The sequence below is a fragment of the Petromyzon marinus genome, chromosome 46 (genome assembly GCF_048934315.1).
Source record: "Petromyzon marinus isolate PM22_M1 ecotype Great Lakes invasive population chromosome 46, UKy_Petmar_22M1.pri1.0, whole genome shotgun sequence".
NCBI classification, from domain to species: domain Eukaryota; kingdom Metazoa; phylum Chordata; class Hyperoartia; order Petromyzontiformes; family Petromyzontidae; genus Petromyzon; species Petromyzon marinus.
The window spans coordinates 16,684,103-16,828,281 of NC_133712.1; the positions used below are offsets into that span (position 1 = coordinate 16,684,103).

Consider the following 144,179-nt stretch of genomic DNA (forward strand, 5'->3'; position numbering starts at 1 on the left):
TGTGGTAAATGTGGAGTTTGCGTGTGTCTCTCTCATCATCCTCATCACGGTGGCTAGGAGATGTTAACTACCTCGCCTGGTATACAGGAGGTTGTGGGTTTGATCCCGACCCTGACGCCTGTGGTAAATGTGGAGTTTGCGGTGTGTCTCTGTGGTAAATGTGGAGTTTGCGGCATCTCTCTCCCCGTGGTCGTGTGGACTTTTCTCCGGGTCTTCTGCTTTTTCCCTCCACATTTAGCACCAACATGGTTTTGGAGTATTTCGGCTGCTATACATTTACACACGATGATGAGCCGCTTCGTTGGCCTATTATTTGTGGCCAGGTCGCTTCTGAGAAAGAAAAAAAACCGATATACCTCAGTGGGCCTTACCTGCCAACATAAAAATGTTTATATTCTTAGTTTTTTCGGTAAAGTCACGTTGAAGGGAAACAACGTTATTTTGTTGTTTCCCTTCAACGTGACTTTACCTAAAAAACTAAGAATATGAATTACTGCAGTCACGAAAGCTTTAAATAAAAATAAAAATGTTTGTTTAGTTTTGGTTTAATCGTGTAACTGCAACACGCACATCACCAACACCAAGCAATGGGCAATGTTTCTCCTTGGTCAAGGAAGACGTGGGGTCAGTGATCCTCCTCGTCGGTGACTCGGAGCCAGTGATGTAAATTCCACATTCATACGTAAGGGATGAGTCAGTACTCAGTACTAATCATTCGCTCTTAGTACGAATATTGTGGACCCGAGAGGGAGATCGGTGCGAGTGGTCCCCCAAGGGAGAAAGTGAATCCTCCTCACCACCTCGCCGCTGTCTCGCGTACCACGTGTGAACACAACGGGAATTGTTGTTCTATATTGAACATTAAAAATGCATCGCTTTCAGGAAACATTCCAACTTAGCTCTGTTGCATATCTCTTGTTTGGTTATTGCTTATTTTTAGAGTCTACCTATACGTCCGTATTTATTACCTATATTATGAGAGCGGTCCACCACATCCTAACACGACGAATTACGTTTACAAATACTGTAACTAGCTCAAATTGTCGCTTCGCAAAACAACACGTATTTCAACACCTTTTGGTTCGGTGATCAGTGTGTGGGATTTGAAAGCCCGGTAGAATCGCGTGTTGGCCACCTGGATTCAAACAGTGCAGACAACCTAGGGTGCCAGTCTCTTGCCCAGTCTCGCCCCTCTCGGCCCTGCTCCCTTCTCGCTCCCCCCGTCGCTGGAACCAAGTTCCAATTGCGTGGAATCAGCCTCACTCAGGCTGCTTCCTTCCTCGCTTGTAACAACACACTCCCCATGTCTTGACCCCTAGACCGTCTTCATCCTGCTACTGTCTGCCGTCGACACCCCCCAGCTACGACCAGGCCTGCCCCAACCCCTTTCACTATCGCTACCATTAACCCAATCGTTATCACTACCCCTATCATTACCCCACCCCCTATCACTACCCTTACCCCTTTCACTACCCCTATCATTACCCCAACCGTTATCACTTATCCTATAACTACCCCTATTACTACTCCAACCCCGATCAAAACCCCTATCCCAACCACTATCCCTACCTCAACCCCTGTCACTATCTCAACCACTATCGCTATCCCTATCAGTACCCCAACCAAATACAAGCACGTGGACTGTGAATGACACATTCATGTTGTTCACGCTCAGCGAAAGCCCCGGCTCATGGACAGGCGGGCGAACAGCCAAGGACGCCTCCATATATGGGCCAGGGAAAATAACGCCATGCATCTTAGATCGTGACATGAAGCTTCCGTGACCGCAGGAATCCATGCTGTTTGGTTCTTTCGGTAAAGTCACGTAGGTATAGAATAAAATAAATGACGACGTTTCGGGCGCAACACAAGCGTCCGTCATCAGGTGTGAAAGCTTGGTCTGCTGCTGAGGCAGACTCTTTTAAAAGGTTTGAAATGGGTGTAGCTCCGACCACTTCTTTATGACCCTTGGGCAACAACCATCTCAAACCTTTTAAAACAGTCTGCCTCAGCAGCAGACCATGTTTTCACACCTGATGACGGACGCTTGTGTTGCGCCCGAAACGTCGTCATTTATTTTATTTTATACCTCCGTGACTTTACCGCAAGAACCAAGGAGTATAGTTTATATCGTGTCGCGGGATTCATTATGTCCCGTTATGGCGCAATAGCGTCGTGCAGAATCTAACAGCTCTCGTCCAGGCTCCAGCAAAAGAGTAAAAATAAAGGTCGCAATCTGAGCGTGGCTTTTTCACTCCAGCGCTGTCCTCCAGACAGTCTCGTCCCTTCACCTGATGAAGGCCGCTTGTGTTGTGGCCGAAACGTCGTGAGAATATTATTGTGTTTATTTTATTCTCATTCTACGTGACTTTACCGAAAGAACCAAAGAAGATGAATCCTTGCAGTCACGAAAGCTTTAAATCGAAGAGTAAAAATATAATTCGACACGAGCTGGGCCCTGTTGACAGGGCGGGGCACCTGCTACCTGTTCGTAGTGGCGGTGGTGATGGCAGCAGGCCAGCACACACGGTTCGAGCATTATTCGAGAAGCGAAGCCTGGCTTTCGTGGTGTGTAAAGCCATGAAAGAGGAATGATTGAACGTTTGTAAGCAGGTGTGTCCACTCGGGCTTGGGGGAGCTGGACTATTAATTGAGGACAATGCTAACAGCTCGATTGATGAGAGAGAGAGCACGCGTTACCCAGGGGGTGTTCCTCGCTAATTGGCTCTGCCGCTGCTGTATAAAAGGGGCCGGAGAAGCCCGTGACGGAGAGGAAAGCTCTGGCTGCGTGTTGCTTGGAGGCGATGCCATGCCTGCTGGTGGTGAGACATGCGACACAAGGTACGATGACTCCGTTACGAGCCTGTGACCGATGCTCAAGAAGTGCACCATTAACGCTGTTTCACCCACAGCCCGCAGGACCCCGGCACTATACAGCAGGTGTCGTCGGGGTCGGGATGGAAACCCATGACCTCCTGTACACCAGGCGAGGGAGTTAACATCTCCTAGGCACCATTAGCGTCTTCTACAGTTACGTATACTATCACACTGCAAGCACAAGTCCTCCGCCCACCATTGCCCTCGATTGTGAAATGAATGTCCCACCCACCGCAACCTCTTAGTAGTTTCCGTAGTTTATTTCCTGCCAAAAGTCTCATTCTGAGCTTCCGATCTAGAATTCGAAACAAAAGATGAGTACTTGCGCTTAAAGCGACGACCCCAATGTGTTGCGAGGGAAGACGCAATACGTTAGGCTGCAATTTGAGTTTGCTTATTTCAATGACGAATAACAAACGTGGTGGTTGAGGTAGTAGCTCGCAATGAATGAACGAAAAACAAATCTCGCCAAGGGCATGCCCAGAGGGGAAACACTCCAGAGAGCACGTGAGCATAACGCACCATTCTTACGGCACAATTGCGATCGCGAGGGTCCCGTTGCTTCGTAACGTTGGGGCTGATGCAATGAGATCGGCGCGCGCGTGTGGGCGTGGGATCGAACTGCGGAGTTGCAAGACGGCGGGGGATGGTGGTGACGTGGGGAGGCCTTCGTCAGGCAGCGAGATGATTATGGCTGTTGATGGTGGCGATGATCGTGATCCCAAATCGTATTCGAGACGTTCTATTGGAGACGTGATGAGACTGCAACGCGTGTGCTCTGGAACAATCAGGCTCCACTCGCTATAACACGTGTACTCTGGTGCAACTAGCGGACTCCACCCGACTATTCCTAATGTCGTGAAATGGCTCTCAACGTTAAAAATGCAGTTTTAGCAGCCGGTTTCTTTTTTTCAAACGCCATACAATAGAAGATATGGCGCGCATTTTTATTTGATATTTTTACGGCGACAAATGTAACGCATGTGGATCTGCTGGAAGATGACATCGCAGAACTAGTCTCATGTTTTTAATTGACCTCGGTTTGACCTCTTATCTATAATAAGTAGCACGTAATTATATATGCCTGGAAAAACGTGTGTGGTATGAAAGTAAAAGATTAAATAGTATGATTCTTTGAGACGAAATTGGCAAAACTAATTGAAAAAAGAATTTAAAAACATGTTATCAGTTATTGGTAACTAAACTTAGTTAATACCATTAATTCACTATGTAAAAATATTTTAACATTTTATTGGAGAACCCTGTTTAATCGCAGATGGTTATCTAGTTTTAAAAACCATAATTTCAGCAGTGGCCACATTTGAAAGATTTGTATGCATAGAGAGGCGGTCAAAAAGCTTTCAAGATATAATGTCAAAAATTATCCCACTAATTTTTTACATCTAAAGATGCTTTAGAATGGATGGAAGCTATTGTTCCATAATTGAATACATAACTAAACTGATTATTTTACCAGATAAAGCACGCGGCGCGATACAGCTCGTATTCAGAAGTGGCCTTGCCACAGATAACAGCTCAACAAAGTGACTTATGTGGAAATTTATGGCAGCCAAATACTCATTGTTTTTTTCGGTAAAGTCACGTATGTAGAAATACAATATTAAAACAAAAAACAATCACGACGTTTCGATCACAACGCAAGCGAACTTCATCAGGTGTCAAGAACAAATCACGGAGGTAAATACAACAAAAAGATGAGAGACGAGAATTCAACAAACCTGAAAAAACATTATGTGAAGCACATCCAGTCAGGTCAACAACACAGTTAGACACTTCCTGGCGGACCACGAATTTCAGAAAAGTGTTACATTTCGTGTTCAACCTTTGGATTGCACATACCAGCATAGATAGAATGAAAAATACGAGGTACACGGTCAGTAGAAATACATGTACAAGTCCACCAAGAGGTAAGGAGGGAGGAAAGACGGACAGGCAGGCAGAGAGAGAGAGAGAGGGGGCAGCTCAAAAAAGGACCACCTCTTGTAAATACAAAACGGCAGCTCAAAAAAATGACCACCTCTTGTAAATACAAAATGGCAGCTCAAAGGGCACATCTTACACATAATTACAGCGGTAACTTCCCGGTAGAAGTGTGATAATAAAGTATTGAAGCTACATACGTGACTTTACCGAAAAAAACAATGAGTAATTTTCTGCAGTCACGAAAGCTTTAACTTTATCACACTTCTACGGAGAAGTTACCGTTGTAATTATGTGTAAGATGTGTCCTTTTTTGAGCTGCCGTTTTGTATTTACAAGAGGTGGTCATTTTTTGAGCTGCCGTGTTGTATTTACAAGAGGTGGTCCTTTTTTGAGCTGCCTCCTCTCTCTCTCTGCCTCCCTGTCCGTCTTTCCTCCCTCCTTACCTCTTGGTGGACTTGTATATGTATTTCTACTGACCGTGTACCTCGTATTTTTCATTCTATATATGCTGGTATGTGCAATTCAAAGGTTGAACACGAAATTTAACACTCTTCTGAAATTCGTGGTCCGCCAGGAAGTGTCTGTGTTGTTGGCCTGACTGGATGTGCTTCATATAATGTTTTTTCAGGTTTGTTGAATTCTCGTCTCTCATCTTTTTGTTATATTTACCTCCGTGATTTGTTCTTGACACCTGATGAAGATCGCTTGCGTTGTGATCGAAACGTCGTGATTGTTTTTTGTTTTAATATAATTTTATTGTATTTCTACATACGTGACTTTACCGAAAAAATAAACAATGAGTAATTTTACGCAGTCACGAAAGCTTCAATACTTTATTGGCAGCCAAATACTTTAAACGAATGTTTCTAAATGTGGAGGGGGAAAAAAAACCGGAGGGCCCGGGGTAAAATCCACGCCACAACGGGGAGAAAGACACCGCAAACTCCAAATACACGGCAGCAGGCGTCCCGTTGCACAGAGATAGCCTCATCTCACCACACCTCTTCCATTTCGAATTCAGCGAGGAAATGATTTACCAAGAGAAACGATGTCCTCCTGGTGCTCAAGCCGGCTGTTAATCACGGGGTAACCCTCCACGGCCTCTCCGTGGCTCATGAGCTGATATCCTAATTAGCATGAATAAAAAAGAATAGCCGTTACCGTTGCCGGCAACAAAGCCGTTGTGTTAAGATGTTCAAACACCAAATGGCAAAATTTTGCAAGAAATCATGTCCGCATTAAGCGCGCACAGTACTTGAGAACATGCGATCGGTTTTAAAGACAATGCGTTTATTACTATAATCGGAGCACGTGTTTGTGTGCATGTTCGCCACAAGTACCGTGTGTGGTTAATGCCGCCAGGATTCCTTGCGAAATGTTTCTCTTTGGCGTTTGCACATCTTAACACAACTCGTGTTTTAATGCCAGACAGGATAAAAAAAACTTTAATTGTTTTTTTTCCATACTTTGATACGCTCAACAGCAACAAAAAAAACAGAGGTCCTTAATCCTAATTAGCGTTTACTTCGAAACGCACACCGGGCAAAAGCCCCCACGGCGTGCTGGGTCTACTCACTTCCACTATGCAGCCGTCGAAAGGGGGAGGGGGGGGCGGGAGTCGCCGCCTGACACGACGCGCAGTCCGTGACCGCACGCGTTCCCCACGTGGGCGCTCCGTCCTCCACGTGGGCGCTCCGTCCTCCACGTGGGCGCTCCGTCCTCCACGTGGGCGCTCCGTCCTCCACGTGGGCGCTCCGTTCCCCACGTGGGCGCTCCGTTCTCCACGTGGGCGCTCCGTTCTCCACGTGGGCGCTCCGTCCTCCACGTGGGCGCTCCGTTCCCCACGTGGGCGCTCCGTTCCCCACGTGGGCGCTCGCTTCCCCACGTGGGCGCTCCTGTGTCGTTGGGCCAGGCGGGGGATGGCACGGGTGCAGTGCCCGGATTATCCTGGTAACACAAGTAGCTACGCGTGTAGTAGTAGCTACACGTGTAGTACTAGCTACGGTCCCCGCACTTTGAAGGGCCCCGTGCTAAATGCTTTCAAGCTATCAATTCCAGTTCGGTGATTCTGCACTTGCTCTATTACTATAGTACTATAATGGCTTCAACTTTTTTGAACGACTGGGTGTTTAAAGTTAGCGATTTGTCGTATGAAAAATGTAAATTACTTTACTATGCAAGTAAAAAATGTGTTTTAATATTTACGTGGTATTATTTTATGTAAGGCCCCTTTATAACATATGCTACAGATCCGGAACTGCTCACGTGCCAGCCCCATTATCCCTCTAGAGGGGGGGGGGGGGGTGAATGCCGGTATGAAGGAGCGGTGGCGGTTCACTCGAGAGATTTAGGGCCCCCCCCCCACACAAGTTTTAAGTTCAATTCGTAGCTGATCTTCGGGTCAGATCGCGCGAGCGAAACGTGTGTCGTGAAGTCGTTTTTGTCGTGGCCTACACGTGTATGCATTATAATTCATATCCTAAATGTAGTTTGAAAGGAAAGTGTTTGCTTGAATGTTAACATGCAGGTTAAGAATGGGATTTGAATGTAACCCTACCAGTATTGATCGTTCAAGTGCAATCGAAATCGTTTGATCGTCGTTCGCATGCACGGTTTGCGCAACCTTTGCTGTACGCCGACGGGGTATCGGCCCACAGACGTTTCCCCAACACCATTCCCGTTCACATGTAAAGTTCAAAGTATCATCGGCTCTAACACGTAGTAGACTTTAGCGACCAATGTCATCCATAATTGAGATTTTTTTTGGTTAGATCGCGTAAATATATATGTCTCGTTAAAATCCGCCACCACCCGACAGCTAACTAGCAAGGGTTGTCACGTTAACAGAACGTGCCAATTCGTCACGAGTACAGCACACCGGTGTGTTGGAGAGCCAAGCCACAACATTTACAATCTGAGTACGACGTTTTCGCCAGTAATTACAAACCAGCTTCATCAGGCGGACAGCCAGATTTGTGGAGAAGTCCACCTGTTTCGTTCCTTAACATAGAGGCGTAGTAGATGTGGTGACCACACGTGTGCTCATTATGGCTGGTGTAAAATCCATTAAAAAAGTTTGAATGGACCTTGGCACGTGTTATTCTTTTACTCCGCCAAGTCGCGCACAATTACAGCCCAAGCACAGATAGCAAGGCGAGCCGCCTTAGTTAGATGCGACACCTGGTTCTACCTGATTAAGTTTTATTTTGCTCTGGAAAATTGGTGTAAGCAATGTCTCCCAAGCATGCTCCGATATGATCAGAATGCAGGTAATATGATATCTTATTTCCTTGCCCGAACATACCGAATTAGTCTATTGCTCTGCATCTTTGGCTGCATGTAGTGGCACATGCCTGGTAATTCAGAATTTTAGTTTATTTTGGCAGGCTTGGCAGCTCACGCCAACCTCGCACAGAGGCACCAAAGCTCCAGTTTGCAGTGGAATTGACTTGAGGCAGTTCAGCCTAGTAGGTTTCTCACGGTACCCATGCGGATTTTCCACGGTTTTATCCCAGCCAAGGGGGTGGAGTGTATCTGGGCACTTTGGACTCTGTCCAAAAACAACTCAGAACAACAGGTAACCCATGCTTGCTGGGAGCCACCTAAAACAAATACAATCAGTGAGGCTTTCCTGATTACATTCAGGATTACTGCAGTGCAATTATCCTTAAAGACAACAATGCTGGAATACTATTATCACAGATTACGGTTTGCTTACAGACTCCAGGTTAATGTAAAATGTTAGTGTAAGAAAGAAGTCTCACACCATTTGCCGCGGTGCCAAAAATATTACGGGGGGGGGAAGTGCTCATCTTACATTGGCAATCTTGAGCCAGTGGTGGAAATTGAGCATTCGCATGGCAGGATTGTCTCCATGAGAATGCGCATGTCGCTAAAATGCAATAAACACGCACGGCCCTTGTATCAAACCACCGATGACCAGAAGGCCTCGTTAAGTCCACGTCGGTCAGATTTCCCCCCCCCACTCCACCTTGTGTGCGTGTTGATTTCTCGGGGCGCTCCGTTTTCCTGCCACACTCGCCCATTGGCCGATAGCTCCGTAACGCACAGAGCGGACCCCGAAGCAGCTTGGGGGGGGAGGGGGCAGTCTGTTAGCGGCGGATCCTCGCCACGTGGCTGCCGCCTTCCAGCGCTACGCGTCGGTGGCTCCTCCTTGAACGCCGTGCGGCGGTGGTGCGTTACGAGTGGACATCATAATGATTATTAATCGCGGGGCTTGATTGCCCAGACTTAACCATGCTGGACTGTGTGTAGGTTGCTGAAGGGGCGAGGAGGGGGGGGGGAGTGCCTGGTATAAGCCGTGGCCAGGAATCGAACTCTGGATTCTGGGTTCATGGCGCAGTGCGATAACCCCAATGCCACTGTTCCTGTGTACAGTTCATTGTCCTTTCCCCACAACTTTGATTAGCGCGGTTGGCTACGTATGGTGCGAAGGAAGTTCAACATTCATACATGCTCGACCCCAAATGTTACTGATGGTTTACGTAACAAAAAAGATTAACTTTACTTTTGTTAAATTTTGATTTAAGCTTTCGTGACTGCAGGGATTCATATTCTTGGTTCTTTCGGTAAAGTCACGTAGAAGGGAAACAATAAAACAATAAAAATATAAAACACAATTCTCACGACGTTTCGACTGCAACACAAGCAATCATCATCAGGTGTGATGATGATTGCTTGTGTTGCAGTCGAAACGTCGTGAATTTTATTTTTGTATTTTTTTATTTTTTTTATTTTTTCTCTTATACATGACTTTACCGAAAGAACCAAGAATATTTTCTTTTGTTACTTGAAGATACTGCACCGTGTAATGTTTACGCGCTATAATTACAATCTGATCCAAATTCGCCTTTTTCGGGCCGGATTTTGCCACCAAGTGGATGGGATCTGTGAAAAATCGAATTACCTCTGAATCAGCTCGACATTGTATCCGAGGGTTATTGAACCCCGATTTAATTTGGGTGGCCAGGTTCAATCTGAGTTCCATACAAATGACCCAGCCAGTCTTTGCTAATAAAATCATTAAAATGTACAGCATGACGTTTTTTTCTTATTTCAGGAGTGTGCTTAAGTGTGCACGGAGGTTAATTAGACCTTTAATCTTATACGGACGAATATAAATTCGACTTAATGACGGCATATTTTGCGTTTCTTTCTCCCAGAGTTCGCGAGGAGGAGGACACAAGATCTAAGGCAATAATCGGCCCAGCGATGCCAAAACTCGTTCACATTTATTTTTGTATTCCACTCGAATGCCGTGATCCATGCCGATCCCAAAAAAATGGACTGAACGCACAGAATTCCACATGAAGGCTGCGCCGTCCATCTCAAGGGATCTTATTTATACGGGGAAGGGTGTGGGTTGCGCGAGACCACAGTCTTAGCGTCACGAGCACCGTTGCCGAGGGGTACTGCGCTCCCACGTCTATGCTGACCAGCGTGGTGAAGTATGCTCAAATAATCCCACCACCCCCCCCCCGCTCCCCGACGAATCCGCACAGTGTGGCAAGGGACCTGGTGCAGTAACGGATTTACAAACAAAGTTTCTCTACCATGTCTGCGAAAAATGCACATTGCGCTGAAATACATTTTCCAAGGAATGAGTTTTTTTTATAATAATTTAGAATTTGTAACACGCTCGGGTTTATTTCACTATTAGAGAGAGATTGATTGAGAGGCGTCGGAAACCACAGACAAAGCAGCAAGGCAGACGGAATTGATGCCAACACATTTCCCAAGCTCTGTGCGCCTATATTGGGAAGTTCGGCCAACTACGTGAATGCGTATGAGGCGGGGTGACACTCGGTCCCCATCTAGATGAACAGCGATGGAAATTAATGGACTTGCTGTACTGCCATCGTTGCCTGGAGATCCAGGAGATGGCGACCACGAAACTTGCGGAACGGGAAAGGGGAGCTTCACGAATTTGTGCCGTGGTACAGCAATCGCCCCTGCCTCAAAACAGCTCCAGATTGCACGCCACGTGCAGCGTCACCATGGGCGCGCTCGCCTCCTTCCCTTCACGCTTTCATTGGGGTACGAGATGAAACGGCTTGGGAGTGAGAGGACTTATTCATCAAAGCCGTTGGATTGACAACGGCTGATGCTAAATACGTGTGCTTTGATGCTGCACGTGATGGAAAACGAAGGCCCGCGCAAGGTGGCTGGATGCCTGGTGCGACACGTGCCACTGTCAACACTTTGCAGGTAAGAGTTGACATCCTTTATTTGGGATCACTGACGGTCAACGGAGGACTGAAGCGGCTCCTACAATTGATCTCCGCTGACATAAATGTCTGCAAGAATCACGTGGGGCGATGAACGCGTCTCCCGTGCTCGAGGAGATGCGGGTGTTTTTTTTTTGTTGTTGTCCACCCTGATCCAGTTCCTAAAAACAGGGCCAGTACAGCGATATAGGCGATATCTACTGTTCACTTGCAACAATTATAAACGATGATGGACATCCAACATGCATCTGTTTTTTCAACGTCAGTAATTATGTAAACGGCCTAAAGTGCTGTAAGAGGTACCAAAGATTGTTCAGAAACACGCATTTAGAGTGTGGCTGCTATAAAATTCCAAATGATAAGACACTTATTTGAGCTATAATTTATGGCCAGGTTTGCTTTTGAAAAGAGCTATGTAGCTCAGTGGGCCTTGGTATAGTTAAACAATATTCCGTTAATAGTTTTTAGTTTATACACGTTTTATCTGACCTACAATAAAGTTCGTAATTTTTTAAATATAAATTGCCAAATCATGTATGTCAGTATTGATGAAACCCCCTTGAAACGAATACACGCGTTTGTAATGTCAACATTGTGCTGTTCATGATAATTGTATCATTAAACTGACAAAACACAAACCACATCAACTGATATAGCATCTAAATGTCAACGCAATTCAAGATGCTTCAAATCTTACAATGAAAACAAGTGACCAAACATTCCATTGAAACCCCCTATCCCCCCCAAAAAACATTCTGTTTTAATGATCTAATTACAATGAAACGAAGGGTGGCCATCGTGCGTGCTAGGCAGGTCTCAGCGTGAGGTCGTTGGAATGAAGAATTTGTTCCCGATAAGAGGCCTGAAACCACTCCGAGTTCCTACGGAGGTGACGTTCAATCCAATGGTTTTTGAAAAAGTGGGCATTGCATTGCCATGTTTTGGCAACAAATTAAATCGTAAAATACAACGGCATATTGTTAAAATCTCCGAAAAATGCTGTAAGTTATGGGAACAAAAATAGGTGGCGACTCTTAACACATTGTTACGAACACAGGTGGAATGCGATGCAGCTTATCCCCATTTGGAATGGAATGTTCCTCCCCACCCCCCCCACCCCCCCAAGGGTTTTGGAGCATTCCATTATTCCAGTGCAAGTGAAAGGTGAGGTTACGGGGCTAACATGGATGTAAATATTTCACAGGTCACACTTGGGGCAACTGCAGCATGAGTGGTCTGCGCTAACGCATACATTAAATCACATATATGCGCATGCTCAAATTAAAATAAAAACCAAAATATACATGCGGACGCACGAAAAATACGACGCTTTCGACAATCTCTTGAGAGTTTCCTCTTGCATTTCGGTTGCTTTGATTGGGGCAGATGCCAAGCATTTTGATCAGGCACCCAATACGGAAGAATGCTTCTTCTCTTATTGCTACGCTTATGCATGTATGCCATTCTCTGGATAAACCAAAACAAGGGTTGTATCCACAGTCTCAGATTTTCTCCAGATCTCCGAAAATTCCAAGTTGATTTGAGAATTTGTATAGAAATGCAGTGTTTGAAGTCTGAGTTACGTAGTGAAATTTTGCAGTTTGACCTCCAGATAGAGCTAAAGCTACTACCTCATGTGTTGTATTCTATTAAAGCTATCGGTTATTGCTACAATTAGCATTCGGGTCACCACCTGTCCCCAGGGTTTGACCCGGACAGTCCAATAAATGGTTTGTGTTTGTGCGGGAAGGAATTAAATTTGTACCGAGATCTGGTGCAGTACTTTATTATGACAGTCGGCTGCACATGTTTGATGATATACCTTATTGCTGAGTTTGGTCTACAGTGGGTAAAGATGGAAAACCTAATTAACATTCAATTTGCATAACCTGAGCAATGTCATCATTGCCGGCATCACAATGAGTAAGGGACCATCCATGAAGTACGTACGTAAAAATCTCTAAAAACTTGACCCCTCCCTGTACGCACGCATACTTTTTACACCCTCCTCCCGAATCCTATTGAATGGCCGATATTTAATCCACGCAGAAACGATCGAGGATGAATAATATTGACGTGTTTCAGCAAACAGTCCACCGCCAGACTATTTAACTCATTTGAAGGCCAATGTCGACAAATTATTATCGAGGCTTCACCCCCTCCCCCCCGTTTTCTATGCGTATATGCATTGTCAGTAGACCCGCGATACGCAAGCGCACGCATTTGGGTTAACCCCCCTCCATGCTTACGTGCTAAATGGATGGCCCCTAAACTATGGCCGCTTATCTGGCACCCGCCATTTTTAAATGGCAGCTATTATATGATGTATAATGACCAGCTAACAACTGGGATTCAATATATATGTATCGTTTCAGGACGTAACTTAACGCAAAATCTTTGTTAAAGTAGGTTATAGACTAAAAAGTGTCTTCCTACTCGTAGGAGGATAAGAGGAAGTGCCCCTCTCATTTGGCAGTCCTTAGCCAGTGATGGAAGTTATACATTATAATGGTCGGATCAGTCTCACCACAGAACAAACACTGATTAAGATTGATACTTGCTTTATGGGTTAAGCCACGTAAACAATCGATTATGAAACGTAATATTCACTGTGAAAAATATAGGGGTTGTCTGTTAAAATGTATCTTACATTCTATCTATGCCTTTCCGAAGATAGCTATCCATTAAAAATTATTGCATGGCCTTCATCGGGAGACCTATGCATGTCATTGTAACATATTTCACTGTGTGCCAGAGTCAAAATAAAATACACAAACTTGAAAATCCAAGGTCAGGATGTCATCGCAGACCATGCTATTTATGCCACCACTTCTTGCCGCACAGTGGGACACCTGCAATTCAAAGTCCGATCTTACAGTACCCCACGATTTGGCTCCAGGTCTCTCCCCTGCTCACTGACCCCTGGAAAACGCTCCAATGCCTGCTTCTGTAGCCTTCCCTCCTCCTATCCTGCCCACGCGTCTGACCCGACAGGACCTCCGGCTTCCCAATTATGTCTACAATACTTATCTTTGCCACATTCCCTTCTGAACTTCCAACCTGACCCTATCCTGCCAGCAAATTCCGAGTATAGTCCACAAAGTACCGATATTCACGTGCAAAATTTTATTTATAGTTACTTTGCTTAAGTTCAACTCGCTGACAGTGACATAATTTACTCCTGTCTCGAACACTCCTCGCATAATATAAACAATTATCGCTACTCTTCCAAATTACAGAACAGTTTATTTTAGAATTGCCCTGTGAGTGAAGAAGCTCTTAACTCGGCTTTCATCAACAACAAATGAAAAAAAACGTTTGCAAAGGTCGCATAAAAATAAATACAATAAATACAGAAATGAAAAAAGCCAAATGGTTTTGGTAGTTTATAAAAACACTCTTGCCCGCTCTCAATACCAACAACTGCCAATATGGGGCCATCCATTTAGTACGTACGCATGGAGGGGGGAGGGGGGGTTAACCCAAATGCGTATGGGGAGTCTACTGACAATGTACGTACGCATAGGAAACGGGGGGGGGGGGGGGGTGAAGCCTGCATAATAATTTGTTTACATTGGCCTTCAAATGAGCCACAGTTCCGTTTATTCAGCTGTCGGACAACAAGTACTACCGGGAGAAGTGGGATTGTGGGAGAGGTGTCACACTCATGTGCCACCGTACCCCTGACTGCAGCTATCACGCAGCTCAGCCAAATAAGTGGCCAAGATACGCAACTTAATTATTAAATGCAGCCGGTGGGGGGGGGGGGTGTAAAAAGTACACGTGCGTACAGGGAGGGGGGAGGGATAAAGGGTCTGACAGATTTTTGCGTACGTACTCAATGGATGGCCCCTATCTGTAATTCTCCAGCTACGGTCCCGACTAACAAGTACGGTCCCGGCTAACAAGTAACTTGACCTAACACGTGAGTATCGTCTTCACAAAATCCAAGTCTGAGGTGCAAATGGCCAATTGTGATCAAAGGTGGCGGTCTGCGTTTGAACTCAACTGCTAGGCTGACTCAGGCTCCACAGCCTCCACACTCCTGCTAAGTCACCAATTGCTTCATTCCATTAACACATTAAAAGCATGCTCTTTGATTCTTTCGGGAAAGTCACGTAGGTATTAAAGAAAAATACAAACTTTACCGAAAGAACCAAAGAGTGATCCCTGCAGTCACGAAAACTATAAATGCACCTTTTAAAGCAAATCATTATCAGGCCACATACTGCCATGTGGTGGATATTTGAGGATTCATCAGTCGCCAGTCGTACAGTAAGGGGAGTGGGGCATCTTAATGATACATGAGCACGGTGTTGCGTTATGAACCCGGCGACCTAAGTTTGATTCCCGGTCATGGCCAACATCAGTGGCAAGTGATATCCCAACCGGTCGTATCATCCCCACTCGTAACCAACCCGAACTGACCAGCGTTGTGAAGTATGGTCAAATAACCCCGACGAGCGGCATGGTGTTGGGAAATCACTAACTACCAATAATCGAAGTGCAATTACCGAAGTGAAAGCAATTCTTAAAAATGTAACTGAAAACATGGATACACAGCGACTACTTTAATCAAAACAGCGACTGGACGGGTTTTTTTTCCAGGCATGTCTTTAGTTGAAAACCACGTGACATTCAAATAAATATTGATCAATTAAAACAAAATGGAGAAATAAAATAATCCATTGAAGCACTCCACTGTTTTGAAAGGAGCTGCTACGCTGAGCCGCTCCTGTGTGACGTGACGCACCCCTCCTGATTGGTCAACCTTGACAATGAAATCCGCACGCTGAGCTCCTTCGTGCCATCGCCATGGCTGCGCCGATATAAACATTGGCCATATTTTATTGGTGCCGAAAATTAAATCAAGTTGATTGAATTTCAAGTAATGGCCATTAGGGGGACGAAAAACAGAAAGATAGGACTTTTCTTCCCATTTGGTGGAATTACAGCTGTGCACAAAAACAGCGGCACGCCATTTATATACTGCAGAGTGCGGCTTGATTGTGACAAGCTGCGGGTGAATAAATTTAATTAACGTTTCAGGGGCAGGGTATGCATGGGCTGCCTTTCATTTAATAGAGGTAGCATATATTGCTCAGTGGGGCACTTTTCTTTGGGCGCAGTGCTAGCGAGTAAACTACCTCGCAGATCGAGACCCTTGACGCCTGTACATTTGGAGTTTGCGTGTCTCTCCCCCCTTGGTCGCGTGGATTGTTTTCCGGGGCTTTCGGTTTTTTTCCTTCCACATTTAGAAACGTGCGTTTAGAGTATTTGGCTGCTATCAATTTCCACGTGAGCCCCCTTTGTTGAGCTGTCATTTGTGGCAAGGTCACGTTTGAAAAGAGCTGCAACGCTCCGTGAGCCTTACCTGGTAAAATAAAACATTAAAATAATATTGTTTATTTAGTCGGGGACATCTGGAAGGCTCTTCCTTCCGATATTAGGAAGCCACTGGATGCTATGCACTTTATAATCGAACTTGAACAAGAATTTCTTTAGAACTGCTTTGTGTTTCAGGCTGTTGTGCTTTCCCGCACCTCCAATTACCACGTTTGGCTCCGAACGGTGCGAAAGACGTCCAACATTCGGCGTTCTACATGTATACCAGAATGAGCAAATACTGTGCAACGTATTACAAGTTTAAATTAGTGGTGATGGTGATCATAATATATAATAGGAAGCTTGAAAATGGAAGAGGATGATGATGGCGATGAATATACTGATTCGTAGCCTTCGTGATTCAATGAATTGTCACGATTTATAAACACGATTTTAAAAAAAAATCCTTAACGCCGTAGTTAAGATTGTAGCAGCCTCGAGTTGTTGGAAGGGATCACGGGAAACCATCACACGTAAGATATATGAATATAAACGTCAATACACATGTAATTTGGTGCAACGTGTCATGTGCGAGTACAATCAATACGAGTTGATGAATCGATGCATAGTTTATGCCGCTGATGAATGAGTGGTGCATGGCAGATGGATGATGGTAGCAGTTGTAATGGCCATAACCGATAATCATGATTATCAAATGTTGCTAGGCTTGATGCCTTCAGCAGTGGAACATTACAGACTGGAAAGGAAAACAGGATGTTACCGATAATAAAGGTGGATGATGCCAATACAAAAGATTGCCCATTCTACTATTTTCATAATTTGTATAAGCTGCATAATATCCAGGCATATTCAGGTTATTTTGCTTGTTTCTCCATAGCAGTTTTATGAGTAGTTTGTATGGTGATTGCCTTACACTCGCGTGACTGTTTATGGATGAAAATAACGTGTCAGAAATTAAACACAACTCCGAGTGAATGATAATACTATTTTTAAGCATACAACTACGAAGAAGAATAGTCTACGTCTCACTGCAAAACCTACCGCAGGAATTACACACCGTGTCGGTCATGGGTGTTGCTTGACCATACTTCCACACGCTGGTCGGTGTGGGCTGGTGAAGTGGGGGGCGGGGGAGTCGGTGCCATTCGGCACTGTCAGCCGTGGCGGATATCAAATTGAAGTTTGCCAATTTCGCCGCGCAGTGCAAGAACCAATGCCAGTGTTGCAGATAATTCATAAAAAAAAGGTTTTTGGGTGAGATCGTGTTATTTTTTAATGTTTCGTAACCCTCCACCACCGGACACGGCCAATCGGTAAAACAATATATCACGTTGACAAAAGACAAAATAGTTAACTGCTTTAGCCCACCGGTGTGTTGAAGAGTGAATGCACAACATTTACAATTTGAGTACGACGTTTCGCTGGTGGATCACTACACGTGGTCTGTGATCCAGCACTGTGGAGGCAGAGAGGGTTGGTTGATCACTACACGTGGTCTGTGATCCAGCACTGTGGAGGCAGAGAGGATTGGTGGATCACCACACGTGGTCTGTGATCCAGCACTGTGGAGGCAGTGAGGATTGGTGGATCACTACACGTGGTCTTTGATCCAGCACTGTGGAGGCAGCGAGGGTTGGTGGATCACCACACGTGGCCTGTGATCCAGCACTGTGGAGGCCGTGAGGATTGGTGGATCACTACACGTAGTCTGTGATCCAGCACTGTGGAGGCAGAGAGGGATGGTGGATCACTACACGTGGCCTGTGATCCAGCACTATGGAGGCAGAGAGGGATGGTGGATCACATCACGTGGTCTGTGATCCAGCACTGTGGAGGCAGAGAGGGATGGTGGATCACATCACGTGGTCTGTGATCCAGCACTGTGGAGGCAGAGATGATTGGATCACTACACGTAGTCTGTGATCCAGCACTGTGGAGGTAGTGAGGGTTGGTGGATCACCACACGTGGTCTGTGATCCAGCACTGTGGAGGCAGAGAGGGTTGGTGGATCACTACACGTGGCCTGTGATCCAGGACTGTGGAGGCAGAGAGGATTGGTGGATCACTACACGTAGTCTGTGATCCAGCACTGTGGAGGTAGTGAGGATTGGTGGATCACTACACAGGTTTTCTGAAACTCCCTTCCTGTGGGTGTCAAGGAGGAGCCGTACTCTCGCTCACCAGGAGAAGGCAGCACAGCAAAAATGTGGACTCCACATGGTTCGGTCTGTATGGGATAGAGTGTTGCCCCCTCGCATGTGTGGATTTTATCCAGGTGCTCCGGTTTCCTCCCACGTGTAAACGCTAATTTGCCAATAACACCTTAATACGTAGATAATCGCGGAGCCTGAGCAATTGTTGGTGCCGGCTCACTTTGCTGCTGCCTCCCGACTTGTCTGTGCTTCCTCGGCCTCAGACATTCTGTCTCTTTGAGAGTGAACGAGTATAAATGATCCCTTCAAGTGGCTTCCAGGGGCACCGCTGTCGTGCCCTGTAGCGGTGTCGGTCACGCTTCCCACCCCCGTGAACGACGTGGTGGGAGCCCCATGACCTCGACTACACCATCACACGTACTGTGGTGCATGCTGGGAGCCGCTCCCACAATGCACCACAGTTCACATCGTCCTCTCTGCGCAGGTGGGATATTCTAACCCAGAATAGTGGCGACTGTATGCTGTAGTCTCTAGGAGCCAAACATTTGAGAGGCGAATGGGCATGTTTTATTTACAACAAGAGGAGTTCAGCAACCACGTTCCTCAGTGGCATGCCATTTAGATAGCTCCGTGGGTTTTGTCTGGGAGGATGGGGATGGTTTAGTTGTATTTGTATGTATGGGTGATTTGTTTACCGTGTATTGTGTGTAACGTTTTTAACCCACCCCGACTTGAACATCTGTAAAAAAGAGCTTTAGAGCTAATCGGATTCTTCCAGTATAAAAAAATATATTCGAAATAAAACCAACATTCTGAGATCATGTAAACAATTACCCAATTGTTTTTTTTGGGATTTTACCTTTTCGAAAACGTAGCACGCGTGGGTTCTCTCCAGGCGCTCCGCTTTTTTCGCCCACCACGTAAACACTCGCGGTGATTGGCTGACAACACCTGGACACGCGCGGGACAGCGCAGATCTCTGCCAGTTGTTACCACCGGCTCGCCGCCTGCTTGTTGTTGTTGCTGCTGCTTCCCGTTCTCGCGTATCCCCAAGTTTTGTTTTCCCCGCTACGAGAGAGAGAGAGAGCGAACGCTGTGTGGCGGCGGCCGTCACAATTTCAACTCGTGGTGCTGCAAGTTGAAATTGTGATGGAGGAGTGCCAAGGTGGTGATGTTAACTACCTCGCCTGGTATACAGGAGAATCGTGGGTTTTGATTCTCACCCTGACGCCTGCTGTATATTTGGAGTTTGGAGTTCGTGTCTCTCCCCTTGATAGTGTGGATTTTTCTCCAGGTCCTCCGCTTTTCTTCTCCACGTTTAGAATGAGCATGCGATTAGAGTATCTGGCAGCGATACATTTCCATGTGATGAGCCACTTTGTTGAGCTTTCATATGTGGCCAGGTTGCTTCTGAAGAAAGCGCCGTATAGCTCAGTGGGCCTTTTAATACCTGGTGAAATAAAAACAAATGTCAATTAAATTTTGATTTAAAGCTTTCGTGACTGCAGTAATTCATATTCTTAGTTTTTTCGGTAAAGTCACGTTGAAGAGAAACAACAAAATAACAAAATATATATAAAACAATAAAAAATTCTCACGACGTTTCGACCACAACTCAAACGGTCATCATCAGGTGTGTCGGTTTGCATAAATTTATTTTGAAAACGGCATATTTATTTATATATATAAAAATAACGTTTGCGTCACGCGCAACGATGGCAGTTTGCCAGGACTAGTCCATCTATTTTTTGAAAAGAGGAGGGGGGAGACGAAATTTGTTTTTATGTATGCTGTCTGAAAGGCACTGTAAGCGTGAACAATCAATCAAGAACTGAAATGATTTATCAAATCTTTCCAATGATTGCTAAGATAGAATCCATCTTCTCGGTTGAAATTGTCTCTGTGTTTGTATATGTGGATAGCCTCATGAACGAATCTCTCATGGAAGCCAGATGGCTTACAAAGAACCTCCGTCTTGGAAAAGTCAATGGCATGTGAGCCTACTGAATTAGAACAATGATCTGCTACGGCCGAGGTGTTGGTCCTACCGTGTTTAAGGTCTGCTTTATGTTCACGAATGCGGTCCGAGATATGGCGTTTGGTTTCTCCAATGTAACTACTACCACAGAGGCAACTTAGTTTGTAGACACCAGGGTATTGCATGTCCGGAATCACATCTTTTACAGACGGAACCAGATCACGGATTTTATGTAATGTGTTGAAACGGACCTGGATCTTGTGTTTATTCAAGATTTTGGAGATCTTTTTTGTGATCCCAGCAATGTAGGGTAAAGTGATGGTTTTGAAAGGCTCCTCAAGAGGGTTCTTCTTCATGGTTTGAGTGATAGCTTTGCGGATTGTATAGTCGGAGTAACCATTAGCCCTAAGAGCTTGGTGTACGTGCTTGAGTTCACTGCTTATGTGTTCCTGGTCGGATATGCATTGGGCTCTATGATACAGAGTCTTGATGAGAGAATTCTTCTGTGATGGATGGTGGTGGGAATCCGGTTTCAGATAAGCATCCGTATGGGTAGCTTTCCTGTAGACAGAGTGGCTCATTGAACCATCAGGTCTCTTTTTAATTAGGACATCCAAAAAAGGTATCTTGCCATCTATTTCGACTTCCATGGTAAATCTGATGGCTGGGTGTATGGAATTGATGTGGTCGAAGAATTTGTCTAGAGCAGGCCGGCCATGTGGCCAGATGACAAAAGTGTCATCCACGTACCTCTTCCATAAGGTTGGGCGCAGAGTGGCAGTCTGGATGGCGTCAGTCTCAAATTTCTCCATGAAAATGTTAGCTATAACTGGAGAAAGGGGGGAGCCCATTGGGGTGCCCTCAGTTTGTTTGTAGAAAGTTCCATTCCAAGTGAAGTATGTATTGGTTAAACAGTGTCTCACCAGGGGGGGTACCTCAGTGTTTAGTCCTTGATGAACCAAGTCTTCAATGATTGCAATGGTGTCAGGTACAGGAACCTTGGTGAATAAGGAAACTACATCAAAACTGACAAGCAGGTCGTCTGGGGACAGGGAAATACCCTTGATTGTTGATACCAGGTGAGTAGAATTTTGTACCGCAGAGGTGGTCTTTCCAGTGAAAGGACGCAGGATTTCAGACAAAAAACGAGCTAGTTTGTAGGTGGGGGAGCTGATAGTAGAGACTATGGGACGAAGAGGTGTATCAACTTTATGTATTTTTGGTAAGCCGTATAATCTTGGTGGCCTGGCAGCAGAAGGTTTCAACGAAAACTGTTTAGATTGATCAATTAATGCGGTTGAATCAGAAATTATTTTGTTGGTTTGTGTGACGAGGCTGTTGGTGGGATCTCTTTTTATTTTTGTATAACTACCATCGTCGAGTAATTCTTTAATTTTGTTGTTGTATTCTATTTTATCCATGATAACAGTAGCATTGCCTTTGTCAGCTGAGAGAACTACAATATCATTCCTCTTTTTTAATTTATATAATTCAAAACGCTCATCTTTGCTGAGGTTGCTAGCTGGCATCTTAGCGTTTTTGAGGGTTGCAGCGATTTCAGATCTTGCTACGTCTGCAGCGATGTGACCCAGGCCCCTGAGAGCAACGTCTACTTGGGCAATTATATCATTAACTGGTATGTGTTTAGGTGTGACTGCAAAGTTTAGACCTTTAGCTAAAACGGATTTCAGACCATCGGAAATAGAACTGTTACTGCGATTAATTACGACTTTATTAACGTCTAACTTTTTGGTGTGTGGGTCCGGTCTTTTGTTTAAGAGGAGGTTAAATTTGGAAATCAGGTTTTCCTTACATTTGGTCGACATAGTAGCAGCTGAAGAGGCAGTCATATTGTCTACATGTTCCCAATCCGATGTGGACATTATTGCCGTCAATGATAAGTGTGATTTGTAGAGTGTCTTGTCTAACTGATCTAGTTCTGTGCGTATAAGTCTGATTTTTTCTGAGATAAGAGCTAAGCTAGTTTTGAAAAGAATTCGTTTCGCATTAGAAGAAGTTACAGTAGCAGAGGTGAGTGTAAATGCGATTGGTATTACCCCAGAGTCGCGGCATCTCTTCAGGAAGGTGAGAGACTCGATCAGCTGAGCTTTCTTATCCCGGAGTTTGTTGAAAGATCTTAAAGTTATGTGAAAACCCTCCCCGTAGAGGCGATTAAATTTTGATTTAAAGCTTTCGTGACTGCAGTAATTCATATTCTTAGTTTTTTCGGTAAAGTCACGTTGAAGAGAAACAACAAAATAACAAAATATATATAAAACAATAAAAAATTCTCACGACGTTTCGACCATAACTCAAACGGTCATCATCAGGTGTGTCGGTTTGCATAAATTTATTTTGAAAACGGCATATTTATTTATATATATAAAAATAACGTTTGCGTCACGCGCAACGATGGCAGTTTGCCAGGACTAGTCCATCTATTTTTTGAAAAGAGGAGGGGGGAGACGAAATTTGTTTTTATGTATGCTGTCTGAAAGGCACTGTAAGCGTGAACAATCAATCAAGAACTGAAATGATTTATCAAATCTTTCCAATGATTGCTAAGATAGAATCCATCTTCTCGGTTGAAATTGTCTCTGTGTTTGTATATGTGGATAGCCTCATGAACGAATCTCTCATGGAAGCCAGATGGCTTACAAAGAACCTCCGTCTTGGAAAAGTCAATGGCATGTGAGCCTACTGAATTAGAACAATGATCTGCTACGGCCGAGGTGTTGGTCCTACCGTGTTTAAGGTCTGCTTTATGTTCACGAATGCGGTCCGAGATATGGCGTTTGGTTTCTCCAATGTAACTACTACCACAGAGGCAACTTAGTTTGTAGACACCAGGGTATTGTATGTCCGGAATCACATCTTTTACAGACGGAACCAGATCACGGATTTTATGTAATGTGTTGAAACGGACCTGGATCTTGTGTTTATTCAAGATTTTGGAGATCTTTTTTGTGATCCCAGCAATGTAGGGTAAAGTGATGGTTTTGAAAGGCTCCTCAAGAGGGTTCTTCTTCATGGTTTGAGTGATAGCTTTGCGGATTGTATAGTCGGAGTAACCATTAGCCCTAAGAGCTTGGTGTACGTGCTTGAGTTCACTGCTTATGTGTTCCTGGTCGGATATGCATTGGGCTCTATGATACAGAGTCTTGATGAGAGAATTCTTCTGTGATGGATGGTGGTGGGAATCCGGTTTCAGATAAGCATCCGTATGGGTAGCTTTCCTGTAGACAGAGTGGCTCATTGAACCATTGCAATCATTGAAGACTTGGTTCATCAAGGACTAAACACTGAGGTACCCCCCCTGGTGAGACACTGTTTAACCAATACATACTTCACTTGGAATGGAACTTTCTACAAACAAACTGAGGGCACCCCAATGGGCTCCCCCCTTTCTCCAGTTATAGCTAACATTTTCATGGAGAAATTTGAGACTGACGCCATCCAGACTGCCACTCTGCGCCCAACCTTATGGAAGAGGTACGTGGATGACACTTTTGTCATCTGGCCACATGGCCGGCCTGCTCTAGACAAATTCTTCGACCACATCAATTCCATACACCCAGCCATCAGATTTACCATGGAAGTCGAAATAGATGGCAAGATACCTTTTTTGGATGTCCTAATTAAAAAGAGACCTGATGGTTCAATGAGCCACTCTGTCTACAGGAAAGCTACCCATACGGATGCTTATCTGAAACCGGATTCCCACCACCATCCATCACAGAAGAATTCTCTCATCAAGACTCTGTATCATAGAGCCCAATGCATATCCGACCAGGAACACATAAGCAGTGAACTCAAGCACGTACACCAAGCTCTTAGGGCTAATGGTTACTCCGACTATACAATCCGCAAAGCTATCACTCAAACCATGAAGAAGAACCCTCTTGAGGAGCCTTTCAAAACCATCACTTTACCCTACATTGCTGGGATCACAAAAAAGATCTCCAAAATCTTGAATAAACACAAGATCCAGGTCCGTTTCAACACATTACATAAAATCCGTGATCTGGTTCCGTCTGTAAAAGATGTGATTCCGGACATACAATACCCTGGTGTCTACAAACTAAGTTGCCTCTGTGGTAGTAGTTACATTGGAGAAACCAAACGCCATATCTCGGACCGCATTCGTGAACATAAAGCAGACCTTAAACACGGTAGGACCAACACCTCGGCCGTAGCAGATCATTGTTCTAATTCAGTAGGCTCACATGCCATTGACTTTTCCAAGACGGAGGTTCTTTGTAAGCCATCTGGCTTCCATGAGAGATTCGTTCATGAGGCTATCCACATATACAAACACAGAGACAATTTCAACCGAGAAGATGGATTCTATCTTAGCAATCATTGGAAAGATTTGATAAATCATTTCAGTTCTTGATTGATTGTTCACGCTTACAGTGCCTTTCAGACAGCATACATAAAAACAAATTTCGTCTCCCCCCTCCTCTTTTCAAAAAATAGATGGACTAGTCCTGGCAAACTGCCATCGTTGCGCGTGACGCAAACGTTATTTTTATATATATAAATAAATATGCCGTTTTCAAAATAAATTTATGCAAACCGACACACCTGATGATGACCGTTTGAGTTATGGTCGAAACGTCGTGAGAAGTTTTTTATTGTTTTATATATATTTTGTTATTTTGTTGTTTCTCTTCAACGTGACTTTACCGAAAAAACTAAGAATATGAATTACTGCAGTCACGAAAGCTTTAAATCAAAATTTAATCGCCTCTACGGGGAGGGTTTTCACATAACTTTAAGATCTTTCAACAAACTCCGGGATAAGAAAGCTCAGCTGATCGAGTCTCTCACCTTCCTGAAGAGATGCCGCGACTCTGGGGTAATACCAATCGCATTTACACTCACCTCTGCTACTGTAACTTCTTCTAATGCGAAACGAATTCTTTTCAAAACTAGCTTAGCTCTTATCTCAGAAAAAATCAGACTTATACGCACAGAACTAGATCAGTTAGACAAGACACTCTACAAATCACACTTATCATTGACGGCAATAATGTCCACATCGGATTGGGAACATGTAGACAATATGACTGCCTCTTCAGCTGCTACTATGTCGACCAAATGTAAGGAAAACCTGATTTCCAAATTTAACCTCCTCTTAAACAAAAGACCGGACCCACACACCAAAAAGTTAGACGTTAATAAAGTCGTAATTAATCGCAGTAACAGTTCTATTTCCGATGGTCTGAAATCCGTTTTAGCTAAAGGTCTAAACTTTGCAGTCACACCTAAACACATACCAGTTAATGATATAATTGCCCAAGTAGACGTTGCTCTCAGGGGCCTGGGTCACATCGCTGCAGACGTAGCAAGATCTGAAATCGCTGCAACCCTCAAAAACGCTAAGATGCCAGCTAGCAACCTCAGCAAAGATGAGCGTTTTGAATTATATAAATTAAAAAAGAGGAATGATATTGTAGTTCTCTCAGCTGACAAAGGCAATGCTACTGTTATCATGGATAAAATAGAATACAACAACAAAATTAAAGAATTACTCGACGATGGTAGTTATACAAAAATAAAAAGAGATCCCACCAACAGCCTCGTCACACAAACCAACAAAATAATTTCTGATTCAACCGCATTAATTGATCAATCTAAACAGTTTTCGTTGAAACCTTCTGCTGCCAGGCCACCAAGATTATACGGCTTACCAAAAATACATAAAGTTGATACACCTCTTCGTCCCATAGTCTCTACTATCAGCTCCCCCACCTACAAACTAGCTCGTTTTTTGTCTGAAATCCTGCGTCCTTTCACTGGAAAGACCACCTCTGCGGTACAAAATTCTACTCACCTGGTATCAACAATCAAGGGTATTTCCCTGTCCCCAGACGACCTGCTTGTCAGTTTTGATGTAGTTTCCTTATTCACCAAGGTTCCTGTACCTGACACCATTGCAATCATTGAAGACTTGGTTCATCAAGGACTAAACACTGAGGTACCCCCCCTGGTGAGACACTGTTTAACCAATACATACTTCACTTGGAATGGAACTTTCTACAAACAAACTGAGGGCACCCCAATGGGCTCCCCCCTTTCTCCAGTTATAGCTAACATTTTCATGGAGAAATTTGAGACTGACGCCATCCAGACTGCCACTCTGCGCCCAACCTTATGGAAGAGGTACGTGGATGACACTTTTGTCATCTGGCCACATGGCCGGCCTGCTCTAGACAAATTCTTCGACCACATCAATTCCATACACCCAGCCATCAGATTTACCATGGAAGTCGAAATAGATGGCAAGATACCTTTTTTGGATGTCCTAATTAAAAAGAGACCTGATGGTTCAATGAGCCACTCTGTCTACAGGAAAGCTACCCATACGGATGCTTATCTGAAACCGGATTCCCACCACCATCCATCACAGAAGAATTCTCTCATCAAGACTCTGTATCATAGAGCCCAATGCATATCCGACCAGGAACACATAAGCAGTGAACTCAAGCACGTACACCAAGCTCTTAGGGCTAATGGTTACTCCGACTATACAATCCGCAAAGCTATCACTCAAACCATGAAGAAGAACCCTCTTGAGGAGCCTTTCAAAACCATCACTTTACCCTACATTGCTGGGATCACAAAAAAGATCTCCAAAATCTTGAATAAACACAAGATCCAGGTCCGTTTCAACACATTACATAAAATCCGTGATCTGGTTCCGTCTGTAAAAGATGTGATTCCGGACATACAATACCCTGGTGTCTACAAACTAAGTTGCCTCTGTGGTAGTAGTTACATTGGAGAAACCAAACGCCATATCTCGGACCGCATTCGTGAACATAAAGCAGACCTTAAACACGGTAGGACCAACACCTCGGCCGTAGCAGATCATTGTTCTAATTCAGTAGGCTCACATGCCATTGACTTTTCCAAGACGGAGGTTCTTTGTAAGCCATCTGGCTTCCATGAGAGATTCGTTCATGAGGCTATCCACATATACAAACACAGAGACAATTTCAACCGAGAAGATGGATTCTATCTTAGCAATCATTGGAAAGATTTGATAAATCATTTCAGTTCTTGATTGATTGTTCACGCTTACAGTGCCTTTCAGACAGCATACATACAAACAAATTTCGTCTCCCCCCTCCTCTTTTCAAAAAATAGATGGACTAGTCCTGGCAAACTGCCATCGTTGCGCGTGACGCAAACGTTATTTTTATATATATAAATAAATATGCCGTTTTCAAAATAAATTTATGCAAACCGACACACCTGATGATGACCGTTTGAGTTATGGTCGAAACGTCGTGAGAATTTTTTATTGTTTTATATATATTTTGTTATTTTGTTGTTTCTCTTCAACGTGACTTTACCGAAAAAACTAAGAATATAAATGTCAATTAGTCAATCAATTCGTTTATTTTTTTCTAAACCTTGGCAATGCAAGCACCCAATTTTATTGCAGTCCGATTGGTTTTGCTGATAACTTTTTCTCTAATAACCTCATGCTCAGAATATTTCGACTGACCCGTGGAAACAGTCGCGCATTAATCACACCGCTCAACCAAAGTTTTTTTTTGTTTGGTGTGTTACGTTTGACATCGTGTTCGATACCGTAATAAATCAAAGAAAAATTCTGCAAACATAAAAATTTTAAAAAAAACGTAGCCTTTGCTTGGACATTAGCATGCGTGCGTATTCACTCGCACATTCAACCGGATGATGGACGGTGCCGCCATGAATAATTCCGATCCCTGACGCACACGGTGCGTGAGGCCTTGCAAAGTAAAAGGGCCTCCCCGTTCTACCCGAGTCTGCTGCGCTGTGTTGCACGCCAACGGAGCTATTTGTTGCTAAGCAAACGCTCAGCGTCTTGTCTAGAAGCAACGCGTTGCGCTGCTCGTGATTCCATTACACTCGACTTGTTGTTCTTGCTCCGAGGTATGTTAGGTACTCGCTGTGCCACGTTCATAGGTGAACATTTAAATCACCCACCGCCCACCACTACGAGTTTTTTAGGATATTCCCAGAAGGGACATTTCGTAGCAGCTACCATGACACAATTACACTGCTTGCTTACTCTTTGGTTCTATTGGGTAAAGTCACGTAGGTGAAAATAAAATAACAAAAAATCACGACGTTTCGGCCACAACACAAGCGGCCTTCATCAGGTGAAGGGACGAGACTGTCTGGAGGACAGCGCCGGAGTGGAAGAAGCCACGCTTAGATCACGACCTTTAAGCTGTGTGAGAAGAAAAAGACCACGCGCCTTGACAAAGGAATTAGCATATAATTTAGCATTGAAATGGCTCATTGAAATAGCTAAGTTAAAGTATACACATCCGCAGAGGTACCCAATATAACCAAAGAGTATGGATCCTAGCAGTCACGAAAGCTTTAAATCTAACACTGCTTGCTGTCGGAAGGTTTGCAACAGTTCAAGCCTCTATCAGGGATCCGGCTAAGCCCAACATTTTTATGGGGCTGTATAAAATACATGGCGCTTTGTGGAAACAGTAAAGTCTTCTCATGAGACTATCGGAATTTCCACTACTGTCCTGTTATAATAATTATTATTATATTCAACTTGTAATGCTTCTTTCGCAATACGCGCTCACTTTCTAAGAGACAATGACTCAGGGGCACAAGGAGGAGCCAGACGAGTGGAAAGGCGATCACCGCATGGTGCGCTTTCAGTTGTGCTTCCGCGACCGTCTGGAACGCTCTTCGTTTCGATGTTAGAAAGCCCACTGGAGCTATGCACTTTTAAATCTAGATTTAAAACTCACTTCATTAGAACTACTTGTTGTAGATAGTTTGTTGTTGTTCCTCCCGCGCCTCCCGCACGGGTGGCTATGTACGGTGCATAAAGAAGTTCAACGTACATATGTCATATCACGTTGACATATGTACGTGTGAGTGGACTAGTGGCCGCAGGAGGTAATGACAGGGGAGTCAGCTGTGAGTGCAAAGGGACTAGTGGCTCCGGGGAATGATCGAAGGGAGCGTGGTCATGTGACGGAAGAGGATGGTGGAGTCTGCTGGTGGAGCGAGCGTCCAGAGTCGGCGAGAAGGTTCGAGAAGGGGGGCGTGGCCTCGTGTTGGTATACAAGGGGGAGATGCGCAGGAGACTCGGGGCTGTTGCAATGGGGGTCTGTCTGTGTCAAGTGAACGTGTCGTCAATGAAGTGCCATCTCAAGAGAAGTTTGTCAAGGCGTCTTTACACATACACACATTTGCAGGGCGAGCTAAAATCCCAATTAGGAGCCAGAGCCCATTACCTTGAGGGGAGGAAGTTCCAAATCTGGTGGGGGGGGAGGCAGCACAAGAGAACGAACGATCCCCACCTTGGCGAATGTTAATTCAATAGGAGGAAGCCTTTGGGTTGCTGGAATGGGGAATGTGGAGGGAGATGACAAGGGGAGATAAGGTCCGAGAACTCGAGGAGGGTATGAGAGTGAGCAGGCAATGACGAGTCCACGCAGGACCAGCGGTAGCGCGTTCGCCGCTCGTTGCAGAGGCGGGCCGACCCCGTTGATCCTGCGGTGACGGTATTGAGGTGACCTCGCCTGGTATACAAGCGGTCGTGGGTTCAATGCCGACCCTGACGCCTGTATATTTGGAGTTTGCGTGTCTCTCTTCTCATGCTTGCGTGAATTTTTCTCCGGGTCCTCCGGCCTTTCCATCCACATTTAGAAAAGTACATATTAGGTGTTTAGCTGCTATACATTTCGACGCGATAAACCACTTTGTTGAGCTATCATTTGTGGCCAGGTCACTTCTGAAAAAAATAAATATAGCTCAGTGGGCCTTACCTGGTAAAATAAAAAAAAATAGTTTAAGTAGTTAAACCCTTTCACATTCCTATGACGTACGAATTTGGCGCCAGCTATTACAATGCGGTCGTGTCACCTACAGTTCTCTGTGGTGAGTACAATGTCGTAAAAAAAAAACCTGCTACGCCTCTAAATAAAATTAAGTCCATTAGCTGATCCCAATCGCAAAAGAATCCTTCACTATAACCACGAGCATGTCATCTTTCTGAGGTTAATACAATTAATGCTGCTTTTGTGGGTAGTCGACAGTGGTTTTCCTATAGTCTGTGACCAAACCATGGGAATGTGAAAATTCCAGAGCTGGCATAAGAATAGAGATGAGCAGCACCTGAATAGACGTTAACAAATCATCACCTTCTGTAGCTGATGCTGAGTAAACCCAACTGGCAGAGGCGTGACCTACCAGGAAGGAATCGTAACGGCGATGCGTAGCTGTCGAGCAGCCGGCCCGTGTTAGCCGGCCAGCTCGAAAGTAATCGATGGCGGTGGCATTTACAAATTTGGCAGTGGTATAGGGCAATTGGGCAACCGCACAACCAGTCTCATCCATAATAGGATTCATCAGTGCAGAAGTAACCATCATTGCGGACCACTTTTCAATTCCACATGCGACGCAGTTTTGTTTTTATTTGATTTTTCAGTTTTTTTCTGATTCGTTTCGCTTTTGACATTTTGGTGACCCAGGTCGCTCTTGCAATTGAGACCCATCTATCGCGGTCCTTCGGGTTCTCACCCGGGTTACACAATGAACGTGAAACTTGAACTTGCCGTGTGTGAGTAACTTAAGCCGAACCAGTGTCGTTTGGTGAGCTGCCTCTGCTCATCTTAGAATATCCATTATGTCGCGTAAGTTTGGCTTCCTGAGGCCTGGGGTAATTTCCACTAAAGTCTAAGAATGCTAAATGACTCCAGCATTCCCGCGTTATTCACGAACTATCCGCGATTTTGGCTGTCGACAAGTCCCATCTGGAACTCCACACGGACTGCCGCATCGCGAAAGCGAGAGATGGTGAGATAAAGTCACGAGATACTTGAATATGTTTTTAGCATTTTAAAGATTTATTACACTTTTAATTGCCAATTTTAGTTGTTGGTGTTACCATGATAATTGTCAGGTATTTTACAGATTATTTACGTACTTTTTAGAGGTAATTCATTTCATTATCCGCAAAATGTTGCTATTGACGAGCATCTCCAGGATGTACGACCTCGCGAAATAAGAAGGCAATGCTGCAATGTTTATTCTGAGGCACCTATCGCCTAATGGCAGGCCGCTTCTGAAGAAAATCTAATAGCTCAGTGGGCATTGCCTGGGTAAAATTAAGATAGTTTAGTTTTGTTTGTGTCTATATATTTTAAGCGATTTTTACCTTTCATATATTTTGCACTCCTATCGTGTATTTTTTTTGTTGGTGTAGCGCTCTTACCCGTCCCTATTGGGCACCTGTGAAAAAGAGCTTCATAGCTCATCAGATTCCTCCAGTATAAATAAATTCTGATTCTGAATTCTTGGCCGTTATTAAACACAGTAGCCATGCTTTCCCAGTTCTTCTCTCCCAATGTATCATAATTGTATTCACTCACCGTATGATCTGACCACAAGCACAGCTTGATAGCACCTATTCTTATCGGCCACATTGTTCACAGTTTTAAAATCTAAAATGCTCTATACACGCGAAGAATTTTAAACGTTTATTTCTAAAATGCATCAATTTATACTGAGTCGCATGGTTTTTTTTAAATGTGATAATATGTGTGTACGTATGTATGTTCAACTTTGTTCGCACCGTACTTAGCCAACCATTCTAATCGCAGATGCGGGCGAAGGACAACAAGCTAAGCACAAAAACAGTTCGCAAAAAATGAATTTTCAATCTGGATGATTTAAAAGAGCATACCTCCAGTGGCTTTATAATAATGGAACAAAGAGCGTTCCAGACGGCCGCAGAACTGCATCTGAAAGCGCGCGATGCGGTGGTCACCATCTTTGTTCGATGGCTGAGCCAAAAGCCGCCACTGCGAGGATGAGCGGAGTTCGCGTGACGATGGTTGCTGCTCCTTAACGAGATCGGCAAAGGTTTTGTGCTACATTTGTGACAAGCACTTTGTGTGCCATGAGTGCGACCTTACAGCAATGTGTTCGTTCGGCAACCGGAAGCCAATGCAGCTTGGCCAGCACTGGACGGGCACGGTCAGATTTTGCAGGACCCGTCACGGCACGTGCCAGAGAATGTTGTACTCGCTGCAGCTTGCTGATGCTTTTACCAGGCGTCCCAAGCCAATGCAGTCGCTTGATTAAATTGCACTTGAAAGTTGTACTATGGATATTTGGGTATCATGAGACTGTGAGGTTGGTGTATCGTTGCACAGCGGTGAGAGCACTGCTCTGTGAACCCAACCTGAGTTTGAGTCCCACTCAGCCTTGGTGGTGATTGCCATCGAAATCATCCTGGGCTGTGCCCCCCTTTACAGAGCATCACAACCCTCTGCCTTGGATCCAACAGCGACTTAGGTTCTGGCAGAAGTAAGGAAGCTGACATGGGTTAGCAAAGTTTGATGTCCTGCGCTTGAACGATGATAATGATGTTGTTAACCTGCTGAAAGAATTAACATTTCCTTCTCGTAATGGAGTACATTTTTATTCTACAACAACAAAAAAACCCATAATGGATTGCAAGATCATGAAATATCATTTAGGCACACAATATTTGTCAATGGCAGACATTGGCTGTGGAATTAATTTCTTGACAATTCATTTGTAAGGAAATAATAATGAATCAATATCAGGCCGTGTGTTTGTGGGCGGTGCGGTACGTGCAATTAATTTACAATGTAATTTTGTACGTTGGAAGACATCACGCGCAACTACGTGGTAGCCTGTGCGCTTATTAACGTCAACAAAATGACAAAAGGAAACATTTCTGAAATGTTGCATTGGACGAAAAAAATGACCTCTTTCCAAAAAAAATCCAGTTGCATTTTCAAAGTCGACAGTTTTCTTGAAGTCATTAAAAAAAATTGCAATATAGCAAGATACGGTAGCAATTCTCACCTCATCTCTCTGCCACTTTCTCATCGCTACGCCACAGCTACGATCAGTGGGATTTCCTGCGGCTGCTTCCTCAACATTGACCTGTGACACCGTCTTGTAACAAAATGCGTAAGCAGACAGTGGCGCGTCCACATATCTGTCCCTTCACTTAAGTAGTTTTCACACATCCCGTCAGCCACAGTCTTCGGGGGGGGGGAGGGGGAGTGCATAATTTTGTACGTTGGTTTCGACGCAAGGGAATTATCGACTAGTTCACACTCGGTGTCTCATCAGCAGAGCCAGCCTTGCTTGTACCAAAGGTAGTGAACAGCCGGAAGATGTTAATGGGCAATGCCCCCCTCTGCTAGATAGATCACCTCTGCTTGTATCACTGCTATGGTTATTGCTCTCCGAGAGCTTGTGTGGGTTTTACACCCAGCTCCCAATTCCAGGATGCAGTGCCCTCACTAATTTGCCGCCTCTGACGCTGCGTGCTGGTTTCTCCACCGAGCACGGCAACATCCCCGCTCCTATTTGTCTGGTCACAGCTCAGGTTTGCTGCTCATTTTCTTCGTCTTGACAACCCTCGCGTAACCCGACTCAATGCAGGTGTTAAAACATGCATACTTTTAGGCGAATGCCTCCATACATTTACGAGGTCGCGCCCCTTACACACAGTGCTTGCCACAAATGAGCCACAATACCTTCGCTCATCTCGTCAAGGAGCATCAACTACCATCAGGCGAACTCCGATCATCCTCGCAGCAGCAGCGGCCTCTGGCTGCAGCCATCGAACAGATGCGCTTCTGCGGCCGTCTGGAACGCTCTTCCTTCCGATATTAGGAAGCCACTGCAACTATGCACTTTCAAATCTAGATTGAAAATTAATTTATTTTAAAAATATTTTTTTAGTTTAGTTTGTCCTTCCCACGCACCTCCAATTAGCATGGTTGGCAACATACGGTGCAAAAAGTTCTACGTACATGCATACAACATACATAATGCATGGGTGATAGGGGTAGACTACAACAAAACATCTAGAAAATACGCTTCTGACCTTTGAAAGCTGCACATTGCAGATGACGGGGAAGCATTTCACAGGAGGATGGGGTGAGGAACTTGTAAGTTTGGAAAATAAAGTTAAAATTAAGTGTTGCAGATGTAACGCGGAAAAGGAGACTGCGGTAGGTAGGACAGGTGTGTAGGATGGAGGAGGACATCGGGTAGGCAACTTGGATGTTGGGAATAGGAAGAGGAGGTAGTGATGGCTGGGACACGTGGTGTGGAGGGCATTGGGATGGCACAGAGGTCGGGGGTCAACGGGACGACCCAAGCCCAGACGGTGGGAGCTGTAACAGCACGCGTGAGGATCCAGTGTCCACTATACGACGACTTTTGGTTCTATCGGCAGGGAGTAATGGTGAGGTGTGGTGGCCATAACCACGGTGACCTCTTGACCTTGACTAAGAAGTCCATTCCCACTCGTACAGGAATTATTATCAGAGTCCTCTTCGTTGCCGTCTCGCGTGCTACGTTATGAGCCGTCGCTTCGAAAATGTTTCAATGTACCGCACCAACATGCTCGAATCGCAGCGCTAACGCAAGTTTGCGTTACGTAGCATCATTCACGCGAGCGCATTCATCACTGCATGCATAAGTCAGGGCACGCATTTGCTGTGGCAATTAATTGTACTGCGACACTTTGGTAATAATATAATCTCTCTGCTCATTTTAATTTACACTTTCAGCAAAGTTTTTAAGTACTGCAAATATTAAAATGTGACACTGTTTTAGCATGAACATAGCTGAATGTGTCGCACTCCATCCAGGACTAATCCAGATATAATTCGCCACTGACGTCAGCCATGACTTGGAATTAAACTCAGGTCACTGGCTTCATAGCACACGATGTATACCACTGCACTTCCTCTTAACATGTATGACTGTACGGTACCACATTTGAGTGAATGATACTTCATTTTAAAAATGTTTTAGCTTCATTTATGGCCCTACAAGATTATTGTGTAAAACGCAAATACTTTCAGGCTGTTACGGAACCTGGCCGAGTGGTGCTGTATCAGACGGCACCGGCCTCGCACTTGTCAAACATTGTGAACAATATGTTCCAATGACTCTTAAAGGTGTTTTCTTAATGGGATTGTTTGCTTTTTTTGTTGCTTCAGACGTGAAACGTACTGTACCGCTGAAATATATCATAATCTTAAATAAATAATAATAAAAACATTTTATCATTTTAGAGAAAGTGTGTGCTGGGATGGCCTGATTCATGCCAGCCGACCACAACTCACGGCTAAGGTTCCAGTTTGCATCTCTTAAAGGTGCAGACTTCCACATCGAACCCAACGCTGTATGGTGGCGCTGAGAGATGGGGAGGAGGGGGGGCATTGTCAACGTGACACGACATGCCTTCAACGGAATTAATGTTTTTAAAACTCGCCGAATTGGCTAACAATGGCGTTACAACGTCACATCGCTACCCATGCAGTGTTATGTGCAAGATAAAACCGCGCACAATGTACGATAGTATACACGTAGAAAATAGCCCAGATCTGCCCTTCTGTCATTCTGTGACTGTGATTAACGCGGCACGGATTGGTTGAAGTGCGTCACGTGACCGCGAGCTGCCCACTTCGTGTTCAGCGCCGGAGACGCAGACACGGAAAGCTGACGGTCGATCCACTCACACACGGCTCACTCGTACACCATAGGCGCCTGGTACAATAATAATAATAATGTACAACCCATTGGAAATCCATTGCTGAATGAGGGGCTTACCCACGTCGTACCTTTCGCGGAGGCTGTTTGAACATACTTCTCCACGATTGTAGGTGCCGCCGATGTTGGCTGTAGGTGGGAATCAAACCCAGGTCGCCGGGGTTCATAGCGCAACACACGAACCACTGCATTATCACGCGTGCCCATGTGCATTTTCGATATATATGTCAACTAATAGCAATTTCATTACTTTAAATTACTGTTAGGAAATTGATTTTTTTAGGACACAGAAGGTTACCTCCCAGCCCCTCACCCAGCGTGTTCGACTGCAGGAGAGTGTTCTTTGCATCTACGTGTTAGGTGTGCGGGGAGCGACGTCGTGATACTTTATGCAACACTAAGTTCTCAGCAATTCACGCTGGATTTCTCGTTACACGCAAACCCCAACGGCAAATTGGAATCTATATTCATTGGGTCTTTCGGTAAAGTCACGTAGATCGGTTCAAGGCAAATATTTTTTTTTTATTATTTTCTTTGAACCTATCTACGTGACTTTACCGAAAGACACAAATAATATGAAGTCCTGCGGTCGCAAAAGCTTTAAGTCAAGATTTAATCGGAATCTAAATGAGGTCTGGGTCTCCGTTCAGGCCAAACTCGGTCTCAAACGAGAACCTTTCGTGTTGTGCTAACATCAGCGCTGTAGACACTGGAGGTAGCTGATCGTGGAGCTGGCCATGTGCAGCTCCTGCCTTAATAGGTGCTCGCTAACAGCAATCTGCCTCATAGTCTGTGTGGCCAAATCACTCGATCCTTTTCACATCTCAGAAGCTCAGCAGGTTGAAAGCCTGAGTACTTGAATGGGAACACAATGAAGTGGGCGCCATCGTGGCTCGGTAGATGTTAACTACCTCGCCTGGTACGCAGGAGGTCGTGGGTTCGATCCATGACCATGCCAGCTATATATTGTGAGTTTTCGTGTCTCTCTCCCCGTGGTGAGGGTGGTCGGCAACCACGCCCTGCCAACTTTGTCTCCTGTTACGTGGCACATGTTTACTCAAAGTATCAGGTGCTCATTTGAGGCTTAGTCGACCTAGGAGAGTCCCAGGACCGGCTTAAATATTCGCCACGGCTATTGGTCGTCAGCCGGAATCGAACTCGGGCCACGGGGTTCGAAGAGCAATGCGATAACCACTGCCCCACCGCTCAGAAACAGATATCACACACGCGCACACGCACACATTTAATCAGGAAATCAAATACGAGCAACATAAGCGGTGCAATTTCGTTTGCGCGATGGATAAAAGTATTTTTGGTTGAGTGCGTTCCCATAGAGGGCATTTCATTTCTGAAAATGCAACTCACCCCTACTCGCTCCTTCCTTCCTTCTCTCGTCACACCATCTCCCCTGTCCCTCCCCGTCCTGCCCACTGCTCCCACTCTCTTCCCGCTACTCATCTTGAGCCGTTCCCTCTCCGTCATTCTTAGGCGACTTCCGTCCCTGCATCTTGCCTCTTTGCCACTCATCTTGGCCTGCGTGCCACGTTGCGCAACCGACTGTACTCATCCCTGCCGTGGGGGGTACAAAGTTTCACGGATGTTTAAAAAAAAAGAATGAGACGAAGCTTCGCTGGCAACACAAAGTGGGATGCGAAACTCAACAACCCGAGCGATCTTTAACGACTGGAGCCTCCACGGGGACTCCGCCTGGCCCATAAGGGGTCGTCCGGGCAATTTGGCGAGGATTCTTGCGACATTCGCGCCGCTTGCACTCCGTCGGTGGGTTCGTTTGCCCGAGCCGGCCGAGTGAAGTGTGGTGATGCACTCTCCGCAGCGCTCAAAAATAAAAAAAAATAAAAACACTTACTTTTTTAAAAAATGTGTTTTGTTATAATAACAACATCACTCCTGGCAAAAAATTGAACGATGAGTATTGTCCAGAGACCTCGCTAAGTTGGTGATGTATGTATTCCAAATGTGTGCGTGTCCTATCATCTCTCGCAGTTGCTTGTTATTATAATAACAACACGACCTATTGGGTGTTGTTGATCTGAAGGGGCCGCGCGGTGGCGAGATGCGAACTCCCTCGCCTGGTATGCAGGAGGTCGTGGGTTCCATCGCGATCCTGACGATGCCTGCTGCTGTATATTTGCAGTTGCCACGTTCTCCCAGTGGTCGCGTGGATTTTTCTCCGGGTCCTCTGGTTTTTCACTCCACATTTAGAGACACGCGTTTTTAGAGAATTTGACTGCTCTAAATGTGCACGTGATGATAAGCCACGTGGTTCAGCTATCATCTGTGGTCATGTTGCGTCTGAAAAAAGAGCGGTATAGCTCAGTGGGCCTTACCTGGTAAAATTAAAAAAGTGTAAATAGTATTCTATTAATCATTCAAAAGGGTAGAATAGCTAAATCGAAATCTAAACTCGTGACTTGTTACAATCGGAGTCACCAATGCACCACCTTGCCCAAGACTGCATTCATAGTTGGGATATTAAAATATTTTTTTTTCACATTACCAGTATCAGCCCACTTTGACACACATCGAGAAATGTCAAATGGAATTAACTTAAATCGAATTTCTCTTTAACACGCAGGCCTTCACGAACAATGCAGTATTACAATTCGTATTTGATTTTTGAGTCAATGTAAAAGTGAAATGTGTCGTGCACCCTCTACCACCGACACAGCTAATTAGTAAAGTTGTGCCGTGAGCAAACGTGCGAGGCCTTTCAAATCGGGTAATACGCACCAAATAAAGGTCCTTGCTTTACCAACAGTTTTTCCCCCAGAATTCTCTAGATTGTTTTCACTTTTTTCATTCATCATGCAAAAAACATAACAATCATTTTAAAACACGTAAAACAACGACAGTTTAAATGAAACGTACGAAATGTGGTTTATCCGCAATTTACAAATCATTCACTCTTGTGCCCGGCGACAAACTTTGAAACCCCCTTACACACGTACCAAATAACTATGTGCATCAGCATGAGCCAGTGCCGTGATGCAGCACATATGTGGAGTTGCTGGCATTCGCGTGTGTTACCGAGGGTAACGATTCGTGCCCATCAGCTGCTCCAATGCTCCTGGCTCGGCGTCGCTGGCTCGGCTGTTACGGCGACGGCTGCCATGGCCCCACAGCTTGGCACTGCCCCTTCTCACGCGAGGCCTCCCACGGTGCCAGCCTGCCGCCGTGGGCACCCTCTGTGCACCCTGAGTGTGAAAAATCTGTGCTCGCTCCTACGTGCCAACTCATAAAAAAAAACTAAACTGGCGGTTCAACGGAAATACGCTGCTGCTGCTGCTGCCTGACGCAACAATTTCTATACAGTAACAATAATAAATTGTGCATGTAAGCTGGAACGATAATTGAAAGAGTCAAAGGCGCCTTCCCATATCCAAATTAATAATGGTGCCAGTGTTCATCTCCATTGGCAGCCCTGGAGCCAGTTGTAAGAAGCTCTACGTTTCTATGGCGGGGACCAGTTGATCCACGTTCCGATAACACCCCGTATAAAGTGGTACTCATTTTTGGTTGTCAACGTAGCCATCCACGGGGCTTGTCTTTACATCTTTAACCTTGCCACCTTCACGTGATTTCTAGCATAGATAATGCACAGTAGATCGGCCCCAGGTTAAATGTGTGTACGCATTTCGAACTTCTTTCCCACCGAACGTGGCCAACCGGGCTAATCAGTGGTGCGGGGGAAGGCCAACAAACTAAACACAAACATCAGTTGTAATAAAAAAGCGAATATTAAATCTAGATTTAAAAGTGCAAAGCCCAGTGGCTTCCCAATATCTGAAGGAGTGGCGTTCCAGACGGGCACAGAAGCGCATTTGAAATCGCGACTGATAGTGCGCCAGAATGTGTAGGAGTTAGACAAAGCGGAAGTTAGACGTACAGTTGCGTGTCTGTCCCTCTGCTTTCCCACTCTCATGATTGTCAACATGACTATTCGAAATCATACTAAATTGAAACACACATATCTTTAGAATATCTTCTTGTGTTTTATTTATTATCGTTCCACCGCACCCCCAATCGGTACGGTTGGCTACGTACCGTGCGAAAGAAGTTCAACATACATCGGGTTAAAAAACAAAATAAAAAGGCATATTTTACCAGGTAAGACCCACTGAGCTATGCCGCTCTTTTCCAGAAGCGACCTGGCCACACGTGACAGTTTGACCAAGTGGCTCATCATCACGTGGCAATTTCTTCACGCATGATTCTAAACGTGGATGGTAAAAACCCGGAGGAACCGGATACAAATCCACGCAACCACGGGGAGAAGATGCAAACGGCAACATAAATATGCATCGTCAGGGTCGGGACTGAACCCACGACCTCTTGCATACCAGGCGAGGTACTTAACATCTACGCTATGTTCAAGAGGAGTCACGTGGATGGCGACGATGACCGAGGGTCATGACGGGCCTTCAACGGTGGAATGCCCCGTTACGTAACGAGTGAGTCGAGCGTTCTGTCACCCTGACCTATGACTTTGTGTGCGGGGCTTTCTTTTTTAAATTCCTCATCACAGTTGCCGAGCACAGACCTGAAAACCCGAGATGCAAAAGTGGAGCAGAAACTAAGATCAGCAATGTGGCGGCCTTTCTTGTTCTTCTTCACCTGCATTGATAACAGTTTTAGGAACTTGGGTAAAACCGGAGCAGCGTGGTGAATGAGAACCAAACCAAGACGTTCTGTCGTGTACGGGTGAGAGGACACACACCCACACAGTCAAGCTGGCAGAATGACCCCCTTCACATTGGAGGAGGGATACCAGAGTCGGTTTCACATTAGCACAGTAGCGGCGATCAATAAAGTGCGAGGAAGCGATTGAGTGACGGTAATGAGGGAGTCAGTGGCGTGAATCCGCGAGCGTTGGAGCATCGGTCAACTGGACTGGGCTTCACAATGATGGCTTGCCAGCGCTTACACGATCCCCCCCCCCAGCGCCCGGAGCTCAGCAGAGCCTCCTCAACCCCAACACCGGTTGAGGTTTGTCCCGAAACTTGAGATCGCCCTCGACGACGACACCTTGAGTGGACGCCACCGCCTCCAGACCGGTGTTGTGGCCGTGGGCCCTCGCTACACCAACCCGTTTGCCGGACAATTGGAACAACAAATCTCACAACAGTACAGAGGCAACCAGACCTGGCTTGTGGAACCTTTTTGTTTTGCCACTATCAAGGTATGAATAATAAGAATGGGCTTTTACCCTTGGCTTGTGGAACCTTTTTGTTTTGCCACTATCAAGGTATGAATAATAAGAATGGGCTTTTACCCTTGGCTTGTGGAACCTTTTTGTTTTGCCACTATCAAGGTATGAATAATAAGAATGGGCTTTTACCCTTGGCTTGTGGAACCTATTTATTGTTTTGCTTAAAAGACGATGCGAATCTTAGCAGCGTTCATTGAAGCGCTGTCGTCCCGACAGTTCTGTTCCTTCACCTAAAGACGGCTACTTGTGTTGTGGCCGAAACGTTGTGAGAATTTTATTGTCTTATTTTGTTTTATTGTTTTATTCTCATTCTACGTGATTTTACCGAAAGAACCAAGAAGATGAATCCTTGCAGTCACGAAAGCTTTAAATCGAAATATAAGAATATGCTTTTACCCTTGGCTTGTGGAACCTTTTGTTTTGCCACTATGAATAATAAGAATAGGCTTTTATCCTTTCTGGCAATAAAACAGGAGGTCTGTTTAAGATGTTCAAACACCAAATAGCAGTCACTGCATTAACCACAAACAGGACTTGTGGTGAGCAAGCAAACAAGCATGACCTGATTATATATGCTCTGATAGTACATTGTCTTTCTACTGTTCAACTGTTGGCATACTCTGGTCTGACACTGGTGAGATGGCGGTCTCTGGTGTAGGTCAATCAGTTTCAAGGACAATGCACTCACTATCAGAGCATGTTTGTTTGCATGTTCACCACAAGTACTGTGTGGGGTTAATACAGTACTTGATGGTTTGCAAAAGGTTTCTATTTGGTGTTTGAACATCTTAACACCTACTCATATTTTTCAAACAGACCTCACTTTTTTGCAATATGCATCGATGCCTTTATTGGCTATTGCTCCCACCTTGCTCCAGAGAGGAACACGTCTGAGTTCGTTAAACTTGTTCACAATGTTCATCCAGCAATACGCATTTGCAGGGTTCACGACAAAAAAAACAGCCGCTCCTTTCCAAACTCTTAATGCTCACATGTCCTTTGGATTTCACTCTCATGGTGCTAATCTCTCATTAACACTGCTGTTGTGCGCATATGCGGGGATGATACTCCTATGCGGCGACGGAAGCTCATTCATGCTCATCTCTCTCCCCCTAATCTCCCCCATTAACACATCTGACGTGCTTGCGTCTGTGGATGGAATTCCTTTCCAGCTCAGACCCCGCTTGCTTGCCCATCACCGCATATATAACATCGTGTTGTAACAGCTCTCTCGCTGGTTCAGCAGTTCCATTGCTGGATATATTTTTTTCCGCCTGAGGACGACCGCTTGTGTTGCGATCGAAACGCCATGATATATTATTTTTTTATTTATTTTTCGACCCACGTGACTTTACTGAAAGAACCAAAGAGTAGGGCAATGACCATCGTCACAGTTTCTTCGCAACTACGCGCAGTGCTCTGAAGAGGCAGCAGACGGAGCCTACCGACGTGGAGCGGGAAGCAACCGTGCAAACGAAAGAACACCAGGACAGGGCGCCCTGGTTGTCCCCGGCAAAACCATCACCCTTCAAACTTGGCAAGTGAAAAAAAAGTACATGCCCAACAACGTTCATCTCCTAAGGGGCGTCTCGGGTGAACTCGTCAAAGGAGCGCATCGCGCGAAGCCCCGGTCATCCTCGCAGCGGACCGTCGCTAAGCCGTCGAACACAGCGATAAATGTAACATCCCGGAAGCTTCATTTATAGTCGACGTTACCTCAATTGATCCTGACATTGCAATCGTGGTAAGTCATTACAATTGTGGGGCACCACGGTGGCAAGGAGATGTTAACTACCTCGCCTGGTATACAGGAGGGCGTGGTTTCGATTCTAACCCCAACTCCTGCTGTTGTATATTTGGAGTTTGCGTGTCTCTCTCTCTCTCTCTCTGTTGCTGTGTGGATTTTCCTCCGGGTCCTACGGTTTTAACCTCGACATTTCCCCCCCCAAAAAAAACGCGCTTAGAGCATTCGGCTGCTTTACATTTCCACAGAAGCTCTGTGGGCCTTACTTGGTAAAAAAAAGTCCGCTCTGCTCGGTTTTCTTCAGATATCAATTAAATCCGGCTCTTACCTGGTCAAAAGTCGCACCCACTTGGGATCCTCTTCTCCACCCAAACAACCCTGAACTCGGAGCCACAGTAGCTGAGTGTACGGGCGAGGGCACCTCCAGTACAACAGCATCGCGTTCATGAGCCCCATTGAACTACATTGTCTACGTCCTCTCCATAAACAGAGCTCCTCACGCAACCCAGGCTGAATTCGTGCACGTACATTGAACTTCTTTCTCGCCGATACCTAGCCAACCGCGCTAATCGGAGGTGCGAGCGGGTTGGTGGTGGTGGCAGGGAGAACAACAAACCATACACACAGCAGAATAAAGGCAATGATCCGGAACAGATTGTCTGAATATTGCAGACGACAGCCTGAGTATCTCTTTAGCTTTGTACTACAGCAATGCGTATCACTCTGTTGCCTGCAGGGCTTTCCAGACGGGATGCAGTTATCCCCCCAGTAGCATAATTAGTGTACAATTATAAAAACAAACTAAAACCCCACCACTGTGTTTAATTAGCCAAGTATTAACTTCACTGACTTTACAAATAAACGTCTCGTACTTGCAGTGTTAACCCTGCACCAAGGCGGGGGGGGAGGGGGGTGGGGTAAGCGATGAAGACTGCATTATAAAACCATACACACAAGTCAACGATTTTATCAATGGTAATCGAACACAGTAGTCGTCACTGATCGCTCGCTTCTCCATCAGACGCGGCGTTGTGGCGCTATCCACGCGTGAGGTGGAGCGCCGCTCATTGCCTCGGTCGGTGGTTCCCTACCTCCGTGGCCACACACACGCAGTGCAAAGTGCTCCTGCGTCGGTTTAAGTCATGGTGCATCTCACGCATTGAACAATAACAAAAAAGTGCCTCCACGTTCAAATGGCTGGGGGTGCCGCGTTGGCTCCGAGATGTTAACCACCTCGCCGGGTACACAGGAAGTCGTGGGTCCGATCCTGACCCTGACGCCTGCTGCTATATATTTGGAGTTTGCGGTGTCTCTCTCCCCGTGGCTGTGTGTATTTTTCTCCGGGTCCTCCGGTTTCCCCCCTCCACATTTAGAAACGTGCCTTTTTAGAGTATTTGGCTGCTTACATTTCCACATCATAGGCCACTTCATACTCTTTGGTTTTTTCGGTAAAGTCACGTAGGTAAAACAAAGTTCAAATAAAAGAAAACAACTAAATCAAATCACGACGTTTAGGAGGCAACACAAGCTTCCGTCTTCAGGTGGAACAGTCACAGCAAGATCGCTGCATCAAGTGGTGAGCTCTGAGACCCTCGAGCTTATATACAGGTTAAGGTGGGGGGGAGGAGCCAACTAGGGAGCCACGTGGCTCCCTGCTTGGCTCCTCCCCCACCACCTTAACCTTAGCCCCGCACGCCGTCGTGGCTCCCTGCTTGGCTCCTCCCACCTTAACCGATAGCCCTGCACTCCGCCGTGGCTTCTTGCTTGGCTCCTCCCCCCCCACCTTAACCTTAGCCCCACACACCGTCGTGGCTCCCTGCTTGGCTCCTCCCCCCACCTTAACCGATAGCCCCGCACGCCGTCGTGGCTCCCTGCTTGGCTCCTCCCCCCCCACCTTAACCTCGCTGCTTGCTTGGCTCCTCCCCCCCACCTTAACCTGTATATAATCTCGGGTGTCTCAGAGCTCACCACTTGATGCAGCGATCTTGCTGTGACTGTTCCACCTGAAGACGGAAGCTTGTGTTGCCTCCGAAACGTCGGGATTTGATTTAGTTGTTTTCTTTTATTTACCGAAAAAAACAGAGTATGAATCCTTACAGTCACGAAAGCTTCAAATCTAGAAATAGGCCACTTCGTTTAGCTATCATTTGTGGCCAGGTCGCTTCTGAGACAGCTACATAGCTCAGTGGACCTTACCTGCTAAATAAAAAAGATAAACAGTTAAATAGTTAAATGGACTGTTCTTAGCCCTCAGCCAGCAATGGAAATTCCACATTCCATTGGTGGAGCCCTGTTTTTATATATTTAGGCGGCTCAATTTCTGAATACTCCTGGGAATATGGATATCGATCATCTGATGCAAATCACATGTATCTCGAATTTCTTTCGCACCATACCTAGCCAGTCGTGCTAATCGGAGTAGCAAAGCGCCATTGTTTCCGTGCGCCTGTTTAACGGGATACGTTTACATTCTTTTTTTTGTACATCTCCATGAAGACCCTTGGCTGCAGTGAAAAGCCGCTGGGAGGTATCCCACTATTAGCTATCGTGAACAGAGACCCCGAATAACCGTGCTTCCGGTTTGTTCATTTCAACTTTTAAAACTGCAAGTTGAAATAGGAATTTCCCCCAACAACGGCAACGACAGAAAGCTGCGGGGCTGTGTGGATTATTATGGCAACAAATTTAAACAACAAAACGGCCAAACTGAATTGTATCAAATGCGGCGGCTTGACGAATATCGCCGTTGCGGTCAAGGGTGTCGCAGTTTGACGTCGGTGCGTTTGCATTGTTGAGGAGTTCTTAACGCTCGAGCATTGGCGGAAATTGGATAGAAGTGTCCACGTGGTTAGCCGCCGAGCAAAGATAGTCACTGCATCACGCGCTTTCAGATGCGCGTCTGGAACGCTCTTCCTTCCGATATTAGGAAGCCACTGGAGCTGTGCACTTTTAAAATCGTCATCTAGATTGAAAACTCATTTCTTTAGAGCTGAACCGCAGTTCTAAATGGAAAGAAGGAACGGTGAGCTTTTTCATGACCACACCGGCGGAACTGAGGGTGGTAGGCCTCAAGCCCACCGCCCGTTTGCCCAGGCACTCGCAGCGTGCCCAACCTGAGTCGCCACGCCAACACGCTGCGTCCGATTTTCACCGGCGCGGTCCACATTTATCTTGGGTAAAAAAAATATATATTATCAAGTACGCACATTAATTCAAATTATCACCTTTTGCAGTCAGTTTTTTTTTCGTTCGATCATGCAGGTATAATGTCAAAATGTTAACTGTGATGCTCCGTCACCAAACAGCCAATTGCATCAAGTTGTCACACAGTGGACAAATATTGCCGCCAACTTTCCGCGACTCCACTGGAGATTATATCCACCATTGTCAGGCGTTAACGAAGCTCGGCTCACGGTGACCACCTCTGTCCATACCTCACGATTGTCAAACAGTTTGATCGCTTTGCAACATTACTCCGGTTTGCAAAAAAACTAAACAAAAAGGCCATCAATAGGCATATTTTGCCCACGTGATAACTTGGTTTGATTAGGACTGTCGGATGGTGGAGGGGGGGGGGGGGGTTAAAAATTGATATTCTAGAGCTACAAGATCCCACCCAAAGGAAACTGATCATGAAACACCCAAGTGGCCGTGAAAGATCGCGTCTAAAATGATCACCTTTCAATTACAACCCCTTATCAGGAGTTCCGCTATATAAGCAAAAAACACGAATGTCTAAGAAACATTCTTATATTAACCATGATATTGCGACAACCCATCTTCCTAATCACGCAACCTCACGATAATTACCAGGTTACCTTGAAAACATTGCTAATGTGCAGACACACATGGGAACTTGAGCCATATAGACTTTCCTCAATAATTAGGGTCATCAGTTTTTTTGCGGATCAGAATTTAATTAATCTCCAATTAAATTAAGAGCTAATGAATCGCTCAAAAGACAACTTTGTGAACCGAGCTATGAAAAAAACCTTTGTAACAAAAAAGTATAAACATACAGCGTACGCTTTCACCTGAGTTGAAAAATCCTCCCCATAATGAAGAACGACGTTAACTTTAAACTAACCTCAACATATTTCAATGAGACGAGATCAAAGTGTTTTGCATATGCAGTCCTGGCTGACAGGGCATTCAAATGACTCCGGTAAGATAATGAACATATTGAATCACCACGAAACTCTCATCCAGTTCGAACCTTTGGCCTGTTCTACAATTAGCTTATGTGTTGATACAAATAACAAAGCACTCTCGACATGCCTCGGAGAGGAAAGTTGCTTCTAAGAGTGTTTTTAAAGTGGCCTGGTTCGATATAGAAAGTCTTCCAGACAGTATGATACTCATCGATAAGATTTCAAATGTAAAAAAATAAACCTTGTCATTATCAATCATCTCCAAATAATTGTATATATTTCAATTAAAATTGTGCATTCTTAAATATGTGCAATTGTTGCTATAGCGATAAGTCAAGAAATGTCTTCGTCTCCGATTGGCTGGGTGACATTTGGGCCATGTCCTTGCGCAATCTTGGCCCAGCGTGGCTCGAAGACCGAATCGTCCATCGCGCCACTGTCCATCGACAGCCATAGCATCGGCACCAACTAATCTGCCTACATCACCATGGGGACACGGTGAGCAATCGTCGAGGCATCTGCCGCGCATAACAACTTCATTTATAATTGAGCAGAGGAAGATTTGGTAAAAAGGGGTGGGGGTGGGGGGAAAGTTACGAGGACTGGAGTTTGGGGAAATCGTGTGACGGGAGTTTTGGCGAATTGGGAAGCTGTTGCGAACACTCGAGGTCGCAGGAGGTCAATGAGCCCAGCGCATTTGTATCGGCACGGACACGTGTACATTACCGCGTGAAAGTAACACAGAATCAATGATTACCACGTATTAATAACAGGTTTACCGCCTCATTACCACTGCCCCTGCACATGCGAGTGTAACTGATGGAGGTTATTAATTGGAACAGCTCAATGCAAACATCCTAATCAGCTTTTTTGCAACTTCAAAAGTCCGAACTTTTTCACATTTTTTTTTTTCAAATGCACAATGGTCCTGGCTTCCAGACTTCATTTATTATCTCAGTTTCCTGAAGTATCCACGTTCATCGACAGCGAGGGCTTTTCACGACATGTACTTGCACGCAACGATACGACTATGAATGTCAGCTATATACGATGACCATCGCGATTGCTCCGTACACCTTGACAATGATATCTCGCATTTGCATTGCACGCTTGTGAACTGCTCTGACGTTCGGTGCACATACAGATTATTACCGGAAAGTTCTACAAATGAAGTTAAATCAACTTAAAATCTGCCATGGATCTGTTGTGTTATTTCCAATCCATGATGTTTATAATGCACATTACGGAAATTTTATTTTGAACACCGCGTCTTGTAATTACCATGCCTTCAATCACTGCGAAAACATTTTGTAAAAAACATGAATGAATAATTTAATGGATCAAAACCGATGTGTTCCCACTTTAATTATTCAGCTTGTTCTTTTGTTAATATTTTGCCAATGAACATAAAACTATTTCGTAACATTTTAATGGACAACAATGATGACAATATTATAAATATTTTACAAAACGGACGATCCTACTACTCTTAGTATTGTCAAGTATTATGGCCAGGCTGTTCAGCGACAGAGCAAGCGGCTCGCAATCAGAAGGATGGAAGTTCAACTCCTGTTTTGGGGGTTGACTCGGCCCACCATATCTCGTGGTCATTTAAATGAGTGCCACTTTTGTGGGGAGGGCAACTGTGTTGTCCAAAGGATCGATTCTTTCCTGCAATCGGAATGTGGAATTTCCACCACTGGCTCAAGGCTATGGAGAGGAGTTGATGAAGGCCTCATTGCTTATTTGAGCAGGATTTTTGTTTCACAACATAACACAGCTCATACACATATCGTGGCAATACTACAAACTAATCACGGGTGCTTCAAAAAAATGTTCACACGTACATTGGACTATCGTTTTTTTTATTTAAAAAGAACGGATAGTGCTACACTGTAACACGATAACAAGTGTAATGTTAATAGCTTCAGAAAGTCAGTCTCCCACTTGTTCGCCATCGTTGTCAACACGTGGCCTGGAATCTTCTCCAGGTGGTCTCTAGAGCCCAGAGGCGGCACGTCTCTTGTGGTTATTGTTGCCAAATTCTCGGAAGTGTTTTTTTAAGCACCCTGGTTTTAAACATTATTAGCTATTTCTATTTTTTTAGCAAGTAAGCTATACAGATCTTATTCTTGGTTCTTTTGGTAAAGTCACGTAGAAGAGAAACAATAAAATAAGAATAAAAATATAAAACAAAAAAATGATCACGACGTTTGCCAGCTCTAAGCTAATTATCCTATTGTTTCCCTTCTACGTGGTAACTTTACCGAAAGAACCAAGAATATGAATCCCTGCAGTCACGAAAGCTTTAAATCAAAATTTATACAGATCTTGTTCAGAAGCGATCTGGCCACAAATGTCAGCTGAACGAAGTGGCTTATCACGTGAACATTTATAGCAGCCAAATACTCTAAACGCGTGGCGACGTTGATTCTAAATGTGGAGGAAAAAACCCAGAAGACCCGGAGAAAAATCCGCGCGACCACGGTGAGAAGACGCAAACTCCAAACCTACAGCAGGTCTCGGCGTCGGGATCGGGATCAAATCCACGAAATCCTGTAAACTAGACGAGATGGTTGGCATCTCGCCACCGTGACGCCCCTAATTTAACTTCATGATAACGTGACGTTAATTCTGATATATTTTCCAAGTTATCATTGATCTCTGTCTCCCGCAACTCCGATTGCCACGGTTGGCGACATACCATGCGAAAGTAATTCAGCATAGATACGTACATATGGCTTCTTATTTATAATGCAACGTACGAGTTTCCTCGTGTTTCCTTGCGCACACAATCCTTAGGGTGATTCTCATCTCCGGCTGCCAGCTCTAAGCTAATGATGGAAATTACACATGCCAAGTGCCAATCTATACATAGTACAAGTGCTACTAACTTCCCATGAACCCCGGGAGGAATGATCGCGCTGGCAGGCGTGGCTGAATTAACACACCTTTAATTTGTAACGTCTAAGTTTAACATTTAATTTACATTTATTCGCAAACATGTCAAGAGCTTATTCATTTTCTTTGGTTCTTTCGGTAAAGTCACGTAGAATGAGAATAAAATAATAAATTAATAAAATAAAATAACAATAAAATTCTCACGACGTTTCAGCCACAACAACAAGAAGGCCACTTGTGTTGTGGCCGAAACGTCGTGAGAATTTTATTGTGCTATTTTGTTTTATTAATTTATTATTGTATTCTCATTCTACGTGACTTTACCGAAAGAACCAAAGAAGATGAATCCTTGCAGTCACGAAAGCTTTAAATCGAGGCTTATCCATTATCATATAATATTCTAGATAAAAAGAAAACGTTTACAATGCCATTTCATTTTCAGTCAGCTTTCAAAAAGATTTTAATCATTTCAATATGGCCCCATTTTAAACCCCCAAGTTATCCAAACCCATTGCCGCAGCGTCTGCTTCGAGCATGCACTCCCAGCGCTCAGCGTGGCGGAGACTCGTTGGCTGAGCCTCGCATTGCAGCTCCAGAGCGTGATCGCGAACTGCCCCCCCCGCCCACCGCCACCCCCCATCGAGTCTGCCATTCCGCGTTCATGTAGTCTTCTCTGTTCTAACGCAGCCGGGAGTGATCGTTTCGTCAACGCCGACGGCAACATCGAATTGTATTTAGAGGAAGAGGTAAAATCACGAAGTCCCCCGCCCATACTCAGTGCCCGAATTAATTCGGCCCGATCTCGGCGCTGGAGCATCCGAGCTCTAAGATCAGAGACGAGGAAGAAGAATGCACGAGAACATGGGGTCCATTCCGGAACCTTAGACCGGTCTTAAACACCTCCACGTTAGACAAATCTTAGAAACCTCTCTTAAACGCCTGAACCTTAGACCAGTCTTAAACGCCTGAACCTAAGACCAGTCTTAAACACCTGAACCTTGGACCAGTCTTAAACGCCTGCACCTAAGACCAGTCTTAAACACCTGAACCTTGGACCAGTCTTAAACGCCTCAACCTTAGACCAGTCTTAAACGCCTGAACCTTGGACCAGTCTTAAACGCCTGAACCTTGGACCAGTCTTAAACGCCTGAACCCAGAACGGCAATGACCCCCCCCTCCCCCGTCTACTCTGATGAGTCTGGTGTGGGACTGATGCCTGGTACCGTGGGTGCCCCTGGCACTACCGCCCGAAACGTCGGGGTGTTACAATGTACGATGTGATGGAGGATGTGGAAAAAATATATTTGATTTTAAGAATATATGGAGTTAAACAAATATATATACATAACGACGACGACTTATCCTGTCGAATTGCATTTAAGATAATAGCCGGCAACATATAACTACTTTGAGTCTCGTGATCCGTTCGATGAACTCGCGAGTTGCCTGATGTGCGGTTCCTCGAGCTGGCGTGGGCCTCCTGTGGCAGTGTGCGATGGGCGGCGGTGGGCTACGCGACGGACAGATTTGCAGTGCTCCGCATTCGCACGCACGGCCACTCCTGAATGCCAAGTCCGTGAAGGCAGTAGCCGCACCCCTGGCGTGCGAGCTTTGAACGTGATTTACGCGAAAACCCCCCAAATCATTGCCTCCTTCGACGCCGGGCTGCATTGAAGCCCGGGTAAAGTTCCCCGCGCCGAGATCTCCGACGAGCTACGTAATTCACTTCGGGGCAATTAAATACTTTTCTTTTTTGCTCTCACGTTCCTCGTTATGTTTTTTTTTGGGTTATTTGCGCGACAATAAAAATATATATATACGGAGCCGAGGCTGTTATCGCGCGCTGTGAGGAGTGCGACTTCTGTGACTTGGGGCGCTCATCAAGGGGGGGGGAGGTCACGGCTGGGTCACGGCTGGGTCACGGCTGGGTCACGGCTGGGTCAATCGAGGGAACGCTTCGGCCGCAGCTCCCGGCACCTTTGCCCGCGTTCGTCGGGCGCCTCTCGACAAACAAACAAACAAAAAAGAACCTGCCAAACGCCCACACTCGCAATAACAACAACAACAAAAACCTCCCAATCGAGAGCGGAGCCCCACGAAAAATCTTCGCGGGATCACGCGAAACAACGATAACAACAACAAAAACAACAAAGAAACAACGATCAAATCGTCCGGTGTAGAAAAGTGCCGGGCGAGCGACGCGCCTCTGAAAACGTCGCCGCGAAAGGAGGAGTCCCTCCCGCCCATCGCCGCAGCTCCAGAAGCCCGGCCGGGAGGAGGGATCCTTTAAGGCCACCGTCGCTGATTTAAAAGCGAACAACAAAACAAAACCCCCTTGAATAATGTATTTTTCTACTTTCTAAAGTGTTAATGAAAATAAAACGACGCTTGTTTTTTTATTTAATTTCATCATCGGGCCCTGCACCTGTCAACGAGATTCAGACGAGGGCTTTTCCCGAAACTGACGTTGATGTGAAACATCGCGACACGATTGCGATGTTCTTTGAGTGTGTCTGTGGGATGGTGGTGGGGAGGGGCATGTTTAGACTCAGTGAAAATTAACACTTGTTAGTGATTGAGGAATACAGAGTAAAAAAATCACGAGAGTAAATAATGCGAAAGTTACGCGATGACTTGTATAAAGAGAGCAGCGACCTCGTGTGTGATTCTGATCGATGATGAATTCATCATGAATTAATCATGAATTAATCATGAATTCATCACTTTGAAGAGTCGTAGGGACGCCTCTTACAGGGGTCTACTTATTGACAGCATCTGAAATAACAATTGTGATACTGTAGCAGGATAATTCTTATTTTTTTATAATCATTATAGCAATATTAGTATTTCACTCCTGCTATTAATAGCCATTTGTCAAAACCTTAATTTTGAGGATTTTATGTTACTGTCATCTATCTTGGTTTTTTTTTGTATATATAGCACGTGTCTATGTACTTCCTGCTGACTGTATACTGTCCCCTTGTTTTATTTAGTCGCACTAAAACCGCATAAACATTGCATGTAAAAAAAAACATAGCATTATATTTGTAGCTGGGTTGTAATAACAACTTGAATGGATGTAACATTTAGCTCGAAAACGTCGATCCTCATTACAGCGATGCTAGTCAAACTTCTCCAACTGTAAATTAAAATGTTAACATTTTGTAAGAATAAGTGATGAAACTTAAACCCAAATGAAAATTATTATAGAGTCTTGTTGGTAAGACAAAAGCGGCTTCTCCAAGTTAAACAAGTTAATTAAAAAGAATACGCGCAAAAACTGAACACCTGTTATTTTGTAGGTGCATAATCAAACTCTGAAGGTGAATTAATGAAGAAGTGAATTATAAAAGCAACAATGAAACAAGCCTGAGGGTGGTGGCTTTGCACGTGGCCCCTAATTCAGCACTGGAGGCAACAGCGAGGGTTGGTGGGTCACACAAACATTGCGAATCTCCCTTCCCGTGGGCTTTGCCATGAGAAGGCGGCACAGCAAAAACGGGGACACCACACGTGTTTTCCGTTGTGTGGGATAGAGCGTTGCCCCCTCATACGCGTGGATTGTATCTCGGGTGCTCCGGTTTCCTCCCACGTGTGAGTACTCATTTGCCAATAACACCTTAACATAGAGAGAACCGCAGAGCTTGGGAAATCGTTGGCGCTGGCTCACTTTATTGCTGCTGCTTTAAAGCATTCAATCAATCTTTATTTTACGTGCCAATATGGCCCTCAAAGTCGTGCATCGGTGCACATCACGGCACAACGGGAGCCGTACCGGCGGCGCGGAGCAAGAGGAGTGATAAACGAAACCCGTCACGACCTCGGCGGCTAACACAGACTGAGCAATGTAAAATTGCCACCACGCGACAAAAAAATAAATAAAGTGCAGGCGTGCGTAACGAATAGCCGAAGAAACAAACGAGCAGGCGAATAAAATAAATCAAACAAAGTAATGCGTAAAGAAACCGTTTATTATTTTCCTTCTTAAAATGTTAAGACGCTAATGGGAAGGGGGCGAGTCTGGGAGCAGGCGCATCTGGCGCAGGCCACGGCATCGAGAGGCGTGCGGTGCGGCGGCGTTGCAGACGCTTGGGGCTGCGCTCGAGAAGCCTTCGCGCGCCCAGCGTGGTCGGGCGAACAATCCTGGGCTGGGCTCAGTCGTCTCGCAGTTGCCGTGGATCAACGGAGCCGGTACAATGTGCCTGAGGATTGGAGGACGATGTGAGTTGCCGGGTAGATGGGAGGGGGGGTAAGCTACGAAGTGCTTTGTAGGTTAGGAGGAGGGGCGACCTCGAATTGGGTGTGGAAGGGTGGGCGCGATTTGTTCAAAACGGCTAACCCGCCGGATCATCCAGGCAGCTGCATTCTGCACGAACTGGAGCCTCCTGAATTTCGATTAAAGCTTTCGTGACTGCAGGGATTCATCTTCTGGGTTAAACCTCACGTAATTAGGAGGCTCCATCTTCTGGGTTCTTTCGGTAAAGTCACGTAGATTGGAGCTCGCGACGTTTCGACCACAGCACGGGCTACCTGTGTTGTTGCCGAAACGTCGTGAGTTACTTGTGTTGTGGCCGAAACGTGGCGAGCTCCATTCTACGTGACTTTACCGAAATAACCCAGAAGATGGAGCCTCCTAATTACGTGAGGTTTAACACGTACACTTTAGCGACCAATATAATCCAAAATAGAGGTTTTTTTTGGGTTAGATCGCGTAAATATGTCGTGAAACCCGCCACCACCCGACACAGCCAACTAGTAAGGGTTGGCACGTGAACCGAACGTGGCCAATTCGTCACAAGTACAGCACACCGGTGTGTAGGAGAGCAAAGCCACAACATTTATAATCTAAGTACGACGTTTCGCCAGTAATTACGACTAGCTTCATCAGGCGACAGCCAGATTTGTAGAGAAGTCTAACTGTTTCGTTCCTTACATAGAGGCGTAGATGTGGTGACCACGCTTCTGTGCTCTTGCACAATGTGGGGGGGGGGGGGGTTACTGAGTCAACGTACATGATGCATTGTGCGAGCCCTTTAAACTTGTCCTTCCTGTCTATTGTGTTTATTAAAATAGCCCTACCAACGGTATTCTCTATTGAAGTACGCTGCCCTTTGGAGGCATGCATTTAAATAATGTATTATTTGATGATTCGCTTCCAAGCAGCACTAAGACGGTAGCTATCCGAACGGTTAATACTAATTAGATAAATAATTCGTCTAATTAGATAATCTATCGAAATTGAGAGAAATCTAAATAACTTTAACCGTTTGAATAGCTACCGTCTTAGTGCTGCTTGGAAGCGAATCATCAGAGAAACAAGATGTCTCGCGCATCCGAGACATTTTATTTCTATGAGATTGAGTGAACGAGTTGAACATTACTTTTTATTTTTGAATTGGCTTCCAGGTGCCCCGCTGTGGCGCCCCGCAGCGGTTTCAATCACGCCGGAAGCCCTTCCCATCGCAGTTAAGGACGAGGTGGGTGCCCCATGACCTAATTTACACCAAGGGTGTCGCTGTGGAGAGAGATTAACTACCTAGCCTGGTTTACAGGAGGTTGTGGGTTTGATTCCATCCCCGATGTCTGTATATTTGGAGTTTGCGTGTTCTCCCCCGATGGTCGTGTGGATTTCTGTCCGGTTTTTTCCCTCCATTTATAAACGTGCGTTTAGAGTATTTGGCTGCAATAAATGTCCGCGCGATGAGCCACTTCGCTGAGCTGTCGTTTGTGGCCAAGTCGCTTCTGAAAACGAGATGCACAGCTCAGTGGGCCTTACCTGGAAAAATGAAACATAGTTGACACGTACTGCGGTGCATTGTGGGAGCCGCTCCCACAATGCACCGCAGTTCACGCAACCCTCTGTGCACAGAGGTGGGAATTTGAAAAGCACAATGGTGGCAACTCTATTCTATATCGTCCAGGAGCCACACATTTTCGAGATGAATTAGTTTTTTTTTTTTTATAACAGCAGAAGAGTTCAACAGTCACGTTGCTCTGGAACATTCCATTAAATAATGGAATAAAGTAGCACGATATTGGGTGGTTTCTTTTTTGTCTTGTCCCATCCTGAAATATGAAACAACACAATGCTCATGTTTTTGCATTCTGTAGGCCACTGTTCATGAAATGTAACATTAACACCTTAATATACAGAGGGCCGCAGAGCTTGGGCTAACTGTTGGTGCTGGCTTACCGCATGGCTGCTCCCTTGCCGCTCGTCTGTTGTTCCCCTGAATCGTTCTCTCTCTTTGTACTAGAGTGAGCCAATACTGTGCGGGTGCATTACTCCTAAAATTGATCATTATTACCACTGTATTATTTACCTACACTAATATATAACATCGTGTCAAATAATAGACATTGGGGTATGCCTGTGTTTTTTGTAAATTGCAACATATAAACTAAATGCATGGTAACGTGGGCACTGATGTGCAGGCTTTATGATTTTTAATTTCAAATGATTTTTTTTTATAATAAATAGCGTACTTAAAAAAAACACATTTACTTATTTCAAATCAGGAAACTCGATGGGTTGCCTGTTTTATTTTAAGCAGCTGCAATTGAGCTGCTTGGTCTGCCAACGATTTTTTTGTTGTTGCTCAAATCGGCATCAAACCGTTCCGAGTCACCGCACGCTTTGCTTGCGTGCATGGAGCAACGCAATTTGTTAACGCTGCTTCGAGGGCGTAGAACTGGGCTTGGGCTCTCGCGACGCTCCGTTCGTTCGCGACCTCTCCGATCAGCGCGGTTGGCTACGTACGGCGTGAAAGAAGGGCAACATACACACAACACTGCACCCATAGGCTAACACTGCACCCATAGACTAACACTGCACCTATAGACTCACACTCACACTGCACCCATAGGCAAACACTGCACCCATAGGCTAATACAGCACCATAGACTAGCACTAACGTGCTTGCGGCCAGAACTCTGTGGAGTCGTCTTGCTCGAGCAGAGTTGACCACCCCACCTCGATTTTACTCGATTTTACTCATCGCTCGCGACCCTGTCAGTGCATTCACAGTGCCCGTGCTATACACAAAGACAAAGATCCCCCGTATAGCCTATAACAGACTGTTGGGGGCAAGTGCTGTTAGCGAGCAGCACCTATGAAGGCCGGCACGGCGCACGAGGGGGTGGGTGGCCAGGACCACGCCCGGCCGCCTTTGTCTCCCCAGTGGCGATGTTTACACACCGCACCAGGCACTCATTTGAGGCCGAGTCGACCTACGGGAGGCCCAAGACCGGTTCAGACAATCGTCACCGGTGTTGGCCGTGAGCGGGAATCGAACCCGGGTGGCCAGGTTCATAGCGCAGCGCGCTACCCGCTACACTACCGCACACAAACATCCATACGCCGTGCTATACAAGCATGCGTGCATTTCCAAGTCCACAGCTGCCGTCTATTTAATGACAGCAGAGAGTCCTGATGGTCAGGCTTGAGCTCCCTCCCGAGGGTACTCGTTTTAATTAGCGCAGATCATTCCTTGAATGTTGGGCACAATGCTTTTGAACTCAATTGACCTCCGCCTTGCTTATTTATAATAATGCTCAACAATATTATTATTGATAATTATGACACTTGTTTACTCGCTGAGCCTCGAAATAATCATCAACGTCACGCATGAGCGATGCGTTATATCATTATACAATTCAGCGTTGAATTTCACCGTGGCCCGTGCAACGTAACGGGAGGATCCTCTCCAGTCAGATCAGCAGTTCACCGGCTGTGATTGCGGCGAGCCTGACCCTGCTGATGAGACACTTGGTGTTGAAAACCGATCCAGAGGTTTGCTTGTCTTGAAACAACGCTGCTGAAACCGGGCACTCCCAGAAGGCAGTGCAGCTGACGCATGAAGGAATATTTATTTATATATATCTACGTGGAGAGATGGATACGCTTGTTATATATGTCATCACCGAGTCTCAAGCCTCATTTCTAGGAAGGGTCCTGCCAAGTTTTTTTTTTACAGAAGGGGTTGTTGCTGCTGCTGCCGCCGTTGTGTGGAATTCCAATTGAGTAATTTTCAGGTAATTATTCAACGTTGTGATGCTTTGGGGCAACACCAGTTACAGTGTGTGTGTGTTTGTTTTCCCACTGTGGGAGTAAAGCGGAGAGCCCAGATGAAACCCATGCGGAACAGGGTGGAAGAACACACACCACTCACACTCCGTGCAGAAAGGTGTCCGAGCATGAAGGGCCTGTGCCACTCTGGCATAATAATAATACTATCTATGCTAGTGGTTGTATTGCCACAGCAGTCGTTGGAGTCATACAAAAGTGGCTTCGTCTCTGGTACTAGAGATTGCCAGTGAAGTTTGACGTTTATTTAGTTTAACCAGATGGTAACTCTAAATATTAGGATAGTCACATTCGCAATAATCGCCTGGGTCACCGAAATGTCTCAAAACAATTAATTTAAATTAAGTACAACACGAATTAAGTGAGTGTAAAACCAAGCCAAAAACATCCAAGTAGACACGAGTGCGAAATAACTAAATCAAATCGGTGCAAAGACAACCTAGCGTGCGCTACAGGATAGGTCACAATGACTGCACTAAACAAATGATCAACAGGAACGACAAATTATTTCCCTCCAACGAAAATTGGCTCGGACAAATTACTTTTAAGCTGTTCGTCGTATAATTAAGTTACAGAGACATTAACATGTTTGAGGGTGATTATTTAGCGAGTAAGTAAACAGACGAGGGCACGTGGCAGTTACAATTGCAAGAGCGGTTATCACACGGAATCGACAGTTTAGCATCGAATTGTTATTTATATGGCAGAGTAATCAGGAACAATTACGTTACAACTTTCAGCTGTTTGGGGCATTAAACGGAGCCTGAATGAGAAGCAAGTGAGTTGCATTTTTGTCCCAGGCCCTTGAGCGGATCGCACCTGGAGATGAAAGCTTCCTAATGAACGCAAGCTATGTTGTTCTGTAAGATAAACGGAAATCTGTACACATTGAGACGTGCGTAGTTTTGTGATGTGGCTCACTGTGTCAAGCACAGACACTTCCTCGCTCAGGCAAGAATAAAGTCAGGTGAGTTCTCGTCGCAACTGTAGATAGCCCTTTCAATAAAAATAAATACGCATAAGGCTAATTTGAGACTCTTATTTGAAACTAAAAAATGAAACGTATTCAAACTTGATTTGAAGCTTTCGTGACTGCAGGAATTACTCTGGTTCTTTCGGTAAAGTCACGTAGAAAGAAAATTAGAAAATAGTATTCTATTATTTAATTTATTTTCTTTCTACGTGACTTTACCGAATGAATCAAAGAGTGAAACGTATTCGTCAAATTTATATGGCGGGAATGGTATATATATATTTTATTTGAACTCACAACATTCTAAATGTGAGCTGAGTGCTCTGAAACCGTGCCACTTAGCCAGAATAATTTCTACTTAGTAAAAACAAGGCTATTTAGGTTACCTGGATAACCACGCAGGTAAACTTAACATTTGTCTTGTGGGCAATGGTAATGGTGTACTTTATAGTAACTCTTGGCATGGAAATCCTCTGCATTAGTGGCTGGATCAGAACTGTCCACGTCAATCAACCTGCCCCCTCGCTAACTATATCGACTACCCTGGCTGTCCAGAGGCTACAATTTAGATGTAGACATTGATTATATGATAATTTATGCCAACATAGACATTGATCATCATCAGTGATCTTCTTTTCTCCATTGCATATGATTTTAGTCAAGCTTGTCGGCTTTTATGTAACAATTACACACTGCACGCAATAAGAATGAAGATTGTGAAATTTCGAAGCCAATTTCGCCCTTCTGTCTGTGCGGTGGCCTTGTAAGCTCGACACAGAAACGTCGTGAGCCTTCCCAGGCTGCTTGCTGGCAATGTGCCTGATTGTTTTTGGAGTTTCATGAGACTTTTTCTGTGCGTGGCAAAAAAAAATGCTGTGCGACTTGCCTCCAATATTTTGCATCTGGCATCAGTTTGTCGTACTCAAGTCAGAGCGTCTCTCTAGCTAAAAATGAGATTTGGGCCGTGATTATCTTCAATAATGGCCCAGAGCCCAAATTCTCCAACTAACAACCTCTGTTGGCTTTCCACAGTGGTAATTCATTTGTAAAACCCTGCAGGAATGATGGCTTTTAGTCAAGCCCTGACCATGGATTTGAACTTGCAACACTGCTGGTTTTTTATATGAATGTCCTGCCGCAGTTGCGTCTGTTTTGAAGCAAATTCAGAGACAAAATGTAACAAAAGTGCAATCACTTCCATAAAAACAACCCAGACTCCATGTTGGGTCAAGTGGTCTGAAGGTTACATTACCCAGGTCGAGATGCCTTATCGTAGTTGTCATTTTTTTTCTATAAATAGCTGCACTCTTTTCCATATTTTATTATGACGCTACTCCCATGGCGGTCCCCACAACATCGGCATTCCCTACCCCCCCCCCCCCCCCACACACGCTGATGTCATTCCCAGCAGTATGAAGAGAGGGGATCGGTCGCTAATGATGGAACCGTGGTCCCAGGCGTAAAGACAGGGGACTGGTGGCTGATGGAGATGAGGACATAGGACGAGGGGAGGTGGAGGGAATGGGAGAGGGGGCCGTGGGGATAAGAGTGGGATGTCGGGCAGGAGTGAAGGGACGAGAGAGCTGTGGACGAGGCAGAGAGAGCTGTCGATGGAGGAGGTAGCCATGCGTGATAGAAGTGTAAACAAAAGGACTGGCACCCTCACCTGCCTCTGTGTATCGGTGAGTAGAGTGGTCGCTGCAATCATATCAAATTGAGTGTGGCTTGTAAAGCGCTATTGGGTTTTTTTTTCTAACTGCAATTTGCCAACCCGCCCGTGCTGGAAATCTGTGAAAAAGATCTTCAGAGCTCATCGGATCCCTCTTCCAATCTAAATCAAGATTCAGAATTTACGTGGCAGTGGTGGATCCGGTGGGGGGGGAGCTAATTGCCCTCTCCCCCTTCACCTCTGGTGTGTTGACATATGGCCAGCCTGGCCGTAAAACTGGCTTCTAGACACTCAATGAAGCCACAGCGCGGATATGGGGAGATGGGGGGTTGGGGACTTGTGACTATCCCAGTAGGTCAGAGATGAGGCGTTGTGCGTGACCCTGACCTAACGAGATCACACGGTTAGAGTGCAGTAACATCTCGCGGTGCATGGAAACGTCTTTGAAAAAAACTATTATCTTTAAACATTTTGACTTGATGGTGAAATGAAAAATACGATTTACTTCCCTCAACTGCCACCTCGAGTTATTTCAGTATTTTGTAATGTGTGCACGAGGCTGAATTGCCTGAATCACACTGCAACTGCCTTTTATTCTTATTTTTTCTTCCTTATCCCCCCCCCCCCCCATCCTCCCTGGCAGCCACAGGAACATACTCGCTCCTAAATCCCGAGAACATTGGCAAATTATGGCGTTCGTCTGCTCAAAACAGCAACCGCAGTATGGGGCTCACGAGTCAGCCAGGTAAATTCCACATATTTTTTTGCTCCTTCGCCAATCAAGCCAACGGGCAGAACCTCCTTTGTTGACTTTCCACGAAAGGGTTACTTATTTCATTGACCCGCAAACCCCCAGAGGGAACAATGGGATGAGTCGATACCCAACTGGAATTTGAATGATCAAGTGTCCGAAAGACAACACCACCACCCAGCTGGATTAATGAAAACATTCAAAGGCAGTCAAACGGATTCCCACTCAATCAAGATTTGAGCCGTGCTCGGCTTGCCTGTATTATGGCCCTAAGCCATCATCGTCAGCCATGTTCTGTCCACTGCTGGATTAAGGAATCCCAAACCTCCGTGATGTAACAATCCACCCCGCTCTCACACACAAGCTGATTTCATCGCTCCGTCTCCCGACCTACACGTTCTCTCAGATGCGCTCCGTCCGTCAGCTGCCGCTGTTATTATTCGTGGCCATTCCCTCGGAGCGACATGTCCTGTCTGAGGCGCCTTTATTTTCGTGTTAATGCTTCGTCTGAATGGTGCCATTACAACGGCACGCGTTCACCGATCGATGTGTTCCTCTTTCTGCCCCTCGGTGTAATTCCAAGCGTGGATCTCTGCGCTTCTTCCCCGCGTAACCTTTCAGTTCCTCGGTCTTGTTTCCCGCTATTTGTGACCAGGCTTTCTGAACGACGCGTCGTAGCAGCAGGTCTCAAAAGACGCTCTTGTTTCGGTGCAATCATTCGGCTGTTTCTTCACATTCTCGCATTCGGCTTTTCAATAGATCTCCACGCCGCTTTCATCCACCTCTTTATTTCGTTGTTACAACGTTTTTTTTTTACCTTCAATGGGCGGCGTAAGGATTGCTTTTCTGAAAGCTGAACTCGATGATGGTACAGTGAGGGGAAAAAGTATTTGATCCCCTGCTGATTTTGTACGTTTGCCCACTGACAAAGAAATGATCAGTCTAATAATTTTAATGGTAGGTTTGTTTGAACAGTGAGAGACAGAATAACAACAAAAACATCCAGAAAAACGCATGTCAAAAATGTTATGAATTGATTTGCATTTTCATGAGGGAAATAATTATTTGACGCCTCTGCAAAACATGATTGAGTACTTGGTGGCAAAACCCTTGTTGGCAATCACAGAGGTCAGACGTTTCTTGTAGTTGGCCACCAGGTTTGCACACATCTCTTTGCAGATCTTCTCCAAGTCATTAAGGTTTCGAGGCTGACGCTTGGCAACTCGAACCTTCAGCTCTCCCCACAGATTTTTTGTGGGATTAAGGTCTGGAGACTGGCTAGGCCACTCCAGGACCTTAATGTGCTTCTTGTTGAGCCACTCCTTCGTTGTCTTGGCCGTGTGTTTTGGGTCATTGTCATGCTGGAATACCCATCGACGACCAATTTTCAATGCCCTGGCTGAGGGAAGGAGGTTCTCGCCCAAGATTTGATGGTACATGGCCCCGTCCATCGTCCCTTTTATGCGGTGAAGTTGTCCTGTCCCCTTAGCAGAAAAACACCCCCAAAGCATAATGTTTCCACCTCCATGTTTGACGGTGGGGATGGTGTTCTTGGGGTCATAGGCAGCATTCCTCCACCTCCAAACACGGCGAGTTGAGTTGATGCAAATAGCTCCATTTTGGTCTCATCTGACCACAACACTTTCACCCAGTTGTCCTCTGAATCATTCAGATGTTCATTGGCAAACTTTGGACGGGCATGTATATGTGCTTTCTTGAGCAGGGGGACCTTGCGGGCGCTGCAGGATTTCAGTCCTTCACGGCGTAGTGTGTTACCAATTGTTTTCTTGGTGACTATTGTCCCAGCTGCCTTGATCATTGACAAGATCCTCCCGTGTATTTCTGGGCTGATTCCTCACCGTTCTCATGATCATTGCAACTTCACGAGGTGAGATCTTGCATGGAGCCCCAGGCCGAGGGAGATTGACAGTTCTTTTGTGTTTCTTCCATTTGCGAATAATCGCACCAGATGTTGTCACCTTCTCACCAAGCTGCTTGGCAAAGGTCTTGTAGCCCATTCCAGCCTTGTGTAGGTCTACAATCTTGTCCCTGACATCCTTGGAGAGCTCTTTGGTCTTGGCCATGGTGGAGAGTTTGAAATTTCATTAATTGATTGCTTCTGTGGACAGGTGTCTTTTATACAGACAACAAGCTGGGATTAGGAGCACTCCCTTTAAGAGTGTGCTCCTAATCTCAGCTCGTTACTTGTATAAAATACACCTGGGAGCCAGAAATCTTTCTGATTGAGAGGGCGTTAAATACTTATTTCCCTCATTAAAATGCAAATCAATTTATAACATTTTTGACATGTGTTTTTCTGGATTTTCTTGTTATTCTGTCTCTCACTGTTCAAATACACCTACCATTAAAATTATAGACTGATAATTTCTTTGTCATTGGGCAAACGTACAAAATCAGCAAAGGATCAAATACTTTTTTTCCCTCACTGTATGAGTGCTCCAATCCAGTGGAGCTACTCAGGTCAACAGGGCACTCAAAATGTCTCTTCCTTATCTGCGGTAGTGCAACAATGAAAGGGATCCTTAGCCACTGGTGAAATTTGGGGGGGGGGGGGGGGGAGTGATGTGAGGGACGAATCCATCCATAACACAGCTAATATTCACTACCTCGTGGAGTGGTGCTCATTAATTCGAGGGTGGAATTGAAACTCACAAGATGCCGATTGTGAGTACGTGTACTTTGACCACTACTAGACAGTGCATTAACCGGACGGTGGTGGCTATGGATTTGGCCTGTGATCCAGCACTGGAGGCAGCCAGGGTTGGTGGATCACTACACGTGGTCTTTGATCCAGCACTGTGGAGGCAGCGAGGGTTGGTGGATCACTACACGTGGTCTGTGATCCAGCACTGTGGAGGCTGTGAGGAGTGGTGTATCACTACACGTAGTCTGTGATCCAGCACTGTAGAGGCAGCGAGGATTGGTGGATCACTACATGTGGTCTGTGATCCAGCACTGTGGAGGCAGTGAGGATTGGTGGATCACTACACGTGGTCTGTGATCCAGCACTATGGAGGCAGAGAGGGATGGTGGATCACATCACGTGGTCTGTGATCCAGCACTTCGGAGGCAGCAGGGGTTAGTGGATCACTACATGTGGTTTGTGATCCAGCATTGTGGAGGCAGTGAGGATTCGTGAATCACTACACGTGGTCTGTGATCCAGCACTGTGGAAGCAGCGAGGATTGGTGGATCACTACACGTGGTCTGTGATCCAGCACTGTGGAAGGCAGTGAGGATTGGTGGATCACCACACGTGGTCTGTGATCCAGCAGTGTGGAGGCAGTGAGGATTGGTGGATCACTACATGTGGTCTGTGATCCATCACTGTGGAGGCAGTGAGGATTGGTGGATCACCACACGTGGTCTGTGATCCAGCACTGTGGAGGCAGTGAGGATTGGTGGATCACTATACGTGGTCTGTAATCCACCACTGTGGAGGCAGAGAGGGTTGGTGGATCGCAAACAGATGTTGCAAAACTCCCTTCACGTGGGTGTCAAAAGGGTACAATACCCGGGCTCACCAGGAGACTGCCTAAATGTGGACTTGACCTGTTCCATCTGTGTGGGATCGAGTGTTTCCCCCTTGCACCTGTGGATTTTTTTTCCGGGAGCGCTCCAATTTCCTCCCACATGTAATTACTCATTGACTGACACGTCAATACATGGAGGACCCCAGAGCTTGGGCAATCACTGTGCGGCAGCACGTTAAACGTTCAAATAATTATTATTCAACGTTGCCTCCTACCACGTGAGTAGGGCAGTGAGCCAAATCAACTTTCCGCTCCCCTACCTGGTGGGCACCATCTGCGCAACGTCTATGCCCCTTCTCCTCGACGCTTGTGGTTTGTTAAAATAAAAAAATAGACATATTAAGTTGCCCGATGCTTGGTCTCCTGGTTCTGGTGTTTTTGAGCCACTGATAATGAACGCAACGGTGGTTCTGTGAGCTCAGGGGCATGGCAGTGCGGGCTTTCACCCAGTATGACCCGCAAATGCAATTATTCTTCAGCAAAGGCGCCATCAACGTTGGTTCCTCAGGTTGGCTTGGATGGCCTCCGTCAGCATGCCCTTTTGTCTAATTGCCGTATTAATTGTATAGAGCGATCCTCTAGAGGGGGTGGGGGGGGGGGGGAGAGAGGGGGCTCCCTCGTATAAAGCAATGCCAAGGAAAATGGAAATCTCCTTTGTACCTTGATAGTCTGTGGCAAGCAGGTTGTGATCAATGTGTCTAATTGAGCACATTTCCTCCGACATTTGGATACCTCCACCGCTTTCATCCAGCCGGTGCTTTCGCTTCATGAACGCAGCAGTGGGTCGAGTGTTTGAGCATCCCACCCCAAATAAGTCTGCTTCCCAATGTGACCTGAGCAAGGGTGACAATGATTACCGCTGATGTGATGTACACATCATCATCATGGGACCTCCTTTGCCAGTACCAAAGCATGGGAATAGGTTTTTCCCTTTTTTCTGGCATCAAAATAGGTGCTGATGTTAAAACACCAAACTGAAACCTTTTTCAAGGAATAATTTCTGCATTAACCACGATACTTGTGGTCAGAATGCAAACAAAAAACACACTATGATAATATGATGCATTGTCCTTGAAACTGGTCCACACCAGAGACAGCTTTCTTTTGAGCTACGTCTCAAACGGTGCTAGACCAGATGACGCCAAAAGGCAAACAGCACAAAGACAACGCCACTATCAGAGTAATGAGGGCTTGGGGTGAGCATCTACATCATGGGATCTCCTTTGATGTACACAGTTTCATAATTAAATTATACTAGTCATGGGTCTTTACTTAATGAGCGAATCTTCAAAAAGCATCTCAATATTTTTATTTTTCAAAAGGGTCCCGGCATTCGAACGTTGGACACAATTCCTCTTCAATGAATTCCATAAAAGTAAACTATTTTAACTACATCATGTGACCTGGTTAGGCCCACTGAGCTATACAGCTCTTTTTTTCAAAAGCGAACAGGCCACAAATGATCGCTCAACGAAGTGGAGCACCACGTAGATATTGGCAGCATCAGCCAAATATTCTAAACGCGTGACGTTGATTCTAAATGTGGAGGGAAAAAAACGGAGGACCCGGAGGAAAAAAACACTCGACCACGGGGAGAGGGACATTGCAAACTCAAAATATAATAAGAGATGATGGGACATAATCCAATCTGAGTTCCTGGCAATTCGGGACCACCTCTCCTGACAAAAACCCACAAACGCGCAACCACCAGCTTACCCCAAAATACGCATGAAACACCGTGTAAATCTTTTTAAAATATTTAAGCAACGTGCATAACATCAGAGCGGAACGTTGCGTAGCCAATTATAGGTACGCTTTGGTGGCAAACTGCACACCGTCTAATCTGTAGTAGCGCAAGGTGGAACTTGTAATCTTGCCTGTTAGAGCAAATCTGATTAGTTCACGTGATCACAAATGTTCTCCATTGATTGGCTGCACTGACCCCCTGTGCTCAGATCGGGTGTTCGTATTGGGAAAGCAAACACATTTGGCTCTTCGGAGAATTGGATCCTGGCCACGCTATCATTTATATAATTTTTCAATCTTTTGCAGTGGCATGGGCTGGATAAAGGTCAGTGTATAAAACAACCCCACGAAAAATTGAATTCCCATCTCGAACAAACAAGGTCAGATGTGGACTCAATATTGAGCCATCAGAGTGATGTGTAAGAGCTCTTTATTAATACACACGGCTATGCGGCGTCTAACTCGCGGGTAATTGAATTTGGCGTTGCAAAGTCACGTCGTGCCTTAGGTGATTGTGTGCGCAACAGGTCGTCCTTAGTTTTCGCTTCATCTTTTTGTGTTGTTGTGTTTATATTAAATAACAAAGCACAGAGCAAGGGCGACCAGTGTCCGGACAACACCTCCTCCAGTTAGCTACGGTTGGCTACGAAACGGTGCGATAGAAGATCAACATACATACAACCGGCTCAAACATGTGCAATGTGTAAGGAAAAAACCTGGAGGACCCGCAGAAAAATCTACGCGACCACGGGGAGAGGGTCATGCCAACTCCAAATATAATAAAGAGATGATGGAACATAAGCCAAAACGATTGGCTGGCAACTCCGAACCACCTCTCACCCCAGAGACCCACAGACCCCCACCCACAAATTATCCCATCGTATGTATGCAACACTGCATCCAGCAAAAGCAGGTTTTTTTTACCAATACAGAAAAGCACAAAACAAGGGCGACTGGCATCCGGATAACACCTATGGTTGGCTATGTACGGCGCGAAAGAAGTTCAACATAGATACATCCGTACAACTGGCACAAACATGCACAACCACAATAGTCCCGAGTTGCGATCTAGGAAACAAACAGAAACGCTTAGACAATGGAATGGGGGAGATATGGCAGAACAGAGAGAGAGAGAGAAAAAAGGAGAAAGGCTATGGCCAAAAGTATAACATAATTGGCCGGCAGTGGCTACGCACGTCTGGGGTTGGTGGATCACACAAATGTTACAAAACTCCAATCCCGTGGGCGTCGAGATGTGGACTCCACATCTCTGTTCCATCGGTATGGGACAGTGTTGGCCCTGTCATACATGTGGGCTTTCCCCTGGTGTTCTGGATTCCTCCCACATGCAAAGACGCATTATTTGGCCGATGACACCTTAATATACAGAGGAACACAGAGCTTGGGCAAATGTCTTGGCGCCAGCTCATCGTATGGCTGTCTTTCCGCTCGTCTGTGGTTCCTCCTTCCGCCTCTGAGTCCTCCTCTCCCGACGAGAGTGAGCGATCGCGGCGATGCGGCGTGTTACAAGTTGACATCATTCGCCTGATTACTAATTCGGGAGTGCGTCGACAAAAAGCAACAAAATTTACCTCTGGACCACTCGCAATCCCCCAAGGTCCGGCGCCTGGGGCGTTCAAGAGTGGATGTCTCGAACATTAGATTCGGCCAGCACTCAATTGTTGGGCAGTTCACAAGTCTTCTATTGCCTCTGTGGTCGTGAGAGTCTAAGGGCACTAAAAGCGATGCGTAATGGTCTATCGTGCAAAGCCGAAATCAATGTGGGGACGAATGCTGAGTAGGCGTGTGTGCGAATTGAAGGGACCACGGCGATCTCAAGTAAAATATTGAGAAAATGTGGTAATGTCCTCGCACAGGGTTTGTGGCTTTTGGGCTTAGCCAAAAACCTCGACTCAGAAACAACCTCTGAATATTTTGGTCTGAAGAGTCGGGTTGGGGGTGGATGGATGGGGAGGGATCTGGGGGGTGGACGGGTGGAGGTGGAGGGATGGAGGGGGCGGAGCGATGGAGGGGGCGGGGTGGAGGGGTGGAGGGATGGATGGGGTGGGGTGTGTGGGGTGGAGGGGTGGGGGGGATTGAGGGGGATGGGGTGGGGGTGGATGGATGGGGAGGGGTCTGGGGAGTCGAGGGGTGGAGGGAGCGTCCCTGCAAATGAGATGAAATAGATTTATGTATCCTGGCGGATCTATAGGGCATAAAGAAATGCTCAATAAAAATTGGCTTATATTATATATATATACACATATTCCTCATGTGGCCAATAAAGCCATTGCCAAATTCCATTTTAATATATTTCGCTCCGAAAAATTATTCAATTGCGTGTAAAACGCGATTGTACAATGCCGGTTAAATTGAAGTGCTCCCTGGTCGCCACGCCTGTTCACGATATCGTGGCGTTGAACGTCACGCAACAGGTTCGTGCGTGTACGCCACCAACAACTGCGTGTGCACACACACACATAGTTGTTGGTGTGTATGTGTACGCAGTGCTGTAGCGGTGAGCTCACTGTGCCACCAACACGCCTCCCGGGTTCGATTCCCGCTCCTGGCCAACAGCAGTGACAATTAATTATCTGATTCGGTCCGGGGCCTCCCTTAGGTCAACTGAAACCTCAAACGAGTACCCGGTGCGGTGTGTAATAATTATCGCCACTCGGGAGACAAAGGCGGTCAGGCGTGGTGCTGTCCAACCACCCTCCCCGCTGTGGGTAAGTATTCGCGAACAGCACTTGCCCCAAAAGTCTGCGAAGGCTGTACGGGACATCTTTGTCCTTCGTACTCGTGTCTTGAAATGTACCTTGCGTGTCTTAGCCAGTTTCCTCGACAACTTTATCTCGTCTAAACTACAGAGTGGTTTAGACTGTCACGACCACCTAACGTCAGCAGTGTAGAAAATCCTGGCAGGGATAAAAACATAAAGAAAGAAAGAGTCCCCTCATGAGCAAAGGCACCGTCAGATTTATTCCAGTGTCCAGCTTAATGATCGTCAATCACCTGCCCCCTACGAAGGAAGGCACTCCTTCGCGGCGGCAGTGACATTGCTGCTTCGCACAATCCCCGCTGTGATTTTAGAGCCCTCTGAACTGGGAAATGTAAATACTGTGGGCAATTTACAAGGGGGTTGAGGTGGTCACATTTACTGCATTGTGGTGGGGTGGGGGGGAGGGTGATTGGGACATTTGTACACAGCAGGCGGAGACTTGAGGCTTGAACCGAGTTCCTCAGGTGTGCTGCTTCATTGGCTCTGACATTGACGCCAGTCCCCCCGCTCCTTACGACACAAATACAAACTATACCGTACATTTAAAATAGAGGTGGGGGGGCGGGATATGCTCCCCATATATATTTGTATTTCTGTACGCAAACAAATTGAGTGAAAGCAACAATGCTGAAACGTAGATTGAACGTCTAAGCCAAGAGAGGTGAAGATTGCATTTGGACAGAGGCGCAACGGGGTTGGGGGGGGAGGTATAGTTGGAAGAAGGTATCAGACCCGTACGTTTCGATTTGGATGATATTTACATCAGCAGGAAGGGTCCAGTGAGCTGTTAGGCTCTATTTCACGGTACCGATGGCCCTACACGGTACGGATCTTTAGTTACAATCATGGTGACAATGGGTCGCGACACCACAAATAGAAAGTGTCGGAACGTGCTTTGCATGTTACAAGAACAATGAACTGGTAGAATTTTTTATTTATTAAAAGGTGACTGCATTCTTCTACTCGAACAACACAGTCAGTAACCGGGAACTTTAAAGTCGTATCCACACGGACTCGGGCTAACGCCTCTCAGCCGATGAAATTCTTTACTGCATCGATTGTCTTTGAAGGAACCTGAGTTTCAGGAGTGAATGGGAGGTCTCTCACCGTTGGCAACGATTGGATTCCCAAATCTCAATGCGGCAGCAGCCACTGAGCAGGAATTGTTCGTGATGTGTTATAGGTGATAAGTGATAGGTGATAAGAGCGGCGCTTGCCCTAGGTTTGCACAAGCATGCAGGGTGGTAGCGCACTTATTTAGCACCATTACATGCAGCCACAATACGTTGATCCATGTCACCGTGGAAATTAAATGGGACGGCTTTTTCTTCTTTGGTTCTTTCGGTAAAGTCATGTAGAATGAGAATAAAATAATAAATTGATAAAATAAAATAATACAATAATATTTTCACGACGTTTCGGCCACTACACAAGCGGCCTTCATCAGGTGAAGGGACGAGACTGTCTGGTAGGACAGTGCTGGAGTGAAAGAGCCACGTTCAGATCACGACCTTTAAGCTGTGTGAGAGGAAACAAAGCGCCTTGACAAAGGAATTAGCATATAATTTAGCATTGAAATAGCTAAGTTAAAGCATACACATCCGCAGAGGCACCCCTTGACAAAGGAATTAGCATAGAATTTAGCATTGAAATAGCTAAGTTAAAGCATACACATCCGCAGAGGCACCCCTTGACAAAGAAAATTAGCATAGAATTTAGCATTGAAATAGCTGAGTGATTAGCTTGTAACTGGTCACAGAAATAGCTATGTTAAAGTCAGAGCATACACATTCACCGAGGCACTTAGTACAAATCAAACAGGAGAATTTAGCATTGAAATAACTAGGCGAATTTAGCATTGAAATAACTGAGTGATTAGCTAGTGACTGGTCACAGAAATGGCTATGTTGAAGTCAAGGCCTACACATCTGAGCTATTCACAGTACTATATAGTGAACCAATAAAAAAACTAAAATATAAATTACCTTAATGTTATCAATAAACTCTATATTCTCCAATCAGCTAAGCTACCAACAATAAGTCGTTATATATCACAATGCTATATGGCGAAAAATGGGTGGATTCTTACCCTCAACTTTAGCAACACGGATAGCTACGGGCCCCGTTCAGACGGACGAGTTCATCCATGGTCGGAACAGAGGAGGGGGAGAGAGACAGCTGCGAGGCGCTATTATACTCCATGTTGTAAACCATACCATTAACCGTGGTGTGAGAGGTATTAAGAGTCAATGCTGGCGAAAGAGCTGCGGTCTGAAGGTCATCGTAAAATACAATTAATTAAGAACAGAAATGGTTTAAAACATCTTTCCAATGGTTACTAAGCCAGAATCCATCTTCTCGGTTGAAATTGTCTCTGTGCTTGTATATGTGAATGGCCTCATGAACGAATCTCTCATGGTAGCCGGTTGGTTTGCAAAGAACCTCCGTCTTGGAGAAGTCAATGTCATGTGAGCCCACTGAATTATAACAGTGATCTGCCACGGCAGAGGAGTTCGTTCTACCGTGTTTCAAGTCTGCTTTATGTTCGCGGATGCGGTCCGAGATATGTCGTTTGGTTTCTCCAATGTAGCTACTACCACAGAGGCACTTTAGTTTGTAAACGCCCGGGTACTGTATGTCTGGAACAGCATCTTTTACAGATGGAACTAAATCACGGATTTTATGTACTGTGTTGAATCGGACCTTGTCTTCTAGTGCCATAGGGGCCGTCCATAAATGACGTCACGCACCTGGGGGGGGGGGGGTCAGACATTTGTGACGATGTGTGACGAGGGGGGGGGGGGGGTTGAGAAATGTGACGTCACATCAAAATGCACAACTTTAAATGAATATAGACAACACGTTCTACTTAATTAAATACACTTTTTGATAAATGTTTTCTCCTTCAACATTAGAGTGCAGCGGCACATTAAATACGCACTACAGTGACAATAGTTTAAAGCGATTTGAAGCATGTTTTTATTTTGGGGGGGGGAGGGGGGGCAGAGCTTTGTGACATCATATTTGAGGGGGGGGTCTGACTTTTTGTGACTCCGTGTGACGAGGGGGGGGGGTCAAAAATCGTCCAAAATCGCGTGACGTCATTTATGGACGGCCCCATAGGCGGTCAGGTCAATCTTTGAAGTATCTACGACTATATTATAACAACAACAACAACAACAACCACTGTCCACTGGCATGGCGATCGGGCCACTCAATATCTGGCTAATGGAAGAAACGAAGCTCAGAGTCCATCGATACAACAATTGTTCTCATGCCAACCTTCATCGAATTTTTGATTGTTTTAAATGCGCTCCACTTTAAAATTCAGTCTTCCAACAATAACACAGTCCATATCTCATCTCTTATTTTTTTTTCCCCATGAACAAGGACCATTTACCCAATAAATGTTAATAGTATATTGCAGTTAAATATCCTCTGTTTACAAGGCACTTTTTTTTTTATTTTTATCAACCAGAAAATAAACGACGTTTTTTCAACGTGCCGGGGCTCGCGTTTTGCCGCAATAAAAAAAAACACAAACTCAGCACCAAAGGTTGGAGCGAGCACCTCCGGCCAATGCCTCGCCGCGGAATCCTCCAGGCAGGTGTGACGAAGCAAGCGTTGAACGACACGCGACCTTGGGCCCAGTCGGAGGTGGCACTCATCACCGTTTACCGGAGAGGCTCTCGCGTCCTTCCAAGCTGTGAACGATGAACGTTTGACCTATCGGGTCAGCTTAACCCTTTCCCATTTCGATGTACGTCATTGGAAGTGGACTCGGAAGGAAATGGCCATGCCCGAGTGCGCGTGTGGCACAGTGTTTGGCGTCAGCAATCGTAAAGTACGGTCGTGTCGCGACAGTTCTCCGCGGTGAGTACAACGCCTTTCAAAACAGCGGCACGCCTTGCATGCAGGAACTGCGATTTGCCCACCCCCCCCCCACCACCCTCCACCCCCGAGACATGCAGACGTCTCGAAAAAACGGGAAAAAAGGGGTTAACACCCAACAGCAAGAATGCGACTGTGGCATTGTTGTGTTTCCAACCTCTGTGTATCCAGTGCACAATGCACGGTGGCACCAAACTCGGGGTGCTCTTTCGAGATAGGCCTCAACGGCAGCGCTTGACACGAAGGTCACACGCGACACGTGGGACATTTCCACTTCTTCTCGTGGCCGGGATCTATTTCATTAGTCTATAAATACGTTAAGGGCTACACTCACTTCAGGCTTGCAGACCGGTTCACTTGCTAAACTGCTTATTTACGGAACAAATCTGCGGACTAGGTCAAACTACGAGCAACGTCACACCCTCAAGATGGTTTCATAGTTGTCCCGTAGTTTCTGGGCCATCTTTATGACGCTGCGCACGAGGACGTGACGTTTGTCTTAACACCTCTGGTGCACAAAACGTACTCGCAGCCAATTCTCGCGACGCCGCTGGACTATAAGAAATAGAATTCTACACCCGCTGCAACCCAGCCAAACTGGAATTACTAATTTTCCAATCTTCTCCTTCGTCTTGTTTTTTTTGTCTCAAGCTCCAGGAACGCAGAGGCACTTTAAAACTCGAAACTCAACATGCGGGACAGCTTGTCTCAGGCCGCGGAGTACGCGAATGATTGTATAGGCACACGCGCACGCACACAAGGGGGAACGCACATCGCTGTAATGAAAAGTGTCCGTTGAAAGTCAGAGTCTGCCGAAAGACACGGTTATAGATTACAGCATGGACATGCATTATGTTCGTTGACGAACTGTGGATAACCCAACGAATAATGGAGTTCCACTGTAATTTATATGACTACATTAACCCCACCGCACCCCCACCTCTGGGGTTCCCACCTGATTGGCTCACAAGTGACGACATTACATGAATCCCCTCTATTTAAGACCGAAACGGGAGGAATTGTGGCAGTCGTCTGATGATGCTGGTTGTTGTAATCACCGGCGAAACGTCACAGTACTTGGATTGTAAATGTAGTGGGTTTACTCTGCAACACACCGGTTAGTGCTGAAGCAGTAACTAATTGGCACGTTTTGTTTACGTGACAAACCCTACTAATTGGCTGTGTCGGGTGGTGGCAGATTTAACAACACATTTATATTTACGCGACCCAAAGAGACCTCTATTGTGATTTAAAAATCTTAGCTTGGCTGCATCACTGCATGCGCAATTCCTCCACACGAACGGGGATAACATTCAAACCCTGCATCAAGTGTACGAACGTGTGTATGTTGAACTTATGTCGCGCCGTACGTCGGCAACCGTGCTAATCGGAGGTGCGGGACACTTGGTGAATGCTTACTTGTGGTACTGCCTTCAATAAAGGTGCCCCCGGTCTGCTGCAAGCAAAGGTGCCACCTAGCCGTGGTTCATTATCCGGGCCCGGGAGACGACTCTGCACTGCAGGGGGCGAAGGTCGGCATGGTCCGTCCTCCCGTAACGGCGAGCACCGACTGTCGACCGAACCAACAATTTGCAAGTTGACACCGGCGGCTCCGTCAAAGGGCGCTGGAGAATGAGCGCCTCTATCCCAGCCCCGTTACAGAGACAGGCCGCAAGCAAGCGGCGCCACAGTGGCTAGGAGATGTTAACTCCCTCGCCTGGTATGCAGGAGGTCGTGGGTTCGATTCCGGCATTGACGCGTAGGTTTTACTCCGGGTCCTCCGGTTTTTCCCTCCACATTTAGAATCGCCACGCGTTCAGAGAATTTGGCTACTGCGATACATTTCCACGTGATGAGCCAACATGTTAAGCTATCATTTGTGGCCAGGTCGCTTCTGAAAAAGAGTTACATAGCTCAGTGGGCCTTACCTGGTAAAATAAAACGAGTTTATATGCCCCACCCACTTCATTCTGACACCGAGACGTTGTGTGGCACTGCATGTTCCGTTTTTCCCATTGGTGCTCTCTGGCCACAGGGCACATATGCGTCGTCCACTTCGTTGCGCCGACGGAGCACTTGTGCTCGAAACGTCGTGGTTTTTGGTTTTTTTATTATTACCGAAAGAACCAAGAATAAGTCTACATTATAGACTGCCAGTACACTCACCGAGGTTAAGAACCAGGCTACAGTCTACATTATAGACTGCCAATACGCTCACCCAGCTTAAAAAAAACAGGCTACAGTCTACATTATAGACTGCCAGTACACTCACCGAGGTTAAGAACCAGGCTACAGTCTACATTAGTGTTTTTTTATTATTTTTATTCACTTTATTTTTTTATTTTTCTATCTACGTGACTTTACTGAAAGAAACAAAGAATAAAAATAGTAATAGTTTAGTAAATAGTAAGCACGGTTTCCAGAGAAATGTGCACCGAAAATGTTTACTTAAATTTATTTAAATAAACTTGAATATGTGTCAGCCCCTTTGTCGATGTATTGCTAGATGAAGGACTCCCCTATAGCGTGTCAGTCGTGACTGTTTTGTGGGGGATTTGACCACACTTCTCCATGCTGGTCATGTTGGTGAAGGATGAGGGGGTGGAGCGATGGGGCTGGACTAATTCAGGCATCGCTCGCCACTAATATTAGCCAGGTTCAGGAACTGAACTCAGGTCAACCGGGTTCATACCACAGTGCTGTGAAACACTGTGACATCCCTGCACGTGTATATATATAGATGAAGAGTTGCGCATATTAAGCTTATGACCAGTCCCTGCTCAACATGAAACATGCTGAATGTATGCGGAGCGTCACGGAAGAGATCGGAGAGCTACCCTTCGTTCGGTGACAATTTTCAGAAATAATTTGACACCGACCCCTTGACCTTAAAAACCCTTGCAGCTGAGAATTAATCCGAGCCAATTATGGTCGCGTGATGGTGCTAGAGTTAAAACACTCTGTGTAGGGGATTGGCCAAAGGGGTTCAAATTAAATCGTCGGGGAAGAGACATAAACTGCAGAAATGACGGCAATAGTGAGCTCTGTGACATTGTGCTTTGGCCTTTTCACCTAAGAACCAATTATCTATGCAAGAGATTGCAGCGCTAAGATTGGTGTCGGGAGTGGTCGTGCAATTTTGGCCTGCGTCAGACACTCAGGCCACCGGGCAGCAGAGGAAGTACTTATTTCACGTGACCGTCTAAAGATGATCCAAATAATTAATAACGACGTGAGGTAGAGTAATCCTTAAAACATTTCCACTTTAATAAATGTCAGCGCTAATAATGCAACGCAATGCAGCATTGCACGCATCCGTGCATTCAGAGATGAAGATTGCCATGGAATACGTTTGGGTGAAGTTCATTTCCCAGCAGTGAATGTTACATTGTATGTATGTTGAACTTATTTCGCACCATACATAGTTAAAGCGTCACGTTAGAGGAAAATGCCATGGGGCTTGTGTGAACCCTAAGTGTCGCGTTTCACTTGATAGGAAGTTACATCAGGTGACCTGTAATGGCGGTTATCAGAACTATGAGCTACACCAACTGAGATCCTAGCTTTTGACTCTTAGTTCAGCCACCCCATGGTTAAATAAGGTTTACAAATGTATCGGAATCAGAGTATTTGTTTTATACTGGAGGAATCTGATGAGCTATGAAGTTCCTTTTCACAGATTATAGCACTGACGAAATACACACGTAATTTGGCAAGTCATAGATCTAGGGTTGTATTTTGTTTACAATATTTCTGAGCAAAGGCCCAAAAGGCGGTCAGCAACAAACAGCACCACCAACGTTGTCAAAAAAAATAAGAGTCTAAAGAATTACTATGAATATATCAATGTCACAAGAGCTTGGGAAAAGAGAAGGGAATTTATAATTGGAGCAGTGCAAAGGGAAGAAGCCAAAAGAGAGGTTTCGTGACCTGTTGCGTGATGGTTGAACGCAGAATGTGGATGGGATGTTATAGACGATGAACAACAGCGCACGAGGTTATACTTCTATGCGAGCTTTCCTGAGTGGCAAAATGTTAACTCCCTCGCCTCGCATGCAGGAGGAGGTCGTGGGTTCGATGCTGACCCTGACACCTGTATATTCGGAGTTTACATGTTTTTTTTGTAGCCACGTGGAATTTTCTGCGGGTGCTCTGGTTTGTACCTCCACATCTAGAAACACGTGCTTAGAATGTTTGGCTGCTATAAATTTCCACGTGATAAGCCGCTTCGTAGAGCTATTATTTGTGGCCAGGTCGCTTCTGAAAAGGAGCCATATAGCTCAGTGATCCTGACTTGGTGAAATAAAAAAATAGTTTTTTTGTTATTTTGTTTTAGTATGATGTAGAGGAGCAGCTACTATATTGCCCAGATGATTGCGTCAGGAATAGTGGAGTGAATTTCCACGCGATGGACACTTTCTGCAGGGTACGTACGGGTGTGTGATCGAGTTGGATGGACTCCAAACGCAGTTCCCCAACGTCTTAAAGTGGTTCTGCAATGTCTACTTCTGGGGGGCGGTTTCTGACACGCTCGTTGTTAGCATTCCAATTAGAATTGTGGTTTTCTTCAGACATTACACCAATAGAAGAAATGGCACGTAATAGGGGTGGTTTTTTATGTTTCATTAAAAAAAACCCTAAGTTCTACAAGGATAGTTTTAATGAGTTCTAGTAGCAGTCAGACATTCAAACTTTTTTTTACAAATTGCAAAAATATTTAACAAGCACATTTTTTTTTTAGCTACGGTTCTCCTTTGCGGAAAACAAGGGTGACAAAAATAATAATAAATAAACATCACAAGAATAATTGGCATAAAAAATGTTGCCCCACCGTGGCAGGTAATGCAACAAACTCATTGAACCACATTAGATGCCATTGATATATGTGTAGAGTCGTTGCACAACCACAATAAAGTTTTTTTTTTGGGGTTAGGTCGCGTAAAATAAAGATGTGTCGTGAAACCCGCCAACACCTGACACAGCCAATCGGTAAGGCCTGTCACGTGAACAGAACGTGCCAAATCGTTGCGAATACAGCAACACCAGTGTGTTGATCGCCAGCGAACCCACCACATGACGCTCCCAGAATGAAATGTCATATTTCGCCACTCGTCCCTGGACGCGAGCACACAAAGGGGAGAGTGAAATGGTTAATAACCGCCCGAATCACCAGTCTCTCCTTCGCAAAAAGGGGCCGCTGGTCACACACGCCCGATAGCAATCAGTGGGTAGGCGAGTCTGGCCGTCGCGAATACAGAACAAGCGCGTGTGTTCATATTCTTTGGGTCTTTTGGTAAAGTCACGTATAGATGGGTACAAATTAATAAAAAAATAAAATAAGCAAAAAAACTACGACGTTTCGATCACAACACAAGCGATCGTCATCAGCAGTGGGAAAAAAAAAATCCGATCTCACATTAACGTGCTACTTTCTCACATTAACATCACTAGCCCCGCCCACTTCGTGTATGACCCGTGGGCTACCCCCAATTTTAAACCTTTAAAAACAGCCTGCCTTCAGCAGCTTTTCCCATCTTTTTTCCCTCCTGATGACGGTCGCTTGTCTCGTGATCGAAACGTCGTAGTTTATTGTTTATTTTATCTTCATCAATTTGAACCCATCTACGTGACTTTCCCGAAAGACCCAAAGAATGTGAATTCCTGCAAGTCACGAAAGCTTCAAGTGAAGATTCAAGCGCGTGCGTGTGCATAACTCGCAGATAACAGCGCCAGCCGTGGTACATGAGGGATGGCATGGTGGCGTGTGGGGGTGGTTGGGGATGAGACCAGTGGGAGTGGGGAGAGCAGGAGGAGTGCTGCTGGAAGGTGTTTGGCTGGGAGAGGTGGAAAGGGAGAGGCGGCACGGTGCTTATAGGAAAAGCGCGACGGGCGATCGGGAGTTTTGGGAGGCGACTCGGCCGTGCGCATGTCGGAGTGTTCAGTTATAAACACTCGGAAAGAGAAAGAACGCGCGTACAGGACGTCCCTGCACGTGAAAAAATATTCTACGCGCGTCAAACATTCGCGCGTAGATGCAATGATGACCGCATTCATTGTTTTGCATGCGGTAGAAAGACACCGACTTAAAATGCCACTGTTGGAAGCAAATATGTAAGCGTGTTAATTGTATGTACAAAATGTGAGTGCCGTGCACTCTGGGAAGAAAATAATGTCATCGCTGAGTAAAACAGGGGGCCGGGTTGTGTGGATGAAGGTTGGATTCTCTTTTAATCACCAACGTTGCTTTCATGTCGAACATTTGTACGTGTTTCTAGGGCCGCGGCTTTGCCTACGCCGTTTTCCGCTTGTGCTTGTTAAGCAGTGCCAATATTTTATTCCAAGTCATAAACTTTATTAAGCTGGCCCCTAACGATCAATATTTTAATTAAAATGCATGAAATTGAAACCCCAGGCCTACGCCTGTACGAGTGGCTGTCTCTAATCCAGAGTTGGCGTGTCACGCACATGTGATGATGGTTGTAGTAATAATAATATGATAACACTTTCATTTTATGTAGTGTCATTCATGCCAACAGCATCCCACAATGCCGTACATTAATTATATATATGGCCCAAATCCCATACACCCGTTTGGCTATGCGCGGCGCAAAAGAAGCCCAACACACATACACACAAACAGACCGAGCAAGTGAAAACCCTGCGACTACCAAAACAGAATTTCAAAAAACAATGAATAACCAAACTAATAAATGGCACCACACCAATAAGCACAAACATCAAAGAACAGTTATCGAAACTAAATAACTTCGTCCATTCTGTCTACACAGCCCAAAACCACAATCCGAACCTCCCAAGCGAGGAAGGTTGGTGGAGTTCCAACCAACAAGTGACGGCTCGTTTATTTCAATGTTTTTAGAAAAGTGATCACACATTGTATTCAGAATCTCCCTGCGGATGAATAATAAAGGCCTTCAGTTCAGATTTGAATAGCACGCGGGGAATCGATGTGTCCGATGTGGAGTAGCGCAGGGTGTTCCAGAGTGCGGAGGCTGCGCATGAGAAAGCTCGTCCACCGATTGGTTTACGTTTTACTTTTCGGGTGGAGAGCAGAGGCTGGAGAAGATGAACGGGGAACCCGGTGAACGGAAATCAGAGGGGAAACATTGGCAGGCGGCTAACAATCTTGAAGGTATTCTTGGTTATTTCGGTAAAGTCACGTTGAAGGGAAACAATAAAATAATAAAATATATAAAAAAACAATAAAATTCATATATATTTTATTATTTTATTGTTTCCCTTCAACGTGACTTTACCGAAAGAACCAAGAATATGAATCACTGCAGTCACGAAAGCTTTAAATCAAAATTTAATCTTGAAGGTGATTCAATTCCTTAATAATTGATTGTCATTGCTTATGATAGATGCATTAAGCATGCTGGGATGGATTTTATTTAGTTATTTACACAAATGATATGAACGTGAAATGTTCCTGTTGTTACATTCCGACTAATGGTACGAATAGAAGTGCACAAACAATGGAGGAGGGAAATGAGACGCAAAAGGCTGCATGGTGAACACGAGACAAAGGTAATCCAATCTAGAACTCAATTGCGACCCTGAATCGCAAAAAAAATGAACCCAATCACCGCGGGGTGAGTCGATTCATCAGGAGACATCATATCACATCCTGGAAATCTCTCAGAACTTAGAGATGGCCAAGAGACGGCAGTTAGTTTAACTCGTAGGAGGCTTTCGCGACGAATATCATCCATAATCGAGTTGTTTTTTTAGGGATAGATCGCGTAAATATATAAATGTGTCGTTAAAAGCCGCCACCACCCGACAGCCAATTAGTGAGGGTTGTCACGTAAACAGAACAATCTCAGATTGTAAATGTTGTGGCTTGGCTCTTCAACACACCGGTGTTGAAGAGCCAAGTGACGAATTGGCACGTTCTGTTTACGTGACTGCCCTTACTAGTTGGCTGTGTCGGGTGGTGGCGGGTTTAAACGACACATTCATATTTTTACGCGACCTAACCTAAAAAAAACCTCTTATAGATGGCAGTTACAGGAAACGTGTCCTCGTGACCCCCATCTGTGTGGATTTTGTGAGTCTTGTCCACTCGTTTTCACGTCAGGTTTCTCCATATGTGCCACTTTCCTCTCACATAAAAAAACTGGTCAATGAGAAATTAGACAAACATCCTACTAAGCAGGGGCCCTCTTCCACTAGAGTGGACACGTAGTCGGAGGCTGCCTTGGGTAAATAGATATGTGTTATTACTGTATTAAAAACAATTACGCATATGATATAATGCACATGAAGATGCATAGACAGGCAGCGAAGAGAGACACATAGCATACTAACGTGAAGCAAATGATGTTCATAAAATATGAACGCAATAATGAAATGCAATTAGTGCTGTGAACGTCTACAAATACATAATAATAATATATTTTCTGAGTTTTAATGGCCAATGTTATGCCTCAGGACCAGGCAAATTAGGGCATTCTGACATGACAAAATGAGACTGCTGACTAAATCACACTCACGCATTTAGTGAGACAGATGGAATCATGCCCGGGGTGAGACTGGAAACACTGTAAAACATAACGGGACAAAAATGTCACATGTAGAGATGATTTGTTTGTGCGTGCGTGCATTATATTATTATACGGCACCACCTCGTATGCCACAAGGTTGAGTTTCACAGCACGTGATACTCTCAATGTGCTCCACCAACCCTGCCTCGATATCCCTGAGCCAGGAACGGCGATTCCATATTCCTATGGTGGGGGGAAGTCTATTCATGAAACAGCTGCAGCTGCATAACGACGGAGTACTGATTTGGCCCAGACTGGGATTTTATTTCAACTTGGAGCGAGCTGCCCCACTGATTGCCCGCTCTCTAAGAGGCAGGACGACTCGCGAGGAACCACCAGCGAGCAGGAAGGCACCCCACATGATGAGCCACCACCCAAGATTTTTCCCGAGCTCTGAAGTCCTTCACATATCGAGGTGTTATCGATCAACGGATGCTGACACACGGGAGGACACCAGAGCACGTGGAGAAACCCCCACGCGTGCGCGACGGGGAGACGCTCTGACGGCGCACAGCCGGAACTGATGGGAGTCCACATTTATTGCTGTGCTGCCTTCTCACGGCAAGCCAGGTCACGGCACCACGACGCCAATGCGAGAGGGGAGTTTCGCGACGTCACTGCGCACCACCAACTTTTCTGATCGTGGTCTTCCGTTTGGCCGCGTCCATAATGTTACTCAAGAACTTCGCACTGGACACTCCCCAGTAGCATCTAAAATGTGGAGCATCTGAACTTTGCGAAAAGGCGGTGTTCACACAAGAATGAGTCTCATTTGCAAGAGTGACCTGGGTTATTGAAATGGCAGAAGCAGTCGCGTATTACTAAGTACAACGGTAAATAAAATAGAAATAATTGCAAAAAACAACTGCATTACAGAATAAATCACAACAATGTTGAATCAAAATCAATATTCAACAAAACAAGTACCAGGTTACAACAATTTGCTCGGAAAAATTTCTTCAAAAAAACATTAATCCTAAATTAACCGAACACAATTAACTAACCGGATTACCACCTGTAAAGTTTGGCCACCTGCGGTTTGGATGGGCCAATTTGAATCCTACCCACAACGCATCGCTGCAATAACATCACTGCTCCCCATTTGTGTCCCCCTGCCGTAAGATGCACCTCCGCGGTCAACACGGAGCTCTCAAAACTGCCACGAGCGACGGCGTGGCATGCGGACGATGAAATGGCAAGCTGTAAAAACAATCTATTCGGCCTAATCAATAGCACTGTTTGCCATTATCCTGCATAGGACGGCCCTCGATAAATTTCATGCGACAACAGTGGCTTTACATTTTTTTATAGTATTATTAATAGTATTATTAGCATTTCCGACCAGGAACACATTGCTAGTGAACTCAAGCACGTACACCTAGCTCTCAAGGCTAATGATTACTCCGACTACACAATCCGCAAAGCCATCACTCCAACCATGAAGAAGGATCCTCTTGAGGAGCCATTCAAAACCATCACCTTACCCTACATTGCGGGGGTCACAAAAAAGATCTCCAAAATCCTGAATAAACACAAGATCCAGGTCCGATTCAACACTACATAAAATCCGTGATCTGGTTCCGTCTGTAAAAGATGTGGTTCCAGACATACAGTACCCGGGCGTCTACAAACTAAGTTGCCTCTGTGGTAGCAGCTACATTGGAGAAACCAAACGACAAATCTCAGACCGCATCCGTGAACATAAAGCAGACCTTAAACACGGTAGGACTAACTCCTCAGCCGTGGCAGATCATTGTTATAATTCAGTGGGCTCACATGACAATGACTTCTCCAAGACGGAGGTTCTCTGCAAACCATCCGGCTACCATGAGAGATTCGTTCATGAGGCTATCCACATATACAAACACAGAGACAATTTCAACCGAGAAGATGGATTCCGGCTTAGTAACCACTGGAAAGATGTTAAAACCCTTTCGGTTCTTGATTTATTGTATTTTACGGTGACTTTCAGACCGCAGTCCATTCGCTGGCACTGCCTCTTAGTACCTTTCACACGTCGGTCAATGGTATGGTTTATACCATGTAGTATAATAGTATAACATTGTAATGTTTAACATAATTCATAAGGCGATATATAGTACCGTAATTGTATAGTGAATATACAGCAGTGTGGTATACAGTAGGGTTAGTAGGATAATACAAAGTGTAATACAAGTCTAATATTTTATAGTCTAAAGTATAGGGTAGTGTATAGTAACGCATTGTATAATTCAAGGGTGGGGTTTGTCTATGGATATGATATTATACAATGTAGTTTAGATTGGAAGGTATAATATTGTAATGTATAGTAGTCTAGTTTATAGCATAGTTATAACGCAACACAGGACAGAGCAGCGCATCGTGGCCGTTTTCTCCTCTTCCCCCCCTCCTCCTCCGTTCCGAACATAGATGGACTCGTCCGTCTGAACAAAGCTCGTCGTTCTACCGTGGTGCTAATCCCTCACACCAACATCATGCTAATCCCCCAGTTACATGCTAATTTATATGTAGACTCCTTTGTCAAGGCGCTCTGTTACTCCCACACAGCTTAAAAGATGCTTCCAAGCTTGGCAGGGTTCACTCAAGCGCTGTCTTCCGGACAGTCCTGTTTCTTCACCCGAGGAAGGCTACTTGTGTTGTGGCTGAAACGTCGTGAGAATCTTATTCTGTTATTATTTTCATTATTTTATCTCCAATCTACGTGACTTTACCGAAAGAACCCAGAAGATGAATCCCTGCAGTCACGAAAGCTTTAAATCGAAATTTAGTATTATTACCATTACCCTCTTTATTGCGGTCTTTTCGTTTCAAACATTTGCTCAATACAAAACGATTAAAATGCAGTGGAGAAACCCCAATGAATAAAACAACAGGAAGCATTATATGCTGGATTGCTATCAGTGGAAGGGCTAAACTGGTAATTCATAGACAACATCTTGGTTTGGGGGTAGAGTGGTGACCTCTATTATGTTGTACTGTATCTTGCCACTACCCCGCAAAATCCAATGGTGGAATAGTGGCCGCGCTGGGACAAGCCTGCAGGAAGACCACGCGCAGATAGAGGCACAGGAAATGCATTTCCTATCGCTATAAGGATGCACGTACCGGTTTGTATACGCTATACTGTTATTGCAATGCGATGCCAATACCTGCAGTGTCTTATTGCAAATGCGTAGCAAGATGCCGTCAGTACACTTTAACAACAACAACTACAAAGAAAACATGAATTAACTTTTTTTACATTCATTTGTATTTTAACACGTAGGGCCCATTGTGTAATTTAGCTCTTTTTCAAAAGCGACCTGGCCACAAACGATAGCTCAACGAAGTGGCTTATCACGTGGAAATTTATCGCAGCCAAATACTATAAATGCGTGTTTATAAATGTGGAGGGAAAAAACCGGAGGACTACGAAGAAAACTCCACGTGACCACAGAGAGAGAGAGACACGCAAACTCCAAATGAATCGATGTTGGGATCGAACCCACGATCTCATGTACACCAGGCGAGGTAGTTAACATCTCCTAGCCACCGTGGCGCCTGAGAGCACTGGAGTAATGGTGACAGTGCACGTCAGATTGTCTCCCTGCTCGAGCAGCAAGTGCTGGGTGGGCCTCATTTTTGCCCGGGTGGCCTCTGAGCCAACAGTGGGAAAACTTCACATTCCCATGGCCTGTGGCAGTGTGTCCATATACGATTCCCACTGTTGGCTTCGCACATAGTGGCCATCGCTGTATCGGAGTTCAAGATTGCAGCTTCCACGTGGCCCACTCTGTTAGGTGCGAAATCACGAATAGTGCCGTGATAAACCTTGCGACTGCACGGCGATCAACGATCTCCCGTCATCAAGAGCAGCTCCTCGTTCGATCAACTCCTAAAGAAAACCTGACGGGCCACTTCAACCCGCAACTGAACATATGACGCCCTGCGCTGACATCGCTCCACTGAGTTCAAGATTCTTCTCCTCACCTACAGGTCTCTCCACGATGCTGCGATCCTCACATATACGGGCCCTCCTTCGCCCATGCGTTCTAACAAAGCGCTTGCCGCGAACGAACCACAAAACCTTGGCGATCTCGTCGAGGAGTGTAAATCCATCACACGAACTCGGGTTCATCCTCGCAGCGGCGGCTTTTTGCTAACCATCGAACATGTAGACTGTCACGGCGTCGCGCGCTTTCAGATGCTGTGCACTTTTAGACCTAGGAGACAAAGGCGGTCGGGCGTCGCGTTGGCCACCGACCGCATCTGGGGACGTGACGGGGATTTATTCTCGTTCGTCCTCTTCATTTTCACGTGTTTTTTTTTTCAATTTTATTTTAAACGATTTTCGAAAGGGAGAGAGAGAAGCGTACGCGTGCACTTCATTAGGCGGAGGCTCGTTTCGGCCGGGAGCCCCGTGGAGACGTTAACGTGTCCGACGCAATGCCGAGATAAAGTCGCCGCAGCCTGCTGGTGAGAAATAACATCAGAGCGTTGACGTTAAAGGCAAATGCCCCTTTCACAATTATAGCGTTGTTAGGAGAAACTATGTAAAAGAAATGGCCGTAAAAAACCGAAACGATCCGCTGTCCTCCCCCCGCGCCTCCGATTACCACGGCTGGCTATGTACGGTATGCGAAGGAATGAAAATGTGAGAATCGGTTTTACCCTTTCTGAGCATAAAACACTTGTTCGCCTTCTGGCGGTGTTCTCTGCTCTGACACTGGTGAGACGATGCCATGAAGAAGGCCGCTGTCTCTGGTGCAGGTCAATCCGTTTCAAAGGCAATGCAATTACATGATCAGAGCAACTTTTGATTTATATACTGCAGTGATTCATATTCTTGGTTCTTTCGGTAAAGTCACGTAGAAGGGAAATCATTGGAAGGATTTGATAAACCATTTCGGGTCTTAATTGATTGTTCACGCTTAAGGTGGCTTTCAGGCCGCATCCGTTATTTTTCGTCTCCCCACTCCTCTTTTCCGAACATAGATGGACTCGTCCATCTGAACAAACTGTCAAATCGCTCTCCGTGGTGCTAACGTTAAAAATAAAACGCCACTTTTTTCAAATGTTCTTGTTGTGGTTCTTCACACCTGATGATGATTGCTTGTGTTGCAGTCGAAACGTCGTGAGAATTTTATTGTTTTATATTTTTGTTATTTTATTGTTCCCCTTCCACGTGACTTTACCGAAAGAACCAAGAATATTCACAGCAACTTTGTTTGCATGTTCACTTCAAGTACTGTGTGCAGTTAGTTCAGTACTTGATTCATTGCAAAAAGGTTTCTACTTGTTTAAACATCTGAAGACTTCCTGTTTCATTGGCAGTAAGGGGTAAACACCTATTTGTATTTTTCATACTGTTGTCGAAACTGGACAACGCGCATATATGCACGCACGTGCGACTCGTGCTCAGAAAAGAGACCGTGTAAACTTTTCTCAATTGCAGCGTTCTCGTCGAGTGGAGTTAGCCATCCGGCGCTGCCTTCGCTACGATTCCAATCGACCACGGCAGGCTGTGGGTGTTGTGTTGGGGTGGAGGGTTTATTTTAGTAAAACAAAAAAAAGCGTCATTACCACGGAAGCTACAGAGCTGCCGACGTGAAAGAGACATTTTCGTAATTGCATATTTCTCAGTTGGAAACAGGTTTTGGTGGAGTTAAAGCTGCAAGATGCCGTGCGTGCTGAACAGCAGGGATGGACCATTTGCCGCTTGTGTATAAAGTACACAATTTCCATGAGAAATGTTAAAGTAATGCACGGCGAATTAAGATTATGAAAAGTGTGGCTTACTCGTGTGACATTAAATATATTAGCGTGACCAATGGCTCCCCCCCCCCCCCCGCTGGAGCAGGATTTAAAATTTGTGGAAAGTAACATTTGGTCATTTTGTGAAGAACTTTTGTTCCGCAATGGTAATGTCTAATTGACATTCTCTCTGGGGTCTGCGCCAACAATTGATGCCGCATTACTTTGATCATGTTAGCAGGGAGCACATTGATTGAACAGGTACCTTCATATATCTGGTAATCTGCTGTCGATATTATTATCACGTCCGTAGTGTTTTTTTCATGCAATTACAGGAGAGCGAATTTTGGCCTTCGGCATAGGAACGTGGAATGTCCACTACTGGCTTAGGGCCATCGTCAGAGATAAGCGCGGTTAATATATGCATTTTGACATACAATAGTACATCTTAAATACGAATTATCACTAACATAATACGCTTAACATGGCGCATGCTTCACTTTCAACTCTGGTTACTACTGAAGGGTAAGTGATGTACTTTGCTTCATATAATATGAGATGCAATCCAAGTTCATTTCACTTTGGTGCAATTATATTTTTAAACAAACAAACATCTCTTGAAAGCGATTGTGTTTGCCAGGCTACTCGTAGTTTCTCGCAGCACTAGAGTGGTGTAAAAAAAGTAAGCAGACGATATGCCTCCTCCACCGACCTGCCCTCCTCATACAATAACAAATAATTATTATGAAACACGTCTCAACAGCCACACGGCATTCTGGGAGTGCAGAGTTCCAGCGGCGTTGGTTCAACGCAAGCAAAACTCAGGACCGGTTTCGATATCACGTGATGTCATCAGCAGAGTCATGCTTTCTAAAACCAATGGCTGGTGAACCGGAAGATGTTCATAAGCAAGGACTGTTAGATATGGATCCTGGCTCGATGTACAACTATCTGATACCCAACACAAATGTATAATTAGCATCGTTGATTACTATTGTGTGTTCACACAGCAACTGCACGTATTGGCAGCTTTGGTGGCACGTAGGTGATTCCACCCATTGACCTGAATTGATAGACAATGCCCTTCCACAAATGTGACAATCTTGCCAGGTGGAACTTTAGCAGAGCACCAACCTCACAGTCAAAACTCAGCAAATTCAAATCCCAGCCAGGGTCAATTGAGCCTAGCATCCTCCTGGGATAAATGACATCAATTCCACTTCATGGTTGATCAAAAAATGTTGTCCTGTGGATACTGATCATCAACAACAACGATTGTGCCATTTTCATTCGGGGCTCAGGACCTCCGATGTGTACGAGCACTGCCCATCGCTCACCACACAGGTGGCGCATTGGGATCCACGGATGAAATGCGCCTTCCAAATCTAAATAATAATTTTATTATTAGGGAATTAAAAAAAAACCTTCATTGGATACCATAAAAATGGAATAATTTGTCGAATAAAATTGAGGTTTCCCGAAAAAATGTAAACTGAACGTGTGGAATTCATATTCTTGGTTCTTTCGGTAAAGTCACGTAGAAGGGAAACCATAAAATAATAAAAATATAAAATAATACAATTCTCACGACGTTTCGACTGCAACACAAGCAGTCGAAACGTCGTGATAATTTTATTGTTTTATATTTTTATTATTTTATTGTTTCCCTTCTACGTGACTTTACCGAAAGAACCAAGAATATGAATCCCTGCAGTCATGAAAGCTTTAAATCAAAATTTGAACGTGTGGAAGTTCAATAATAACGTGTGCATCATACAGCAAGTATATATACAGAATACGCTTTGGGAAGAAATAACAGTCCATAAAAAAGTACGTAACAACAGCAACAACACTGAATCTATCAACATTTATATATCCGGTACACGATGTATAATTTATAATTTTGTTGACAGATTTCACACGTCCAACGGCCGAGCTCGGGAAACCAACTCGGGAGAGGCTTCGTCGTTTCGGGAATAGCCGGAGTGATGGAGAGCTCTGCCCTGACACGGAGCTGGTGAATGAGCGCACGTCTCGGGCGCTGGCTGCTGACCTGTGAGCGAGCGAGCAATGAGCGAGACCATTCGTTTTTTTGTCTTTTGTGATGCGGGGAGGGGCAGACATCTCCATCTCTCACGCCCGCTCGCTCGGGCCTCTTCGAGTGACGGTGACAGGCGAGATGTGTGGTGGGGAGTGGTGGTCACGAGGCGGCGCCGGCTGTCACGAGCACGCCAACTCGGCGCGTCCCGCCGGTCCCGGTGTGTACCGGCGGGAGTGTTCACCGTCAGACGCTTGGTGCCGGATGGGAAATATGAGAGCGCAAATTGCTCAACTGGGATTGCGCACCCAAAGCATCACGCCGCCCCCCTCTGTTGTGAGACCACTGTGGACTGTGTCCGTCATCACCATGCACTACGAGGATGGCTGCGGGCACCAAATGGTGCTATTTTATGAATTAATTTTTGTGCAAGGAAATATGAGTTAAAAGGCCGCTTCACGAATGAGGCTGAAAGTCTTTGAATTTTGTTTTAAGAATTTTCTAATTTCACAGTTCCACAAAAGTGTGAAAACAAAACACGATCTAAATCTGGCTTTTGACATGACACCAATCGGCAAAACTGGAATATTTTTTTGAAACGTCCTCCCCAAAAACATTCTTATTCGTTGTACATTTCCAACGAAACTGTAAATAATTGATTGCGTTTAACTACGAATGCTCTGTTGAAGGGCTGCGACAATGTCGGTGGCGTGGACACCGGCGGCGATTTGCTGCTATGCATTTCCACGTGATAAGCCACCTCGATGTGGCACGGACTTTTGGTGGTGTAGGAACAGTGGAAAAATATCGACTTTCGATTAAACGTAGAATTTCAGCGTGACTTTTTAAACGATCACCTTCAACAGCATTTTGACCACGTCGCTTTGACCGATGCTGATTTTCCTGAACAGAGCTCAATCAACGTTCTTGGTTCTTCACTAATGTACGGCGTCTTTCCAAAGTCTCGTTTGTAAAATTAACACTTGACCCGAGACCTCACAGTTCTACCTACGCGACTTGGTAACGCAGCGTCGCAACTCTGGTTGGGGGTAAGCGGCAGCGTTATACGAGGCATAGGGGCCCAGTTGGCTACAAGAGGGCCCCGAATCAACAGATAAACAAATAACAACATGTTAAGATAAAAAAAATGTATTCATTAAAATGACTGCGGTCTACCATGGACCAAGGCCGATTAATGCATCTGGCTATCTTATGAATAGAGCAGCATCAAGTAGCGAGATCCACCCCCTTTGATGAAATCCTCGACCAAAGGGGTCGGCATGAAAGCAAATACGCACGGTCACTTAATTGTGAGTATTGGTCCCTTGAAATCGTGTTATTAATACTGTCACTGTGAGACTGTCTTCATCTAAACCCGATACATGGTGCAACAAAAATTAAAAAAACTATAAAGTTATAGCCTACATATTAGTGTATACGGGGTGAAAAACCATCCGTAGCAATTTCAGTTAAAAGTGAGTCGGGATGAAGGAGGGGGGCCCACAGTTGGATCTTACATAGCCCACCCCCCCCCCCCCCCCGTTCAAAGAGATAGTTGTGCCCCTGAAGCTCACAAGCTACCCGTGGCTTTTAAATAAATCAATCAATGGGCAAATTAAAGCGATATGCATTTAAAAGACATGCCGTGGCTCCTTGTGTCCCGAGCACTCGAACAGTGTGCCTCGCTTAAAGGTTAATGATGTAACTTTACACCAACACAAAAACTATTTTGCGGGCGGAAAAAAAAAGTCCCTTTCTCCGTGAGATTCCGTGCCCCGGCATAGAAAGTCTGCGAGATTTTCTCCGTGCATTCCGGTTTTTAGCGCCACGTGAAATACAATCACTTGACCTTTGACGTTGACAAAATTCAATCATGGTAAGATTAGCTTTTCAAAGACAATGCATATATATATATTACCAGAGTGTGTGTGTTTTTTTTTTCTCTTTGCATGTTCAACACAAGTACTCTGTGTGCTTCATGCGGACTTGATGGCTTGCGAAAGGTTTCTGTTTGGTGTTTGAACACCACCCATTTTAGTGCCAAAAAAGGTAAAATATATTCTTATGCTCACATTAGCTCGCTTGCCGCCGCTTTTGTTTACCATGTATATTCCCGTGTTCTTGTTTTGATCCTCGTGGGAAACTCGCCCAAACCTTTAGTCCTGCCGTGCAATGAAATAAAGAGATGCGGAATATTTCCAATGGGAAAAGAGGCAACGTGTGCGTTGTGCGATGTTATACAATGCTGCTGCTGTTGTTGTCTGCCTAATGTTTAGCGGAGGGCGGGGGGGGGGGTATTATTTGGGGGGGTCAGGTTAGCATTTAGGTTGGGCAGGTTCTCTTGATACTCCGATTCGAGGTCAATAGCCAGACGGTTGCTTTACGCCAATCGATGTCCTTTATTTAAGCGGGTGAGAGCCCCATCGTCAAAGAAAAAAATAACAGCTCGGCAGGAATTATAAAAATGTTTCAGACGCGGTTGATGGTAATTCAAATAAACGAATTGGGTTTTTTGAGATACGACGCCGATGTTTTTATTTCACCTTTGACGAGGCTTGCCCCACTATCGTAAACGAACCCCCTCCCCCCCCCCCCCAAACAAAAATGTTTGGAATTTCCACCGCTGGTTCCAAGCAACGCACCATCGGGGATGAGCCCCACCCTGGGCTCGTGTGAGCAGGGGGACGCCTCGACCGGTCCGCACCGTGGGCCCGCGCTTATGGAGTCTCTCGGCCTCTCCGATGTCTAATTCACAATTCCCAGGGACGTCGCCTGGTTGCCGCGGGGACCGAACCAACGGCATCTTCTTCACCGGCTCAGTGACGAGAATGTCGATGACCGAGACATTTGGCTCACAAGTATACTTTTTTTTCTTCCCCCGATTAATTATCGGCCCCTCGGTACGAACTTTCCCAAGTGAAATCGCGATTGACACTTGCAGGTTGGTTAACAACAAGAACACCGCAATCATTAACGCGCAGCAAAATATGTCACGGACACAAGTGGCCGTGACTCTGGGGCATGAAGCCAGGCTCAGTGTGGCTCGAAAAGCCAGCAGCGAGCGAGCGAGAGATGAGTTGGGGCCTCCGAGTGTCTCTGAGAAGTCGGTGAAGATTGAACGCTGCCAACGTGAGGTTGGGACGGCGTTGCGGACGGCAGGGACTGCCACGGAGACGGCCGGCAGAGGCCGTGGCCTCGCTCCTCGGTGTGGAGAAGGGGAGGTTGGGAGTCGCCCTGCTGCTGTGGAGAGCTCCACTGTGAGTTGTGGTGCAGGGTGACAGGAGCTGTGGTGCAGGGTGACAGGAGCTGTAGTGCAGGGTGACAGGAGCTGTAGTGCAGGGTGACAGGAGCTGTAGTGCAGGGTGACAGGAGCTGTGGTGCAGGATGACAGCAGCGGTAGTGCGGGGTGACAGGAGCTGTAGTGCAGGGTGACAGGAGCTGTAGTGCAGGGTGACAGGAGCTGTAGTGCTGGGTGACAGGAGCTGTGGTGCAGGGTGACAGGAGCTGTAGTGCAGGGTGACAGGAGCTGTAGTGCAGGGTGGCAGGAGCTGTAGTGCGGGGTGACAGGAGTTGTGGTGCAGGGTGACAGGAGCTGTAGTGCAGGGTGACAGGAGCTGTAGTGCAGGGTGACAGGAGCTATGGTGCAGGGTGACAGGAGCTGTGGTGCAGGGTGACAGGAGCGGTAGTGCAGGGTGACAGGAGCTATGGTGCAGGGTGACAGGAGCTGTGGTGCAGGGTGACAGGAGCTGTAGTGCAGGGTGACAGGAGCTGTAGTGCAGGGTGACAGGAGCTGTAGTGCGGGGTGACAGGAGTTGTGGTGCAGGGTGACAGGAGCTGTAGTGCAGGGTGACAGGAGCTGTAGTGCAGGGTGACAGGAGCGGCAGTGCAGGGTGACAGGAGCTGTAGTGCAGGATGACAGGAGCTGTAGTGCAGGGTGACAGGAGCTGTAGTGCAGGGTGACAGGAGCTGTGGTGCAGGGTGACAGGAGCTGTAGTGCAGGGTGACAGGAGCTGTGGTGCAGGGTGACAGGAGCTGTAGTGCAGGATGACAGGAGCTGTGGTGCAGGGTGACAGGAGCTGTAGTGCAGGGTGACAGGAGCTGTAGTGCAGGGTGACAGGAGCTGTGGTGCAGAGTGACAGGAGCGGTAGTGCAGGGTGACAGGAGCGGTAGTGCAGGGTGACAGGAGCTGTAGTGCAGGGTGACAGGAGCTGTAGTGCAGGGTGACAGGAGCTGTGGTGTAGGGTGACAGGGGTTGTGGTGCAGGGTGACAGGAGCTGTAGTGCAGAGTGACAGGAGCTGTAGTGCAGGGTGACAGGAGCTATGGTGCAGGGTGACAGGAGCTGTAGTGCAGGGTGACAGGAGCTGTAGTGCAGGGTGACAGGAGCTGTAGTGCAGGGTGACAGGAGCTGTAGTGCAGGATGACAGGAGTTGTAGTGCAGGGTGACAGGAGCTGTAGTGCAGGGTGACAGGAGCTGTAGTGCAGGGTGACAGGAGTTGTAGTGCAGGGTGACAGGAGCTGTAGTGCAGGGTGACAGGAGCTGTAGTGCAGGGTGACAGGAGTGGAGGGAGATGCGGTGGATGTCCGAGAGTAGTGGAGCGGTGGCTGAGGCAGGAGGTCTGTAGGTGACCCAGCCGCATCGCGCGGCGCTTTCAGTTGCGCTCCTGCGGCCGTCTGGAACGCTCTTCCTTCCAATATTAGGAAGCCGCTGGGAGCTGTGCACTTTTAGAACTATATTAAAAACAAATTTCTGTAGAACTTGCTTTCTCAATTTAGTTTGTTGTCCTTCCCCCAGCACGTCCGACCAGCGCGGTTGACTACGTACGGCGTGACAGAGGTTCAACGTACAGGCCACGCAGCGGAGGGAGTCGAGGGAAGGTGACTGGATTCTGGCCAAGGACGAGGGAGCCTCGATGATGCTGCGGCCGTTCGAGTCTCTCGAAATGACTCCGTCAAGATCGGGCAAGGACGATGCCGCATTAGTCGAGGCGAGAGTCTATTTTGGGTGATTTAATAAGTTATCCGTTTAACACGAAACTTTTACTTGTAGCAACATATTAAACATTTCGCGCGATCAAATCGACGTGTTTGCATGACGCCCAAAAGCACGGAGGCCACTTGAACACGTCCTTGCTTTTTTGATCACCGCCCCACTGTTTACGGGTTGCGTGATCGGGGTGCGAAATATCGAATAAAGTTTGCGCGAACGAAGGTGATGGAAATAACTACATTATCTGCGTAAGAACATCGGTTACAGAGAGCGTGTTCTGCGTTGACAGTCGCGGTTCAATTATTTTGTTGTTGCAAAATTGCATCGTCCGGTGGCAATGGAGAGACATTTTTTTTCTTCCAATTTCATTGAAATCATAAAAAACAACACGTGCCGCGTGGTACGGGCTGCTAAGACGTGCACAGGAGTAGGTGCTCACACCCTATTGTGACTGCCGTATTAGAAAGGAAAAAAAAACAGTCTCATTGCCATAGCGTTCGTTTTTCACGAAACAAAAACACGATAACTCCCTTACGTCCAATGTCATTCCCTTTAAGATGAGAGCATTAATGTGAGATTAAAACATCATGTCAACGTTTATCATGATAATATCCACCACCTAATTTCAAAGCGCTAGACAGTATTTTGATAGCCCTCTGCGAGTGCGTCGTGTTTTAACGTGTGCGGTGCCGGCCTTCATAGGCGCACGCGAACAGCACTTGCTCCTACAGCCTGTTAAAGGCTATACGGGGAATCTTTGTCTTTGTATACACATGTAAACGTGGGGAGCGGTGGTGTAGCGGTTAGCGCGCTACGCTGCGTTACGAGCCCAGTCGCCCGAGTTCGATTCCAGCTCACGGCAAACACCAGTGACCATTATGTGAACCGGTTCTGGGCCTCCCCTAGGTCGACTCAGCCTCAAAATGAGTACCTGGAGCGGTGTGTAACCATCGCCACTGGGGAGACAAAGGCGGCCGGGCGTGGTGCTGGCCTCCCACCCCCTCGTGTGCAGTGCCGGCCTTCATAGGTGCTCGCTAACAGCACTTGCCCTAACAGTCTGCCAATTCGTTACTGCTGTACTAGTAACTCACTGGGATGTTTTGTTAACGTGACAAACTTTACTAATCGGCTGTGTCGGGTGGTGGCGGGTTTAACGACATATTCATATTTACGAGATGTAACTCAAAACACCTTTATTAGGGAGTCTGTAAAAGGCTATACGGGGGATCTTTGTCTTTGCTTTATATGTAAACAAATTGGGACCCAATATTGTGACAGTTCATTGAATATAGATTTAAAAATATTTCTTAAGAACTGCGTTTTTTTTTAAACTTCTTTCACACCATACGTAGCCAACCGCGCTAATCGGAGGTGCGAGTGAAGGACAACAAACTACACACAGAGAGCAGCTCTCGAGAAATTGACTTTTCAATCTTGATTTCAATCATCTGCGAAACTACAAGGACGTCTGTGAAAATACATTCATAGCTCATCGGATTCCTCCAGAACAAACAACTACAGTCATACCTCGGTATACGACCGCTTTGGAATACGTCTAATTTGGTACACGTCGTGTTTTGACGAGAACTAAATGTCTTGGGATACGACACGCTTGCCAGAACTTGTCTGGGTCGGGATGAGTCACCGCTTCCCCGCGTAGACCCTGTTCACGACTGAGACAAAGCGCCGCTCCTCAGTCTGCCTGTAGATCTCGTTCAGTGCACGACCCTCTTGCTGTAATTCTCTCTGAATTTTCACGTGTTTTTTTGTCATTTTAATTTATGTATTTTAGTAATAAGTAGCGTCTACATTATGTTATACAACCCCCATTAATGTATAATATGCTATATAGAATATAATTTCTTATACTCTGGCACGGATTATTTCCTTTCCCTTGATTTCTTATGGGAAAAATTCGTTTGGTATTCGTCATTTTCGGTATAAGTCCTCCTACATTCTGGAACGACGTGTACCGAGGTACCACTGTTGCGATTCGCTTGCACCTCACACAATTCTTGTTCACGGTCGGCACTCGTTGTGCCTCTACACATCCGACTTGGTCACCATTACATTCGTCCATTTGTCTTTCCACACAAATTATCCTATTTGTACAGCACTGGAATAGAGATGAATAAATCCACTTTTTTCCGTATCGCCACGTTAAAAAAATAAAGATGGTGAATACTTGTTTCAGTCTCATCAGCCCTTTCGCTCCTCTGGCAACGAATGAGAGGCCACCCGTGAACCTTTTTTTCTGCCAAGGGCCATTTGGATATTTATATAACATCATTCGCGGGCCATACAAAATTCGCCTGTTATATTTGGTCAAACATTTAATTAATAATAATATATAATCATAGTATGTTTTTTGTTTGCATTTTGACTGCAGGTATTGTGGTTAATGCAGACATGAATCCTTGTTAAAAGGTTTCAATTTTGTTGCCAGAAAAAAGGGGAAAAACCCTATTATTACATTTTGGTACTGGCAAAGGAGGTCTAATGATGGCATTTAATTAACTCACCCGGTTGCCTGGGCAGGGCCAACCCCAAATTATTTCTCGGGCCGGACGTTCCCCACCCCTGGAACTTAGCAAACCCCGGGACGCGTTAATTCTCCCACCTCCCCTAGCTCCCACCGCCCTCACGATTTTCATGAACAGAGGCAGGCAAACATCGCTCTGGTTCACCAGATGTTATTGGTAAGAGCATTGCCTCGACGAAAGAGGAGCCACCCATCCACCCTCTCAGTGTCCAACTCGATTCGTTGTCGCACGTAGCGTTCCGTGCATGTTCGCGTCTGTCTCCGCTTCAATGGAAACGCACGAACGGCGACGTTGCACGGCTGTAACTTCAAGCGCGTGCGATCGTGAACCGACACATTGCCACCTGAATGCTAAATCGCGCTCTAAGGTTCTGATCGTTGCCGAGAGGTGGACATTAATTGTCGGCCTGAGCCAATTACAAGGCCGTTGTTTGTTATACATCGGCACCTTTAACTTAAGATGGACAATTAAGTGTCGTTGGGGCGAGCAGTTATAATTGTACCTGAATATGAAACAGGCACTCACATTCCCCCTGTACATTGAGTCGAGCATTTGTCTGACACTGGGTGTGGTGTAGCGGCTAGCGCAGCGAACCCGAATTCGATTCCCGCTCACGGCCAACACCAGTGACGATTATCTGAACCGGTGCTGGGCCTCCCCTAGGTCGACTCAGCCTCAAATTAGTACCTGGTGGGGTGTGTAAACCTCGCCACTATAGGGGCAAAGGCGGCCGGGGTGGTGTTGGCCACCCACCCCCTCGTGTGCCGTGCCGGTCTTCATAGGCACTCGCCAACAGCACTTGCCCCAACAGTCTGTTAAGGCTCCACGGGGATCCTCTTCTTTGAGCTAGGAAACCAATTAAAACCCCACACGCGGGTGGCAATTCATCACGTCCCTGCAGCCAGACGGTTGGTACTCGGTGACGTACGAAAGCACACGTGTATGTGTGTTGAATTTCTTTCGCGCCGTACGTAGCCAACCGTGATAATCGGAGGTGCCGGGAGCAGGCTAACAAGACGGCGGAACACCGAAGCTTCGCCCACCCTGCGCGCATGCCGGTTCCACGGTTCGTGGAGTGATGTGGTACAGGAGGATGTGGAGCTGAGTGGACTTGCCGATGACTGGTACCAGCGGTGTCAAGATCGGCCTCTGTGGAGGAGGCTCGTGAAGGACGCTACTGGGCAATTGGAGGCAGTCGCACTCCAACAACAACGAAGGGGGGGGGGGGGGGGCGACGCTCACAACAACGAGCGGAGCGCCGGGTGGCTAAAGCACAGCAGGTTGGCACAGTAGGGGGCACAGGTGGTGCATCAGCCAGTCATCTCAGTCAGTCGACCCATGGCACCTGCTGGGTCTGCCCCGTAACCTCCTGCCAGCGGGCGTTCGACACTTCACGTGGCCTCAAAGTGCACGTAGCCTGGCACAAGCGCCGTGGTGACGTCATGGCGGTGTGTCGACGATCATCATCGTCGTCATCATCGTCGTCGTCGCGTGCATGCGGCTTGCGGTCTGGGGGACTTTCTTAGGAGGGATAGCGGCGTCCATTCCCAGCGTTCCCCCTCGTCGGTCTGCGATTCCGGGCCCAGTGTGCGCTGCGCGTTTTCTGGAGGCATCGCAACCCACGCCGCCTCTCAAACCCCGTCCGCCGTTCAATGATAAACGTTGCGTCCCGCCTCAGGGACACCGCGCGGTGGTTTCACTATTCTGGCAAATCGCCCGAAGATGCCGGATGTAATTACCAGCTAAACGTCGTACTCAAGTTCTAAATGTTGCGGATGTACTCTTCAAACACACCGGCGGGCTGAAGCAGTAACGAATTGGCGTTTTGTTAACGTGACACATTTTTACTGATTGGTCGTGTCGGGTGGTGGAGGGTTGCGACGCATTTATACTTACGCGATCTAACCCAAAAGCCTTTATTATGAATTCACTTTGCCCGTTTAACTGTTAAGCGACAATTTCCGTATGCCGTTCGCTGCTTTCGCGTGACGAGCTTCGCACGCATTAGGCCCGTTCCATGCAATTTGGGGGCGGGGGGGGGGTCATTTGTGAAGCACTCACCCCAGGTTACGAGTGAGTGGACAAATAAATAACCCCGCAGGATCTTGTTTTCATGAGACCCTTATAATAGTCAAACGGCCTGGCCAAATATCAAGCGAAGGGCTTTGGTAAGAGGTCAGGCCAGACACCACTTAGAGTAATAATTCGGACAGAAAAAAAAGGTTCTCTCCTGCTTTCGGTCGCTGGAGGTAAGAAGGCTTCGCTCCCTAAGGTCACGTTTGTCATAACTGCGGACAGAAGGCGAGCCACCGCTACGGACAGGCCAATCTTGTTAAGATGGATTACGTAACAAAAAAAAACTATCACCGCGGCCGCCAGCGAACGTTCGTTTTTCGCATTCAACCCACCTCATTTACGACGGAGGCGACTGAAATGCACACGAGCATTAACGTTTGGCATTCATTAAAAGCGGTCCCAATGCTCGATACCGCTCGCTCGTCTTTGTGAAGTTTGAATAAAAATGTTGGAGTGTTTGTTTGGTGTTTTTCTCTTTTCAGCACGTTTGCATCTTAGATCTTCACAAAATAATTGTAGAATCTTAAAGGTGAGAAAACTTATAATTTTGTTTATATATACGATTGATGTAATGCGTGAACATCCATATTTGAAATTTATTGTGAGCTGATGGTCTTAGCCTGACCATAAATGACTCAGCGAAAATACTAAACTGGTCGTATTAAATGTAGTTTTTCACCCAATATCGTTCATTCTTTATCTGCGAATTAAAGTTTTGGGTGGTTGGATTGCGATGTGACCGTAACTCTCTGCGGGGCACGTTAAAAGTGTGCCCCAAATTTTGATAAACATGTCTAGTCAAGTGGCTTACAAAAAACGTGCGATATTCTTTTCCCGGGCCATTCTCTGGCACATGGTCGCAGCAAGAGTTCTCGATGGAAATGTAATTTATTCCCGTAACGTGGCTAGTGTTGCTGGGAAAGCCACACTACACGGGTATCGCATGAGCACCCAGACTCAAGGGCAGACATCCAATTTAGCTGGGAGAGAAAATAAAACTGTATGAGATGCACTGGCAGATCGAGTAATGCAAAGAGTAAAGTCAAAGGGCCCGATTAAAATATCACTATTTTGGCAATTATTCCACCACTTTTTTTTTGCATTTTCTCAGAAAATGTTACCCATTCCACATATTTCAACGAATGCGTGGCTGAAGCCATAAGAACATTCACCGTTATTTCTCCGCAATTGTGTGTCGTGCCACAACTGTGGAAGCGCCCATAAATAGGCAGGGTTAGGGCAGGGTTAGGGCAGGGTTAGGGCATGATTAATGATGGTGGGGAGTTTATGCCACTTGAATAGACAAGTTTTATCCAAATTTTGGGCACGCCTATTAACATAATCGCAATCACGAAGGATATGATTTCAAATCTTGGTTAGAGTTTGACTCGGCGCATCATCCCTCTGCAGTCAATAAAAAGAGTATCACTTTGCGGAGAGGTCAACAGCGGCTGTCCTTCGGAGACACTCGCCCTCCACCGTAGGAAACGTGGATTTCCCATCACTGGGTGAGGGCTGTAAATGGGAGATGAGAATCAATGCTTGTTTTGAGCAGGGCACGTCGGGCTGAGTGTGGAGCCCAGGCGAGGACCAGAGAGAGAGAAGATCCGAGATCATCCGCCGGGCTCCTGGGATTATATCTTACCCACCTACCCAGTGTACTTGACATTTGTATTATTCACGGTTATAGTTAAGGGGATAAAGGCACAGCCCTGCAATTGCTTGCTCATGCAAACGCTGGCGAAGGACCTCCGCTAGAGGGGCTCATGATGGGGTTCTATAGGGCCCGCCATATGGTGTTTTTGGCCTACTCTTCCACACTGGCCAGCCGTTTTGGAAGAGGTGACAGTAAGGTGGTGGTACCTGCACTTTACCCCACTACATGCGGACCACCGATAGATTAACTGTTGTTAATTAAGTGAGGATGCACGTGGGTGTACATACACATCACATGGCACCCGAGCATATGCAATCTAAATAACAGCATGAAAGCCACGCATTTCAGGTCACGTGAAAATATTATTGAATATCCAAGCACGTGTTTTTTGCTGAATTGCACCAATCCCGTTTCCATTGGAGTTTAATATTACTTTGATGTATGCGTATGTTCGACAAACAAAGTTTTGGTATTACGAACTTTGGATTTGTTTGCATTATTTTACACGGAAATCTATGAATAAAATAATAAAGACGCTAAAATAAATTAAATAACACGTTGACCTACTGTGCTATATAAATAAGAATCTAATTATATTTATTTTCAATGTTTCCCTTATTTATGTAATTTTTTTTATTTACTTCGTATTAAACCTGTACAGTATAAAATACAATATTGTTTTCAATATAACATGGTATTTGTTCACAATATGTTTATAGTGTGAAATGGTAAGTTATGAAGGCTTGGGACGCATACTAACAGCCCTGTTCAAAGTAAAATTTCGATTTAAAGCTTTCGTTACTGCAATGATTCATCTTCTTTGGTTCTTTCGGTAAAGTCACGTAGAATGAGAATAAAATAATATAATAAAATATTCTACGTGACTTTACCGAAAGAACCAAAGAAGCTGTTCAAAGTTATTCAATATACGAAGGTTTAAATAAATTAACTAAGCTTCAGGAACGCATCTACGCCGTATACCGAGGTCAGAACAAGTGCGAGATCTGTTTTTTTTTTTTTTACAAAAAAACACACCAAAATATAATTTTGATTGAAAGCTTTAAAATTTAAAGCTTTTAAATTTTGAACACCAAGATCAATGAGAGCCACCACGATTGATACGTTGACAAACCATGACGCGACATCCAGAGGACGGTGGCTTTCTTGCGTGACGGTGGCACGCAAGCCCAGCAGACAAGGCAACCTCGAACGATCGTGGTTTGTGCCAACTCATCAACCTGCTGCTTCGGGGTGCAAGTGCACTCCGCAGGGAGACGACCAGAGCCCTGTGCCCGCGGGAGCCAACTCAGAGGCGCTGCTGCTGCTGTGGTGGTGGTGGTGATGGTGGTGGTGGTGATGGTGGTGGTGGTGACTCCGTCTCCTGTCGCTACAGCCGCGCGCGGCAAGGGAGGTGCCGGATTTAAATTGAAGCTCTCGCTCGGACAACCCCCCACCCAGTCACTCACCCCCCACCCACTCCCCCCCCCACCCACTCACCCCCCCCCCACCCACTCACCCCCCACCCACCCACTCACCCCCCACCCACCCACTCACCCCCCACCCACCCACTCACCCCCCACCCACTCACCCTCCCCCACCCACTCACCCTCCCCCACCCACTCACCCTCCCCCACCCACTCACCCTTCCCCACCCACTCACCCCCCACCCACCCACTCACCCTCCACCCACTCACCCCCCACCCACTCACCCTCCCCCCACCCACTCACCCACGCACTCACCCACCCACTCACCCCCCCACCCACCCACTAACCCTCCCCACACCCACTCACCCCCCCCCACCCACTAACCCCCCCCCACCCACTCACCCCCCACCCACCCACTCACCCCCCACCCACTCACCCTCCACCCACTCACCCCCCCACCCACTCACCCTCCCCCCACCCACTCACCCACGCACTCACCCACCCACTCACCCTCCCCCCACCCACTCACCCCCCCCCCAACCACCCTCTCACCCTCCTCACACCCACCCACTCACTCTCCCCCCACCCACCCCCACCCACCCCCCCACCACCCCCACCCTCACCCCCCGTACGCGTTCTCTCCCCCACGACAACAGGATGAGATCACGGGACAGCGCGGCCAGCCGAGAGGTGGCAGTGCAGGAGCGACGCGCGCTCAAGTGGCGAGGGAGAAGACTCGCTGAGCTTGCGGGGACTTCCCTCCCATTATAATTGGCGACATATGCAGGGCCTTGTTCAATCTGCGATGCACCATTTGCCATGGTCTAGTGAAAGTAATGTTTTTTTTTTGCCTCTGTTGATAGCCTTGAAGCTAGTGGTAGCAATTTGACAATCCCATCGCTTGGACGAGTCTTTCCATACAGTGAGGGGAAAAAAGGATTTGATCCCTGCTGATTTTGTACGTTTGTCCACGGACAAAGAAATGATTAGTCTATAATTTTAATGGTAGGTTTAATTGAACAGTGAGAGACAGAATAACAACAAAAAAATCCGGAAAAACGCATGTCAAAAATGTTATCAATTGATTTGCATTTTAATGAGTGAAATAAGTATTTGACCCCTCTGCAAAACATGACTTAGTACTTGGTGGCAAAACCCTTGTTGGCAATCACAGAGGTCAGACGTTTCTTGTAGTTGGCCACCAGGTTTGCACACATCTCAGGAGGGATTTTGTCCCACTCCTCTTTGCAGATCTTCTCCAAGTCATTAAGGTTTCGAGGCTGACGTTTGGCAACTCGAACCTTCAGCTCCCTTCACAGATGTTCTATGGGATTAAGGTCTGGAGACTGGCTAGGCCACTCCAGGACCTTAATGTGCTTCTTCTTGAGCCACTCCTTTGTTGCCTTGGACATGTGTTTTGGGTCATTGTCATGCTGGAATACCCATCCACGACCCATTTTCAATGCCCTGGCTGAGGGAAGGAGGTTCTCACCCAAGATTTGACAGTACATGGCCCCGTCCATCGTCCCTTTGATGCGGTGAAGTTATCCTGTCCCCTTAGCAGAAAAACACCCCCAAAGCATAATGTTTCCACCTCCATCTTTGACGGTGGGGATGGTGTTCTTGGGGTCATAGGCAGCATTCCTCCTCCTCCAAACACGGCGAGTTGAGTTGATGCCAAAGAGCTCCATTTTGGTCTCATCTGACCACAACACTTTCACCCAGTTGTCCTCTGAATCATTCAGATGTTCATTGGAAAACTTCAGACGGGCATGTATATGTGATTTCTTGAGCAGGGGGACCTTGCGGGCGCTGCAGGATTTCAGTGCTTCACGGCGTAGTGTGTTACCAATTGTTTTCTTGATGACTATGGTCCCAGCTGCCTTGAGATCACTGACAAGATCCTCCTGTGTAGTTCTGGGCTGATTCCTCACCGTTCTCATGGTCATTGCAACTCCACGAGGTGAGATCTTGCATGGAGCCCCAGGCCGAGGGAGACTGACAGTTATTATGTTTCTAACATTTTCGAATAATCGCACCAACTGTTGTCACCTTATTCTTAGTTTTTTCGGTAAAGTCACGTTGAAGAGAAACAACAAAATAATAACTAAGAATATGAATTACTGCAGTCACGAAAGCTTTAAATCAAAATTTGTTGTCACCTTCTCACCAAGCTGCTTGGCAATGGTCTTGTAGCCCATTCCAGCCTTGTGTAGGTCTACAATCTTGTCCCTGACATCCTTGGAGAGCTCTTTGGTCTTGGCCATGGTGGAGAGTTTGGAATCTGATTGATTGCTTCTGTGGACAGGTGTCTTTTATACAGGTAACAAGCTGAGATTAGGAGCACTCCCTTTAAGAGTTTGCTCCTAATCTCAGTGTGCTCCTAATCTCAGCTCGTTACCTGTATAAAACACACCTGGGAGCCAGAAATAGTTCTGATTGAGACGGGGTCAAATGCTTATTTCCCTCATTAAAATGCAAATCAATTTATAACATTTTTGACATGCGTTATTCTGAATTTTTTGTTGTTATTCTGTCTCTCACTGTTCAAATAAACCTACCATTAAAATTATAGACTGATCATTTATTTGTCAGTGGGCAAACGTACAAAATCAACAGGGGATCAAATATTGTTTTCCCTCACTGTGTATCTACGTAATAATCATCATGATAATCAACTTGCAATGAATCACAATCTTGATTTAGACTGCAGGAGAAATCCGATGAGCTACGAAGCTCTCTTTCATCACAGATATCCAGTAGGGGCGGGTCAGCGAGTTGCAGCAGCCAAACAACACAAAAGCACGATGCGAGTGCAGTATCGAGACGAGGTGAGCAAGTCACTTTAGATGAATGAGTACTGTGCATACATTCCTGCCGACGTGCAGTGTTCACTCGCTCGCTTTCCTCGACAGATGACACGACTGGGATGTACAACTCGCGTGTTCACACGTGCTGGTTGGGTTTAGTTTGATGCCCTTCCTCCGAGCACGGCTGGCAACGTACGGCGTGAAAGGAGTTCAACGTGAGCGCAGCACATCATGCCCCGTGCGCGAATCACGTGGAGCAATGACTCGGAGTGGGAGGAATCACAGACCGCTGAGCGGGAACGGCAGCAGCTACGTGGTGTGCCGGTGCCAAACTCTCCCCCAAGCTCTGCGGTCCTCTATGTGTATGAAGGTGTCACCTGCCAATGATACGGGACTTTATACCTGGGAGGAAACTGGAGCGCCCAGAGAAAACCACACACGAGCGAGGGGGAAACACTCAATCCCACGCGAACGGAAAAGGTGGAGTCGACATTCTGTTGTACGGCATTCAAGGTATGACAACCTCGACAACATCTCTGTGTGATCCACCAACCCCTCGTCTCCAGTGGCTTAGCCATCACCATCTGGCTAAGCCACTCTTGACTTCCCCACAATAGTGGTAAAAATCCGAGGTGGACTTATCGTACCACGTTCGCACGCATTCACATTGAAGTGTGGCACTTATTACGGTAGAGACGACGCGTTGTTTACCCCCTCTTAAACCACAACGTTGATCGACCGGTTTAAATGCTTGCAGATGTGCTGCGCGCACGTTGAACTTCCTTCACGCCGTACGTAGCCGACCGTGCTCGTCGGAGGTGCGGTTTGAAGGACAACAAACTAAACACAAAAAGACGTGAGTTTTAAACCTAGATGATTTAAAAGTGCATAGCTCCAGCGGCTTCCTAATATCTGAAAGAAGAGCGTTCCAGACGGCCGCAGTTGCTGCATCTGAATGCGCCGCGCGATGCGGTGACCACCGCCTTTGTTCGATGGCCAGCAGCCAGAAGCCGCTACCGCGAGGATGAGCGGCGTTCGCGTGATGATGGTTCATGCTCCTTCACGAGATCATCAGGGAATTGTGGTTTTATTTGTGGCAGGCAATTTGTGTGTGTGATGAGTTCCGACCTTACAACAATGTGTTCGTTCGGCAAGCGGCCGTCGATGCAGCTCGGCGAGCACTGGTGGACGGACACGGCCGGCTCTTTCAGCATCCATCACGAGCACGTGCGCATTGCACGTGGTCGTGACGGCTCTTGCGGTAGCCGTCACAGTCACGTGCGCGTTGCACGTGGTCGTGACGGCTCTTGCGGTAGCCGTCACGAGCACGTGCGCGTTGCACGTGGTCGTGACGGCTCTTGCGGTAGCCGTCACGAGCACGTGCGCGTTGCACGTGGTCGTGACGGCTCTTGCGGTAGCCGTCACAGTCACGTGCGCGCTGCACGTGACCGTGACGGCTCTTGCCGTAGCCGTCACGAGCACGTGCGCGTTGCACGGCAACACGCACGTGGGGACCGGTTGGGAGTGGGGCAGTCGTGCTCGGCGCGCACTCGCCGTGCGTGAGCACCCGTCGGGGTTCGACCAGCATCGCACCTCTGCGTCTCCCCCACAATAATCCCCCAGCAGTCGTCGTGGAAATTACAGGAGAAGTCACGAAACAAAGTCTTTATATATATATATTCTTTTTTTTAATCCGCAACGACGCTCGTCATTACGTTGAGTTGTGTATCTGCGTACAATGCGCGCGTCCGACTGCGGGCGGCGTCGCGAGCGTCAACGGGCGATGGGTCCTCACCTGTGAGATCGGGCAGGGTTCGCCCACATTGGATCGGGCAAGGCTGAATCTGCTGCCGAGACGATGTTCGTCTAAACCGGTCCAGAGTTTTGCTTGTCCCGAAACAAGGCCGCTGAAAGTGTGTGCCCTCCCAGGAGACAGCGTTGCGGGGCTGATGGATTGTGTACGAAATACGTTTATATTCGTTTGTATATGTAGAGAGACGGCTGTGTGAAGGAGGCTCATTGTACTTATTGACTCTGCCCGCCCCCAGCGAGTGGAGCTCATGACAACACCGCACAAGTTACGAATTTAGGGCTGAGTTGACTCAAAGGACACCCAGGACTGTCACTTGTAAGTGATGTTGTGCACAGACGTTTATCTCATGAATGTGTCCAGAAGCGTCACGCACGACCCTAACCGCTATATCAACATCTCCCACACAAAAAAAGACAAATGACCCCCGTATAGCCGTACAGGCTGTTGGGACAAGTGCTTTTAGTGAGCACCTGCGAAGGCAGCCACGGCACACCATGGGGGTGTGGGTAGCCAACACCGCGCCTGGCCACCCTTCTCTCTCGCTCAAGTGCCAATGTTTTACACTCCACACCAGATGGGGACCACCGGGGCATCCTTCCAATCCTGTGGAACCTGTCCAGTGGTCCAGACTGTTATAATGATGTCATGAAGGGAAGTCTGTGCACAAACGCCACCCACCCTCAGCATTACGCTTGGGAGATCATCTCTGCCCGGTGCCTTTCCTGATCTCAGACTCTGAATTGCCTTCAGCACTTCCTCAACAGATGGCACATCATCCAGCTACTCACAGGGGGTGACTTCTTCTTCTTCCAATATTTGAGGCACGGCAGCCTCAGCAGGGTCATCCCCACTTTGCCCCATGATGTTTTCCAGGCTGAGGGATTTCCCCTCCCCCAAGACCTCACAGAAGTTATCAGCAAATCTGTGAACCTGTTCGTGGGGGTCAGAGATTGGGTCACTGTTCTTTCCCCTAATGATGGTAATAGGTGTGGTGCTGCAAGTTATTTTAAGATAGAATTAAAGAGCGATTTGTGATCGCAGGCCATTGAGGCAGATTTCATCTCCTCAGTAACCCGCGACCACCACCCATCCTTGCAGCACCTCGCATCTCTCCGAACCTCCGAGCTAAGGCTGCGTTAAGCCTCCTCATTCTCTCATGTGGGATGCTGTAGACAATGAGAGTGGGCCTGTCGCTTTTTCTCAGCCATCCTGAACACCTCCTCTGTCAGACAGGGTCTCTGGGGAGGTCTGGACCGTGTGCCCAAGGCAGCCATTGCAGCTGCATGAGTCAGTCCTAAACCTCACCCATTTCCCCTCGACATCAAGAGGAGTGGGGGACGATGCCAATCCCAGCTGCAAGCGATGATGAAATTCTCGCTTGCAACTTTCGTCAGCTAGCTGAGACCAGGCCACTATGGGTTTGAACGGGGTCCTGGGTGTACACCCACCACCAGAGTGGAAGAATGGCAGGCGTATCTTACAGGTGACAAGTCGATGGTCAGTGGGCAGATCAGTTCCACGGTAGGTAGGTCCTGGTGTCAAGGACATGGGCCCGCATCCACTGTTTTGTCACTATATAGTCCAGCAGATGTTCTTGCTTGGATCCGGCATGCATCCATGATGTTGTGTGGATGCGCCGATGCCGGTACAGCGTGTTGGTAATCACAAGCCCATGGGCTGCACAAAAGTCTAGCAGCCTCCTACTGTTGCGATTGAGCTGATCTGGCCCATGACTTCCTCCAGTCACTCCAGACCAGGTTCCAGCAGTATGACCAACTCGGGCATTAAAGTCACCCAACAGGATGACTCTATCCCGAGGGGCCACTTTAGCTAGCACTTGTGAAAGGAGGTCATAGAAGGCATCTGACTCATCGGCCTGCATCCCTCCATTAATGTTCATCGTCGGTGGGGGCATAAGTAACCACTCCTCGCCCCCGGTTGATGGGAAGGCAAGCCCAAAGTAGCCTGGGGCTTACAGCTTCCCACACCTCACCGCCACACTCCGACGCTCCCATCATTCTTTTGTTCAGAGGAAGAGCCACTCCCTGTTGTTTGGCAGTCTCCTGCCGCGAGTAGAGGACTGTCCACCTCTCATGGTGGCAGGAGCCAAAGCCGGTCCACCAGACCTCCTGAATACCACAGAGATCCAGGCGGTACCGGTCCAGCTCCCGACAGAGGAGTGGTAGCCTCTCCCACACAGTGAGCATTCGAACATTCTACCTGGCCGCCCGCAGTGGCTTTTTGGTGTTTCTGGAGGAACCCCGAGGGTAGAGATTTAATCTCCTGGCTCCGCCAATTGGGGATTGTCCAGGAGATATCATAGACGCCTGTCCCCCTCAGGGCCTCCGGCAGAAGCTCCGTTTGATATTTTTGCCGTCATTTAGTGGTAATTTATTTGAAGGTGGAGGTGTTACCAGCCCCACGCACCCGTCCAGAGCCCCCTTTGGCTGCTGTCGTGGCCACAAACGCCATGAGGGGAATGGAACAATCGAAATTGTCCCTTCCCCCATGGCACTGCTCACCACAGCGTTACCGTCCGGCAACACGAGGAGGTAGGGGGTTGTTTTGCCGGACAAATAAAGACACAAAGACAAAGATCCCCGTATAGCCTTAACAGACTGTTGGGGCAAGTGCTGTTCGCGAGCACCTATAAAGGCCAGAACGGCACACGAGGGGGTGGGTGGCCAACACCACGCCCGGCCGCCTTTGTCTCCCAGTGGCGATGTTTACACACCGCACCAGGTACTAATTTGAGGCTGAGTCGACCTAGGGGAGGCCCAGGACCGATTCAGAAAATCGTCACTGGTGTTGGCCGTGAGCGGGAATCGAACCCGGGTCGCCGGGTTCGTAGCGCAGCGTAGCGCTAACCGCTACACCACCGCAACCACACACCGGCACGCACGCGCACGTGCCCAGCGCCACGCGTCGCGAGTAGTAGCAGCTGCTGTTTGGGCAACGTCCCCGCTGCGCTTGGCACTCGGACATGCAGATCAGCACGCAAGGCTCCCCACGGCGACTCCGGCAGCATCCACCCACGGCAGCAGATTGACAGAATTAGGTCCCCGAGGAACGATCCGACAATAAATACCCAAACGACTTACTGCGTCCTTCGATTTTGGAGTAATCGGTGAGTTTTCATGGATAAAAAATATAAGAAAAAAAACGAAACTTACTTTTATTTTACCAGGTAAGGCCCCACTGAGCTACGTAGCTCTTATTCAGAAGCGACTTGGATACAAATGATAGCTCAGCGAAGTGGCTCATCACGTGGCAATTTCTGGCAACAAAATACCCTAAATGCGTGACGTTGATTCTAAATGTGGAGGAAAAGAACGGAGGACCCAGAGAAAAATCCACGCGACCACGGGGAGAGAGACGCGCAAACTCCAAATATACCAGCGTCAGGAACAGGATCGAACCCAGGACCTCCTGTAAACCAGGCGAGGTATTTTACATCTCACCACCAAATTTATGATTGGAAGGGTTGCTTAAAAAAAAACTCATAAAACCGGCAAATAAACGTGCAGGTTATAGTGATGCACCCTTGACGCAGAGAGCGAGAGACACGCATTTGAAACTATTAAAACCCTTAGCTCGTCATCTCTGTGTCTCAGATATGCAGCAGAGAGACGTAGAGACACACGGACGCGGCAGACCCGCGTTGACGAGGTGTGTCGTGTAGTCTAAAGTATTATAATTTTTAAACTTGAACTTCAAGTCAAATTCATAACCCTGAACTCTGCAGAGCCCCCACGGTAGATTACAGCATCCGCAACACCGTTGATTGTTGGACGTGCTACCTTAATGCACGGTATACGCTGTGCAATTTGCCGTAATACATGGGAATTTACATCAATTTGAGAAGAAAAAAATAATAATTTATTTTAATGCTCTAGTATTGCCTGGTATTGTTAGTGTGTGTGTGCGTGTTAACTGGCGTGTGCCACTAAGAGGTGGGGCCTTACCATCAGCCCCACCAAAACTAAGCACCTGCTGGGGAATTTTGTACCATCGGGCATTCCACGCCCACAACTCCCAATCGGTGATGGGGCAGTTGTGGAGAGAGTGGAGAGTTTCCCATACCTGGGCAGTGTGCCCATGACCGGCTCCGGTTTAACAGCAGAGATCTCACTCCGAAACAGTCGAGCGGCATTATTTTTTCATCAGTTGCGTAACGCTGTGTGGAAGCTACCTGGTCTATCACCCGCACGAAGCTTCAGGTCTTCTCGGCCACGGTCATTTCCTCCTTCTCTACGCTTGCGAAACCTGGACACCCCTAATGGAACATCTTCTCCGATTTGAAACATTTAGGCTGGCCTGCCTACGATCCATCCTGGGTTTAACCAGGCTGGATTGTGCGAGGAGCTCACAAATCCTTGAAAGATGTGGACAAAATCCTATCGGTGAGCTCCTCCGGCAGGCAAGGCTGCGTTGGCTGGGTCATGTAGACCGCATGCCCAGCCACCGCATGCCGAAACAGCTTTTGTTCGGCCGGATCGAGGGGACTAAACGGGCGCGGCACGGGCTAGAGAAGAGATGGAGTGATGTGGTACAGGAGGACGTGGAGCTGAGTGGACTTGCCGATGACTGGTACCAGCGGTGTCAAGATCGGCCTCTGTGGAGGAGGCTCGTGAAGGACGCTACTGGGCAGTTGGAGGCAGTCGCCCTCCAACAACAACGGAGGGCGGAGGAGCGACGCTCACAACAACGAGCGGAGCGCCGGGTGGCTAAAGCACAGCAAGTTAGCACAGTCGAGGGCACAGGTGGTGCATCAGCCAGTCATCTCAGTCAGTCGACCTGTGGCATCTAGGTCTGCCCCCTGACCTCCTGCCAGCGGGCGTTCGACACTTCACATGGCCTCAAGGTGCACATTGCCTGGCACAAGCGTCGTGGTGACGTCACCGCCACTTAGTGGCGAGTGGCGGTTGTTGTGGTGTGTTAACAATTTCCATACATGTTACACAATCTGCGATTCAACTCGTCTCGTCTTTTTGCTTTGATACTCCCTCCGTAGTTTTCCACTCGATGCGTTAAAAGTTGACATCGCTGGCTCAGAGAGTGCGCATCCTGAATTGTGTGTTTGAAGCTTGCACGTTGAGACAGACCGGTGTTGTGAATTGTGCATCAGAAATACGGTCTTTGAAAAATGGTGTTTTGTAGAGGCGGGAAACACATCACGGCGTCTCTCAACACTCAGTCACTGTTTTTAATGTTTTGCTTGAAAGCAGAAACAGCGGGCAGATACGTTCCGTGCACATAATTGGCAATCACGTGACCAGTTCTCTAGTGGCGCAAGCGATTAGCGCACTGCACTCTGAACCACGATTTCTTGATTTCGTACCCTGGTGTAATATTGACACACTTATGGAGAAAATTAATATTTTAGTTTTCCTTCAACCGTAGATCCAAAACCCAGACATATTTCTCGGTCAGTCTAAGGTCTGTTGTCAACAATTGTGCAGTCTAACACGAGTGCCCAATTCCCGGACTTGGAGCAGCGTTCTGTTTGTGGTTGGGGGTTATGGGGTGAGCGTAAAGTGCTCAAATTCGCTTGGACCAAGGTAGGATCAAACAGATGGTTAAACAAAAAGTAAACTACACAGAAATCAAACTGAACTGCAGACTTTATTAGATCCGCTGGCGAGGCCCATTGAGCGCGGTTATTATAAGAGCGTGGAGACAAGGGCGATGGGAGGGAAAGTCGAACATTGCGAGAGAAGAAACAGAAAGAGGAAGTACTGTGACCTGCAGTGTGGTGAGTGAGTTGGTGGGTTAGTGAGTGTGTGCCGTGGGTGGGTGAGTCGGTGGGTGAGCGAGTGTAATGTTGTGGCATGCAGTGTGGTGAGTGGGTGAGTGGATAGGTGGTCTAGTGAGTGGGTCAGTGAGTGGGTTGGTGAGTGTGTCAGTGGGTGAGCGAGTTGGTGGGTGAGCGAGGGTAAGTGAGTGGGTGAGTTGGTGGGTGAGCGAGGGTAATGTTGTGGCATGCAGTGTGGTGAGTGGGTGAGTGGATAGGTGGTCTAGTGAGTGGGTGAGTGAGTGGGTGAGGTGAGTAAGTGAGTGGGTCAGTGAGTGGGTTGGTGAGTGTGTCAGTGGGTGAGTGAGTTGGTGGGTGAGCGAGGGTAAGTGAGTGGGTGAGTTGGTGGGTGAGCGAGGGTAATGTTGTGGCATGCAGTGTGGTGAGTGGGTGAGTGGATAGGTGGTCTAGTGAGTGGGTGAGTGAGTGGGTGAGGTGAGTAAGTGAGTGGGTCAGTGAGTGGGTTGGTGAGTGTGTCAGTGGGTGAGTGAGTTGGTGGGGGAGCGAGGGTAAGTGAGTGGGTGAGTTGGTGGGTGAGAGAGGGTAATGTTGTGGCATGCAGTGTGGTGAATGGGTCGGTGGTCGAGTGAGTGGGTTGATGAGTGTGTGAGTGGGTGAGTGGGTGGGTGAGCGAGTGTAATGTTGTGACCTACAGTGTGATGGCTGAGACGACACAGTACGTGTCTCGTAGACCATGCCCTCAACATGGGTGGGGGAATCAACGAGTGAAGTTCACGGGAACAGTTCACCCGAAAACCCAGAAACAAATCCACGCGACCACGGGGACAGAGACACGCAACTTCCAAATACACAGCAGGCGTCAGGGTCGGGATTGAAACCACGACCTCCTGCATACCAGGCGAGGTGGTTAACATCTCCTAGCCACCGCGATAGTGGTTGCAGGATTAGTAAATCCAATCAGAACACCACTGGGAACGGACACGAGGGTATTGAAGTGATGTAAACACTGAGAATGGTTCCAATGGGCAATGAGTCAGCGGTTACTCTCTCTCTCTCTCGATCCATTTCTATCTCTGTCTCTCTCTCTCTGAGTCAGTTGTTGGCATAGGTCATAGGGTCATTACATTGACCCGAGGGGAATGTCGAAATCGCAAAAGGGATTTGATTCAGCGAGATTAGAATGCGGTTCATCCGAAACTCTGGCAAACCGAGGCCCGAGTTTTTATATTGTGAAGTCTTTATCAAAATGCACGGATGAATATTGAACAGCTCCACCGAGATTGGCTGAAGAAAACAACGAAGTAGAAATGATAAGAGGAGTCACGCAAGAACCTAGCACATCTCAGCACGTGGTATCGTGATGCTTGCATCGTGCTGAGATATGCTAGGTTCTTGTGTGACTCCTCTTATCATTTCTACTTCGTTGTTTTCTTCAGCCAATCTCGGTGGAGCTGTTCAATATTCATCCGTGCATTTTTATCAATGCATAGTTACGCCTCTGCTTTGCTTGAGTACAGGAACACTCTGCCTTTTTTTATTTTACTACTATACTCTTTAAAAGATGCGGACACGTGCTTTAAAGATGCGTGGAGAAAAACAAAACAAACATCCTCATTGCGGTATTCGTTTTTTGTTTTGTTCGACGGTAATTTTGGTTTGCGTGTCCCGGCAGCTTGAGTGGCCATCGGAGATCGTGGGACGCGTGTTGGGGAACAATGGGCACGTGGCTCCTCGCGCCCGGCTCTCCGGACAGCACCACGTCGGCTCGCAGGAATATTAACGGAGACCCTTGCCGCTTGCTTCGAGCCCCGCGATCCACTCCACCGCAACCTCCCTCTCCCCCCCTCCACCACCACCATCGCAACCCCCAACCCCAGACCCCCAACCAGCCCCCTCCCACGTGGACTCCAAGGCTTCACGGTCTCCTGGCACGCGTTTGGCAAATGCATCCAGAATTCTCGCGCCTGGGCAATAAATCTTCGCGCGCCTGGCAGGGTGAATCTCCTCCATACCAGCACCTCCAGCCTCACTCGTTCCCTCTCGCTCTCTCTGGGCGGTAGATCTAAACGGGCCACGAGAGAGCTGAGGAGTCACGTGGGTGGATCATAAGTCATCACGTGGAGAGCTCTAATCTGCTGCGTTGTTCTCTCTCTCTATATATATAAACCGCTTCCCGTTGCGTGGCAAAAAGAAATAAATTGTTTGAGGCAAATGAACCCTGTCACAAATTATGAAGTCACACCGCCAGCGTTTCTGTGTTCCTTGGTTGAGTCTGCGTTATCTGTCTCCTGGTAGCTTGATTCGTCGCTTTGAAATCAGCCGAGGGAACATGTTTTGAGACGAGTCTCTTTGGGCAAAGATGTTGGACCGAGGCCCTCTCCAAGCACACGTAAGTGTTGGGCAGCGCTCATCCGCAAGTAGCTCTCCCCAAAGCCAGCGGTGGACATTCCACTTCCCCTCCAGCTGGGTGCGAGTAATTGCATTGGGAACAACTGCCAAGTTGGGCTTCTGGAGAGAGAAAGAAATTTAAAAAAAGGCACAATTTACCCTCGAGTAGAAACATCATTGATACCGTCCCTTGGTGGAGCAGTGGCAAGTGCACTGCACTGTGCCATGCCCCAGCCACTGCTCACAGCACCAGTGGCGCGTGAAGCCTCAAGAGGTTCAGCACCCACGTGGCGTTTGGATCTGTCCGTGCCCCCACACGCCTTCACAAGGTCAACGTGGTGAAGTATGGTCAAACAACACCCCACCTCCACGCGACTGACAGCACACGGAGATAATTTTCTTTGCTATTAGTGCAATGGCAAACGGGGCGTCAATTATTCATGCTGCCATCAGGAATCCTTCGTTATTTACGTGGGCTTTTCACGAGCAATGTTAGGATTCCTAATTGGTTTACAGTGGCGTTGGGTTGTGTATAAAATGGTGTGTCGTGTACCCTCCACCACCTGACGTGTGACCACCACTGTGTCTCACTGCTTCAGCGGCGGCAGCACCGCCACCACCGGTGTTGTTATTGTTGTTGTTATTGTTGTTGGAGAGGAGCCTGACAACGTTTAAATGCATCACGACCTTTCGCCGGAGATTCTATCCAGCATCCTCAGGTTGTTAACAGGAGACCGAGATCTCAGCAAATTGTTCATTGGGGGTGTTGGGTGGCGGAGGGCCGACGCCGGGCAACGAAATCAAACACGAACAATCATGTCACTTATTTTTGTTTTGTTTCACCAATACTCGTTTAGGAGTGCTGTTGATGCTACGTCGGTTTCCATAATGAGATTTTTTTGTTTTTTCCCCCAACGTGAAATAATGGGTGCCTGAATTAAAACAAAAAAAAGTATGCATCTGAGGAGGTATTGCTTCGAATCCATACGGATAGGTCGGCAAACAATTCGTGTTATGTTATCTACTGGTCACTGAGAAACTCTCCAGATTGGGAGTTACATTGCTGCCTTTGGAATCCACACACGCGTCCCTCAATGCACCGGGTTACAGGGACACGCTATCGCTTAATAACGGAGGGGAAAAATGTCAACAGGTTCGTCAATTAACACCGTGCCTTTAAAAGAAAAATATAAAATAAAATATTATATGAAATATAATATCAAATATATCAAATTCCAACACACAGCATCGCCGCCAAATCATTTGCATGCCGATTAAACTGTTTGCGAAGTTAAATATCCCAACGTTACCACAGACGGTTATATTCCACGATGAGTTTCTGTTCAAATAAGAAAAAAATCACAACGGAATCAACGCGTTATAAATTAGCAGTGCAGTGCACGTACTTAAGACTATACTTTTAATTTTGTTTGGCACCGCAGGTGCAAAATTAAATATGGCTTATCGACAAAAAACATTTTTACGGGAAGTGAATTAAAAGGGATATGTGTTGCCAATCACATTAACAATTCTCGCAAATTAAAAATTAGGAGCTGATAAATGTTGTTTTGATTTAGCCTGCTTTTGTTGCTTGTTAACGAGTTTGTAAAGGACATGCGCTCAGCCAATCAGTAATTTGATGCGAGTCACGTTTACCGCACCTCCGATGAGCACGGTTGGCTACGTACGGTGCGAAAGAAGTTCAACATTAATGACACGGAGGCAGAGGTAGTAATGCTGTAGACGTTGCATGCATTATCACGTCGATGCATTGCGATGTCTATGTACGGCGTTGATAGGTGCTCGCTTACAGCACTTGCCCCTAAAGTCTCTTAAGGCCACACGGGGGAAGTTTGCAGCGCAAGAAAGTAGTTAATCGTCGACCACCCCAGAAACCGTGTGGTGCGCGTTCTCCGTCATAACGGTGCACTTTGCGCGTCATAACGATGCACGTCATAACGGTGCACGTTGCGCGTCATAACGGTGCACGTTGCGCGTCATAACAGTGCACATTCTTCGTTATAACGGTGCACGTTCCGCGTCATAACGGTGCACGTTGCACGTCATAAAGGTGCACGTTCCGCGTCATAACAGTGCACGATCTCCGTTATAACGGTGCACGTCGCACGTCATAACGGTGCACGTTCCGCGTCATGACGGTGCACGTTGCGCGTTGTAACGGTGCGCGTTACACATTGTGCGAAAAAAGTTCCCTAACAGAAGAACCGCGCTATCGCGAAACAGTTGTGGTGTGAACACAGCGTGAAGCGAGGACTTTCCATACAGTCATTTGGATGATGTCATTAAACTGCGTACATCCTCTAATCCATGTCTTCTTCTCTCTGTCTGTCATAGCAGGCAGTACACAATGATTAGACACTCTCCGCTGTGGGCACATTGTCAAGTCCAACTCTCCAAAAGCACTGCAATCCACTCGGGCCCACCTCGTTATTACATTTTTTTTTTTATTCCATCAGCTGTTCTAGTTTCACACGCTCTGTTGTATTATTTAACAGTTGTGTCCCCGCTCTAGATATCTACAATTGTTTAACTTGTCGGTCTTGATCTTTACATCCATCTTTACCACTGGATATAATACAATTATGACATCTGTTGTCACAAAAACATGAGATGTTTTCTCCATTAATATTTGTGACCTTTATTCCTCCAATACAATTTTAATATTCTCTTAAGTGTCCTCGAGAGCTTGCGTTTAATGCTTTTCCATCATCTGCAAAAGGTCAGTCACACAATGGTGACTGAAATACAATTGTCGTTTGCAGAATCTGATTTATACCTTGCATGATGGTGCATGGGAGAGAAACATTTCCTAAACATTGCTTGCCTTGGTTAATGGGGGAGCACTGCAGTGGCCAGTTAACTACCTCGCCTGATACACAGGTTCATGGGTTCGATCCTGACCCTGACGCCTGCTGCTGTATATTTGGAGTTTGCGGTGTCTCTCTCCCCGTGGTGGCGTAGATTTTTCTCCGGGTCCTCCGGTTTTTCCCTCCACATTCAGGATCATGTGTTTGGAATATTTCGCTGCTCTCAAATTCCACGTGACAAGCCACTGCGTTGAGATATTGTTTGTGTCCAGGCCGCTTCCGAAAAAGAGCTACACACCTCAGTGGGCCTTGCCTGGTAAAATAAAACTAAATAGTTTAGTTTTAATTTAATTGACCTGTTCCCAAATTTCTTCACGGACAAATGAATTAACGTGCGAGGCAGTTTGCCTGCGGGGAAAGAGCTTCGCACACAAATGTGACCCCACTATCCCAGCAAGTTTCACACGGACACGCAATGAGTCCTTGTGTAATGGGTTCTGGAGTCACTTCGCATAGGCAACTTCTTTATTACAATACAGCACCCCAACAGTCCTGATACACTGCTACAGCCTAGGGGGACAGCCTACTCCTAGCGTGCCGTTACACTGGCTACGCTCTCGGGTCCTCTGCTATTATTACCCTAGGGGAGGCTACCCTGACCCCACCCAGCCAAGGTGCGGGTCTAGACCTCTGGCTTCCTCGGACCTCACCCTTACAAGGGCGTGGGGCCGGGAGTCCCAGAGTCCCACCACTGGCCCAGAGTCCCACCACTGGCCCAGAGTCCCACCACTGGCCCAGTCCCACCACTGCCCAGAGTCCCACCACTGCCCAGAGTCCCACCACTGGCCCAGAGTCCCACCACTGGCCCAGAGTCCCACCACTGACCCAGAGTCCCACCACTGGCCTAGACTCCCACCACCGGCCCGCACAGCGTCCTGGGCCTTACAAGGACAGTGGGGCAAGGGGGTCCAGGGTCCTATCTAGCTGCTGGTCTTCGTTCTACGGCTGCGACTGGTCCCAGATCGGCTGGGGAGGTCCCCTTTGATGCCCCTTGCCCATTGAGGGGTGGGGCTGCGTGGGATCCTAGACCCCCCCCCCCGCAGCCCCCCCATTAGGGGCGCTAAGGGGCTCAGCTGTCTGGGGATCCTGAGCCCCCAGCAGCCCCTCCCCTCTTGGGCTGGCACTGCAGCCCCTCCCCTGACGATACGAGGTACCACCGTTCCATCTATGGCGCTACACTTGCACAGAGAGAGCGAGTGAAGTGCAGCTGAGCACTCTTAACATAATTGAAAGGTTGTGAGTTCATGTACCATTTGTGTTGACTCGACCCATCATAAACCCACCATCATTCTCCTATCGATGAGTCTGAGTACAACGAGATCCACTTTGTGGATTAACAGCAACGTTCATTCCATAGAGGGCTCCGTAAATACAACAGTAGATGTGATATGGAATTGACACGACTGCTTTAGGACTTCTGACAGAATTGAGTGGGCATACTGTCCCTGGAGTGTGGGCCCACTATTCTTTAGGAATCAATTAAAAAGGATGCTCTTTATTCATGTTTGAAAAAGGGTTGACAATGGGTTAAAATACAGATTAATATACAGTGAATGAGGATAAGTAACGTGGCGGGTCTCTGTGCATGTCTGTGGGTCTCTGTGCATGTCTGTGGGTCTCTGTGCATGTCTGTGGGTCTGTGTGTGTCTGTGGGTCTCTGTGCGTGTATGTGGGTCTTTGTGCATGTCTGTGGGTCTCTGTGCATGTCTTTGGGTCTCTGTGCGTGTCTGTGGGTCTCTGTGCGTGTCTGTGGGTCTCTGTGCGTGTCTGTGGATCTGTGTGCGTGTCTGTGGGTCTATGTGCGTGTCTGTGGGCCTCTGTGCGTGTGTGTGGGTCTCTGTGCGTGTCTGTGGGTCTCTGTGGGTCTCTGTGCGTGTCTGTGGGTCTCTGTGCGTGTCTGTGGATCTGTGTGCGTGTTTGTGGGCCTCTGTGCGTGTCTGTGGGTCTCTGTGGGTCTCTGTGCGTGTCTGTGGGTCTCTGTGCGTGTGTGTGGGTCTCTGTGCGTGTCTGTGGGTCTCTGTGCGTGTCTGTTCACAAAATGAGGGACAATCTGAGAAACACCCTTCTTGCTGCAAATGCACGATCGCAGTATTTGTTTTCAGGTGTTCTGAGAGGACTGAAGGTTTAAAACAAATATATTGTTGGCTTGGAACGCTGTCCTATGTGACTTATTCAATATCATTGATATATCTGTCCAGATAAAGCATTAAGCTTTAATGCTCTTTAAAACTAAATTATACTTCTTCAGCCCGTGTCTATACATAGAGCTGTTGGAACTTTTTACGTTTATATGACGAAAATGTATGACCGGACCGTGTGTATGTATGTTGAACTTCTTTCGCATTGTACGTAGCCAACCGTGCTAGTCGGAGGTGCTGGGGAAGGACAACAAACACAAAGAACAGTTCTAAATAAATTAGTTTTTCAATTTAGATGTAAAAGTGCATAGCTCCCTGTGGCTTCCTGATATCGGAAGGAAGAGCGTTCCAGACGGTCACAGAAGAGCATCTGAAAGCGCCGCGCGATGCGATGACCAACGCCTTTGTTCGATGGTCATATTCGTATTGCAACGCTGCCTGCCAGACGGGACGTTCTACACCTTAACGGACGCGATGGATAATTTAGGCCTCAGTTCGTTGTCACTTTCAGAGAGTCATTCCATCCCCTGTCCTGCCTTTCGCTGATTGGGGATCACACCCAGTGCCGAATTTTCCTCGTAGCAAAAGTAGCTAAATATGTAGTTACATATGTAGTAGCTACTCGTGTAGTAACTACTACGTGTAGTAGCTACAACACGTGTAGTAGCTACAACACGTGTTGTAGCTACAGATGTAGTAGTAGCTGCATGTGTAGTAGCTGCACGTGTAGTAGCTACACGTGTAGTAGCTGCACGTGTAGTAGCTACACATGTAGTAGCTACACGTGTAGTAGCTACAACACGTGTAGTAGCTACATGTGTAGTAGCTTTCAAGGGCCCCGCGCTAAATGCTTTCAAGCTATCATTTCTAGTTCAGTGATTCTGCACTTGCTCTATTACTATAGTACTATACCGCCTTCAACTTTTATGAACGACTGGGTGTTTAAGATTAGCGATTTGTCGTATTGTCTGGCTGTATAGCAAATGAAAAAATACAATGACTTTATTATGCAAGTAAAAAAATGTATGTTTTTAATATTTACGTTTTTTTTATTTAGGGCCACCTTTATAACTTATGCTACAGGCCCCGCACTAGCTTCATCCGATACCGATCACACCCCAGTCTCAGCTTGGAGGCGTGGGCGTTTGTTTGTGTGGCTTTTCAACGCTTTTATTTAACTTGATTCCTCCGTTTGTCTGTCGTGGTCAAATCTTGGAATCAAAATTTCATCCACTTCCCGTTGTCCAATCGATCCCAAATTTTGCAAACATACTCAGATCCGGAGACAATGCATGCCTGTATCAAATTAACTGGCTCGATTAAAGCAATTAATATTTTGCATAGAATCCTTAGTGTCTCCGAGTGCTTTGCGAACAGGTTTTGTTAAAAAAAATGTTCTATACCAACGTAGGAGTCCAGAGTTCGAAACTCTCCCGAAACATATATATTTTTAAAAATATTTTTTAGGGTTTTGTGGAGGTGGGGAGGAAAGGGTAGACGGAATGAGAGGTGCAAGGCGTGAGATCTGACACCTTTGCCGGGGCAAAGCGACGATGCCGCGTGGTCCCAAGCGCCGCACCATCTGCCGCGGATTTTTGTTTAATCAGAATGGATTCGTGCGTCGGGCTGCCAATGCGTGCGGCCGCGAGGAGAACGATGGGCGTGCGGCGCGTTTGCGCTAAAACTCCGACGTCGTCACGCGGGCAGTGATTTAAAAAAAGCCCACCGACTGCCGACGAGTATAAGTTGAACGCGGCCACTGTGTAAAGTGAATGCTCACGTTGTGTTACTGTGCACCCGCTGAATTCAATTGCAGTGAATTTGTAATTGAATTACAAATTCACTGCAATTGAATTCAGCGGGTGCACAGTAACACAACGTGAGCATTCACTTTACACAGTGGCCGCGTTCAACTTATACTCGTCGGCAGTCGGTGGGCTTTTTTTAAATCACTGCCCGCGTGACGACGTCGGAGTTTTAGCGCAAACGCGCCGCACGCCCATCGTTCTCCTCGCGGCCGCACGCATTGGCAGACAAAGATCCCCGGTATAGCCTTAACAGACTGTTGGGGCAAGTGCTGTTAGCGAGCACCTATGAAGGTCGGAACGGCACACGAGGGGGTGGCCAGCACCACGCCCGGCCGCCTTTGTCTCCCCAGTGGCGATGTTTACTACACACCGCTAGACCAGGTACTCATTTGACGCTTAGTCGACCTAGGGGGAGGCCCAGGACCGGTTCAGATAATCGGTTCCGGTGTTGGCCGTGAGCGGGAATCGCTGCACCCCCGCTCCCCGTTAACCACACACGCGCGCAGGTATGACACACGTATGACACACGTATGACACACGTATGACACACGTATGACACACGTATGACACACGTATGACACACGTAACAACCAGCTTGTGCCAGGCTAGGTGCACCTTGATGCCACGCGAAGTCTCGAAGGCTCGCTGGCAGGTCATGGGAGCGACCCGGATGTTTTTGGGTGGACTGAGATGACACAAACCGTACACACACACTACCATATATTATCACACACACTACTATATATTATTACATGCACACATCCATCTATACATGTGCAGAAGACGTGCACTCAGTAAACATCCATGCGATGCATGTGTGCGCATGCTAATGATGTGAATGATGCTCAGAAGGATACATATTATCAATGACAAAGATCCCCCGTATAGCCTGTAACAGACTGTTGGGGCAAGTGCTGTTAGTGAGCACCTATGAAGAGGGCCCGCACTGGGTACTCATATGAGGCTGAGTCGACCTAGGGGATGCCCATGACCTGATAATCGTCACTGGTGTTGGCCGTGAGCGGGAATCGAACCCGGGTCCCCACACATACAGAGACAAAGATCCTCCGTATAGCCTTAACAGACTGTAGGGGCAAGTGCTGTTAGCGAGCACCTATGAAGGTCGGAACGGCACACGAGGGGGTGGGTGGCCAGCACCACGCCCGGCCGCCTTTGTCTCCCCATTGGCGATGTTTACACACCGCACCAGGTACTCATTTGAGGCTGAGTCGACCTAGGGGATGCCTGGGACCGGTTCAGATAATCGTCACTGGTGTTGGCCGTGAGCGGGAATCGAACCCGGGTCGCCAGGTTCATAGCGCAGCGTGCTAACCGCTACACTATCGCTCCCCACACATACACTCACACACACACACGCGCGCACACAGTGCATATTCAATACACATGCAAACACCCACGTAAAAAATATATATATACAATTACATACACACCGACACGTATGCACATGCAAATACTGACATGTAAAAAGACACACCTTATCAGAAAAAAGCAACCATTTAAAAAATGCAAATACATTTCAGGACTGTACATTGTAATTGTACCGCATTCTTTACATCTTACCAGGGTGGCGTGTAAGGTTTGAACCCTGCAATGTGTGATAGGGATGGTATGCCTTACACTTTTTTTCGAGGTGAATATGAATGCAGTGTGTACTATATGAGGATTTAAAAAAAAAATTGCCTATGGCTACAGCCATGCCTTTGATTGCGGTTTCGGCGACTTTTGTATTTTATTTACAAGCCGTATCCACCACAGTGAGGTGAAACCGCATGCCAGGGTATGATTATTAACAGCCCGGGACAGATTTATATTTTTCTCTGCATAAACAGAAACCTACAAGCATAAGCACACAGCATATATTATAGAGGTGAGGACCTCTGTATTTCCACGTGAAGCAAGTTCGCAGTAAATATCAGCAGGTGATAATGTGATAATAATTTAATCTGAACGTGCGAAGGTTGCTTGCTACTCTTTGTATGTGAAGAGTGAAACGGCCAATAAAACAAGGCTTTCGGAGGGGCTGCGTGTTTAACAATGTGGTTTTTTTTTTAGCTAAATATGTTACACCGGTGGCTATTACGTCCTCCAGTTTTCTGGGACCAATTCATCGAGTCTCGAGACTATTTAAACACGTCCTGCCGTAGGATGTTGTGTACAAATTCATCCCGAGTGTGTCGTATGCGATGGGAATTTGGAGCGAACCTGAGAAACCCCACGTAACACGTGGAGACACGGATATGTGAACTAGACGTTGTCTCCTTATTTGGTGTGTAATTTATAAACTCCGCAACGATGCTAGCTCTTATTTTGAGTTATGCACGATATCATTTTGCAACATTTAGAGGCCCCATATCATAAAGAGCGACTCCTTGCCTGCAAGATCGGCAGCTCATCAGCATTGATCCAAGCAAGGCTGACTCTGCTGATGAGACAATGGATGTTGAAACCGGTCGAGAGATTTGCTCGTCTTGCAACAATGCCGCTGAAAGTATGCACTCCCAGAAGGCCATGCGGCTGATGGGTCGTGTAAGAAAATGCTTTGACGTTTAATGTGGAAAGATGAACATGTAAAAGATATGAATCGTCTGCTCATTTATTTTCGTGATGCATACGAAGGGATGACACACAAAGTATGCACAAAATTAGAACGCAACGCCTCCTGTCCAGCAGATGAAGAGTCTCCGTACTGCATACGTACAGGTAAGGTATGATGACATCTGTGTGAGCTACCATCCCTCTCATTAAAATCGGGCTTCAGACTTCACCAAACTCCCACTTATTTCTCAGTCAACCTAGGGTCTATGAAAGCTGTGGAGTATACTCTGCTGAAGTTCAACACAATACTCATTGCAGATCTCAGCACGAATTATTTCCGGCCACCCGGAAATAATTCAGATGCCAATTCCCAGACTGTCTGGGTCCAAATCCAGACGGGTGGCAAATCGAAATCAGAGTGCTGCATTGGAAGTTTGTTCCACCATGTACCAGTCTACTGTAAGGTTAATGTTAGGGCTGGATGACATTTACCCCAGTGTGACATTACACATCACATCTACAGTTGTATTCCAATTATGGTCAAATATCTTTTTTTCATTTCATTAGTCACATCAATGAATACCGCAATAAATAAAAAAACATAAACCCATTCTCATTGAATTTGGTTGCAAAATAAATTAATGGAATGCCGGCCTACGATATTGCTTAATATTGCTCGATATTTCTCAATATTGAGCTATTACGCACCTCCGATTACCACGGTTGGCTACGTGCGGTGTGAAAGAAGTTCAACATGCATGCACACGTATCACATCGTAGGCTGACACGGTACAATATTCCCTGCTTTCCTCCGTCCTGCATGCTTTGAGAGGGAAGTTCCCAGCAAAGCCTCACCTCGTCTCGTGGTTTCTGATCACGAGGTTCCTGCCAGGTTTTCACGTTAGGGGTTGGCAGGGGGGCAATGTCTGCTCTGTAAATTTCAATCGAGTAATTTGCAGGTTATTTTTAATATTTGGCACGTTTAAACTATGAAACTAAAACTAATCAACTATTTGTTATTTTAGCAGGTAAGGCCCACTGAGCTACGTAGTTCTTTTTCATGAGCAACCTAGCCGCAAAAAATAGCCCAACGAAGCGGCTTATCGCGTGGAAATATATAACAGCCAAATACTCTGAATGTGGAGGGAAAAACGGGAGGACCTGGAGAAAAATCCACGTAACCACAAGGAGAGAGACACGCAAACTCCAAATATACAGCAGGCGTCAGGGTCAGGATTGAACCCAGGACATCCTGCAAACCGAGCGAGGTAGTTAACATCTCGCCCCCGTGGCACCCACGTTGGTTGGGATGTTAAGAGCTTTGCAAGTTCTTAATCATGAATGGCGTTATACGAAAGCAATATTGTATAGTATATAGTTGTCATTCACCACGGATTTGTGGACATTTTTTCGAGACATCCATCATACAGCAATTCAGAAAATTATCAGCAACTACGGTATAATGTAGTTACAGAAACTAAGCTCACTAAGTCTCCCTTTGAAAAGGAGCTTATATATTACGCTGGCCTCTCTAACTGATTATGATATTTTGAGTTTCATTTGTCCTGACCTAAGTATCGTTATTGCATTTGTGTAATCTGCCTTCAAGTCATGCAACACATCCGATGGAGGAATAAACAAAAATCCATCACCAAACAGAAATAAAAATAGTATTTTAACACGCAGTGCAAATTGAATAGAAGAACCAATCTCCGTTATTCGCCACTAAGTGACGGTGACGTCACCACGGCGCCTGTGCCAGGCTAGGTGCACGTTGAGGCCACGTGAAGTGTCGAAGGCTCGCTGACAGGAGGTCTCGGGACAGACCCAGGTGCCATGGGTGGGCTGAGATGACCGGTAGATGCACCACCACCTGCTGTTGTACCCCCTACTGTGCCAACTTGCTGTATTCTACCTGCCCGGCGCTCCGCTCGTGGTTGTGAGCTTCGCTCCTCATCCCTCCGTTTTTGTTTTTTTTTGCCGGAGGGCGACTTCCTCCAACTGCCCAGTAGCAGCGTCCTTCAGAAATGGGTGGCACTCCCCTGTATTGGAGCTTTTGCGACAGGTAACGCTGTGCTCCTATCGTACCCGCGGGGACAGTTATTTACCGCATGAAACCAAACTCAAGAGTGTTGCGACGTGCATCGTGCCCAGAAAGATTGCGAAGCTCCAACACGTTGCCCCCTCCCCCCCCCCCCCCCCCCCCCCGCTAATGCCTTGGAGTGTTTTTAGTCGCAGGCAGCCACGACCATCCTGCTATAATCCCCGATTATTTTCGTGGATTTTCGGAGTCGGCGTGGCTAAAATCTCCTGAAATGTATTTGCCGACGTGCTTCCCATGGTTTTTTCAGGGAGTTGCACCGCATCATCGGAACTTCAAACGCAATTTATTACAACAACAAAAACATTTACCCGCACCTGTTGATACCAAAATTCCAAATACGCTCACCACATATATCATGAGCACTGCCTTTTCATAGGAAAACAAATACTGTGCTTTACGATAATAGGGAAACATTTACAGCGATGGCCTTTCCCCAGAGGCCATTGTTAACGCAACATCGTGCGAGCAACATTTGTGTATTACGCCCTCCTCCACCCGACACAACAAAGTAACAAAGTTGCCGCGTGAACCAGCGTGCCAATTTATTACTGCTCCAGCAACACCACCACCGGTGCTGTTGTTGGAGAGAAATCTCACGCTTTTAACAACTTTAGCTGGTAAGCTACAGCCAGCATCATCAGGCAGTTGCCAGAACTGTTGAAGGGTGTGCACGACGTGCATTTTGGCTTTAAAAAATATGTTACGACCCCAAAAATGTATTACGAATCATAATATTGGTCACAAAAAGCCTACGACGTGTTGGATGTATTAGATACGCTTCAGAATGTTTTATCAGAGTTGCGGGGTGAGTTTTATAGGATTTAATGGGGGAGCGGGGTTATTTTCCAACCTTGTCTTCATGAAAAAAAAAGACAATACAAAGGACACCCACAAAGTGAGACCGATGAGAAAGATTCTACGAATCCAAAATGAAAGTACACCAGACCATGAAGATGGGCAAAACAAAAAAACAGTGAAACATTGGAATGAAACTTAGAGACATTCGTAGGGTATAAACAAGGGAAATTACCGGCGATCTATATCCATAGAGGCTGCTTGCATGACTGGAATGCACTCTGGATAATTAAGCAAGAGTAACCAATAAATAGGCTTACCTCATAGTCATAAGCAATATAACACATTGTGTTGTAATAGCTGGAGATGATGGAAATCGTATCCGATAGTTTATTTTCATATATATTTATACAATTCTTGAAACACACAATATCAATTCTGTGCAATATTGGATAATTCAACGACATGAGTCAATCATTCTGAATAAATTATTTTTTCCATTGGAACGGAAAACTCTGTCTTCTCATATCGCCTTCAAATTGATCCGCACACGATCAGCAAACCATTGATTGTTTTTCAATAGAGGGATCTGAAATCCACGTTGGGTTCGGAGGTTGACACTCTCCCTCATGCAATAAATGCAATACATACACGTCGGATCTGGTAGCATTTAAAAACGCAGTCCGATAGAACTAATTGATTCAAAGCAATTAGCACTGGAAGTGATTTTAGATATTTACTAATTCGTTTTAAGCACAGGAGCGAGGATATAGCAGCAGTGCGTCCATCACTTGCTGCATTTTTTCTGCGGTTCGGGTCCAGCAGGCAGCACTGGTTAACCGATACACACAGTCTGCTTCCCAACGCATGTTAAGAAACCCTGACATCATTCTAAACGAGTTAAGCCATCGTGCGTCTCCTCGTTACGGTCCACGAATTCTAAAAATTACTCGAGATTACAGAGAGCAAATCATCGCCCTATGTTGGCAGATTAATGCCCAGTTGTCAGGCCATGTTCTGAGTCACCATTGAGCCCATGGGACAGCCTTCACTGGGTCGTGCCCTTTCAAGTGTTTAAGATGAGATTGTGATTCGCTTGTCGTGTGTACAGCGCTCAGAGATGAACCAGCATTGTTTTTCTTTCGCGCACAAGAAAAAAAATGCACATATATGGCCATTGAAGCGTGGTCTGTTTAACACGTAGTAGTAGCAGTCCTTTCACGACCAATATTATCCATAAGATCGCATATTTATAAATGTGTGGTTAAACCAACCACCACCCGACACAGCCAATGAGTAAGGTTTGTCACGTAAACAAAACGTGCCAATTCGTTACGAGTGCAGCACACCGGTTTGCGTGTTGGAGAGTAAACCCACTACAAACATCAACAATTCCAGTACGACGTTTAACAACCAGCCTCATCAGGCGACAGCCAGAATTGTCCTGCTGTGGGCGTACCCTCCAAACGCACCACCGGTGTGCTGACCTAGTCGGCTTGGTCTCTCGTCGAGGCACGGAGTCACGCTGTGCAGACGTCTTCGAGGGCAAAGCTCCAGACCAGTGCGGGCAACAGAGGAGGATCAGAAACATCTCGTTGGGAGGAGGTGAACTTTGGGGGGGATACAGAGAGACGAGAGGGCAAGCTAAGTGATTGCTGGCGTGAAGAGGGTGAGATGGAGCTCAGGCTAAGAGTGGGGCAGAGGGACACTGGGAGTGTTACTGCTGCTGCTGCTGTTCGCGACCTACAATACGCCGGATTATTGTCTTCCTTTCTCATTTACTCTTTTCCCATTTCTCTCCTTTTGGTTCATTGTATAACTTAATCATATTTTATTACTTATTTTTAGGAATGTAACCTGTTCAACAAGGCCTGTACAGTATTCAGGTCTCAGTTTTGCCTGATGCACATCCGGCTTGGAAAATATATATATTTTTTGTTAAAGGAGAAAGCAGCTTTTGTTTCAATCTAGATTTGAAGTTTTCGTGACTGCAGGGATCCATACTCTTTGGTTCTTTCGGTAAAGTCACGTAGGTATAAAATAAAATAAATTAAATCACGACGTTTCGAGTGCAACACAAGCGTCCGTCATCAGGTGGGACAACCACAGCAAGAAACAATTGCTGAAGTGGGCAAAAGGGCTGCTGTAACAAGGGGCTATATAGGTAAGAGAGGGAGGAGGAGTAAAAAGGAGGGGGGGGGATAGCAAATGTTTTCATGGAGAAATTTGAAACAGATGCCATCCAGACATCCACCCTACGTCCTTCCTTGTGGATCGGATATGTAGATGATACTTTCGTCATATGGCCACATGGCCTGCCAGCATTGAACCAATTTCTCAACCACATTAATTCCATACACCCATCCATCAAATTCACGATGGAAGTGGAGAAGGATGGTAAGCTACCATTCCTGGATGTTTTGTTTGAGAAGAGACCTGATGGCTCGTTGGGACGCTGTCTACAGGAAAGCCACCCACACAAATTCCTATCTGAAACCTGATTCCCACCACCATCCGGCACAGAAGAATTCCCTCATCAAAACACTACACCATAGGGCTCACTGCATTTCTGACCAATACCACCTGGCCAGTGAACTGGAACACTTACACCAGGCCCTCAAGATGAATGGGTACTCGGACCACATTATTCACAAATCTGTTTCTCCAACCATGGAGAAACAACCCCCTGAGAAGCCGATCAAAACCATCACGTTACCATACATAGCAGGCGTTACCTAAATGATTTCCAAAATTTTAAACAAACACAAGATCCAGGTCCGATTCAGTACAGTACACAAAATGCGTGATCTAATCCCATCTGTGAAGGATGTCATTCCTGACATGTAATATCCTGGAGTCTACAAACTAAGTTGCTCCTGTGGTGATTGTTACATTGGGGAAACGAAACGACATGTCTCGGACCGTGTTCGCGAGCACAAGGCAGATCTGAAACACGGCAGGACTAATACCTCTGCCGTGGCTGACCATTGCTATAACGCTGTGAGTTCTCATGATATTGTTTTTTCTGAGACTAAGTTAATCTGCAAACCTTCGGGCTACTATCAAAGGTTTGTTCATGACGCCATCCAGATATATAAACATAGACATAACTTCAACCGAGAAAATGGATACAAATTGAGCAATGATTGGAAGGATGTTATTAACAAGGTAAAACCTTAACTGCGTTATGGTGTTGCCTTCATTTCCGCATCTCCAGCTTCTTCGGCCGCGTCCTGGACAGCTGGTCAAGGACGTGGCCGCCAGGATTCTCAACGCGAACCTCATCCCGTGATCACATATCACCCCCCACCCCCATCATAAAATCTCCGCAATTTGGCTTTCCAATTTAATTTCGGGTACAATTTGAAGTATCGCCGCTAGCGTACAAGGGCCTTACACGCGGCCTTGCACCTTTTCTCTATTACATTCGACGACTGATACACACGCGACCTCTTCGATCCGCTGATTCACGTCGCGCTCCGCGTGCCGAGAACTTGACTCTGCACGTGGGGTGACCCGAGCCTCTGCATTTTGCTGCGCCAACACCACGGAACGCCCTGCCACTGGTTAGACAGGCGAGCGAGCTCGTCCTGTTTGGGTCTTCTCTAAAGACTCAACTGTTTCGCCTCCAGCCCTACACTTCCCATGTACGACCAGCGGACTCCTCTGTCGTATTAATGTTTCCTAACTTCGTGCGTGGAACGCAGAGATCCCTGGATGAAGTGCGCCTTGCAAATGTAAATTCACCATTATTTATGATTTATGACACGACCCGGGCAATGTTATAGTCGATGCACAGTTGGAATGTCAGCCAGTCGGGGACTCTATGATTTGCCGTAATATGCGGCAACAGCAGCATCCTGTATCGCTTTGGGAGCTTAGAGAAAACGGGATTCCAGAAGACCAACGAGAAGGGGGATTGCAGGAATTCATCGCGCATTTCCTTTTTTACCTTCGCTCCACGGCAATGGGGATTCCGTTAACACGATATCCTTCCAAGCCACCATCTGTCTCCATCTTCTTGGAATCGTGGTGCCCCATGAAACGAGAAGTAAAACACGTTAATGCGTTAAAACGCATATCTGAAAAAAATATAAATTATTGTCGGAGAATGTTACTGTCAGAAACGTGTCCGTCGACTTACAAAGGCAATGTTGTACAGTATCTTGATGCCCCGAAACGACACTTGTACATTATGGCTCTTACAGAGGAAAGCCTTCCCCTGAATCGTGTGAAGCCTCCATAGATAGTTGAATCAACTGGGCGAAAGGCGTCTAAAGCACACTAACAACTCTCTTCTTTTTGGGAATAACACCCCTACCGGGAAAGCATTTACTGTAACAAACAAATGAAATTCCCGTTGGTAACGGGTATTTCATGTAAAAAAACGGACATTTAAATAAGTTGTAATGTCATCTTAAAATGCATATACTTTTAATAAAGTTCCGCTACCAGTGAGAAAAATCAGAGCAACAATCCATAACAACATGGTTATTGTGTCATGATTTTAAATTAATTTGCAAGGGTGTGGACACAGAAAGTACATTATTTACAAACCGTTCTGAACCTAGAAATTGAATTTCAGTTGTTTTTGTTTGTGGAATGCATTTGATTTGTATGTTTAACATTGAAATAGCATTTGATAAGGTGTACGTGGCACGGATAACAACTCTACGTGTCTGTAATGTTATTTGGTATACACAGCCCCGCATGTAAAATGCGTTTCTGTGAAAGCAGTTTTTTTTTTCTCAATTGCATTCCAGGTGTGCTAAAAGTGCCCCTTTAAGTGACCTCTTAGCCACAATGGGTCACTGATCTTTCCCACACACACACACCCTGCTGTCAGATATGCAGCAGGGTGCATGGGAGTCAACCCAACTTGAATTTGTAATTATAACTGGGATATTGCCAGATGAGGTGAAAAGCATTTTTAATGATAGTTGTGTGTATGATCATACGTGACTAGACTGAGAATTAACTCTCTACACGTGAGAACCTATATTCATCACAGGTTACTCACCCAGATTTGAATCCAGGATCTCAGAGCTCAGACCCTAACCCCTTTTTCAAAAGGTCAAGAGGTCTTCAAAGTCAATGTCTCAAATGGCACCACGTCTCCATTACATTTGTTTTTTTGCCGAACATAGATGGACTCGTCCATCTAAACAAACAGTCAAATCGCTATGCGTGGTGCTAACGTTTAAACATAAATAAATAAATACAAACCGCCACTTCATTCAAATGTTCTTACCGTTGGTTTTCACACCTGATGATGACTGCTTGTGTTGCAGTCGAAACGTCGTGAGAATTGTATTGTTTTATATTTATTTATTTAGTTTATTGTTTCCATTCAACGTGACTTTACCGAAAGAACCAAGAATATGAATCACTGCAGTCACGAAAGCTTTAAATCAAAATCTAATGGAACACTGGTTAAGCATAGCTCTACCAAAGACTGACAACACATTAATGAAACAATGAAGAACAAATTATTTTTTTTATATTACGCCTTTCATTCGTCAGAAAGAGCTGTACGTTGTTTTGATCTTCCACGAAGCTCATGGTCCACCCTAAACCGCATCCACTGCGATAGCTGATACACATATGGAAAAATTAAAAACTTTCCAGCAGCGTGCGACTGTGGCTATCCAGAACAGAGACCGTGTAAAGTTTGACCACGGCAATGGCCCGATCCACAAAACACGAAGGAGGGCATCGCGGCGATGCCCTCCGCTGCTCCTGACGCGGTCGCCTGTGCCTGACCACCTGAATGTGACATTGAAGTCGTCGCTCGGCGTCTACGTCAGCGGCCGTACACAACAAAGAAGAAGAAGAAGAAGCCGTTAATGTGAAAATTCCATCACACAATACAAACCGTGATCAATGGGGGTGGGGGGGGGGGCGGGGTGGGCAGGCTGCGGTGTGAAGTGAAATACGAACCAACGAAATTAGGGTGGAACAGATGGCGCTGAGTCATTGGTTGAGTGCTCCACGAGCGATGAGGTCACGGCTATGACAAGGTGGGGGGGGGGGGTGCACAGTGCCACGGTGGCTAGGAGATGTTAACTACATCGCCTGGTGTACAGGAGGTCGTGGGTTCGATCTCGACTCTAACGCCTGCTGTATATTTGGAGTTTGCATCTCACTCTCTCTCTCATCATCACGGTGGCTAGGAGATGTTAACTACCTCGGCTGGTGTACAGGAGGTCGTGGGTTCGATCTAACGCCTGCTATATTTGGAGTTTGCGTCTCACTCTCTCTCATCATCATCACGGTGGCTAGGAGATGTTAACTACCTCGCCTGGTGTACAGGAGGTCGTGGGTTCGATCTCGACTCTGACGCCTGCTGTATTTGGAGTTGGTGTGTTCTCCCCGTGGTCGCGTGGATTTTTCTCCGGGCCCTCCAGTTGATTTCCCTCCACATTTAGAGACAACTTCGTCGGTGATAGCCGAGTCGCTTCTGAAAAAACGAGCTGTATAGCTCAGTGGGCCTTACCTGGTAAAATAAAAAAAAATAGTTGTACAGCAGGCCCTTCGGTATGAAGTCTCGTCCTCGGGATGCGGAAAAGACCACGATCCGTGCAACGCAAGGTTGCGCGATGGAACACAGGGATGCAGTGGGTGCCCTTTATCACTTAACAGCTCAGCCTAGGAGATCTTAAAGCCGACGCTGAGATACCAGAACAGCCGTGACGTGTTCGGATGAAGCGGTCCCAGGCGAAACCACGGTCTGCTGCGTTCTGAACCACTTTGCAGGAGGCATAGCCTGAGCAGAGGACGTTTCAGTAATGGACCCGCGAGAAGGTTGGACGCATCAGCTAACTTCTCTGCATCATCCGCTCATCCACCCCCTTCCCTTGAATTCTTCATCCTGCAATCCTCTCCCTCTTTTCATTTTTCTCTGTCCGACTTTTTTTCTCCTTCTTACCTCGGTCACAGGCGGCAGAACGCTCCGACCACGTTGCGCGTGCGTCGGCCTTTTGAGAAACCCGTCTTCTGGGTGCTTATTTGTCCCGTATAGATTTTATCAATGCGTTTTTTTTTATTTTTTTAACCTGAGTGTCATTGGGGCAGCACGTGTCGCAAAAAAGGACGATGAGATATGACGGAGTGTCAGCCGCGCGGAGATGGAGCGGTGAATTCGGCTCGTGCGCAGGCACTATGCGGGATCGTGAGAGATGGTGGCTGATGGGCAGGGCTTCATCCAGCAGTGGAATGATCACAGCCGCTGGCCGATTTCACTTCCAAGGACAATTCGTTTCTTAGAACAAAAGCCCCACCACTCCTCTGGAAATCGAGAGAGAAGAGAGCTAACAAAGACTAATCGGTCAACTAAAAGCCAGAATGTTATTATCACACTGCATTTGTTTTTGTAACAACTGGGAAAGAGAGAAAAAAATATGTTAATTAAAATATGTTTAATTCCAATCTGTTAGGAAAGTTCCAAACTTTTTTTGCACAAAATCGGCAAGGCATGAGTGAGAATATTAATTACACGGGAATAACAGTGCAAAATGGGAAACAAGTCGCTGAATTCCTCTGAGAGACAGAGGCGCAACGCAAGGATGACAAATAAACCAGACTGTGAAACATGACAAGCCACTAAATAATGAACGTTGTTTGTTTAACAAGTGAAAATCCCCAATAACACTATCTATATTGTGCAAGACTCAGGTAAGCACACGTCTAATGAGGACAGTTAATATTTTTTTAGATTTGCACTTGATATTGTAAATCCTACATCGAGTTTTATTCATTCTCTTTATTCAAATACAGACTTTTGGTAATTTTCCTCAAGTCAAAGGTGAGGGCAATTTCTCCTCAGGGCTCTCAGCTCTCTGTGCCAGGTGTGTAGGCCAGATGTGGCGGCAGCGGCAGAAGAAGAACAACAACCACGCAAATTTCCACTTTGTGTTCAAGAGTTAATTTGCCGTAGAAACAAACAACAAACGAGAACACCAGCATATTAATGAGTGGAGCTGCTCTGCTCGACCGAATCAAGGCCTCGGCAAGGAGGACCGCTCCATGCACAGCGGAGTACAACGGACAATTCTTATTCGTAGGCCAAATGTGCCGCGATACATTTGCCACGTTAACAGATCGAACAATACACACTAATAAATATAGCACATTGCCACCCGTGCATTCGTGAAGTCTGTAGCGCGCACGAATTGAGCGTGAAAAGGACATTGCGAGGCGCAGGAGGATCGAGAGAGAGAGAGAGGAGTCTTCATATCTTGACTTGAGAACGACACCGACGCTGACGAGAGACAGAAGGGCGGAGTGACGTTTGCCTCGTCTGGCTTATGCCATCGTACGTAAGAAAAAAAAGTTTTGCTGGCTGGCTGGCAGAACGTCCAATCCGGAGGGATGGACGTACGGTCAAGTCCAAAGGACGTGCGGACTGCTGTTTTTTTGTTTAAAACTTAAAATAGATAAACATGAACTTTGTTTCCTGTGTCCGTTACACAGGGCCACTAAGTGGACGGTATGGTGGTACAGTACGTCCAGTACTAATGTGCTTTCACAGGAAGAAATCCCATAACCCGCAGTGATGTGAGGGGGTCCAACCCACGGATTCTTTTGTGATCCACAACCCACCGCGGAAAATAAAAATGCACCACCGAAAAGCATTTGCGTCGTCGTGTTTTGTGGATTTTAGGGGTTTTTTTGCACGCGGCTCCGTGAATCCATGGGAAGAAGACGGATGACATGAGAAGCAGAGCACGTGGGTACGGCTCTGATTAGCCGTGGGAAATGTGCAAATTCTGCAAGTTTTGCCATGTTTTCCTTAAAACTCTATTGGATAATTTTTTTATGTTATTTTGAGACTTAATATTAAAGGTTTTTTTTTATAAAAAAAAATCCTTAACTACTCAACATATCACATTTGCAGAGTTAGCCTGTGTGAAGCAAAATATGCGTGATGAAAACTTTGGAAAAATGTGCATTCTAAACCTCCGTCTCTCTGAAACATTGCACCACGCAAACTGAATGCATTGAAATCGTTCGAATTAATTTTCGCTTTATCAAAGTTGTAACTTTTTATTTTTAAGGCATCCATGGGTAAGGATCAACCAAAAGTATTTTTTTCAATGGTATGTGAATTTCAGAAACTGATCTCATCCCATGGAGTTCCACGTCGTATCCACATTGATCCTTGGCCTTTCCTTAAAGTCGGTCTTGTCATCTCTTATTCGTGGAAATGAACCTGACAACGGCGATTTTTCTAAATCGCTTTGTAGATTACGCAAAAAATACACCCTGTCATCCACCAGTAATGATGCCCACTAAGAGTAAAATGTTTTACCTTTCAGCCTCACTTATTACATTCTCATCGGCTCAACATGAAGGGTCATGGGTAAGTGTTTGAGCTCAGCTGAGATAAGCCGTGCGTCCCAATTCCCCGTGATATTAAGCATAATCTCCCAGCTTTGGGTATAGAGTTAATAATGTTAAAGTTGATAGGTGAGATTAATGTGCATTAAACATCATTCCAGAAAGGTGGTTGGGTCACCTGAGGGCTAATGCTAACGCCCAGTGTCAGAGCAATGAGGCAGAACAGCTCACATCATGAGCCGTATTCTTAGCTCTTTCGGTAAAGTCACGTAGAATGGAAACAATAAAATAATAAAATATATATAAAACAATACAATTCTCACGACGTTTCGACCATAACACAAACGGTCATCATCAGGTGTGAAAACCAACACACCTGATAAAATTCTCACGACGTTTCGACCATAACACAAACGGTCATCATCAGGTGTGAAAACCAACACACCTGATGATGACCGTTTGTGTTATGGTCGAAACGTCGTGAGAATTTTATTGTTTATATATATTTTATTATTTTATTGTTTCCCTTCAACGTGACTTTACCGAAAGAGCTAAGAATATGAATTACTGCAGTCACGAAAGCTTTAAATCAAAATCATGAGCCGTGTTTACACCCAGGCATCAGTCCATGTCGGATCAGTTGTGAACTGCTCTGGGAAGATCCACACGAACTTATTCAAACTGCCTATTGAAAGTGACCAATCAATCACGATGTCTTACATTTCACCATGGGTCATAAACATTTTAATTTACCATTCGTTAATCAGCAATGCATCAATGCAGTTTCAGTTTTTTTTGTTAATGACATTTTAAGACATTTTTTCAAGTCGCATTTTGTCAATTTAGTATGGGGTTTTTTCTCTCACGAGGGGGAAACTACACATCTCAATTGCGGTAGATGTGTGTGTGTGTGTATTCATATATCTCATCTGCAGCAACAATCTTGGAGTCAAATTAAAGCTACGAGGATATTGTAAGAAGTACAACACATTTTTCACTCAAACGTTTGCAGTTTTACCTAAGGTATGATTAATAAATGTCCACATTAACTGTTCATCGGAACTAAATAAGGCAAGAACCTGATGCGATTTTGATTTTCTGTAGATATGGGATGCGTGTGCGCATTAGACTCAATAATTGAACTCGGCCAACTTTACGAATACACATACATTTAATCCGTCATTTGACCTCGCCAAACATTTTAACCACCAAACATTGCATGCAATAAACAAAAACATCAACAACAACAAAACGCTTGACACTTTGTCAATAATACGAGCCTCAAAAGGAGAAAAAAAACCCACTATACATAATCTGTGACGCTTTGGGCAATAGCCTGATGATAATTCTATTGTATTTGATTGTTTTCCTGATAAACGGTTGTATATTGGCGTATGAATAGTTACCCATTTATCAGCTCTTGAGTGAAAACTCAAAAAGTATTGCTAAATAAGCTCATTTATGTTGAAGTACAAAATCACACGATGAATAATGAACGAGTGAGTTTAACACGCATGAGACTTTCGCGACCAATATCATCCATAATAGAGTTTGTTTTGGGTTACATCGCGTAAATATATAAATGTGTCGTTAAACCCGCCACCACCCGACACAGCCAACTAGTAAGGGGTGTCACGTAAAACAGATCGTGCCAATTCGTCACTCGTACAGCACACCGGTGTGTTGGAGAGCCAAGCCCCGACATTTACAATCTGAGTACGACGTTTCGCCAGTAATTACAGCTAGCTTCATCAGGCGACAGACAGAATTGTGGAGAAATCCACCTGTTTCGTTACTTATATAGAGGCGTAGTAGATGTGGTGACCACGCTTCTGCGCTCTCTGCACTTAAATTCCTCAAAGGTTTTTTTTTTATAAACGACACCTCAGCTTGCTGTCCTTCCACCGCACCTCCGATCAGCGCAGTTGGCTACGTACGGTGCGAAAGAAGTTCAACATACGTACTGTACATTCCATCACCTGAACGCCAGTGTCTTCAATGACCACTGTTTGCTCAAAGTGGAATAGTGCACTGGACTTTGAATTGCGCGTAAAAATCACGTGGTATTTAGACTATAACATTATGTTTAAAGTTTTCATTGTCTGTAATGGAGAAGCACCACAAATGCAAATTAGATTGGAAAACAAGAATATTGGCTCTAGATTTGAAGCTTCCGTAACTGCAACGATTTATACTCTTTGGTTTTATCGGTAAAGTCACGTAGGTAAAATAAAAATACAATAAAATTGCTGATACAGAAAATGTTGTTGCGACGGTTTCCACCTGAAGACGGAAGCTTGTGTTGCCTCCGAAACGTCGTGATTTAACTTAGCTGTTTTCATTTATTTTATTTTTATTTTACCTACGTGACCTCACCGAAAAAAACAAAGAGTCAGTATATTGGCGTCAGTTTCCCATTTCGTGCCAGTTTTACGCAGTCACTGTTAAATAAAACACAGCAAATTTTACTTGTTAAAAGCACTACATTGACACATGTAACTGCCAAGCATCATGCCTCAGATAAACACGAACAAAATTAATTAGCAGACAATACGTCTCCTTGTCTGTCTCTTGCATAAACAACTAAAAACGTATTCCTAACACAACCCATCAGGTGCACACACAGAGCCCTCTGGGAGTGCACACATTTCAGCAGCATTGTTTGAAGCAGACCTGGACCAGTTTCACCGAACAGTGTTTAATCAGCAGTTAGGCTTACTTTTTTTTCCAGAAGTATTTTATTACCAAGACGATTCAGGTACAGACACACAGAGGATATGAAAGGAAGTTGACACCAGCACAGCACACATTACGGATTACAGTAAACATGGAAATCTGTCTAAACCGCATGTTTTAATAAACTGATACAATAAACAATGTAAATGTTGTGGATTTGCTCTCCAACACACCGGTGTGCTGAACCAGTAACGAATTGGCATGTTCTGCTTACGTGACAAACCTTACTAGTTGTCTGTGTCGGGTGGTGGCGGGTTTAACGACACATTTATATATTTACGCGATCTAACCCAAAAAGACCTCTATTATGGATGATATTGGTCGCGAAAGCCTCCTGCGTGTTAAGATCATTCAATAAACTCGACAACCCTCTGGTGTCTTTTTCCCAAGTTCTGATACCCCTGCAGAAGTAGAAGAAGAGGGAGGGGGGGGGGGGGTGAGTGCCTAACTGCCCTCATGAATGCTCTTAACAATTATGCCCACTGGTGGAGAGGTATAGTAAAGAGGTTCCATATGTGATGGTAAGCGTCCTCCCTGCCCCAGCAGTTAGGCTTTCTTGAATCAATGCTGGTGAACTGCCGATATGAGAGGCGAGGATATGGGTCTCAGGTTGACGCTAAATTATGTAAAGTTTCACTCTAAAAAGCTTCGTTGTGGAAGACGGTCATGATTTCTTTTGGGCGATACGAGATCGTTATTGTAACTTTCATTACTACTTCTCACTGATGTTATCACTGTGTAAATCCTCTGAACGTTTAGCGTCGTTGGAATCGTTATTCCATTAGGGAGTTAGCAGGCTCAATTCTTGTTCACAAAGTGTAAAATCACACAACCGCACTTATGGTAAACCAGCCCAGGTGACGCAGCGGTCGCTAGTGCGGAGTCACAAGGTTAAAAGGTCAAATGTTGGTTTGCGGGAAATGATGTAGCACCTCGTGGAGAAGTCAACAGATTAAGTCCCCTTGTATGAACACAGCTTGAGGCTCAAATCCACGGTGTCCACGTGCTGTGTCCAGGTGCTCTGTCCACGTGCTGTGTCCACGTGCTGTGTCCACGTGCTGTGTCCGCGTGCTGTGTCCAGGTGCTGTGTCCACGTGCTGTGTCCACGTGCTGTTAAACAAGCTTCTCAACCACTGCCATTTTGCATGATAATGATTCACCCATTCAATGGGAAAATAATAACTTTATAGCTATCAATCAAATTTACTCTGACTCTCAACTAAAAGGAAAGGGATACGTTATCAAGTGAACATTTTTAAGGAAATGCATTGCCGTGAAAAGAAGATGTTTTGGCACCCATCACGCAGCAAATCTATTTCCGAGTGACACACAACACAAGATAATCATTGTGGAGAATGGGGGCAACGTGATAGAAGTGGAGACAACACACCTCCCACACATAGCTGTCCCTTCCCACGCGTTTTTATCGCGTTTCTTATATCCTCCAGGATACCGCTGATTAGGGTGCCCACTCAAGATGCATAGGGAAATGTGAAGTTTGAGGTTTCTGGGATCAATGTCCCTCCTCTCAACGTGTTACTTTCGGTGTCAAAGTCAACAGCTGACAGTCTCATTCTACGCTGCTCGCATTTATACACGCTTTCGGATGTTTTAAGTTCCTGCGGCCATCCGGAACGCCTCTTCCTTCCGATAGCAGGAAGCCAGTGGAGCAATGCACTTTTAAATCGTCATCTCGATTGACACCCAAATTTTTTTAGAACTGCTTTTTGTGTTTAGTTTGGTGTCCTTCCCGCGCACCTCCGATTAGCACTGTTGGCTACGTACGGTGCGAAAAAAGTTCAACATACGTACACAGAACACTGCCCATAGACCCAGACTGCCCATAGATTCACACTGATCATTGATTGACACTGCACCATATATTCACACTGCACTGTAGATTCACGTTGTACTATAGATTCACACTGCACCATAGACTCACACTGCCCACAGACTCACACAGCACGTAGATTCACACTGCACCATAGATTCACACTGCACCATAGACAAACACTGCACCATAGACTAACACTGCACCATAGACTAACACTGCACCATAGACTAACACTGCACCATAGACTAACACTGCACCATAGACTAACACTGCACCATAGACTAACATTGCACTATAAACACAACACCATAGGCTAACACTGCACCATAGACTAACACTGCACCATAGACTAACATTGCACTATAGACTCAACACAACACCATAGACTAACACTGCACAATAGACTAACAGTGAACCATAGACTAACATTGCACCATAGACTCACACTACACCATAGACTAACACTGCACCATAGACTAACACTTCGCTACGTTGTCTACACCTGAAGAAGGACGCTTGTGTTGCGCCTGAAACGTCGTGATTGAATTTAGTTTTCATTTATTTTATTTATTTTTTACCTACGTGACTTTACCGAAAAAACCAAAGAGTATGAATCCTTGCAGTCACGAAAGCTTCAAATCTATAATTAACACTGCACCATAAACTAACACTTGCACCATCGACTAACACTGCACCATAGACTCACACAACACCATAGACTCACACAACACCATAGACTAACATTGCACCATAGACTAACATTGCACCATAGACTAACACTGCACCATAGACTCACACTGCACCATAGACTAACACTGCACCATAGACCAACACTGCACCATAGACTAACATTGCACCATAGACTAACACTGCACCATAGACTCACACAACACCATAGACTAACACTGCCCCATAGACTCAAAACTTCGCACCTCCGATTATCACGGTTGGCTACGTACGGTGAGAAAGACGTTCAACATACTACGCACGGATCATTTGGGATTTGTTTTTATGCATTCCTCATGTCTACATTGGGCAGATGGCAGGAACGAGATACCGCTCTCCTGTGCAAAGCCTCTGTGTTTGTTAACTTCGACCACTTAAGGATGTTGCGGGAATGGCCCATGCCTCCGCTTCTAGGTGCTGTATTTTAATGTGACCTCATCAAGTTTATATGCCCACTGCAAGTGCGTACATTTAACTTAATTTGTCAAGGGGTAATTTTTCACCGCTGCTAATCATTCCACTTAGCTTACATTTTAAGTGTTCAATTAAATCTTGGAATGCATTTTTTTTGCATGTTGCGCAATTGCTTCACGTGGCTTGCATTTGTCTTTGTAAACCCAGGTCGCCCGTACAATATTGAGACTTGAAAAATAAAGACACCCACTTGCCTGTGTATCTGTAAAAATGTAATAAATTATTCACCAGATAAGGCCCACTGAACTATGAAGCTCTTTTTCAGAAGCGACCTGGCCATCACAAATGATCGCTCAACAAAGTGGCTTATCACGGCATGAAAATGTATAGCAGCCAAATGCTCTGAACGCGTGATGTTGATTCTAAATGAGCAGGGAAAAACTGGAGGGCCCGTAGTAAAGTCCACGTGACCTCGGGGAGAACATGCAAACTCCAAATTTACAGCCGGCATCAAGGTCGGGATCGAAACCCACGACCTCCTGTATACCAGGCGAGGGCGTTAACATCTCTCCACTGCGGCACCCATATTGACCATGGTACAGCAACAATACCACGATATAAGCTGAACGATATAAGCGCCATGATACTCGTATGATCATTTTTTTTAAATATCATCATACTGTGATTATCGTTGCTACAGTATCTACTGTACCATTTTGCTTTGTCAGTTGGCTTGCAGAACGGAATATGCTCCAATAACTTCTGGTCCTTAAAATCATTTGGCACTTCGTAAGATGTGAAAGCCAGCGTTTGGTGGCTCAGTTCTCTAATAATAAGCTCGGTTGGACCTTTGCACCTTTCCTCGTCTACACACACAATGAAATAATAGCCAAGTTCTCAACTGATTATATATATTTTCAGATTTTAATGAGAGCGGGTTGAATTGCTTTTGGAAATGTTACTTTGGTCATAAAAAGCACATACAAATGTGGCTAAAAGATAAATAATTAATATCGGCGAGTGTTACTTGCGACGACACGTGGTGCGGGTACAGGAACGTTGCCAAAGGAAATTGAACAACAGCCGACAGCTGCACAGGAGAAGCACGGAGAGACGCATGCTGGGAATTACATTGAGCCATGGAAAGAGGAACACACGGACTATAGAACAACATCGGAGACATTAAATTGACTTTGAAAAAAAGCAAGTAGGCTTCGACGAGACACACGTCGCTATGACGAATAGGCGACGGACACTGCTGCCGATGGAGTGACAGCCAAAAGTGGGATTCATGTCCGAGAGGAAACCCATCGTGGAGCCATGGAATCAACTCTTCTGCAGGAGCGAGATGCATTGCCGCCTGACCAAGCACATTGCTCGGTTGCCCCCCCTCCCCCCATGACCTCATGAGAGAGTTGCCTCTGCCGAAA

The 144,179-nt window shown here is 46.2% G+C and overlaps 1 long non-coding RNA gene across 2 annotated transcripts; it reads left to right on the forward strand.

The window, feature by feature from the left end:
- Nucleotides 1–2,685: 2,685 nt before the first annotated feature.
- Nucleotides 2,686–97,131, forward strand: LOC116952302 (uncharacterized). 2 transcript variants are annotated; one of them, XR_012947010.1, is made up of 4 exons: nucleotides 2,686–2,841; nucleotides 55,573–55,643; nucleotides 89,832–92,005; nucleotides 94,750–97,131. It is a non-coding gene; the product is annotated as an uncharacterized LOC116952302 (long non-coding RNA). The 2 variants fall into 2 exon arrangements; XR_004404422.2 differs by lacking the exon at nucleotides 94,750–97,131 and having other exon boundaries at nucleotides 89,832–92,169.
- The last annotated feature ends 47,048 nt before the right edge of the window (nucleotides 97,132–144,179 follow it).